This window comes from Tympanuchus pallidicinctus, unplaced genomic scaffold, assembly GCF_026119805.1.
Source record: "Tympanuchus pallidicinctus isolate F22 unplaced genomic scaffold, pur_lepc_1.0 scaffold1, whole genome shotgun sequence".
NCBI classification, from domain to species: Eukaryota; Metazoa; Chordata; class Aves; order Galliformes; family Phasianidae; genus Tympanuchus; species Tympanuchus pallidicinctus.
Genome location: NW_026294618.1, coordinates 92,933,738 through 93,077,916, shown reverse-complemented (window position 1 = coordinate 93,077,916; position 144,179 = coordinate 92,933,738). Strand labels below are relative to the sequence as shown.

At 41.1% G+C, this 144,179-nt stretch overlaps 3 protein-coding genes and 1 long non-coding RNA gene across 9 annotated transcripts in view; 1 reads left to right on the top strand and 3 right to left on the bottom strand.

The window, feature by feature from the left end:
* The window catches only part of ARHGEF33 (Rho guanine nucleotide exchange factor 33), a 17,823-nt gene extending 13,733 nt beyond the window's left edge, over nucleotides 1-4,090 (top strand). The window contains exons 13-14 of the mRNA XM_052672721.1: nucleotides 1-487; nucleotides 2,214-4,090. The exon at nucleotides 1-487 is cut by the window's left edge and continues 275 nt beyond it. Coding sequence (XP_052528681.1) covers nucleotides 1-487; nucleotides 2,214-2,352 — 626 coding nt within the window. The 3' untranslated portion in view covers nucleotides 2,353-4,090. The remainder of the gene's footprint in view (nucleotides 488-2,213) is intronic.
* A 6,132-nt stretch (nucleotides 4,091-10,222) lies between these two features.
* Nucleotides 10,223-53,704, bottom strand: SOS1 (SOS Ras/Rac guanine nucleotide exchange factor 1). Of its 2 annotated transcripts, XM_052695797.1 has the most exons (23): nucleotides 53,564-53,589; nucleotides 46,476-46,545; nucleotides 45,601-45,726; nucleotides 43,289-43,420; nucleotides 42,588-42,752; nucleotides 39,742-39,951; nucleotides 39,113-39,256; nucleotides 37,739-37,849; nucleotides 37,501-37,599; nucleotides 27,460-27,587; nucleotides 25,849-26,504; nucleotides 21,312-21,393; nucleotides 20,813-20,935; nucleotides 20,174-20,277; nucleotides 18,839-19,061; nucleotides 18,036-18,155; nucleotides 17,563-17,725; nucleotides 17,046-17,163; nucleotides 15,697-15,869; nucleotides 14,759-14,875; nucleotides 14,318-14,582; nucleotides 13,125-13,243; nucleotides 10,223-11,819 (listed from the first exon to the last, which is right to left on the bottom strand). In XM_052695797.1, the coding sequence occupies exons 2-23, from the start codon at nucleotides 46,497-46,499 to the stop codon at nucleotides 11,325-11,327; spliced, it is 3,897 nt and encodes a 1,298-aa protein (XP_052551757.1). In that variant the 5' UTR covers nucleotides 46,500-46,545; nucleotides 53,564-53,589; the 3' UTR covers nucleotides 10,223-11,324. The 2 variants fall into 2 exon arrangements, with proteins under 2 accessions (XP_052551757.1, XP_052551748.1); XM_052695788.1 differs by lacking the exon at nucleotides 46,476-46,545 and having other exon boundaries at nucleotides 53,564-53,704.
* Nucleotides 50,376-53,511, bottom strand: LOC128075756 (uncharacterized). Its single transcript, XR_008204098.1, has 2 exons — nucleotides 52,367-53,511; nucleotides 50,376-50,973 (listed from the first exon to the last, which is right to left on the bottom strand). It is a non-coding gene; the product is annotated as an uncharacterized LOC128075756 (long non-coding RNA).
* A 3,215-nt stretch (nucleotides 53,705-56,919) lies between the features above and the next one.
* Nucleotides 56,920-138,717, bottom strand: MAP4K3 (mitogen-activated protein kinase kinase kinase kinase 3). Of its 5 annotated transcripts, none has more exons than XM_052695854.1 (34): nucleotides 138,482-138,717; nucleotides 129,320-129,377; nucleotides 126,175-126,265; nucleotides 120,122-120,186; nucleotides 117,976-118,031; nucleotides 115,746-115,793; nucleotides 113,482-113,524; nucleotides 112,793-112,865; nucleotides 110,098-110,229; nucleotides 107,619-107,681; nucleotides 107,465-107,546; nucleotides 107,235-107,345; nucleotides 102,809-102,884; nucleotides 101,486-101,544; nucleotides 98,938-99,000; nucleotides 90,340-90,398; nucleotides 89,225-89,263; nucleotides 88,868-88,924; nucleotides 85,341-85,383; nucleotides 84,320-84,482; nucleotides 83,682-83,791; nucleotides 81,998-82,039; nucleotides 77,458-77,542; nucleotides 76,237-76,316; nucleotides 73,496-73,556; nucleotides 73,295-73,406; nucleotides 70,761-70,819; nucleotides 68,023-68,126; nucleotides 67,105-67,276; nucleotides 64,534-64,602; nucleotides 64,325-64,417; nucleotides 62,973-63,043; nucleotides 60,554-60,609; nucleotides 56,920-58,424 (listed from the first exon to the last, which is right to left on the bottom strand). In XM_052695854.1, the coding sequence occupies exons 1-34, from the start codon at nucleotides 138,587-138,589 to the stop codon at nucleotides 58,337-58,339; spliced, it is 2,691 nt and encodes an 896-aa protein (XP_052551814.1). In that variant the 5' UTR covers nucleotides 138,590-138,717; the 3' UTR covers nucleotides 56,920-58,336. The 5 variants fall into 5 exon arrangements, with proteins under 5 accessions (XP_052551814.1, XP_052551804.1, XP_052551820.1 ...); XM_052695844.1 differs by having other exon boundaries at nucleotides 73,295-73,412; nucleotides 138,482-138,716; XM_052695860.1 differs by lacking the exon at nucleotides 89,225-89,263 and having other exon boundaries at nucleotides 73,295-73,412.
* Nucleotides 138,718-144,179: the final 5,462 nt, after the last annotated feature.

Below are 144,179 nucleotides of genomic sequence, written 5' to 3'. Positions count from 1 at the left end.
TTGCGCCAAGCTATGAAGAGTTTGATTACCCTGGGGAAGTCTTCACCATGCCAGGTCCCTATGAAGATGATACTTTCCAAAATCTTGCTCTCTTTGAGAATTGCTCCCCAGCCTCCTCAGAATCCAGCTTAGACATTTGTTTCCTTAGGCCTGTTAACTTCACATCAGAACCAGAGAGGACAGATCATGCCTTACAGCCACTGCCTAAGAGCAGTACTCCTGTGAGCAGCAGCACTTACAAGCGTGAGATGTTCCACAGCAAAGGCAAGCAGCTGAGCAGGTCTCTGAAGGAGCTGCCGAGGAGCGCTGAGGGTGTGAGCTCCAGACTCTACAGCACACGGAGCAGCAGTGGGAGCCGGCTGCAGCAGAAGCAGGAGAGGAATGTCCAGCCTCACTTGATCTCAGCCTCATCTCGAAGCTCCCAAAGGAGCTACTTCCCCCCACAGAGAGGAGCGGGTGAAAAACCAAGCTTTTTGGAAGTAAGGAGGCTTAAATAGGAGGAGGAAAAAAAAAAAAAAAGGCACATGGTGGTGCAGAAGCAGCAAGATAAAGATCTGAGATTCAGTTAGGGCAGAACTTGCCAAACTAGCTTCCAAGTTCACACATTCAAAGCCCTCATTTGCATGTATGTGCCCAAGGGAGGGAACACAACACAGGACAGCTGCTTTTCAAACACATCTTCCCCATGGACAAACACGGGCTTGAGGCACTCAGCTGGCTAAGTGACAGTGAGACCACTCTTGAGAGGAGCTAGCCTCTCATGCATCTCTAGCTGTCACTGAGCTTCCCCCATGAGAAAATGGTCTACCTCATCAGGGTGGTTAAGCATGTGCAAAGCAGTTCAAAATGAATAGAGGGTGGCACCCAGTTAAGCATGTGTCTTCTAACCTGCTACAAGGAGAGCTGGGTTGAGAAAACTGATGGATTTAGTATCAGATCCTCATTTGGTACAAACCAGGATGACTTTGCTGAGCTCAACCCATTTATTCATCTAAGGATCTGGTCCATCGGTTTTGCTGCACCTGTGTTTGTTGGTGAACCAGTAAGTCTATGGAAAACTGGGCAGGGCCCAGCAACCATGTCTCTGTCCCTCAGACAGCCACTGACACAGTAGGCAGCACTCCAGCTCTTCAGGGACATCAGATACAGCAGGAATGTCTCTGTAGCTTGCAGTGCCTGCTCTGTCAGCTTTGGGCTTGTGCAGTCAGGGAAGAAAACCCCAAATGGACATCCAGGCCCCAGTTGAGGCTTCTTTGAGAAGGGGCTGAGAGTGCTGTGATGTCTTTAGTACACTTCCTCAGTGACACCTAGAGAAACACCTACCTGCTCAAACAAGACAAGGTGCAGTTGAGTATGTAAATGTAGATAATGATAAAAGGAAATTTCCAACAATTTGTCTGGAAAGGCAGTAGGGAAACTTCAAAAGAGAAAAAAAATATGAGTGAATAAAGGAGGTGGTAGAACAGGGTGACAAGGCAAAGAAGAGCTGTGGGGACACAGCCCGCTCAGAAACAACAGCCTGTGGGCTGCCTGGCACTCATATGCACAGATCTATGCCCCACAGCAGGGTGCGGATAGGGAGCAAGTCCCAAATCACAGGTCACGTTCATCCCCACAGAGCAATAGAGAGACCACTGTGTGGTGGTGGACAGAACAGTCCCCCGAGCAACACTGAGGGGAACTCCGCTCTCTCCTGAAAGGGGAAGAGATATTTTAAAGGCGTATTACCACAATGTGTGTGTGCTACCAAAGCTTCCTGCACCACAGATGTAAAACCAGGGAGCAGCAGAGTCAACAGAAGAGTCTTTCACATCGTATCAACTCAGGAAGCCTCCCAGTCCTGGGGTAAAGAGCTCATGAGCAAGGAGGAGTTGGGAAGAACCTACTCCTTCAACTCCTCATGCTGGCTTGCACCCTTGCTGACAAAAGAAGGGGCTGGTAAGACCACCTAAACCAAAATCTAGCAAGGAAGGCTCCAGTTCCCTCTAAGAGTGCTTCTCTCTCCAGTCCTCTGCCAATGCCTCAGATTCAGAGCCAGCAACAAGCTCTATGTAGAGGTACCAATGCTGCTGAGGCCCAAGTGATGCATTGTCTCCCAACCTTGCCAGCACCTCCTGACCCACCAAGTCCCTCCTAGCAGAGAGAGAGAAAAAAAGAGAAGGGGACAAGGATGTGAGGTTGCAAATGCTGGTTAAATTGTCTTTTCCCTTTTAGGAGCTCCATGCAGAAGACAACACCAGGTTCTGCCAGAAGGATGACAATGAGCAAACATCCTTCAGCGACCACAACCCACGGCACGAACCCAAAGGGGGTTTCCGGAGCTCCTTCCGCAAGCTCTTCAAAAAGAAATAAGCAGCCCCAAGAAAGGCAGGCCACAGCCCAAGCACAACAGTACTTCCCTGGGTCCCTAAGGGTGGAGACAGACAGCAAGGTCCTGAGATGTCCCCTGATATAATAGGTGGAGGGATGGGAGAGAAGACTGTCACAAATGCGTCCTGCTCTTCCTAGCACAGGGGAGGGCCAGGCTATGGGTTCAAGCAAAGCTCAGCCAGCAGATCCAGTAAGCAGAGGAATTTGCTAGCTTTTACTCCTGCCTAATTTTCTTCAGAGTTTTTGAAAGCTTGGGCCAAATACCTCCATGTTCTCCTCCCCATCATCCCCCAAAACTGTTTTTTCGCCATAGATCTTCACTCTTCCCAATTCAAGCCAGGACTAGTTCAGGCTCACCCACAACAGACAGGTGCCTTGGCATCCTGGCCAGAAGTCCAAAATTCTTTTCTTTCCTCCACTTCCTGAAGAAAAAACACTATTGAAGATGTCTTCCAGAAGGCCAGATTACACTATCCAGCTGGTTTGAGAAGGTCTAATAAGCATCAGCTGAAGCACCTGGATTTTATTATTCTTAATCAGCACTGTCTTTTCTTTTGGACTGAGATCCTCTTCCACCTTTTAATCAACATGCTGTTTCTCAAACTGCCTCCTACTGTACAAATCTCTGCTCTTGCTGTCAGAATTGCCCAGGTCTCCACGCAGGGGACACAGGCTGTGCACAGGGCCTGCCACAAGAGACAAAGACTCTTCCACTCTCTACACTCACCATGGATTGACGCAGGTACTGACACAGTGGACTAGCATTGTGGCTCCTGGTCTGCAGTACATCTTAAGAGCATTCAGCCAGCTCTTTTTGACCTGACACCACTTTACAAGCCCCAGCACATGAAGCACCCCGCTATGGAGCAGATCTTCTAGAAAAAAATTGACACACAAGGGCAGGAAAGACAATGGTGCCTCATTTTTGAAGTCACAGCATTCCTTCAGGTGCAAGGACACTTCCTCCCACAACAAAGCCACATGCATGTCCCACCCACATCTCAAAGGACAAAGCCTTAGCAGTATTGTTCTCTGGACAAGCCTACAGATTCTGTTAAAAATACAATAAGGAAAGGGAATCAAAGCCCTCTGGCCTACAGCTCTCCCACAGTACTAACTGACTGCCCTTTCTTTTTCCTCCTCTGCTGGAGGGAAGAGGTAGCTGGAAAAAGGGTCATTTCAGCTAAAACAAAAGTAATTTCTTATTGCAATCAAAGTCTTCTCAGCATTCAGAGAAAGTGACTAGGATAAAACATCAGGGATTAAAATGTTTCAGTCTATGTCTGCTCGTTAGACTTTACTGCAGCCAAACTGAACTGAGAAATCCAATTCTCCTTCTGAAAAGCAAGAAGGTTATCTTCTTGGGCTTTTTCCTTTATCTTCCGCATTAAAAAAAAAAACAAAAAAAAAAAACCCAACAACAAACCCAAACCTCCCCAAAATAGTTAAAAGTTTTTAATTACAGAAAGAATTCAATCTCTTTCTCTCTCCCTCACACTTCGTTATATTATCAGTTCTTTGATCTCTCCCAGCTGAAGTGGCTCCACACTGACCAGCCACGACATCACCAAGACCCTCCTAGGACTTTCATAGGTGCCAACCCAGACAATGCATGCACTAGAAAGAGATGTGAAAGAAGAGCCAGGTACTTGTAACTGAGCCATCAAAGCCTGTTTGTTTTGCAAAGAAATAGTTAGAATTGATGGCTATTACTTCTATAGACAGGTCTACTTGTTTGTCCATGGAACCAGAGTTTTATCACAATGGATGGGTTTCCTTTCCCACCCTGCCCTGCCAAGATGTAGGTAAATATATCAGGAAAGGAGATGAGGAAAGGAAGAAGGAAGACAAAAGGCTGGAAATATATGAGCAGATGTATGCATAGTCTTGGTAGCTAGTAAAATGTGCAACTGCCCATCTCCACTCAGAGCATTCAGTCACAAGCTCTGGGGACACACACAGTGTCTGTGCCAGTAAGGGGCTCTCAGAACCACTGCTAAGCACTTTGCTGCCCTAGCCACAAGTGGTTACTCAGAGGCCACTGATAAGAACTGCTACACATGCCACCTAATGTGGCTCTCCCTTTTCTGTACAGACAAAAGCAAAGCAATGAATACTTTCTGTGACACCTGACACCCCTCACCTTGGGGATGATTACTTAGTGTTAGTCTTTAAAGAGATGGTGGGTTTGGAGACTGTGGTAACCATGGCATAAGAACATCCCAAAGAATTATTTGCATTTTAAATTTTAGGCCTGTAATGCACTAATGCTCTCAAGGGCTCTGATTCTTATATATTTGGGTAGCACATATAGAGATTTCTACTCTTCATAGAAGAAACTTGCTCCTCCACACTTGCCAGGCAGATGTCAGGCCAAAAAGAGGGCAAAGAGGAAAACCTGTGTTCTAAAATCTTCTGTGTAAGAAATCCTTCCAAAGTGGCAGACCCTTGCTTGTAAAATGCATATGGATTCTAGCTTCTGTTTTAGTCATTTAAGGCATGGTCAGAATTGATGGTTATTATTTCTGATTCTGTAAGAGTTCTTACTTACAGGCCTATACTCATCATTTGAGATGTCCTGAGTATTTCCTTGTAACTGCTCAGAATCTGCAAAATGTAAATAAAACCAGTGAATAAAGCTCAGCACCACAAAAGGTGCCTCTTGCAGGATGCAACCCAACTTCACCTTTAGTATATGTGCGCTCTGGATTATTTTAATTTCTTTGCCAAATAAACGTTGCTTTTAAATAATGCTGTTCTCTTTTTTGCACTGACTCAGCTGTAAGACTGTATCCATTAAAAGGAAAAACCTCCAGTCCTTTCCCGAGGTAACAATACTGACAAAACTCCATTCCTTTGTGCACACGGTATCATAAGGAGATTGTTTCCATACACCTCATCTCAAGACTCTTACCCAGCACTCAGCTGTGAAGCCCTCGCTCCCTCTAAAGCTTCTGGTCAAGATCTGATTGATCCCATTTGCTGGTGCAGCTCTGAATGACATTACCTCAACGCCATCTCTTTCTACTGCTTCTGTTACAGACACATAAGCCTTCACAAAAGAAATCCCACAGGCGTCCTCCACTGCCATACACACCACTGTAATTTCAACTACCCACCTCAGCAAGAGATCTTAGCGTATTCCTGTAAATCACAAACATGTCACATACAAAGTTCTTGTCCAAAATTTAATTCCAATTCTGTCCAAACCAATGACACCACAAACAGGGGCACCTCAGTTCCTGGTGCTCACACCTCCCATCACACAGCACCTGCAGGTAGCCTTGCATCACTCAGGGACAGCGGTCTCAGAGACAAGAACATACCAGCTGAGTTTTATAGCAGTGGCAAAGATACAGTTTGACTCCCATGTAAATCTACTTGGAGTGCTTCTTCCTCAAAAATCCCTTTCAATCCTGGGGATGCCGAACATGTCTGTTAGCCACTGGGGAACAGCCAATGTCTGAGACTCAATGTGTTCAATCAGACACCGTCACCACAGCGGTGACTTTTCCAGATCACCGCAGCTGTACTCCCTGCGTTGGGCAGCCTGCCTAATTTCTACTCCGATTGTGACTTACTGCCAGATTGGCTCAAATGCATTCTCTCATCACTATATTCCTCTAAGACAGCATCAGTGAGGATGACTCTATACAACTTGGGTACCTTCTCTTACTTTCTTTTCCCAAGCTGCTATGTATCACAGCTTCCTCTTTGTGTTCCTGAAGTCCTTTCACCTCAGTACAAGTTATGAAAATATTTACTGGTAAGCAATATGTTCCAAAGATGACAGTTCTTTTTTCCAGCTCTTATAAAGTATTTGGACCCTATGCTCACATCTGAATAGGTGGGGAGCTGGGATACATGTAGCAACCTCTTTGCCCACTGCCAGCTTTGCAGGATTTGCAGAGTGGATTAGACAGAGGCTATCATGAATATTAACCAGTTTCTAATTGCATGTGGCTTTCATTCACTCACTCCTCTCCTTGAAAGTGAATGTTTTGCCTGTTGCCAGATACAGGCTATTAAGCATGATGTCCCTTATTCACTGCAATTCAACATGGAAACAAGACAGAGGCTCTTATATGAAACCAACCAAGATCTTCACACAGTAAAACGAAACTGACAGTATTTACCCATGGACTACAGAACTGATGATGCAGTAAGTTGTAACAGAAAGCCACAGAGCTGGAGCAACACCTACAACAAAATCCCATGGCAGAGAACAGTTAGAAGATCCACCAGCTCCAGGAAGCCATTCCCCTGCTGCACACACATCTCTCCTTTTACTCCATAGAGCTCCTCTGCTCTGAAGTTACTGTGCATTTTATAGTTTTACTACCCAGAACAAAGTCTAGGTTTGAAGCAGACTCAGTTATCGTTAATGTAAAACATGTGCTATTAAGTTTAAGGCAGCCTGTCTCAGACTACTAGGACTTTCAAAGTGCCTTACATACTCAAAAGTGTATGCTTCTAGGATACATAAGGCTTTTTTAGCATTTTTAGAACACGGCTTTTAATGCCAAACAATAATAGCCACTACTAAATTTTCACGTGCATTCTGAAAATACCTGCAGACACAGCATGTAAAGATCCCTTACAGACAGTGAGCTACACAGGCCATCAGATGTGCCCAATGAAGTTTACTTTACTTGTCTGACACAGCTTTTAACATTTACTGATTTTGGCAAGCAACCATGTCATTAAACAAAGCAAATGGACACACACACTGGAGTAAAAATACTGCAATCCAAAGTTTGTCCTTATGAAAAGAACATCAACAAAAGGGTAAGTCCCAGGAATATTTGAGTAAATTTGTCCAAAACAAATCCAATAACATGCACCTTCAATTCTCTACCTTCCTTTATCCTTCTTTTTAAAAATATTACTGGTGCTCTTTAACAAGTGGCACCTTTGGCAGCTATGGAAATTATACATCTGGCACTTTGTACTCCTTTCACTTCCAGGCAGCTGGCACATCATTTCCCATTTGCTTGCTAGAAGTCAGAAGAAGCGACTCTAGTTTATTTGCCTGATACTGCTGCAGCAGTTGGCTACTAAATGTGCTGGTTTTTATTAAAGGCAAAAATATTTGCTCACAGTTGACAGAAAAATGCACTTAATGTGCTTTCAATGGAAATTAAGGCATGGGATTTACAAACTACTTTAAAAGCACTTTTGGCTTTACAACAGTATCGGGCCACGTGTTTCTCTACTTAGGGAACATGAACTGTAACACCTCCAGCTTAACCATCATCTTAGGTGTGGAAATGACAACTCAACGACTAAAAAAGGCAGCAAATAACCACGGGATTTTTCAAACTTGAAAGTATCATCTTAAAATATCCCGACTAAGCTCCTTCTTCCTGTCTGGAAAAGACATTAGCTTTGAAGAGAAAGCCAAGGAAGGACCTTAACATGCTGTAGCTGCACGCACTGCTCGCAGCAGCAAAGCTTTAAGAAAGCTTTAAGTAACATTTTGTTTCACTTGCTAATTTGTAAGACAAACATTAAGGAAGGGGGCGTTCTAGCAGAGCTGAAATGGCAGTACTGCTAGAAATGCCAGCAGTAGAGGCTGCCTCGATAAAATGCCACACCTAACAACTGGACAACAGCCGCAAAGTGAACTCATTTAGTACAACACAACACAGCCTGCTGTGATGCAAATTAGATCAAGCAGCTCTTCAGCTCGAATAAAACCCTCCCTTGTGTGCAACAAAATAAAATGCTCTATCACAAGCACAACAGTCTACTGACTTCAATAGTAACACAACTGCTTTTGAATCAAACCCATAAAAGAAAAATAATTACACATCCAGTGACTGTCAGTCTAAACCCCAAAGGATATAAATCCCATGCACTAGCATGAGTACACTCTCACCAAGAAAGACCTCTCCCTCCCTGATTTAAGAGAGACATATTACAGAAACAGGCTAGAGATGGTTTCCTGAGAAAGTAAACGCGCAGTGCTTGCAATACCAGCACTCCTCAATTTCCAGAGGGCTTCACTAAGCAAACACACAGCTATGACATTCTCTGGAAGAAAAGGAACAAACCCAATCATGGTCCACTGTCGCTCTAACCTACACTCGAAATAGAAATCTTGAGTGACACAGTTCAAATTAAGTACTGCATCTATGAATTTATGATCTCTCTATTTAAGCACTTCACATTTTTAATCACCTGGCCACACAGCTCCTGTTTCAGCTCCTACCCACTTGTAAGGCACTCCAGAGATACACAGCAACTCATCCAAGCCAGTGACCAGCCTTCAAGCAACCACATTTCTTTATCCAGCACGTTCCCACCTTGAGTCACAACAGACCATTCCAGAGTCATTTTAGCCACAGCCACGTAACACCATAAAAATTACTTCAATTTCCATATGAGAAGTATTGTTAGTAAAGCAAACATCAACCAAATAGAAAGTTATTGTAGGTTAAATAATTATTAACAAAACCGCCATGAGACGAATCAGAGGCTTACAAGTTGTATTCAAAACTTCCACCCTAAACGCAATAGGTTTGGTTCTCGTTCCTTCTTGTTTGGAGCTGAGTCAACACAATGATTTGTTCACTGCATGCCTGACCTGTTCTGCTGGGTTCCAAAGTGCTAAATTTAAGCTAGATTCTTGCATGGTTACCATTATCATCTACTGTCCAAGTACCCACCAATAAAGGAATTTTAACCTCGATTACACGGATGCAAGTCAGCATCCTGCCCATTTCACAAAGAAAAATAGAGGCCTATTGACATTCAAGAGGCCTGTTGATGAGCAGGATCAATGTGATGTCTTCCATTCTAGCTGGACCACCTCAGAAGCTGAGTATTCCTTCTGCCTTGACTACTAAATAGCATAGGAGAGAGACAGATCAGAAAGTCTAAATTTAAGGAGCTTTTCCTGGAAATCCATGAATGCTCTAATAATTTATATGATGCTTTCAACATTATGTCCATCGTGTTGTTTACACCCAAAGAACCAATAATCCGAATTATACCTCCTGTAGCTTGAGTGTTTCTGCCAAGCTCCCATGTAAGGGCACTCTCTTCCAAAGCCAAGGAATAGAGATCTTCATTTTTCTTCATTTGCCAGAAAAACGTTTCAAAATAAAATTTAAGACATCAAAGAAAGAACACAACTGACACATTACAACATTTGTCCATGATGAAAACTGCCGTTTTTGTTGATGGGATCAAAACACTTTCTGAAATGTAAAGACCACACAAAAAGATAAGGCGCACTGATCAATGGCATTGCAGAAAGCTTTAAAAAGGTAAGCCTTATCACCAGTCTACTGACATCACCCCTAATGATACAACTTCTCAAGATGCTGAAATGTATTCTTCTCCCAAAGATACAAGACAGAATTTTAAGACTCACGAGCCTCATTAACTGAAGGTGAGATACTTCACAAACATACTGTAATGGTGACTATAGAGCTCTTTCTTCAACAGCTGGCATGCATTACTGTATTGTCTAGAGTTAAAAAACAGTGCACAGGTTTATGGATAATCCATGTCATGAAACATATGACAGTGTATGTTCTGTCATGTCTAATTCAGACAGCAAGCTACTGTAAAGATTAATATAAGTTTGAATTTCCCTAACAAGTGACATACAAGAGGTCTGAGGAAATCTTACATAGTAATTCACTTTGGGATTAACCTATCCTGAGATATTACTTTGATACATATGCCAAAACCGACTTCTTTTCGGACTCTTATAACTGAAGTAGACAGACTGAACTGGGAAAAATGTACCAAAACACGTACTTTCACATCCTCCAGTGCTTAACTAAAAAAAAAAAAAAAAAAAGTGTTGCAATTTGTCCATGTAATAATTTAACATATGTCAGCCAAACATATTTGTATCTTTATTTCAATTAAATTAAAAACAATCTGCAAGTATATTTATGCAACATTCACTATATACACATGATTTATGCAACTGCAAGGCAATTCTATGTATGCTGATTAATCTATTGTTAGTAAAATATGACAATAGCTATGGAAGTTGGCCAGTGAGTGCTCTTTTTCCCAAGTGACTCTTTTCATGGCATGACCAAAAAAACAGCTACTAGCCATGAAATGGATTATCAGTAAACCTTAAAAAGAATGTGACATAACCTAGCAGAAATTAACAGTCTTCTAAATGTAGTAGTATATTTATTCCAGATGATAGTGCTGCCTTTTAAAGAAAATTTGCTGTCACTGTAATGATGTAAGACTTTCATTCGCTCTACCTAAAGAAAGCAGTAATTAGACATTATGCTTTCTGGCAAAAATTTATTTTTGAACTGGCACCACAATATTTCAGAAAATAATAATAAAGTACCTCTTTGGTGAAGCCTAGGTACCCCCTACTACTCATCGTAACAACTTGTAAACAGGACCGCAATACAGTGCTACGCCTTGAAGTCTAACTCAGTTAGGTACCACAGATCTTCCTCACAGTCCTTCTCACAATTTTAGGAAAGTATTTTAAAGCAGGGAGTAAAGCAAAAGAAAATTAAGAAGGATATAAAGTTCCCTGTTTGAGATTTAAAAAAAGTGCATAATGTTTTCATTCCAAAAACTGTGCCACTGTATGGAACTGATGGATACAAGACTGTTTTCCTTCCTGTACTGGACATTACAGATCATTACACAAATACAGTCTCTGCTCATTGGCCAAAGAAGTCCCTCAAGTCTGTTTTTCTGGTACAATCAGTTGTCCAATTATCTTAGAACAATGTCTTGCATACTAAAACAAGAACAGCGAGTTAACCAGTTCTTCCACTCGAATGTCTGTTTTTGCAATTCCGTTTCTGTACACTGCATTTCCAACTTATTGGAGAGTTTTTAGTGTTTGGCATATACACATCCCAACTCCTTGGCACCACCAGGTTCAGTGCATCCATTGCCAGCAACAGACGTAGCACCAGGAAAACGCAACTCCCAGCGCAGGGGACAGTTCAGGAGGAGTGGGCATTCTGCAGCAAGGGCGGTCCGTCTCGATGCATCGATGGGTGTGTGTGCTCCCTTTTGTAAGTTTTTGGAGGAAGCTTTGGGATATGTTGAGAAGTGCTTTGTCGTGGAGGAACAGGTGGTCCAGCGACAGAATGGAGGTCCACATCTTGTTGTATCAATGGTGGTGATGGAAGATGCCTCCGTGCTACATGTGGAGAAGGTGTCTGAGGGGGAGGGGGAGTAAATGGAGAGGGACTGTTTGGGAAAAAGGTGTTACCAAGTTCGCTTTTTCTCCCCAGTGGTGGAGGCTGGAGGTGTAGTGGTGAGCTAGAGAAAACATCTGGAGTTCGCACAGGTTCTCGTGGTGGTAACACAGGAGGGCTTTCAGGGGGGTCAGAGATGCAGGTCCGGTCAGGCACCGAGTACCTTGGTGAATACACTTTAGAGGTTGGTTGCCTAGGAGGGATTGCTGGCGGGCTGTCCAGGTGCGCAGAAGTAATCTGAGGTACACAAACATTTCATTTAATAAAAGTTTTAGAGTGGCAAAGAACAAGACCCTGCTGTGAAATGGAAGCGGGACTCCTGCCATGCAGACTGATCTATCCACTTAAGCAGGAGACACAGCAAGCAAGTGCGCAATGAAGATGGGGAGTAGCCAAGCAGTGCCTGAAAAATACGTTTCTCAGCATGATGCATGTAGAAAAGACAAGCAGACTAGATGTGTACCGTGGGGAGAGCATGGGTATATCAATAATGAGTTAATAGGCAGGGATGCAGGGAGTGAAGATGCATGGAAAGGGAAAAAGGCAAGGCAAGCAGTGATCAGAGCAACACGTTGGTTCCAGATCTGCCTGCTGGGTAGGTCTAGGTATCTTCCACTGCCTCCCAAGTAACAGGCACCAAGGATGGATAATAGGAACCTGGATAATCAGGTATTTCTCCAAGAAAATGAAGAATGAAGAGGGGCAGATGGTGCTGAACAGAAGAAAAAAATATACTACACTCAGAAGATGGAGCTAAGTAGTATTACTGAAGTGAATGGTTCCCAAGCTGCAGTCCACAATCACAGGGTAATTGGTTGTCACCACACTAACATATCTATAATGTTTTCAACTGCATTTTGATAGGATTGTGACACATTGAAATCTGTTGGCTGACAACACAGTCACCTACAGTCTGAAAAGGACATCCTGCTTTAGTGATATATAGAAGCTCTCCTGAAAGTTGAAAGGCATATATGCTACAAAGTAATTTTGACTGAGGTCTTCAAATCTATCCAATTCTCTGTAGCCATCAGCCAACTCCCACTGAAATCAAGAGAAATTCAACACTGTCTAAACAAAAGCTAGATTAGCTCACAAATGCAGAAGGAAAAAGTAGCAGTGGCTCAAACAGGCAGGAAAACAGGACAGGCAATCCAGAATGAAAGCAATGAGCAGCACAGCATCCAGGGTCAAATACTGTAATGAATTCATTATTCATTCATTATTTCAGGGGACTAAGGAGTGCTCATCAAATTCCATCATTACTGTTTCTTCAATTCTTTACCCTAAACCATACAAACCAAAATAATCTTCTGCAACATCATGGCAGACGGAAACATCTGCCCAAAGCTTTAAAGGACCTAATCACAGCAGATGAGCAGCAAGATGGTGAGGCTGAACTGAGCAGGCCTGAAATACGTGGTTGCTTAATGTTTAACATATAGATGTTCAAAAATGCAGTGCTATCTTTAAAAGTTATTTTTTTCTACAATACTCTCCTCCTTTCTCCTAGAAAAAATGCCCTTTTTAGCTGTAACTTACTTTTGATGGGGAGGATTCAGCTGGGGCAGACTCTGGTCTTCTTCGTGGAGGAACTGGTGGGGGAACGTGAGCTTCATCTGAAGTTTTGGTAAAGCTTATGGATGACACAGAAGCAGATCCTAGTGAACACAGAGAGAAAAATCTCAATAATGAGGTTTTGTTCAATACAGCATATTTCCTTTATCATGCCAATAATGGTTCATTAAAGGCAACATACCTTTACGTTAGCAAATTATTTGCTCATAAAATGCAGCATGAAGCAAGAAAGGTGTTAAAGAAATATATCACTGAACAGCCACCTGACTTGAAGACTTCAAACTGCTTTTCTGAACTGTGATAACCTCTGTGGCCATTAATTCTTGCACTTTTGTAAGTAATCCTCAAGACCAAAACCCACACCACAAAGCTGTTCTTGTATCACAGCAGCATTAAAACCATATCCTAAACTTGCAGCTGATGTGTCAATCCAACAGTGAAGAAATATCTTCTTATGAAGAAACATTCAGTAAACCAGCTAGGACTCTCAGCAATGCCACTGCACTGCTAAGCAACTTCTGCTTTTATCAAGTTACTTCACCTCTTTGTGGCAACCTGCACAATGTGCAACTAACCCTGTATTTCCTTTGAAAGCCCTCATACATTACAGGGCACCGTGTCCTCTAAAAACTACTGAAAGCACACCATAAAGTACAAGCTTCTTTGCATGCTAGTGAAGACAGAAGAAAAATAGTGTCCTGCTTTAAATCAATCAAGACCTATGACAACACACAGATCTTAAGTTATTCAGGAAAAACACTCATGCGCCCTGAAACTGATTTGTAATGGCAGGCAGCAGACTAAGTTACCTGCAGAACATTCATGTCTATTCTCACTAGTCACCAAACACACTCCGCACACACAACTGGCAGCAAATGCTACAAACTGGGACATACACAAGCAAAGACGACGCATCTTTGTCTTTCTGTTTTAAGTTTCTCCAAAGACATGCAATACCCAACATGCCTAATTCTGTTCAGTTTCTCCCCTTACAACAAGAACTAATAATAAAATGTAGTAAAACACAAAGTTTTTCTTGCTGCAAGGAGACAAAAAGTGATTATGTTTCTATAGTCACTTTAGAAGACTAAAGTTTTACCTGTTTAGGATCACAAAATCTAATACGTAGCCTTCACACACTACCTACTATCACCTACTTGCATGAAAAGGACTTGAAGGATCCGAGTCAAATACACTGCAGGCATCTGTAGTACTTGAAGTAGCAGAAGCAGGGGGCGGGGTCAAAGGCGTTCGTGGAGAGTTTGGTGCAGATGCTGTAGTTTCTGTCTCACTCTCTGGGATGCGGCTGTAACTAATTTTTCTTGGTTCCTGTTGCAGGGGTGTAGGGTGTCTCATGGTACCTGGCCTTGGATTAGATGGCCGAACACCTGGGGACTTGAGAGGATAGCTGTACTTTTTGGGCTGAAATAACAAAAAAGACAAAAAAAAATTAAAAAAAAACGCACCACCACCAACAAAAAACATCACCAAAGCATAGTTCTGCATTTATGAAGTTAGAGATCTAAGACCCCTTCTATCTCTGAAAGACAACTGTAAGCGTTTCTGGGGAGAAAATGAAAAAGCATACGAATACTAACAAATCTTGGTGGAGGCTTCACATTTCGCGGCTCTATCTCTAGTGACTTGTTGAACAGATAATCTGTAAATTCTGTCTCCATGCTGCTTCCCATCGGATTCAGGTTTTCAAAAAATCTCTGAAATACAAGAAGGCAAATAAAAATTACATCAACTAAGACGCTTCTGCGATGTTTCCATCTACTGTGTAAATGATCCTAACTGTTCCACAGAAAAAACACTCAGGTCAGTAGCAAGGACAGATTTTAAAGTTAGTAAACTTGCATGCTGCCAGTGCGCTTTCAACCCTGTTAGCTCTGTGCCTGGCCTGCAGAACTAACTGTGCTAGTACCCTCAGTATTTTCTGCAGGGCAAAAATCAGAACCGGTTAGCCTAAACGCCCTCAGAAGAAGTTGTACAGTCTATCCCTACACTGATGCACAGCAAGACTGCTCTCAGAATGATTTTCTCAAACTCTGTGGAGGAAAAAAATACCAAAAGATCTCATGAACACCAAAGATCAAGCAGAACAAATGCAACCTCAGATAGAATTGTAAGCATCATCACCACCAATATATGAAGTGCACATAGTGCTGCCAGGTAAAACCTGTACATGTGAAGGAAATAACAGAGGAAGAAAGAGACAACTGGTCTGACTCCAAACATGAGACTGACTGAGGACAGTGAGAATCTGGTAGTTTCTGTTCCTGTTTAGAACTGACCAAGATCTATTGACCAGTACCTCAACAGCTGAAATTAACCCCTCATCTCCTTTCCCCTCTCCCCCCAGAAAACGAAAAATCTGCAAGCATGGAGATTACTTCCTTTCTTACAGACTTGACAGAAATGTTAATGTAGACTTTTTGCTCATTTCTAATGCCGTTGATCTTATGGCCTATCAGCCGGCATAACCACATACAGGTACCTCAGTGTGCAGACACACGGAAGTGATGTCACTTACCCTAATGTCAAATTCTACTCTTAAACAATATGGCTGGTTCTGGTACTGTTGTATCTCTCCAGTTATTTCAGCTACTTTTCTTCTCTTGCTGAAATTTATGAGTTCTTTTCCATGTCGCTTTAGAAATTCAGGATTGCCTTCTTCTGTCTTTAAAATGTTAGTTAAGTAAATTCCTGGGAAGAACACAAAGGATTCTAAATACATAGTGCAGAACAGAGAGGAAAGGTATGGATGGAATACAAATAATTCTTAAATAACTTAATTTCCGTATTTTGATTACTTAGAAGTATTTTCAATTGGGTTCTCTAAGAGTCAGAGTTCATTTTGAAAGCAATAATTTAAATACTTTAATATGTCTTCTCCTGAAATCTGCCTTGTGCATCAAAATTTTCAAGTCTTTGCATCTTTCCACAGTTTAGGAAGCTTACACAACTGAACACTACAAGCATTCTGCAACACAAGAGTACACTGAAGTGCTTTACTCTGCCTCACTTCAGCTCTACAACATGAAAGACCCTGGATAAGCTCAAAAAATTTATTTCAATGTTTTATTCTTCTGTTCTACTCCTGCCTTCATAATTACATCACATTGTGATGTTAAAAGAGAAAAGAGACTTCTCAAGTCCATAAACGATCTGTGGAGAACAGCCATTACGACCCCTCCGAGCACAGCTTAAGAGAACTGTAACTCTCCACTTGTGGTCCTGCTAACCTACTTATCTCTGAAGCAGGACAGAAGTTTTCTTAGTTGATCTTGTATTTCTCTGCAGAACTCTAGAGTGCATCTTCCCCAAATCTCTAAAATGCTAAAAAAGCTATTAAAATAATTTTCTTTCATTTCTGGCCTGATGTCTATGCTGGACAAGAACAAGTACTGTGAGAATCAGAAATGATCAGCAACAAACATCCAAGCAGCTTGCTACAGAACAGAAATGCTATTTGAATAATTCTTTGGAGGTGTTGAGCATCAGTATTTCTAAATGTGCCCATCTTCCACTTAAGGCAGTTATGGTCACGACACTGTTCAAACTGCACTTAAGGTAAAAAAAAAAGAAAAAAGAAAAAAAAAGAAGCAGAAATATAAATAAGGAATTCCAGGTAAACTTATTTTTCCCACAAATAATATCTGCAATCAATAGTCAATTTAACATTTCTTTCATGTAAAGGCAATTAATGATTTTTCTCTTACAGTCAGTCCTGTTGCTAGTTTAAGTAAGCCAGGGAAAATGCTTTGATGCCTGGGCAGCTGAAATTCAAACCTGAATATCCTGTTAAAACTGACTTCTCACTGTTGGTCACAATACTTTCCAAATGCACAACACAGCTCACTGAGAAACACAGGTACATACCAAAAAAAGGCACGCAAGGAGGATTAATGGACCTGAGTTTTGCCAAGTATTTCTTATAGTGATCCTCACTCAGTTCGTAAGCTTCTTCTAAAATCTTCTTCTGACGACTCGGAATTTGCTACAGAGAGAGATGAAACAGGCTCTTGTGAAGACAGTGTAACAGCACAGCCCAGCAACAATCATGAGTGTAGTGGCCTCTCACTGATGCTTCAGTCAGTGACCATGAGGACAGTGCCCCAGTATCTCAGGATCTCAGTAGCTTTTTCTACCTTAAATGAGGATTGATTTCTAGCTTCTGAAACCAAGAAAAAATAAATGGGTAAAAAAACCCCTTCCTTTTACATCCTAAATGATTCTGGTTTTTTGGGGCTGGGGGAGAGGGACAGGGAGGGGAGGGCAGGAAGGGATTTATCTTCCCTGTTCCTTCAATGAAGGACACGCTTCGCAAAGATTTCTAGTTAGCTACAGTGTACTGCATTACCCTTCTACACCAAGAATGGAAAACAATTTACTGTACCTCAAATGTGTGATCCAGCCTATACACTGCTGCAGAGTTCATGGCACTGACAATCTCAAGGACGCCATTGAAGTTGTTTAGCTCTTGAAAAACTTGCAGGATTTCAATTATTCGGCTCACTACAATTACTCTTTCCTCTAGGTTTTCTGTTTCTACAATGCATCTAAATAAACAAGAACATTTAGTTTTGTGCTAAACTGCTTTTGAGTTTTTTGAAAGCAAATATGAATTTGTAACAAAAACAAGTATGAGAGGTGTATCAAATTATTTGGCACAGTTTTGAACATTTTTAGAATAAAGACTGCTTCTGAGAATAAAGACTAAAAAGGCTGAGATTGTTATAATAATAAAATTCTTTCAGGGACCACATGTAGCATCCAAACATCACGATCTAGAATTTTTCATAGTATACTTCCAAATGTATTGTAAATGTTTAGTAATGGAGTACATGCAGATTTAGGAAAGTCACTTACTTTTCAAACCACAAAGTAAGATTAGTTGTATGCCTTATCATTTTGAGAAGATTGGGAGAATTAATTTCTTTATCTTCCTTTGTCCACACACTTCCAACTAGTTCAGATGGCTGCACAGCTCTAGAAAAGCAGACACATGCATTAAAAAATGCGATTACAGGCATGAAAAAAGGTATTTTTCCAAATCATTTTTATTTCCAGGGAACTTGAAATTACTACTTGGAACTGAATTCTCAGTTCCATCTATGATCTCACATTCAACATGTGACCTGGGTGAGTGGTATGTTTGGTTGGTTTTCTTAGTATGTAAATATTTTTCAATTTATATTGACTATTAATCACCTCTGTTCATCTAAATGTAGAATGAAGTCCACATCCCATTCACCACAATAAGATGTGAGCTCCCAGCACCAGAACGACCTCTCACAGACATCTGATGAGATCTGACTTGTTCCATAATTTACTTCATAAACTAGGATATGAAGAAAACTGATTTAATTCATATTCATACTTCTCAAAGATTGATCTAGTTGGAAAGTATCAGGAGAATTGTGCAGCACAGTGCAACTAATAGTACGCATCAGCTGCTCCATGTTGAACTGGGGAGGGTAAGACTGACTCAGGTAATGGCTTTAAGATTTTTGCTTTCTAAAAAAATAACAAATTAATATACAGTATTGGTGAAGTCCCTTGACCTACCGGGGGGCTTCACAGCAGGGGACCGCAGAAACAATTTCATGCTGGAGGATATTTTGTGGTTTGTTTTTTTTTTGTCCATGTGTTTTTCAATGGAGGAAAGTTACCTGTAAAAATCTGACTCAAGTAAAGTGAGCTGCCGAGCAATTTCTATTGGATGCAAAGTGAGCAAGTCAAAAGTCTCTGTGTGTCCTGGTTTGCTTATGTGCCATTCGATCGCTGGAGGCGGGCTTTCAAAAGTAATGTTGTGGCTTGGCCCAATGGCTTGTGCCTGCTTTTTCCGGTTGATTATCTTTGTGATCGATTCAACCCATTTCTTCATTGCTTTGCCTGGCAGAGACAAAATTACTTCTTAGTTACTCTTACTGCTGCTTTTTTCAACGATGTCTGTATAACTGGATGTTTCCAGTGCAGCTCTCTCCCCCAGTACAGTAAAGCTACCCAACTCTTTAGAACTGCATACATGATATTCCCACACAACTCTCGAAACTTTCACACATATGAAGAAGAATCCCTCAAAAGTCAATGCTAAGCACGACCAGCTTGCCCAGGCACAATTCAGAACACCTCAAATAAGGCTCCTGCTCTTAAGTGGTATTGTTATTTTTTTGACTTTACGAGTTTATGGAAAATAACTTTTTTTTTTTTTTTTTGGCCAAAGTGCACTTCTGTGAAAAACCTCAACTTCACACTGTTGGCAAGAGTACTTGCTTACCTCAGATCACAAAGGACAGAAGAATTAGGAGGGAGAAGCTTCTCCCTCAGTCACATCTATCATCAAAACAGGGAATTAAGTCCAAAGGACAAATGCCTGTTTAGCCCTACAGGCTAAGAATTTTACACATTCAATGGCAATTTCATTGAAAATTTACAAGTAATTGACATTCAACTAGCTGGTTCATTCTCTACTCCTTCTTGGCTTAAGAAGCACTGAAGGCTTTTCCAGTGCAATCTTTTCCTACAAATTATTCCTGTAGTTGTTCCAATTGTTCTTATAGGGGAACAGAAAAGACCTGTACAAGATGATCTGTAGGCCTGGCATGCAGGGCTGTGAAATAGTTGAGAAATCCTTGTTTTAACAAAATAGTGGTCTCTACTGCCAAATATGTACAAAATATTACATCTGTGTATAGCTTACGAGGACAGTCAAAGCAATTATTCTGCCCTGAGCACCACTCAATTCTCATTATTTTTCATAGGCTTCTGTCACCTCATTGGATAGAACTTATAATTAAGGATGTAAATAAAGCATTATTTCTTTTGAACAGAGGTCAGACTTTCAAGACTAGGTTTTATTTTGAGGTTTTTTATGCTCTTTTTTTTCCCCTCAAGTATTTAATAAGCAGAAAGTTATGTTTTTCTTTATCCAGACACTGAAAGGAGAAGTGATTCCATTCCATACGTATGCTTTAAGATAAACACAAATAAGACAACATAAATACCTCGTACTGTTCCAATGAATTCCTCCAAACGTTGCAGAAGATCAGCATCTCTTTCAAAGTCATAGAAGTGGTGCTCTACCCAGTGTCGACATACATTTAATACTCTGCAAAAACAAAGCATCAGTCCACAACGTGGCCTATCTTCATGACTAGCATTTCAAAACTTTTGGAAGTCAAGGGTTCACAGAAAATCAGAAATAGAAGAACAAATGGAATCATTCTGCTGTCCACATTTCACCAGCTAAAGACATGTTTTACTTTAAAGAAGCCACAGTAATGTTACAATCTGTTAAAAAAAAAAAAAAAAAGTTTAAAATGTTCTCTGCATAATTTTTTCAGGAAAGCCATGCCTCACTGAAAGATTCTGTAAAAGCCTCCAAGCCATGACTAATTGAAATGCAGTGGCACATCTATGATTTAAAACTCAGGAAAAGCCTTTACCGAGGCCTTTCATGCCATGAATTCAAATTCCCACCAGATTTTAAGGAAGCAAAGCCAAAACAGCTGACTGACTCCTCTGTGTTGTCCAACAAATCATCTACAAGAAAGGCTATCAAAAAAAAGCCCCTGCAGCCAAAATTCTGGTATTTAAAATACTTAAATGGAAGCCACTTTTGTTCCCATTGCTACAGTACTCACCGTAGCTGCACAGGTTGAATGTACTCCTTTCTAAATCTTTTTAGCTCAGCACTAAGAGGTTGGTCTCCATTCTCCATAGCAATACGATCAGCTTCTGTTGGCTCAGGTTCTGGAATTTCAAATCTAGCACAAGAGATGGGGGTAAGCACCAATCACATCACCCATTACACTAATCTTGCTCATATGAATAAATGGTGATTAAGATAACTTGAAATTCAGATGGTTTCCACATGTCAGGATTTTATTTTTTGGTAACCATAGGAAAATCAGCTAAATTCAATAATAATACAGATTTCACAGACAAAATTGTACATCCAAATAATCCTAAAACTTCAGGATACAGCTGCATTTTACCTGCATTCCTTGGTACCCTTCAATCTTTGACAACTGCTTAAAAATTGTTTGGAATGGAACAAAGCCAACCAGAAAAGTCTTACAATTCTACTCCAAGTCAAAACCAAAACAAATAACGCACTTCATTTGAACCCCAGTGGCATACCTTTCTATTAGCAGACTCAACAACTCCTGGGGTTTACAGAAGGATCTGTACGTTGTGAGAAAAGTCCGAACAAAGTTGGGATCTAAGAGAAAGAATAATTTTATGCTCATGTCAGCAATTCTCTAGTGTTTTATACTTAAAAATAACCTGAAGTCAAACTATATCCTTTGAAATTAAGGATGTTAGCCTATCAAACTTACAGAGAAGATAATATAAAATAAAACTGCTTTGGTAACAATCCGGAATCACTCAAAATAGCAATAAAAAGCAGAACTCAAAATGCAATTTTAATTCTGATTGAAAAGCATAAAAATGACTTCTTCTCCCTTCCATTATTAAAAGACTGAATTTCTTTTGAAATACTCTGAAAACATTAAATAGATGAGTTTATGAGCCACCTAGCAAACAACTTTGTTTTTTGACAAAAGTGCTAAAATAACTCAAAAACTACAGCAGGTAATTTTGCATTTGATAGGAATGGTTTAACTCTCTGGCATGGAGATTGTTCTCCCCAAACTGGTACAACTCATGCCCAGCTCATGTCTGCTAAGGAAGGTGAGGTAGTTTTTCAGTTATATCAGGTTCATTTTACTTCAAGAAAACAAACAGACTTAATATACACTGATTACGTACTAGTTTTAGATATTCAACATAGTTTTAATAACAAACTAAGAATTGAAATCAGAAAACCAAAGCATTTCCCTTAATTACAAAAGCAAATCTATTTGTTTTCGAGTGTGAGGAAATACAGTGACAGCTTGCTGGCGCTACACAGAGCTGACTTGAAAAAGGTCAACGTTGCTATCACTGAAAGTTAATGAGCAGGTTGCAGTGGCTTTGCACATTAAACACGTATACAGATTTTATAAAAACCAAACCAAATTTTCTAATTTTTCTCATACAAAGTGGCTGAATAGTGTACAGGACTTGAAACAGGAGTCCTTATAACCTGCAATGCAAGAAGAAACGCTGCATTATATCACCTAAGTTTACACATCATATCAAAGTTGTTTCATGACCTTGACAAAAATCCTCTCTAACCATTCATGTTGTCCATCATGAACACTCTGCCTTTTCTGAAACCTCTCCTTTTGCATAAAGAACATTCTGTCTCCATCCTCATCACAAAACTACATGATCTTTCATGTCCTAAAACCCAAGTACATAACCAAATACAGTCGCTCACATTTTCACAGCTTGCATTCTGCAGACTTCATCCACCCTAGATGGTGTTTGTCTATTTGAAAGCGAAGCAAACCCTGAGTCATGCCTGTTGTTTTTTACAGGTATACTCAATGTCTAAATCCACAATACATATTGAATTTCAAATGAAGTACATCAGAAAATCAAATCTAACCTTGTTATCTCACTAGCAAAATCTGCAACTCAAAACAGCGTACAATATATGAGCAAGTGTTAAAAAACAATACAGACAACACTAGTTAGTCAGGATGTCTGCTCATGTGATAATTCTCTCTTCAATACAGCCCATTTTAAAGCTAAAAAAGAACAATAACTTGTTCTACAAGGATTTATAAATAATCACCCTTGAATTCCTTAAGAAAGGAAACGGACACTATGATGACGCACAAGCGCTCTTAACATATCAAAGCTTTAAAAATAGAAGAGCACTGCTCTATAGATAAAAAAAATGCCCTGAGTTTCCAATCTTGGTACCACCTAACCTAGCTGCTATTAAGTAAGTATCAGGAAAAGGAGGAGATACTAAACACAGAGCACACTAAAACTAGTAAAATCCACCACAGTATGCAAATGGCACGAGAATTTGAATTTCCAATGGCAGGGCTGCTTCCCTCAGGTTGAAATACAAGGAAAGCTATTGTGCTGGGGAGCCTCCTTCCCAGCTTGGCTGCTCCAGCCCAGGGCTATGTGGACAGCCTGTCTTCCCTTCTCAGGGCTGGATCCCAGCAGAGCGGCTGTGTTATGGCTCAGCTGCCAGGGACTCTCTATTCCACAACGAAACAAAACAATCTGCTGAAAAGCAGTGCCTCGTCTTGGACGTGAGGGAGGAAAAGCAAAAGGTCAAACACACCTATCTACTGTCTCATGTGGATCTTTACGTAGGACAGAAAAGCAGAGATATGACCTGAGTGCTCTCTGACTTCAATAATCAACTACCCTCAACTTCAGCTACTTCCAACAAATCAGCACAACCTCTGCGATTACACCTGTGATTACTCCTTATGAGAACATCTTAGCAAAGATTCACAGCTACACCAAAAAATTGTCTTTGGACAGATCCAGAACTAGCATAACAGTGCATCTGAGATCAGACATCGGAGAAGTCAGGTCTTGCCATTCTGGCCTAAGTCAATGCTCTTCTTTTAAGATGACAATCACATATGCACAACCCTACTCTGGTGCAAAAAAAGAAACAACAATCTGCAGCTATGTGGTTACGTACCACAGGGATAACCATTTTCCTACATCTCAAAGCAGAAAAGAATTTCTGCAATCAGTTGTGTATGTACACAACAGCTAAAGGGTTACTATGGAAAGTGGTTGACCTCGCTGCATCTCACAAAATGCAACAAAACACTGAATGATTTATGTAGGAAATGGACCTCATTTCCTGTACAGGAGCCTTTTTTTTTTTTTTTTTTTTTTTTTTTTTTGCTGAGTCACTAAATCTCTATTCCTTTGTTTCCCTGGAAAAGGCAGCAAAGAACAGTTAGAACGACTACATTTCACCATCATAGAAAACCAGCTCTAAAAAAGAAGGCATATAATGAAAGATAAAGATCTGGAGAAAGGACGCGCAACCGAGCAATTCAGTGGCAGATCCATGCATGTCGTTCTTACATCTCTAAGGTTACAAAGATAAGCTAAATTCATCACAGGACAACCTGTTTATTCTTTTTTTTTTGGGGGGGGGGAGTGGAAGAGGGGAAGGGGGAATATGTTGAAGCGCTTCAAACCATCTTGCAGTACCCATGTTGCTGGGTCTCATCACACAATGGTTATGTTTCAAGCAACCCATTGAGGCTTCATTAAGATCAGGGATTTAAGTGTCTGCAAGAATGTGGTTATCTTGCATGTCAAATGCAAGAAGCAACACAAAAGCCACATGCTCTTCAAAAACAGGCATCCCTGCTGTTTTAAGGAACTACAGAAGACAGCTCACAGCTCGCTGGACAGACAATGCACAGAGAACATTGCCGGCGCCCAGGCCAGGGGTACAGCGAGAATCCTCTGCACATGGACAGGGCAATCTTCCATGGGATCAAGCTGCCCAAAGTAGAGGGAATGCATACAAGGGCGTTGAAAGAAATACTCCTCCTGCCATCTCTTTGCCAATTACAATTTTAGCTTTTTAAAATAATCCTCTTCCTTTCTCTAGGGCAGAATTGTTCTACTTTAACTTCCAAAAAGATTAAATTGTGTTATAAATCATGCCTGTAAAATCTGAAACCAATGGCTTAAAGTTAAAGTTAAAAGAAAATGAAGTCAGGCACAAAACTGCTTTGGTAAAAACTGCCAGCAAGATATTGCATTTATGTTTCTAATAAGTGATAGGAAAGCTAAGCTGAAGTGTGGAGAAGGGCAATAAAAGCAGCAAACATTTATTTGCAATCACTCAAAAAATAAAACAAAAAAGTACTATCAGACACTAATTATATTCTGCTTCTCTAAACAAATATTCCTGCTCCATTCTGGAATTCATTTTCCATTTTCCAATGTCAGAGTAAGGATGGACAGACAGAAAAAAAACTACTGCTGAATAGGTGAAGTACTTACACCAAGATGCATAAAGGTTCAGAATAACTGCCCATAGAGGAAGAATCAAAGATGAAAAAGAGTGAGGGGAAAAAAAAAAAGCCCGTGCTTTTCAGCACTGCTTAGAAAAATCCTGGAAAACTACGAAGAAAGACTAGACATGCTGAGGATGGACTGGATGAGCCATTCACTTTCACCCTTAATGCCATTCATCACACATGAATGTATCTTCAACACAAACAGAAACCTTTACACAAAAATTCTTAATTCAAATCCTCACTTAAATTATGACAAGGCAAAAATTACTCAAGCGACTGCTTCAAGGAAGCTGTTATTTGACCTATTGTTACATGCCAACACGAACACAGGCAGTAACTCACAAAGCACAACCCTTAACTGAAGAAACAGAGCCCACAGTTCTCACCTGCAGTGCTAGCACTGCGTGTGCCATCTCGCCTCAGAAATCTTGAGGGAAGGCAATTCTTGCAGCCTGGGGCCTACAGGAAAACGTACTGTCTGGAGCTCCTGCTGGATCCTGCCCCCCGCCATCCCACGCATGAGAATAACCAGACACGTGCAAATCAACTACGGTCAGTCAAGCTACTTTTCAGCTTTTCAGCTGCTTCAGCTACAGAGGTGCAAATTTAGAATTCCAAACCTGAACTCAAAAAGCATTTCAGAATATGTACAATGCAGAGCATGTTTGTTTTCTACATATGGTATGCAGTTTGTTGTATGTAATGTGGAAAACAAGAAGCATAAACTAATTGTCACCTGTTCTGGTTATGAAGTGCCTCACCTGCATACATGTGGTAAGTCAGCCTCTCAATAAGTTTGACAACAGTTCCTGCCTTGATGATGGGGATTCCAGATTTGGGCTGCATGTTTTCTTCAAACACAATATTCTCTTCTGAGTCAGGTTCTGCAAATCTGTAAAGCTCAGGGTTTGGAAATCTCATCTGCTCCTCTTTTTCTTCCTGCAGCATTGTTACGTCCAACATCCTTTCAAGCGTGCTTCTATATTGCAAAGATATCAACGCTGCCATCCAGTTATTTTTCTCTTCAGCTGATTTAGCAGCAAAAATAACACTGTTCTCATCTTTTAAGATGATTTCAAAAGCATGTCTGTACTCGTTAGTGTCGTCTTTATCATTGATCTGTACCTTTCGCATGAAGAACTTTTCTTTTAGACGATATTCTGCATTGCTAGCACCAGGAAGCCTTGGCTGGCCGTGATTTGACTTACAGCAAATCATCAAGCCATCAAATAGAAATATGTGTCTCTCATGTTTTGCTCCAACGCGTGTGAGCGTTCCTTCCATGATGAACTCATTACAGCACTGTCCGATGTCCTTACCCTCCCAACCATCGATATTTTTTTGGATTTCATTCATTTTCTTAATTGCTAGCTGTTTCCCCTTCATCTGCTGAGTATAGAATCGGCACGCAGATTCACTTCAGAGCAGGATGAGAAAAAGGCAGCTTATTAGTATGCACATATTTAAAAACACAGCCACCACTAACATCAGAAATACAAGATAATCTTTCTGAGCAGTGAAAACCTCACTGAGAATGCAGTATAAGCACCCAGGATCAGGATCTTCTGAAAGCAGTACTACAAGGCTTGATGAATGTTTTTCTAAGTAACCCATCTGAGTGCGTTTTTAGCTTCTATGCAACACATGTTCTACCTAAATGCAGACAGCCAGAGCAAGAAAGCTGTCAGTGCTTCCTAGCCTAACACATCACTCATTTCCATAGCTGACAAATGATTTTAGAATGCATTAATTTGAAAGAAGCATATGAAGAGAAAATGAGTTGTTAAATTCATTCATGTCCGAGCCCAAAGATTACACTTTGCAGTAGAGAACTTGTTTAGCAAAGAAAATGCTGAAATAATTTTCAGAACAAAAGCAATATTTAAACAACAGGTTAAAAAAATACTAGCATTAAATCAAATGGCAGACAGTGTGATCCAAGAATTTACTACAATCGTTCTACTGATTACTCCATTATCCAGCTATAATTTTAACTAGCCGTTGTATATAAAGCTCTTCAAATTACTTTAAGTAGTTTTAAATCCAGGAACAGTCCCTTCTAAGCACACTTAAATGCTCTTTTAAAATATTTTCAGATTGATATTTATTATCTGAGTATGACTAACCTGCAAACGTTGTAGCTTTCAACTGAATTTTCACAAGGTCTCAACTACGAGTATGGAGGGACACAGAGAAATTTGAACGGTTTTAAAACAATAACAAATTATCTTGGCTTTGATGTCACTTCCTCTGAAAAAGCAGGCTTGTCACAAACTATTTTGTTCATTGTTTACTAAAAGAGGAAACTGGGAGCCCTAGATTTAAAGCAAAGCACTAAGAGCAGAAAGCAGGAAAAATGGAACCGTGTTTACCTAAGCCTTCGTTTTGCAAGACTTTTGGAGCATATCCGTTCCATACTGCTTTGAAGATTCAGTAGGGCTGTTATTGCTTGCTTCAAGCACTCCTTATCCTCTTCATCCTCACTTTTTTCTTCTAGTTGCTGTGAACATTGGAAGTCAGATACAGTAAGTACCACAAGCATTTTGATACGCACAAATCCCAAAGTTCGACATAGAAGAACAAATCCAACCACTTGACGATTTTGCATGTTCCTGTTTGCTACTAAAATTAACAGAATAACCAGAATTACTGATACAGGCAAGAGAGACAATTCTCTAGTTAGAGCTCAATCCCAGTTAAGGCAAGAGCAGAATTCACCAGTCCCCCGTACACAAACAAATTGAGGTTTTTTTTATACCACAAAACTACTTTGGTTCACCTCTCATTTTCAAAAAAGAACGCAGTAGATGTGTCACCTCTTACAAGGGCTGAGGGAGGAAGGAGATTTGTTTGTGTACAGTTCTCATGTACAGATTTGCTTGTGTGCAGTTCTATGACATGAGATTAATTGTCTTTAACAATTTATTTTTGGAACACAACCACCAGACCAACAACTCTTATCCCTCCTTTGCTCAGTAGTTTGTCATGATTTTCCTCTCTGACTTTTAACGATAGAACATGTGAAAGCCTGTAAGAAACTACCACTTCCCTCAGCTACACTGCCTACATGCTTGCTAACACAGCACAGGATCAAATACACAACTACATTCTTGCCTCTGTTTACTAACACAACCTTCCTTAAAAGGACAAAGCAACACATTTATAAACTAAAACTACAGTAAAAGGGTTAAAACGAATATTTTGTAATAACTACAGCTATGACATGAGTTGTACAGGACAAGTTCTATTATGTTTTTATATTTAAATTTTTATACTTCCACCTTAAATCTGGCAGTCTACACACTGAAGTGTTTCACTTTATAGCGAGTGAAAAAAAATGACCGCCTACAGCTGCAGCTTAGACATAACCCTTGTTATCTCATCAATTATTTGCAGGATTAATGGGTTTCAGACTACCACACCACCAAGAACTGGCTCCACATAACTGAACAATTTATTTTGGCAGAAGAGGTAAAAGTAAAGTGATTAGATTAAGAGATATCCTTGGAGGTAGTACAGAGGTGCCACTTACATCCAGAGAAAAACATAAATATTGTCTCCTGACACCCAACTAAATACAACATGTCCACAACTGACATTTGAATGTGTCAGCTAACATCATTATTTTTTTCCCTGACCAGAGTACATTATTCAGTACAACAGCTATCAATGCCACACCACGCTTTATTTGCACTTTTTAGCCATCATGATAACCACAGCATTTATTCTAGGCAGCTTTGGTTCACAAAGCACAATCTGCCATACTTTTGCCCTAAACAGCATTAGCCACGAGTGCTTAATTATAAGACAAGCACTAAAACAACAGAACAGCACAGCCTTTGCTCCCAGAAAGCCCTAAGGGAATATATAACTCCAAGTCCCCTTTCATCATATTCTGCTCTCTGGATTTACCACGCAGGTAACACCTTCCCTTTACGCCAGTTGTGCGTTTAGAAAGGATCTCAGACAAATGATGTAAATGCAGCAATGAAAACAGAAAGCCAGAAAAAAAAGCTAAGAAAAAAAAGTATAACCTCACCATTCCCACTCAGGAGTTCAAAGGAGGCTCTTCATCTTGAGCAATGACTTAAATACCCCAATCAAACAGGGAGGAGAAAGTACCCTAGCATAAAGCAGAATAAAAATAGTCCAGGCTGGAATATCAGGAAGAAATCTCTTCCTGGAAAGACTGGTGTTGCACTGGCACAGGTTGCCCAGGCAGGTGGTAGAGACACCCCGAGGGAAGGGTTCAATATGTGTGCAGATGTGGCACGGTTAGTGGGCATGAAGGGGATGGGTTCATGGTTGGACAAGATGCTCTTGTACCCTACGGGAGAATTCCTTAATGAGATGCCAGCTCCGGGCTGCTCCCTTGTCCTTGAGGACAGAATCCCAGGGGATTTTACTAACAACATTTCTCCATCCTGATCCAATGGAAGCAACCTATTTCTCCAACTGTGTGTACAAACTCAGCCTAAGTCCAATTATTGTAATTATACTCCAGATTTAATATTTATAAAGAGGCATGTAGAAGCATGAATTACAGGCAGACTAACACAAATGGCAAATCATAAGGTGCTCTGAAGACACTCCTCAGGAACAAGGAAATGAAACCTGAAAGTTTTATTTTCTGGCTTTATCTAATTACCACGAGCAGCTATTGAAAACAGTTCTTTGTCAAAACTAAGGTAGAATTGCAGCTATGTCTTTCACCTTACCACTGACCCTCAGACGCTTCGGAACAAGAGATCATAGGAAGTGAAATGGCAACACTGGAAATGCTTGCAAACTCCTCTGCAAGTCTCACTGATATTTGTGTAGACATACAGTGCCCCCTAACGAATGAAAAAGGTAGATGCTAAGAAGCATGACTTTCTTCAAAGATAACAAGACGTGGAAGATGAGGTATTTTGCTGCAAAATACAAGGACTAGGTAGTATTTATAAAGCCAGTTCCAAAGTTACGAATGAGATCCTTCTATACTGCAAATGAAGACTGTAGTCCTTTCTCCTAGCCTGTCAGGGACATTCATGCAAAAAAAAAACCCCGAAGAATGAAAACATATCTGCATATGATGAAATGTAGCAGTACTAGTAAGTGTCATGAGGGGTACAAACTAGAACACTGCTTCCCTGGGAAACTAATCTAAATCGAATCACTGCTACTTACGATCTACAAGTTCCCTGATTCATCTGAGGTGAGATGACCACGTGTAAAAGACAACAGCACAGAGGAGGCAGACAACTCAAAGCCCACAGAGACTCAACAAAACACATGGAAAGCCAGCAAAGGGAACCTGATCTGTAGTGCAATCTCAGTGCCTCTTCTGCAGTGTAATGCTACGTGAGTGAGCAACTCAACATCCATGGCAACTTGAAGGATGCCAACACAAATGACTCCAGCTTCTGCTCTAGTGCTTCATCACTTCTGGCAGTGCTCCATGAGAACGAGGGACCGACTGAAAGGTAATCCTGAACCAAAACTTTTATGAGCAGGAATAAAAAAGAAGCAATAACAAAACAACCAGGCTTCTCCTCTTAGAAACACAGGCTGATAAATTTGTTAACGCTCTGCTATAAAACAATTCTAGAAGCCAGTTTTCTTAACATAACTGATTTCCCGAGAGCTCCCCCTAAATTTACAGTTGCTACAAATAATTGCAGATCAGCCCAAAGCAGTAGCATTCTGGGAAACAAGTGCTTTCCCATCCAGAGATCTCTCTACTGTTTGGAAACCAATGAGAAACCATCTGCAAAACCAAGTAGGAAAAATCACAGGTGACACTGCATTTCTGGAAAATGCAGTCTACAAGGTAATTCACAGTTGAAGTAGAAGGGACACTCAATACTCTTGAACACGCATCCACAGCTGTTACGTGTTGATTTCAAAAATCATTTTTCTTCCATACAAACCCAGACAATCTTGAGCACAGCGCAATAAAAATATACATACATGTAACTTTACTTAGATTTGCATTATAGCAAGAAGCTTATTTCCAATAACAATGGAAGAATTTAATATATTAACAAAACAACAGTAAAATCTTTTTCTCCTGCCAAAATTTATTAGTTAGGAATTCCCATTTTAAAACTTAAATTATCTAATCTTCTCTAAACATGTCCAACATCAAACCCCATATACTAGGTAATTAATTTGAAGAAGTCCAGCATTTTTTTGGAGGTACATACTGAAAAACAGAGAAGCAAAAAAGCACTTGTCTTATTACACAATCAGTCTTAACTCTCACTGTTAACATGTGCTCAGCCCATTGAGTAAAGCATGAAAACAGAGGAAAATATGCATCGCCTGAACTTCTACTGCAAACATCCCAATACTTGCACAGCTTGACTACATAACTTAAAGCAGATCTGCAAGGTACATGGAAGGTATCAAACTCCACTTGAGTCCAAAAAAACAAGATGATTTGGGTTAAAGAGAGAATCATAGCATCACAGAACCACAGAATGGCCTGGGTTGAAAAGAACCACAATGATATTGTAATTTCAACCCCCCTGCTGTGTGCAGGGTTGCCAACCAGCAGACCAGGCTGCCCAGAGCCACATCCAGGCCTGGCCTTGAATATCTCCAGGCATGGGGCATCCACAGCCTCCTTGGGCAGCCTGTTCCAGTGTGCCACCATCCTCCGTGAGAAAAGCCTAATATCCAGCTGAAACCTCCCCTATCTTAGTTTGAAACCATTCCCCCTTGTCCTATCACTATCCGCCCTCATGAACAGTTGTTCCCCTTCCTGGTTATATGCTCTATAAGTACTGAAAGGCCACAGTGAGGTCTCCCCAAAGCCTTCTCTTTTCCAACCTAAACAAGGCCAGTTCCCTCAACCTTTCCTCATAGCAGAGGTGCTCCAGCCCTCTGATCATCTTAGCGGCCCTCTTGAGGACCTGCTCCAAGAGCTCCACGTCCTTCCTGTACTGGGGGCCTGGACGCAGTACTGCAGATGTGGCCTCACAAGAGCTGAATAGAGGGAGACAATCACCTTCCCCTCTCCCTGCTGGCCACCCCTTTTTTAATGCAGCCCAGAACACAGCTGGCCTTCTGGGCTGCAAGGTGTGACAGAAAGGAACTGCTGCTTTGTTTATTTAATACAGGTGCTTTTACTGGGACAGGGCAAAAGTGCTTAGGTATTACAATATATCTGCATCAGGAATAAACTGCATTATATTGACGTATTCTTATTCAAATTAGGATGGCCACTGAGCAAAAGTCAGCAAGAGCTATTCAGAAATACACATTGCACAGAAGTCTGTCAAGCGTTGCTGCCCACCAGTTCAACATTTCAACACTCGCATAACAGACTTCATGTGCCAGTGTGCCATCAGAATTCTCAATAGGTAGGACCTGGTAGAAGGCAGTGTTACAGATTAGGTCTGCTCAAGCTTTATTGCAGTGCGCAGTTCAGCTGGAAAGAGCAGACTTCGCTTTGGGATATTTTATTTATTTAATTCATTTTAAAATGACAAAGGGTTCCATGTATGTGAGCAATTCTCATTATTGAGCTTACATGACCAATATATATTTCAGCAAGGAACACATATGAAAACAAAGCCTTTTTTTCAAGCAAGCTTCTTTATGGTGTGGATCTCATAAACATTCAAACTTTTTGTAGGCAATTAACTGCTATGCATGCATTTTAAATGGCAAGATTTCATTACTTGAAAAATAGCTACTTGTTTACAGAAGGCTTTCTCAGAGTACATGTGCTCTGCATTCTCTGAAAAATGTATGTTGTTTTCACGTGCTGACATCTCTTCCACAACAGATTCATCACCTTTCTGCAACAAACATACCAGTTCACGTAAATCCTTCTAGAGACTTCATGCTCTATAATTCTTTGTTACTGTCCATCACTTTGGTTTGTCTCATAATTGTCAGCCAACTTGCACAATACTTCAGAAATTCAAGAAGCATAGTTTAACACTTAATCAGATCCGTATTTTAAATACCAGAAAATATTTACTTATGTGCTTCCACACTTGTATTTCTACTCTTTACTTTTGTCCCCCAAATTTTCCACCACAGTAAAAGCAACACAGTCTGCAAACATCTTCCTTTCCTCTCTCATAACTCCAAAGTAGACTGAAATCTACTTTTACTGCTCCAAGACAAATGAATCTGATTCTTGTGGTATGTTTGCAAGGCCTTGAGCTCAACTGGATGATACTTCTCTTTGCATAGAAGCATATTAATTTTTGAATGCTACTCTGGATGAATTCAGAGTATCAGAGATCCTTCTGGATAGGAATGGTAGAACCCTGTTAATTTATTTAAGAAAGGATTAACAAAAAATAGCAGAGGAAGTGAGCGACAAGCAAGATTCCATCTACTGACTTAGTCCACAGGAATGATGAACACAGCATGCTGTATGTATTATTTCTTGGTTATTTCTTACATCTTTCGATCAGCTCCTACTGACAGTATCAAAGTACTGACAAAAGACTTAGACCTTAATACTGGAGAACTATAAGAGCTGCTTCAAAAGTAATGCCTTCCATTTTATTACATTGGCCCATCAGAGGCCAAAACACCCAACAGTGGATGTGAGCACATGAGGCAGTGGTTGGTGTGTTTCAGCAGTGAAGACAGCAGGTCACATCCACTGGTGCAGACCTGTACAAGCACAGCATGCAGGCTCTCGTTCATTGCTGGTGAAAAAACACAACTAATGGTGGTTACTATTGTTGAAAAAGTGTTTTGTATCTGAGAATTTGCTCTATCAAGTAGTGTTATTGTGCCCTTTGTATTTGTTGCAGTTTCCATGGAAATAAACAGGAGGCGTTACTTTCAGAGCAATCTAGATATATCCTCTCCATTGCAATAAAAGTTAATGGAGAAAGCATGCTGGTAGTGAGACTAAATCCCCATCTCCATATCCAAACACATTTCCACTGAAAAAAAAAGAAACAAAAAACAAGTAAATTAAGTCTCAAACGCGATCTATCATTGTCTGAGGATCTTCCATTTCTACACAATGTCACAGGAATCAAAGCAGGAAAGAAGGACAGGGAAACAGGCTGCTACTGTTATTAAAAAGATAACGCAACAATACAAGTTTGTCAAGGACTGTACAATGACTACCACAGTTCCAAAAACTAATGACAACCAACAGGTGTTCAAAGTCCCAGCTAGAATAAGGTGGTTTTTTTTCCCCCCTACATAGTCCTGTAGTGATTCCTTGTGTCAGAACTTTCATTTATAAGGAAAAATACCAAAATTTGTCCAAGTTCCTCTAATACATTTGCCTAGCCTCACAAAAGCTTGGCCATGGGTGTTCAGCTTGAATTGCTATTATGTATGATGGAGCTACCATCATTAGCAGCTGTCACTGAGAACTGGAATTAATCATCAGCTCCAGAAGGCAGTTTTCCTAGTTCCCAAAGTTCCAGGCAGATTTGCCCTGAAGGAGAAATCCTGGAACACAGATCAGAACACAGGACACTGAAACTGAATGTAAATGCATCAGTAAAAAAAAAGTCAGCGAGTAGTTAGTGTTGCACTTGATTTCTCCAAAGAGGGCATCACCTTGATAAGGAGAGTCTGGCCCAGAGAGTCTGACCCAATGCCAACCTACTCCCTGCTTCATGGGACCAAAGTGCAGCATTTGTTGGTCTGGCAGCAGAATGGCAATAGCACTGCATAAGCAGCACTGAGCAGCACAGAAAGTAGAGCAAAGGAAAGAATTTTTGCTTCTAGTTCTTCTGAGATTTTATCCAGCTTTTGCAGTAAAGCAATTTCAGTAGAATAATGGAGAAAATACTCTACAAGGTAATTCCTTCTCATCTGCAGTGAAGTGTACAAATACGTGTAAAGCAGTAGTAATACTTTTGCTCTTACTTTCACTTTCAAAACAATATTGTACATACAAGCTACTGTGCTTGGATAGAAGCACATCAGACTACAGAACCTATAATTACACTGCCAGCTCTAAATACAAGCAACACAGACAATATTTCAGGACAACGATCCATTACTGCACACACTGTAAGAACTTAGCAGACTGCCAAACTTCAACTATTAAGACTCAGCAATTCTCCACACCAAGGTGATCCAGCCCAGTACTGACTGGATCACAAACTAACTTATGTGTTATCACAGAATCATTAAGGTTGGAAAAGACCTCCGAGATCATCTCATTGCATCCAACCCATTCACCATATCTGCAAATTTGCACAAAGGCACAGTCTCACAAGAAGTTGTTATTTTATATGCTTAATTTCTTACATAAACGTTTGGGAATTTTTAGGCTTTTTGAAGGAGAGCACAGCCCTTAGTCATATGCTGATTTTCCAACAAAGTTATAGCAAAGAGTTTCAGCCAGAAATAGAACGTGTATTTGTGTGCTCCTGGTGCCCTGCCAGGCTTCACAGAAGGACTTTGGCTTCTAAACATGATAAACATCAGTGGAGAGAAACTGCATTTTTTTGTAGTCTGCACTGTTAGCAGGTAACTTTGAGATGTGTTTTAAACAGGTAACTTCAAAGCATGTAAGATTAGACAACATGCTCAAAGAAAAATGCTAAGCCCTTTCTCCTTCAGAATCTCATATTCAAGAGAAAACATTTTTTCCACTTCATACAATATTCTGCCTACATTTTGTTTCCTCATCTCCAGAGATCCCTTTTTGTAGAATGCATCTTAATCATTCAGACTTTGCCAACACTAAATCAGGACTCTTACCATACAAAATAATTCAGTGCAACCTTGTGTCAATGAAATGGCAATTCCCCAAGCACCCTTCTGCAGCAATTTAGGCCATTTTTAAATACAACCAAGCCGGAATCCATCTGAAGATTCTAGATGTAAGAGCAAAAACTGTCAGCAGAAACTGTTTGAGGGAGGCATTCATATACTGTGTGCACGTATGTACTGACAGATGAAACTACTGCCATGAAAGCTGCTGTCTTAATTCACATGCACTCACTGTCCATCACTGCCTATCACATACATCCCATCTGGCAAATCACAGTGAAGAAAGCCTGGGAAGTTATCACCACATGCTGAATGAAATCCAACTCAACAGTATCATATCCACAGGGGGTAAAAGGAGAGAAGGGAAGAATTTCACACAAAGCACAGGTATAGAGTTGTGAAAGGACCAATAACCTCATGGAGCTGGGTTTATTTGAGAACCCAATTTGCCCTACAAGAGATGAAATATAAGCTGTTCCTCCCTCCTTCCCTAAGCACATACACCCTCTTTCCTCTATTAAAATCACCAGTGGCAAGAGGTAACACAGGATGTGTTTCAGGTAGCATTAACGTACGCCATGTCTATTACACACGACAATAGCACATTCATGTAGAAGCAAGCAAAGCACTGAGATAGCACATTTTAAGACTATACAATAGAAACATGAACAGAGGAATCTTATCTGTGTAGGTCTCTTTAATGCAAAACACACACCAGCTGCATCACACCTCTCTCCCAGGGAACAGTCAGAAAAGGAAACGTTTAAAATGTTAAGCACATCTGAAAAACTGGAACAAAGCCATAAGCTAGACAAATAGATTGAGCATAAGTCTCAAAAAAAAATTTTTTTTTTTAAAGTTATATGAGATGAGCTACATTTTAAAACTGTACTCTTAGACCTAAATCAGTAAAGACTGTGTTGAGACTATGTTTACAGTTTTAAAAATGACCTGCGCGGTTATTCCTCAAGACAACCAAATAAACTTCCACGTTTTCCTTCACTTTTGAGCCAAACTACCTCACACAACTAACATGAAGAAGTTTGAAACTCTGTACCCCTCAGGAATTTAGATTAAGTCAATATGGAGATTCTACTTGGAAAGTTTGCTCATAATGCTCCTAAGATTATTATTCAATGCTAATTAATAAATCACTCTCCTCAAAAAAAAAAACCCTTCCATATCTATTTCCTGTATGTGTGTACTATCCAGTCTTTAATATGGTAACAATACTGTGAGGTCTCATTGCAAGAAACTCAACCAAGCCTTCCTGGGAAGGGTATACACTGATATACCCACCCATCATGGGATGTGTACTGTAAGGTCAGTATTTCATGAGAATAAAGTCCAAACAAAAAGAAATCTTACTGCAGTCTTAAACGTACAAAATGTCAGCTTGAGAAAATCTTGGGCATTTTCTATGATAGAGCTATACATCACTGTCTTTCATCACTGTTTAAACCATCACTCCAAGAATATTAGTACCTATATCCCTATTGATTTCTGAACTTGATACTTAATACTGACTTGATAATTCAACATAAAAAGCATTAGCAGATGTAAAACAGTTCTAGTACGTAGCAGAACATATAGCCTGCCTTTTATTCAAATTACTTAAATGCAAAATTCTTACATCTAACTGATCCCAATAAGTTCTAATATCCAACATAGAGAATGATGAAAAATATTCAGTGACACAATGTTCTTACTTTTAGTAGTTCAAAATAATGAAGACAGTGGTAAACAGGGGCAAGGAGCAGCCGGGGTAGAACATACTGAACAGCTTCTTTAAAGCCTTCACCTATTGACTAGAAAAGAAATAAGTTTCAGTCTTAAAACAAATGTATTGAAGCAACAATAGAATGTAATAATAATAATAATAATAATAATAATAATAATAATAATAATAATAATAATAATAATAATGCTTGCTAAAAAGAAAGTTACCTGTAAATAAAATGCTGCTCCTGGCTTCGATAATTGACTTAGAAAATGATCATGAAAACCAGGTCGTAAAATATCTTGTGCATACGATTCATAAGGATCAAATGCTAGTTCCTATGAAGAAATACAAAACTGATTTAATAACCAAAACTGATTGCTGAAAGAAAACACACATACTACACTGGAGAGATTTGTCTGCCTAGTTATTCTAAAACGTAGAGATGAATCAATACCGTCAAGCTTTATGTACAATGACTCCTGGAATAATTCAGGTTGGACAATCTCTGTGGAGCTTAGCTGCATACAGCTGAGTATCTCTGGGTTGTGAGAGTACGTGGCTGCCTCATGTCCAACTGCCATCCACCAGTACCCCCAGGCTGTTTTTGTAAGGCTGTGCTCTATCCTACATTCACCTGCTTGTACTGCTAAGTGGGGTTTGCCACAGCCCACAGGCAAGACCTTGCACTTGGCTTTGCACTTGAATCTCCTAAGATTCACCTGAGTCCACTGTTGGAGCCTAAGTCTCCCTGAATGGCATCCCAGCCAGGTGTGCTGACTGCACCACACAGCTTTGGTATCATTCACAAACTTTCTGAATTTACACTCAATCCCACTGTTGATGTCATTGATGAAGATGTTTAACAAGCATGAGTCTCGGTGTTCTAAACTCTGAGAGACACTACTTGTCACTCATTTCAATTTGGACATCGAGCCACTGATCACCGGACTTTGGGAATAATTCTCACAGCCAGTTCCTCATCCATCCAACACTCCACTTGTCAAATCCACATCGGTTCCCATGACCTGTAGAAATCTCCTGAATTAATTCAACCACAGTAACTCGTCCTCCCGACAGATGTCAGCATGGTTATTCACCCAGGGTCTGTGGTAATGAGTTGACTCCTCGCTTAAAGAAGGCTTTGATCAGGTTTTGATTGTTAAATTTTTGCAGAAGCTCAGCCACAATATTCCTTTTGAAGACCTTCCTCTGTGATTTCCTCCATCTGCAAGCTTTGGTCTCCATCCCTCAGCAAGCCTACTGTAATAGTCCTCCTCACCACCTCAGGACACCTGCTGGCAAGGAAGCCCTTGCTTCACTTTGCTATTGAAATCTAATCACAGGGTTGTTGTTGTTTGCTCCCATGCCCCCCTCCCCACGGTAACTAAAGATTAAACAGCCTATAAAATTTGAAGACTAATACTAAAAAAGTGAATGCACTCTAGAAAAACAGTCTACTCATGACTGGGGGAGGGTTAGAAGAGGAAATAAAAATCTAAACAAAGGCAGCTTCCATAGGCATACGCTTAGCACCTATAGGCAAATCCTCAAAATACACGTGATTAACAATAGCAACAGAAAAATCAGTGTTTTCTTACCTCAGCCATATCTTCAAAACAGCTGCCTACTAACGGATGAGGACTACCTTCATCTGTCATTTCAACAGTGTCTTCTATATGACCCAATAACTTTACACTAAGTTCGTGAATGTCTGATATACGACTAAATATATTTTCAACATCCTGCAAAGCAGCAGAAACAGACAAAAATCAACGAGGAACTGGACGCAATTTGAGATCAAGTGTTACATGCAAAACAATTCTGTTACTACACAAGAATCAAACATTTCCTTAATCAGAACAAGATTTTATAATCTATACTGTGTAACTTTTGAAATGTAAAATCATAGCATTTATTTTTAAAACAATGACTTTGTATATGTATGTGTACAAATATAAGCATTTACAGTGAATTGAACATGGCAGAGAGCACTGACCAACCTTAAACTAGTCCTTCCTGCACGTGAATACATAAAATTGAATGGGTTCTTCTACGGAAAAATGCTTCCTCACAAGCATTCCTTTACAATTCACATTTCAGAACTGAAGGGAAGTGTTTTCTTTGCTACAGATGTGTTAAACTGGGCAATAGTTAAGTTCTATAAATGCTCACTGAGATTTATACATTACGCTATATATACATACATTTATTTAAACACAACACTTACATGAGATGAAAACAGTTTGGAGTTGGAGGCATATGGCTCTCTAAAGACTCTGATAATGAGATTAAGTTCCCTTATATATTGCCGAACCTCTGCCATAAATGACTTCACTAGGTCGTAATAGGTTTGCTCCCCTGAAGTGGAGGGCTCTTCATCAGATAAAGTTAGTGCACTTAAGTCTTCTACATCTTGATGGAACATATCCATTAACACCTAGGCAGCAAAGAGAGAGAAAGCCATAAAGCAACAAGAACTACTTCTCAAGATCTACCAGTAAGCTCTCAGAAAATAAAATTGTTATTTCTACTAAATCAAACTAAGCAGCAGCAGTGTTTAAACGTATTGTTCTGCAACTGGTTGAGCATTATGAAAGCAACACACACTGCTATGAATTTGCAAGTCATTATTTGCAGTGCAAATTTCTAAAGAACCCCATCACTCAGGCCAGTCTTGGCATGTTTCAGAACACGGTCCTAAGAATCAATCATTGCTGTAAGAGCTCTATGAAGTACAGAGATGTTAGCATTTAGTCACATTCTGTAACACTGAATAGGCCCACACAATCCAAGATTCTAAAGATGCAATATTATGAAGAAGCATGTGCATTTTGGCTCTTCATCTTTGGCTTTAATAGCAAGCCATTTGTGACTCTAACTCAAAACCCCAATATCTGTGATGAATGTGCCCACGCCTTGTTAGGATTTGTCCCGAACAGCTCCTCAGTTCTCTTCAATTGGCATCACTGGGAGCATCCAGAAGCATGAGCAGACAGTCAAGTAAAAATAGCTTGCATTCTAATGCAGGTGATGGTTTTTTCATGTGGTTTTGTTTGCTCTGTTGTTTTTCTGTTTTTTTCTTTTTTTTTTAAACAAAGTAGAATTTTTCAGATGGACAGGTGGCACAAAGAGAAGTGTGAAAGCTTTGGTTGTTCTGTTAAAAAAAAAAAAAAAAAAAAAAGCAGAACGCACACATTGGCAGCAGGAACTTGAAGGTCCTTGATATGGCTGGAAAAGAAAACATTTTGGGAATACCTGCCAATGGCTTGTTCCACTGAGACAGTAAATCAAATGCCCACTTTAGAGCTTCCAAAAGCTTCTTCTACGTACATATTAAAAGGAGTTCCTCCAATGCACAAGTGCCCAACACAGTTTCCAAATTAGCCTCTTCTACATCACCCATCCCTGCCTAGGACACAGAGAGATGCGCAGCAACAGCACTGTTCTTAATCTACATTTAAGCACATGGCTCCAAATACTGCCATAACAAGCCAGGAGGGTGCATCCAAAAGTAAGACCAAAGGACCAAGACAACTGTCCTGACTAGTAATTCACTCTTCACAACCTCACACATCACCTTTCTTTCCTCTTGAGATGAAGATAGAAGCATGATGGAAAAAAAAAAAAAATGCAGGCTTGAACAAGACAAAAGCACTCCCTGAAGTAGATGCAAGTCCAACCAAAGATACTGATTACCATAGCCTTAGGCAAAGCATCCACTAAACTACAGCAGGATGAGCGTCTCTCAAGTCCCATCTGTTAAAGGACTAACTTCAGGCTTTGTTTTTTTTTTAAACTCAAGATGCTGATGTAGGTGGCCACAGAAACTAGAGTGCAGAGGCATCCGAAACATAACAGGCTGTTCTCCAGCACTGCTGGATCACTAGGTAAAGAGGTAACTGCTGTCTGAATCTAATGACTCCTCTGAAGCCACAGGAAAGATGACCTGGCGATAAAAGTATGGATGCCTACAGAGAAACAGAGATGCCCATGTTTATCTATTTTTAACCACTTGACCACAGCACCGCTGCAATACAGTCTTATTGCTGATGATATGAAGTTGGGAGGATTGGCTGACAAGCCTGAAGGCTGTGCTGCCATTCAGTGAGACCTGGACAGGCTGGAGAGCTGGGCAGTAAGAAACCAGATGAAGCTCAATAAAAGCAAGTGTAGAGTCTTGCAGCTAGGGAGGAATAATTGCATGCACCAATACAGGTTGGGGGATGAGCTGCTGGAGAGGAGCTCTGCAGAGAGGGACCTGGGTGTCCTGGTGGACGACAGGTTGGCCATGAGCCAGCAGTGTGCCCTCATGGCCAAAAAAGCCAATGGCATTCTGGGGTGCATAAAAAGAGTGTGGCCAGCAGGTCGAGGGAGGTGATCCTCCCCTTCTACTCTGCCTTGGTAAGGCCTCATCTGGAGTACTGCGTCCAGTTCTGGGCTACAAAAAAGACAGGGATCTCTTGGAGAGAGTCCAGCGGAGGGCCACAAAGATGGTGAAGGGCCTGGAGCATCTCTCCTATGAGGAAAGGCTGAGTGAACTGGGTCTGTTCAGCCTTGAGAAAAGACAACTGAGAGGGGATCTAATCCAGGTTGATAAATATCTGAGGTGTGGGGGCCATAGTGGTGAGGCCAGTCTCTTTTCAGTGCTACGTGGAGACAGGACAAGGGGAAACGGACATCAGCTGCAGCATAGGAAGTTCCACACAAATGTGCGCAAGAACTTCTTTACAGTGAGGTGACGGAGCACTGGAACAGGCTGCCCAGGGAGGTGGTGGAGTCTCCTTCTCTGGAGATGTTCAAGACCTGCCTGGATGCCGACCTGTGCGACCTGCTGTAGGGAACCTGCTTTGGCAGGGGGTTGGTCTTGATGATCTCTGGAGGTCCCTTCCAACCCCTACAATTCTGTCATTCTGTGATTTTGGGAGAATACCCATGCTTCAAAACAGCCTTCTTTTTTCAAGATACAAAGAAGAAAAGGTAGTCCAATTATTACAGCCCAGGAACGTGACATTTTGAAGTCAGTGCTGCTTCACCATTTTTAAAGCACTTACACAAAAAAAGAGTTAAACTTACCTTATCAGCACACATTGCCACTTTAATATCTTGTTTTGTAATCTCATAATGCCTTATATTTCGTACGTAATTCCCAACCAATTTTAGTATGTCTGCAGAAATGTATTCTAATACTGCCACTATGTAAACAGACACTTGGTGGTCAATTTTGTAACCTAGAACCTCCTGAAAGGAAAAAAAAAACAAACATCCCATGTTATTCAGGTGTCAAAATATATGATTTGTAGTTGTAAGCTGTGGTGTAAGTTTAAGACTCTACTCAACATCCACTACACACAGTCTATTTTAGTAACAGTAATGCAACAGTCTGCAGGCCAAGTAAACAAACAGCATCACTGTAAATGCTGCTCTATCAGCTACAGAAGTGACCACAGTGAAGAATTGTCCCAGAAATCTTGCTTGAAAGCTAGTGCACTCTCTAGTGGATAAAGAAAGCTATGCACTCATTTGCTACGTATTTGGTTATTCTAATTTTGCTCGACTCGAAAAACAATCAAGAAATTTCCAAAAATATCCTTAGATGTGTAAGCAAATGCAATTAACTAAACTGGAAACGCTGACAATTAAATTACATTGAAAGAAACATATGTTGGTTTTTGTTTGTTTGTTTGTTTACATTTCAGGCAGCAAACAGAAATCACACAAAACAAAGCAGTCAACTTCCAATTGCATTCCAAAAGCAAGCTGACATCGCTACTGACCTTCAATAAAGGATGGATTTTTTCTACTGGGAGAGATAACGGATTTCTTCGTTTTCGTTTCTCAATGGCAGACTGGGCATCAGCTATTGCCCACTTATCAATAGGATGGGGAAAGCTTTTCTGAACACGATCCTTAAAAAAAGAGAAGGACTAAAGGGTAAATGCATTATCTGAATGACCTTAGCGATATCACTACATTATGAAATCTCTTTCCACTAGTTAACAGATGAATGCCTACTAATGTCAGTACTTAAAGACTATAAAAGCTTGAAATTCTACTGTTCTGGGCACAAGCTTCTCACTACATTGATGATGCTGTACCAAAAAATCATCCACAAAGACAAACTGACAGCTCAAAACTTGAGAAGCACCAGAATTAAGCTGCTTCTGTACACAGCTTCCTCACCAGACATATGCTGATAATTCAACATTTAAATACAGGACTGTCTCTCATAGTGCTTTACTCCTTGTATACAACAGCCACAGCAGTTTATTTACTTCATCCAGCATGCCTGGATATACCTACATATGGACCATGCTCCAAAGAGCTCTGCTGTTTGAGCTCACACATGGACCTCCAGAGATTCAAAGGCCTGCCTGGTTTGGTAGCCCAGGTGCTTAAACAAAGCAGTCAGAAATCTAACTTTTCAGATAACTTCACAGCTCATTTTTTCAGACCACTGTTCCCACTGACTGTTACAACTGCAAGTGCTCACTTACGTAAATATGACCCCAATTTGAGCAACCATGAAACGAGGAAGATGAAATTTATGACCACGACAAAGGGCGAAGAACACAAACAAAAAGTTTGCAAAAAAACGTACAGGACAGATGACAGCTCTGTAAAGATAGCATCCAACTCTCTGAAATACAGAATTTTATTCTTTTTTCCCCCTTCATTATAACATCTCTGCAAAAGGAAAATGGAGATGTTGTACAAAATAACCTGCAACTCATTTGCTAACACCAAATCATTCCCCTAATGCAGCTCAGACTGCTGACTGAAGAATTAAGGTGACCCAAGGGAAAAACAAACGTGTATGACCATGTAATTAAAGACAGCATCATCACGTATAAACACTAAGGGGGTAAACTGAGGTCGCTTGATCATCTTCAGTTCTCCTATTTCTCATCCTAAGGGCTTGATTTGACCATCATTAGGAATCTTAAAGCAAAGCTCCATTTGATGTTGTGTTTTAAACAGCAGCAACAAAACACTTGATGCAATCTTCCACAAACCTCCGCTGACCAGAAGAACATTGCAAAACAGGCCAGCCGTGAGAGGGGATCCTGACCACCACTGGGGAGTCAGCATTCAGAAAAGGAAGGATGAAATTTATGACCAGCTATTACGCAGTAAGACAACTCACACAGACAGTTTTACTGGGCACTGAACAAGTTCAACCGATGGGAAAAACACCTCTTAGGTAACTCAGCAGGTTTTATGCTGATGGTTCTGCTACATAAACATACAGAACTCGTGAATCTTGAGCTCTGAGACAGCTTGGTGGATTTTCTGTTAGGCTGTTAGCTCCTCATCCCCCCAACACACCTGTCAGTGTGCTGCCTGCACTTCTCTTCTACACTTTCCTCAGAAAGCAAGGAAGTTGCATCTTGTTTAGCAATCTAACCTGGCACAGCCCCCAGGTGCTGGACAGCAGTGTGCTCACTACAAATGGAGTCTGCAGCACAGCTAAGCAAAAAGGGCTACCAAGATATTCATGGGCTTGGGACATAACTAAATTGGCTTGTTTCTTAAATGAAGACACTTCTCCTCAAACGTCAGGGTGAAAATGTTTGACAAAAGAATCATAAGAAAAGACATTTCTACACGAAGAAGTGTTCTTTGACTCACTCTGAAAGTGATTGAATTATTTTAGATCTGAGCTCTGAGGGGTACCAGCCATTATCAGCAGGCTGAGAAAGCAGTGTGAGGTCCCAGTCTATGCAGGTATAGTCAGCATGCATTATTGGGGGCGGTGAAATAAAAGTCTTAAAGGAACCAGCCAGCTTTCAGCTTCATGCTCAGAAGTTGTGCTTCCCAACTGCTACAAAGTAACGTGGATCACAGAGACAGTTTTACTGCACACCAAACTACAAAGGCAACTGATGGGAGAATCGCCTGTTAGGTAACTCAGCAGAGGTTTCATGCTGAAGGTTCTGTTACATAAACATACATAATGAGTGCTTTTCCCTCTTATACCAACAGTTGTCTTTTACATTGTGAAATCATTATTATATTAACTTTTCATACAACAGCTCAAATTAAGTTGCAAAACAGAGATCAGATTTGCAATAAACATTCTCTGTACCTCTACATCCAGAAAACTTCTCGGCTGGGCTTGACACAACATATTTAGCAACTGGAGAATCAGCTCCTCCACGTACTGCAACGCATCTTCGGTAGAGGAGAGCTTAGGATGGACTTGCACCTGAACCTGAACAAAAGAGAAGAATTTATGAGTTATTTTTGCTCTTATCCAAACATGCAAATATTATGACGTAAGGATGAGTAGAACAGCTCAGGTAACTCCTTTGAGGAGTGCGTGTGCCATACCTCTGCTAAGGCGCACCGCGCAGAACTGAAATGCTCATTTACACTTGATAGAAACAGAAACCTCAAATGTTTAAACATACCCAAACTGCTGCAATATTTAATGTCAGAAACCACCTAATTAATAACGGTGTTCAGAAGTGCAGTTAGGAAAACTCTTCAAAAACACTGCCCACTGGATCTTTCTCCCCTAGCTCTTCACACCGTTGTGTGCAGGATATACGTCAGGCACGGCGCTTCCTCCCTTTTCACAACCCCCTGCCCATGCACCACTCAAGCTACAACACAGTAATACACAAAACCTTTTGCAAAGCGAGAGCCCTGCAGAAATAGAAACAACCCCAGCAGCATTTAGCCAACAAATCGTCCAATCCATTCTCAACAGGCCCTTGTTAAGTAAGGCTGGCTCAGAAGTTTGCTTCCACGCTCCTTGTTTTGATGTCAGGCTCTAGTTTAGAAGGAAGAATGGGAACACTTGAAGTAGGCCGTGGTCACACTGGCATTCAGCAGCATGAGGCTTTTGAAGTTCAGTCCCCACGCATCTCCACACATGCCACCAGTGTCTGCAGGTTCTCCCCGGGGCAAACCCACAGAGACACGCTCCTGCTCAGCTCCCCCAAGGGGTCAGCTTACCCATGTATTTTTCCAGACGGTCATTTAAACTTCCACAGCCAGTTTGTGGGGACAGCTTTTCTTTGCATCTCTGCAGTGAACAGAAGCACAATTTTAACCCTTTGGAAATTCAGGCGTGCAAAGCTCACCACTCCAAGAGCCTAAAATTGACAGGCAGTTGAATCTCAGTCCTGAACACTGGTGGCAAATATTATGGCAGAGCACAGCAGTTGCTGACTTTCGCAATGCTTTTCAAGCCTTCATTTCATCATTTTACCATTCCCACTGCATTCAACTCAAAACGTCTCCAGTTCTCCCAATCGCTAACAGAATAACAGAACCACCTTAAGCCAAAACTCGACAATTTGTCTCATCCAAATATTAAGCCTATGTCTATACTCAAATTCTGCTGCCATAATTATTTAATTTCACAGCTGAGTTCTCGTTCCTATTTGCAGCCATAGCAAGAATTAAATGTTACGAAGTTCAAACACACAACAGCCTCAAATAGAAATCCACTTGCTCGCTAAGGCACTCATTAGTTGGAGCACTTCATGTCTAGGCACAGCCCCGCCACTCACAGAGCTGTTACTGAGAATTAAACGTGCCCGATCACGGGTTTAGCCTCTGCAGGTTGCATACCCTGATGCATTACGTCCTAAAAAACACCTCCAACATTTACTGCTTTTTAACTTGAAAACATGGGCAGAAATAGAACAGGCGAAGCTCTCCCTAAGGGGAGCGTTTTGATTATGCCAATGGTTTCATATTCCCAGTAACACACAGCACACTGCTGGAGGCACCCGGGGAACAGCGCGCCCAGCGGCCCCCAGCACGGCCTACCATTCAAGCACTGCAGCCTGACACACCGTGCCATCCCGGGGCGGTCTCACATCACAAATTACAGGCTTGCAGAAAAAATTCTCTTAAAGATCAACAGGTCTAAGCTGCCTACAAGATGCCCTCTTGTTGTTTTTCTTAGGTAGATCTGAACATATTCACATTAGGTTAGCCCTACAGGTTACTGCACTGTTCTGTATTTTGAAAATACTAAATTACCAAGTCAAGCAGACAGTAAGAATACGTAACATGATAAACCTGAGCAATGAGAAGCCGCTCTGCTTTCTCCCTTGCTTACAAAGCAGATGGCAGACTTCAAACCCTTTCTGTCTGTAAATCTATAGGAATAAGAACAAACAAATACCACATCAGGCCATGACCTGAAACACTATCCACAGTCAGCCAAAGCAGAGTCAACAACGATAACCTATTCCTAGTTCAGGAGATAAAGTTCCAAACATTTTTTTATGTTTGGGGAGCAGTTACATCACTCTCCTTGAAGGCCGCCGTCCTCAGGCACCACTGAGCTGTGCCAGAGCAGAGCACGAGGTGCCGCGGGTCGCCAGCACTGTTTATCTCTGTTAGAGAGGCAGTAAAAGTATAGCAATGAAGCTGAAGTGAGATTTAGTATCGTTTAGGGTTCAAAGTCATACAAGCAAAAGCAAGAAAACAATCGGTCCAACAAGCAAAATGAAAGGAGATCCAGGTGCACAAGGGGCGCAAAGCATGTCATCTGAAGCATGGTGGCACCAAGGCTGGGCCCGGGCTGCCCGCACTGAGTGCACTGGTCAGCAGGCTCAGGAGTGCGATGCGAGACGGGCAAGAGGCAGGATTTGGTGAGAAGGCATGAGCAGTGAGAACACCTGCTAGAGGCTCCGCCACATGGCTGAGTCCCAAAGAGGAGACTGCCCTGCTGGGGAAAGGGGAGGAGACTTCAATCCTCCTGACAGGCAGCTCAGAGTCAAAATTAGAACAAGAGGGCCACCCCACCCTCCAGAAAGGCCCACCACAGGAGCACACCCGATAAACACAGAGAAACAACTTCTGAAGTGTAGCGATGTTTAGATAAGATTCTTATCTGCACATTTCACCTCTCCCTTCAATACTGGCAGAACCCATCCCTCCCTCCCACACGCACGCACCAAAACATCTATCTTGCGATAAGGGAAATTACCACAAGAACAGCCTATAAACATCTTTTGACAAAAGCTTCAATTCTTTGAGATACCTCAATAAACCCTAGTGGGCCAGCACAAGTGAGAGCAGCTAGAAGACCCTGCCCCCCCTGCTCAGCTGTAACTCAGTTCATCCGATTGCTTTTTTCTCTGGCCCGACACAACAGTACCGAACCTGGTCACAAGATAACCCCAAACGAAGCCTAGGCTGACATTCAGCAGTTTATTCTGCCCTACAGAGGTGTTTGACAACACGGAAGAAGGGAAGACTCGCACAATAAGTTTGACAAACTAATACTAAACCAAGCTTCCTCTGCAACAATTTTCAGTTACCCCTTCCTCATGCCTCTGAGAGCAAAGGCCAAATGTACACCCAGTGTGAAGCTGAAGCATTTCAGCTTATGGCAAAAAACACTTCATTGTGTGTATGAAGACTGCCTAGAACTACACAGAACTGCCTCCCATCACAAGCAGCAGAAGCTTCAGAAAGATGCACAACAGAAGAGCATCACCCTAAGCTAAGTAATGACCCAAAACAATCTACTCCTGGATAAAGAACAGCACTTCCACATCCAGGTCAGACTGCCCATCTACTGGGGTGTGACAAGAAGGCAAAGCAGCCACCAAACACCCACATGTGTTGAAGCACGAGCAGCTTCCTTGCCAAGCAGGGGTACCACTGCACTGCCAGTCTTGCTGGTGGCAGCTGAAGTGCTTGCAAGGAAGCAGTTGAAGGAAAAACACTGTATTGAACACAGCATCTTGTTAATAAAATGGAAGAAGCTGCAGTGAGACGACAGACTGCATAAGAAAAGAGAGAGTCATTATCTTTCCCTGCCTGCTTAGATAGCAAATATTCTACTGCTGTTGGAGGGGGAATCTATGATTTTCCTTGCACTATCACATAGTGGAAAGAGGCAAGGCGTCTGGCACTTCTCCCAAATCAAAGACCAAGCTGTTTTCCAAAACACAGGATGAGACTCAACTGATTAAAAGCATTTTTCTAAGACAAAAATACAAAGGGTAGAAGCAGAAAATACAGACCTTGGCAGATAGGTTATTATTAGAAGCAATTTGTTAACAGAGCAGGCTTTTTCTTTTCCCCCACTTTGGTTGCTTTTAAAGTCTTAACAACTATTATAACCTTATTTCCACTGAAGCAGCTTTTGTTAACGTTCCCTATGACAAAACCAATGACAACTATATTCCCTATGACAAAAACCACTGACAAGCAGCTGCTTATCACTAAAACACTCTGGGATCAAATACTTTAGGGACAGCTCGCGTGACTGAGTGTCCTCATAGAGCAAATACTCCACAAAAACTGTGTTCTTCTTGTACTCTTTGCCAACAGTCAGCAATCCCGCCCATGTGGTGCTGTCACCTCGATCAATTAATTCAGTAAACTAACCCAAGCACAGAGGTCTTAAATCCACACTTCAGCACCTTAACTTTATTCTGCACAGCCATCCAGAGCACAGAGAATCCAAAGCTACTGAGAATTAATCAGGCCCTACACCTGCAGCAAGGCGCTGCCAACAAGAACTACCACCACTCTGAGCGAAGAGCAGCAATTGGACTGCCATGGGTTCAAAGAATAAGGTAATTAAGAGGCAGGCAAAAATGTTTTTTGTCAGCCACAGCTTCCTGAGCACTCTTTAGTCACTTCGGGAACTCTGCTCATCTCTTTTCTCTATGGAAGGTATAGAAGAGTGACTATGCGATACATTGAATACGCACAAGCTCGCTACCTACAACACTCCCCTTAGCTGAAGCAGCAAATCCTCTTCAGCTGTTAAACCACTTCAATCCAATCATTTTGACCACAATGAATTCCAATGGCACCCCTTATTAATTGCTACACAGATTCAGATCAACTCCAGGTACTCAAGCAGGGGAGTATCTGTACGGTACGGACGTTCTTTATTTCTCTAAATAATCAAACTGTTTGATCCATCAGTAGGGACAACACTTTCCAAGATAAAAATCAACATATCAGGGAAGAAGCACATCATGGGTATGCAGAGCAATTCCTGCTGCACAAGCAAGATGAAGCCACAAGGAAAGATGTTCAAGAAAAATGATCCAAAAAAAGATGACGATCAGCAGAAAGCTTGCATGTTCACTACAAAGGAACACCAGCTGAAGAGGCATCGCTCTGCAGGCATTCCTTCTGACTCTGTCTTCCACGGTGCATCAAAACGCACAAGTCTCTCTCTCCAGCCAGCCAAGAGCTCTGGTGTTTCATATGTCTTGAATCTTCCGTCTTCATCCCCAGCACTTCACCTGCCCACCTCTACAACTTCTATTTCAACACCAGCTGCTATTCTTATTTCCTTTTCTTGAAGCTTATCATCAGGATTGCTGTCTTTTGTCAGCAACTGAGGGCCTCTGTAACACTCTGTCTTCTGATGCTACAAAATAATAGTGACCAGGCAGAGAAGCATCTCACTGCACATCATTTCCCTCCTAATTGAGTGCACTGAAGTCTATCTTGACAGGATCTGAAGGAGAATAGGAAGAAAAGGGATTACATTATCATCTGAATGGTACAAAAGCTGCTTTTCTCAAATGCAGCTGTTGAATGCAAAGACAGTGCATTACAGACTCCATTGTTAAGGCCCATATCTAATGAAACACACGACACATGCTTGCAAAACTGCACTGATGCAAGAAGCAATTTATACTTACTACATGCTTGCTTTTGTTAACAAAAACACAAAATCAAAATAACTCATCAGGAAAGAGAAAACCCTTTGCAATTACTCAACAATACCTATTTTTTAGGAAGTGATTCCAGGAGGTGCTGTTTGAGCTCCAAGTTACAAGCCAGCTTGTAGTTACAAAAGACTAATGGTAGCCATCCCCAGTAGCTGGGAACGCCTTATGCTGGTATAGGTGCTTCAACAGCGTTAAACACCATTCTCCTAATCAGCAATAGTAACTCAACATAGGTCTTCCCAAGTCTCACTTGCAGCTACGCAGGAGAATGGAACGATCCGGTTTGGGTACCGAACAGGTTTCAAGGAGGAACTCAGAAACCAGAGCGCTACCACTACCCACGAGCAGGCACCAGAGCAGTCAGCTCACTGGAGGCAAGAAGGGAAAATCCTCCCCTCGGTTCATGACAGGGTGCACATCAGCACCTGATAACTTGACTGCAGAGAGCACGTGCTCTAGCAATTTAGCAAAGGCACACAGTGCTCTCCTTCTGGGAAAGTTCTGCCCTTTGGTCTTGCTGGCATTCGCTGCCACATTCTCTGTTTTACTGGTCCCATATGTAGGCTCCAGGTGCAAGTTGCTCTGGGCGGCACAGCACGGGGACACTGGCCCTGAGCTACCCACTGCAGGGCTGCACGCTGCACCTGTCTCCCAAGCAACAACAGACAGCTGTCAGAGCAAGCACACTGCAGCTCTCCTGCTTGCACCTGATACTTCAGACAGGTCTGTTACTTTATGAGGCTTTTATCGGGACTAAGCACGCTAGCCAAGATAACTTGTACCCATTTAAGTTAGTAAAATACTCCATTTGGCTTCTTAATTAATGAAGAAGCTATTAAGAAGCCATATGTTCTCATCTGTCATTTAGTTTTCCTGTAACTCAAGTATTTGGCTGTTCAGCACAGAAGATAACAATACGGATGGGTTCTTTATTTCTACATTTACAAGGACAGCAGCAGGAAGCGGCACACGATGACACTTCTGGAGTATGCTGGGCAACAGCATGAGAGAAGATAAGAAACAGGTGTAAACCTCATGAAAGCAGAGGTTCAAAGCACTAACATCTGCTCGACAGTCACACATCTGGGCATCAGAGCTTCAGAACTAACTCCACCTCACCCCAGCTGTCCCACTACCCACAGAGAGCACCACACCACGAAACCAAGACGACTGTACCTTGCAGGGCCGAGCTGGCACCCTTGGCAGCTTATCTCCATCGGCCTGTTTGTGACTTCTGACTCTTCTTCCTCCTTTCACCCAAGCAACTCATCCAACTCCTCCAGCAAGCATCCTTACTCCAAGGTAACCCTGTGAACGGCTTGTCCTTTGGGATGAAACCTTGTGTTCTTGACTCAAATAATTCCAGACTAAATTTTGCCTTGAGACCCTCTGCGTGTGTCCTCCAGCACTCAGCATCAAGCCTTGCTCCAAGTCAGGCAAACTGTTACGCCATGGAAGGTCCAGGGCAAGTTCTCCTTCCACTCCTCTGGAAGGTGCTTGGAGGCAGCAGGTGACTCCAGCCCCCACCCGGTGGCCATCCACACTCAGGTGCAGAGAGAACCTGAGCCATGCAGTCTGCCCAGCCATCTGCTTCCAAAGAAACGACTACCAAGAAGGTTTGAACCCCGAGCACAGCACACTATACAGAAGACAAGCAAGAAGATCTCCAAGAACTGGATGGGGCCAAAGCATTTGAGAGCTCAGAGCAGGCCAGAAAAACGGGGCTACGTGTCACAAGAGGAAACAGGGAAGAAATGCTGCACCGGTACGACTGCAGTGCTTGAGACCTCCAGTCTGCGATGGGGAACGAGAGGTTAGCCAGCCCTGGGAGCACATCCTTCACCCAGCAGCTGCCGTTCGTCGTGGCATGCGTAGATACACGCAGCCACACGAAAACACTGCCGTACAACCAAGAAGCGCTCCGCTAGCAATACGAGGCCAGTCCGAGCAGCAGCGTCAGACACCGCCGCTCCTCACGTCCTGCACTTCCCGGGCCCGGCTGCAGGAGGACGGAGGAGCGCTCACCGTTCCTCCCCTCTACCTCACAGCGTCCGTCCGCGCTCGTCAGCTCCACCATCCCGAGGGATGACGGCCCTACCGGATCCCCTCGGACCGGCCCAACCCGGGGCCGGCAACCCCAGCCGCGGCCCAGCCGGAGCTCCCCGCGATCCTCCCCGCGGCGCCCGGCCCGCTCCGCGCACGCAGCGCCCGGCTGTCACCGCGCTGCCGGGCCGGGCCGGGCGCTCTCCCCTGGACGCTTCCGGAGCGGGAGAAGCGGAGAGGCCCGGCCGCTTCCCCCCCGCCGCTCCGGGCGGCACGGAGAAGGCCCGGTGCGGCCGGCGGGGCCGAGCGCCGCTCCCACTTCCCCCTCACCTTCTTCAGGGCGGGCACGAGCAGCCCCCGCCACTTGGGCGCGTTCTCCTCGCTGAAGAACTCGTAGAGCAGCGGCTGCGCCTGCATGGTGCCGCCGGGCCCGGCCCGCTCGGGGCGGCGGGCAGGGCAGGGCGGGCCGGGCTCGGCGTGGAGGAAAGGCCGCGGCGGGAGGGCTGGGCGCCCCCTCACCAGGAGGCCCGGCGGCCCCCCGCCGCCGCCGCCGCCGGCAGGCCCGCAGCGGCGGGGGGAGGCGGCGGCTGCCGCATTCCTCGCCCGGCTCTCGGTGGTCGCCCCGCGGCGCCGCGGAGGTGCGGGGGCGGCGGGAGCGGGGTCACGCGGCGCGGCGCGCGGGCCGCGAGGGGCGGGGTCGGGCGCCCGGAGCGCGAGCGCCGCCGCCTCCCCGCTCTCCGAGCTCCCCGTCCTCGCCCGCACGGTTGGCGCCCGCGGAGCATGCGCGGCGCCGGCCCGCCCCGCGCCTGCGCGCCTACAGGGGCGCCGCCGTCGCCGCGGCCCTCCTGCACGGTGGAGGTGACCTCACGCCGCCGCTCCGCCCCCGCGGGGCTGCCCCCGGTCCGCGAGGGGAGCTCGGCCGTGAGCCGCTGTACAGCTCGAGTAGCGCTGCGCGGGCGTGCAGGAGAGAGAACGCCCTTATAGAACCACAGGATCAAGACTGACCCGAGCTGGAAGGGCACGCCGGTCTTTAAGATCCTTTCCAACCCGAGCCGTCATCGGGTCATCGTTGTCATATGCGAGGATCCCACCGCCCAAACCTGATGTCTCAGAGCGGTGTACGGCAGTCCCTGAGCTCCGGCATTAGGCCTACGACTGTCCTGGGCAGCCTATTCCTGGTGCAGACCCTAATCCCCAGCTGCCCCTCCCCTCACGCAGCTCCGCGCCGTCTCCGCAGAGCAGAGCTCAGCGCTGCCCTGCGCTCCCTGTGAGGAGCTGCAGGTGCCACGAGGCCTCCCCTCAGCTCCTCTGCTCCGCACTGAGCAAACCCAGGCACCTTTGCACTCCTCACACACGTTGTCCTGCAGACCCTTCTCCATCCTCGCAGCCCTCCCGTGGACACTAATAGTTTTGTTCACCAACCAGAACCCCACTATATGTCAGCACAGCTGCTCTCCAGCCTCTCATCCTCCAGTCTGTACCTAGCTAGACTTAGGGTTGTCCAACCCAGCTGCAGAATCCAGCACTTGCACTCACTGAATTCATGCAGCTGGTGATTGCCTGGCCCTCTAATTTGTTACGATTTTTCTGCAAGGTCTCTCTGCCCTCGAGGGAAGAAACGGCTCCTCCTACTGTAATGCTGTCTGCAGATTTACTTATTGTACCTTCAAGTTTAATTGCTCCAGAGGGAGCAAGTCTGGGGGGAAGCAGCCCCCAGCCCCTCTCTCAGCCAAGTGCCCACATGCTGACTGCTCGCTCTGGCCCCAGGCCTTGCTTCTTGTGTGGCTGTTGGAGATGCAGGCAGGTGATGGTGCCTGCCTCTGGCTATCTGCTGGCAGCTTGAGACCACGGGCAGTGTTACTGCTCCTGGGGAAGCTCTGTTGCTTGTCCTTAGAAAGACACAGGCACCTCCCATGTGCTGAGATCAAGGATAAATAAACACCCTGTTCAAGCAGCCCAAGAGCAGCTTGAAGGGTGGGGGGAGAAAAAAAAGGCCAAGAAAAGCACAGCTGTAACACGAATGATGTTCCCTCTTTGTAGGGCCTGGCAGGGAAAGGATGCTGGAAATCAGATGCAGATTCACCGTGCCCTGTTCTGTAAAATGAGTCTCAGGACCAGAGAAGTCAGCCAGCTAAGCTCACAGGGAGGGTGAGAAGAATGAAACCTCTGCAGATTGCCGGAAGGATGGTTTGGGATCAGCTTCCTGGATGGGAGGAGAGTGAGGTACCCAGACAGAGCGCTTAGGCAGACTGCAGTCTCATCTTTTTCCAGAGCAGATAGCACAGACACCTGTCAGGAATGGCATGCACATGGGGAAGCTCGCTTAATTAGCATGTGAAGCGCTCTGAGGACAGGAGATGGTCCCCAGACACTGAGCAGCATTGCAGCAGACAATGGATAGAGCTTCTCCGAACTTCTTTACCCCCACAGCTCTGCCTCAGGTGATTTTCTCCAGCCAGACTCTGCTGTCTGAAGGAAGCAGACTTCTGCTTTGAACACGCTGGGATGGGGATGAAAAGAGGGAATTTTTGCCTCTCAGAGCTGGTTGCTTGGCCTAGCAGACTGCCTGCAAGTTCAGCATTGCCATCTCAGCATCTCACAGTCTGCCATATGGTGAAACATCAGTCTGTCAGCGTTTCAATCCTGCTATCAAATATGTGCAACACCGGGTGTAAAATTACACTCGTGCTTTGTCCATAAACTCTTCTAGCTGGAGATTAACATGTGAGGGCTGCGGTCCAAAATACTGCACCAAGCTGGCATGACCTGAGCTGTCAGTGTCAGGCTGGGGGTTCTGGCACAGCTTTCCTTTCTGCGAAGGACCTGGACAACCCCACTTCTTTGTTCTCTTGAAGAAGCTCCATCTGAGGAGGGATCCAGCCTTAGCTCATGTTCCAAACTAGAAAGTAGCACAGAGAAGGCAAGCTTGAGACAATCACATCTTAGCACATGCGCTCTCTCCTTTCTCTTTCCCTGTCTTCCTTGATTTTGGCAAGCAATTGCAGCTGTACATCTTTCTACCAGAAGTGCTCAACCTGAGCAAAAAGCAATTTCCCCAAGCTCCTGGTGCTCGCTGTTCAGCAGTGCCCCAGAAGCCCCAAACAGCAAGCTATGGGGCCCCAGCTGCTGCAGAAACCTAAGAGGAAGAAGCATGCTTGCACATCAGCTATGTTGTACTTGGTTAGAAGTCTGTTACTTTTTGCACGTTGAAGTGAGGAATAGTCCACAGAGGCAGGATGGAAATCCCCCTTGGGCAGCAGCAATACACAAGTGAAACACCCAGAACTTCTTGCCTTTTCTGAGAATTCAGCTTCCCGGCACCAGGGCTCGTTACCACCTCTCCCACAGGGCGGATTTGAGGTTCAGTGCAAGGGAAGAGATGGGGCCAGCAGATCCAACAAGCTATAGGCATTATACAAACAAACAGACCATCAAGAAATAGCTCAGCTGAAAAGATTACAATAAAAATCCAGTTTTGCGAGCAACAGAGGTGCACCTGATAGAGGGAGAGGTCAAGTTACTCTGAGGAAGAAATTAAACAAGCCAGAGTTTGGAAGGACATGTCCAAAATACGTATATTCATTGCCCAGGGGCACACCAGGGTAATACCGCCTACACCTAAGTGCTACTCTAAATTCAGTGGAGCTCCAGTGGTCTGACCTTTCATACATTCAGAAACGCCCAGCTTCTGTGTTCGGCACAAACATTTAATAGCAGAATTCAAGACTCAGTATGTTCCATCAGCAGATTTTAGTCTCATGTGGAAATTAGTGCATGTGGTAATCTACTTGTACAACAACATGTTAAAAAAAGTTTATTTTACATTATATACATTAGAGAACATATTTCAAAGCATTACCAATCACAACAATAATGCAGGCCATAAATCACTTTAAATTTAGTTTGGCTTTAGTGTATATTATCACAATAAAATATAAAAGAACATATACAAAAAAGGAGTCAAATGTGTGCATTTTGCTAAAACTTGGCATTTACATACTCCATTGGAAAATAGCAATCAAAAATACTTCTGATCAAAACCAAGTTCCTGTGATGCGTAGTAACCATTGTATTGTTTGAATGAGGTAGTAACTAAATTATTTTGGCCATGTGTTAACATCCTAAATCAAAGAAAGTGTGAAAATGGTTATAAGGCCAAAAAAAGTCAAAATGACATCATCTTCGAGCCATTTCCACAACGTGGAATGCTGCTGCTTTTTCACTGTGATATGAAACTACTTAGTAAGACAAACAGTAATACTAATTTTTTTTTTCCCACTGTATATGCTAGTAATTCAAACACCTACTGCAGTGTTACAGCAAGGTACCACTATTCTGGGACTGACACCCATCCAGAAAGTCTTGTTTTCAAGCACGGAGAAGTAATCGTAAAGAGAGTTTTAATTAAATATAAAACACAGGTGTCTAACTGGTTTGTTCCACAAAGAAAACTACCCGCGTAAACAAAAAAAGGGAACTCTGAAGCCCAAGTCATATCCACAAAGTCACAGCTTACCTTTGTGACTGAATACATCACATCTCAATATGTTGTGCAAACATGAACACCAGTGTGTTGCATCAGAATTAAAACAAGATTGTAATCTGATTACAGCCTTGGCTACAATTTCTAAAAGTTAAATTTATTTGTATTAGTAAATTACATATAATAAAATACAATAGTGTCGTTAAATGTACTATATTTGTTCCTAGCATCCCACTTTATAATAAACACATGACAAATCCTTAAAATAGTACCCCGATTTCATTTTTGCATCCTCAGTGACTTTTACATCTGTACAGGTAGGACACTTGTACTTAACAGGAGGACCACTATCTACAGAAAGTCAGTGTAGGTCTTCACCAAGAAGTTTCACTGAAAAATACTGCATATGTACAAAGATTACATAACAGTAAATTAAGCACTTTTGTGGCATCGTAATGCTTGTGTGTCCATACCACAAATAATCCTCGTCTTCCTCTCATGCCGTAATAAATTATAAAGTAACTGAAGTCAGGTTACTGCAGCCTTTGTGCAATTTCAGCCAGCCGTGAATGCCGCCGCAGGAGTGCTATCTTGCCAAGGTGAGCTGCTGCACACCATTCTCAGTAACTGTTCTCATGCCCAGCGAGGATATATAGATTGCTGTTGGCTGTTGGGTTATCTGTCGGCCTGCTTTCCAGCACCACGACCCTAAAACGAAAATAAAACAACCACAAAGTCAAACTGTAAGCATTCTTTCTCAGGGTGCCCATTTGAGCAGCAGTCATTTCTCTTTCCCTGGAGGCTTGTCGTCCGAAACTCACACCAAAGCATCACTCCCCACTGCCTGTGCTTGTGCTCCCCTGGAGCTTTGCGGAGTTCATCCCTTAAACAGGATGTTGTCAGTCTGTTCTTTGCCTATGGACATGCCAGATGACCAAAGCCCACTCTTCTGCAAGCATTTCTAGCCCTTCCCTGAGCTCACGCAAGTGATCGAAGGTCACATCACTAAATTCACAGAAACTTCTTCCAGCTCTGAAAGTCCCAGAGACACAAAAAAATGTAAGCCAACAGAATTCTAAAAAGAAGCATAATTACATGCAGATCTATAGTAGCACTGCAAAGCCCATAAGGCATGTCCTACATTGGACCATTCTCTTTAAAGGAGAGGAATCTGCAATCACAGCTTGGTTTCACAAACTGTGAGATGTTTAATCATGCAAGAACTGCTGAAACTGCTGAACAAATCAGGGTGCTTATGACTCAATTCTTCTCTACAACCACCCCATTCTGAGAAACTGAAGTCCATCTATCAAGAATTCATCCAAGAATAGATAGCTTACTTCAGATGAATGCTCTGCTCAGCACGCCCCACGAGGCATTCCCTGCTCACCAGCAGGAAACATGCAAGCTTTTAACATACTGATACTAGATTTTTTCACTTCTCAGAACCCCACTTCTTATGAACTGCTAAAGAGAGAGATGCATTGCTGGAAAAGGTTTCACAGCTCAAGCAGAAGATATGAGACTTGTAATAAAAATGATGTCTGAAAAATTTGGAAGTAGAGCTCACTGCAGCACAGTCTTGAAATGTTGTCTCAGACTTGGGAGACTATTAGTCTAAGATGGAAACAAATGGAACAGTATTTATGAAGGCATTTTTCTCCAAGGCAATGATTTGCAATGTCATGCTCCATTCTGAAGTCAGACTTGTTTTTAATTTAAGCTATGCTGTCTCCTAACAACAAAGAGAAATGACATAGTAAAGCTGAGCTCCGTGCACATCTCACTGGCACCAGGAGATTAAAACCCTCAGGTCAGAGATGAGTGTTGCTTACAATTACTCATTACCAGAGAGCTATCAGGTATTGCACATAAGGCAGAACCCTCAACCCCCAGACAGCAAAAATTGCTATGAGGTTGCTAGCTGACAAAGCCACAGCACCATTCAGTGCTGTTGATGTTACAGGTAATTATAGGGCTGTGCATCAAGCTTGGACAAGTAGCACATGGGGAAAGCCTCTGGTTGCTGTGGAGCTTAGTGGTAGTTCCAAAATGCTACTACAGAGTGAGGTGCCTGCAAGTAGCCTAAGACAGAGACAATTCTTAAAAACTGAAGTCTATCTTTTTCTACTACATACAAATGTGCTGCTGGTGAAACTGTCATGTCAGCACTCACTCTCCAGAGACAAAACATATGCTGCTTTCATGACTGGTAAGTACAAAGTTTGACAGCAGGGCAGAGAAACCTGAAGAAGTCAATGACACTCCTAAAATAGTAGTGAGTGACTTTGCAAGCTAATATGTGATCGATGGGTCAGACAGACACAGTATTTGCATCCTGCAAAAGAAACACCAAGGAACAACTATGCTGAGAATTATGAAGAGCTCTTAAAAGACATGAGCTGCCATGTTGATACAAGTCCTTTCTGTGGATGAAATTGAGATATCTGAATTTTTAAGGTGAGGGGGGTTTTTTTGGCATTTGGCTCATGCAGCTGAGCATCTCAAAGCAAAGATTTTAGTAAGTTAAAAGAATTTCAGTGCAAGGAAAAAGCTCCTTGGAGATTTTAACTACAGCCAATTATGAGCTTCCTGTCGTGGCTGAGTACTTCTCAAAGCTCACAAACTCTTCTAGAAGAATTCTTCTTTATTTTTTTTTTTTTTTTAGGAAAGAGAAGTAAACTTACAGTAAACTTAAAGATGAAAGGTACACATGTACATGAAGTAATGAGTAAGAGAGCTAGAAAAGAAATCACAAGAAACATATAGAATATCTTTAGAAGTTAGGAGGGAAACATCATGCCTCAATTTTAGCATGCTGCATTCACTTCTCATACCTGTCAGATCCCAGAAGCCTGAATATCCTTGTATTATCAGAAATTTCTTGTGTGATCTAGATAATAAAAATAGAACAAGAATTTACATGTTAAGTGCACAGGTGATTTTCAGTTATTTCCTTTAGGTTGATTAAAAAGAAACAATGGCTAATATTACAAATCTACTGCTCAATTACGGTGGCTAGCGAGTTCATTGCAAATGTCACTCATAAATGAGATCCAAAATGTTTGGTTTTGGTTTCTTCCCAGTTCTTGCCAAGTAATGTGAGCTCCTCTGGTAGCAACTGCAATCATATCAGCAAGGCTCAGCACTGCACAGCACAGCACCTGAGCTACTGGCACAATTCTTTTCATACTATGACTGAAATAAGTACCTGTATGGCTCTAATTGGTCTCACTCTACAGTAGGTGTCTGAAATGGTTCAGGTAAGCCACACACAATGCCTACACATTTCACTGAAATTCTCAATCATGATGATGCAGTAAGTTCATCCTTTCAAGACCTTGAAAGGGAAACAATTGCATTTGTGGCACTTACGCCCATTGTGTAAAGTAATCTGTACAGTACTCTGATGTCTCATTGTGTACTGCAGGTGAATTGTACTTGTGAGATATGTCTTTATGATTATATGAATACCAAAAGTAGCAAGAAAATAGTCTCTTAACCAACAATGCCAACCCAAGTCCATTGAATACTCCAAAGGGTGTCGAGTCACACTGTGAGTGGAAGCAGTGTTTCAAAGCTCCCTTTCTATATAGCCACATTTCATTTCCAAAGCCTGAAGAGATGTTTCTCTCCTTCCTAGACCCTGGTAGCATTAGCTGTCTTAGTGAATACACTTATGGCACAGAGAACTTAAAAAAAAAAAAAAAAAAAAAAAAATTTGAAACAGTGAGGTTTCCCATTCTAAAATAGTTGCTTCAAGTCCACGTCTTGGCCCACGTTCTAGTCTTGTCTCAGCATTCACATGGTGTTTCACCTTTCCCAATCAATCAATCAAGTCGCTGTGGAAGGTCACAGTTGTGGAGGGAAAAGGTGAAATAGTCTTACGAGTGGCTAAAATCATTCCCAAATAGACTAGAAAATATTAGGCTAAAGAATTAGTAATAATTCGGATTCTACTAAAGTCTTCAAAGAGAAATGTGCTGCAGTGTTAGGATGGTAAGGGTGTTTTCAGTTGTAACAGCTTCTTACACACTACACAATTCCCACAGAGTAACAAAGGTGGTCACGATCCATGTCCAAGAATGCAGGCTTTTCACATTACCACTGGAAACTGGTTTATTTTTTTTTCTTAATAGCTGTGGCTCCTAAAACAGCCAGGAGTGATAAGGAATTTTAAAAGGCCTGAGAGCTTACCCTAAGTACGCTCTACATAAAAAAGTTGGGGGTGACTTTCCGGCAATTGCTCAGCTGTCTGTTCTTCATCTGGATGCTGGCTTTGGCTTGATAATAACAAAGCAGGAAGACAGTGTTCCTTATGCTTTACATAAACAATGTAAAGCATCCATTTGCGCTGCAGCACTCTGGGGCACGTCCTCTCACAACTGGATCAGAGCTTCTGAGTGCCAGTGGGTGGAGTAACATGCTGAGCTTTGCACAATGCTGCTAGCAGCAGTCTGGAGTTGGAGAAGTGCCTAGCGGCATCACCATCTCCTCATGCTCTGTGCTAACAGCACAGGAGCTACAGCTCACTTAGCATTATGAGTTCTTGGGAAAAGGACAGTCATGCCTGGTGATCCACCATGCAGAAATACCACGAAGTGCATTTGTAAACTTGGAAACAGAAAACAGGCTGACTCTAGTGTCTGGTCCAACTTCCCACAAAGAGCAGGATTACTGTCAGTATCGATTAGGTCAGCTGTAGCTCTGTGCAAATAAACGGAGTGGTGTAACAATGTGGGATATCTAGCTTTGGCATGGTATGACTACACATGTGCCTTAAAGTACAACTGGTCATAATGAACTCTCTCAGCAAATGTGACACTGATGAAGCAGCTGGTGAAGTCTGTAAGCATTCTTTAGAAATCCAATTAAAAAACTCATTAAAATCCTATACAATGCAGTGTTTTCACTAACACCTGGTTGCACAAAATTTAAAGCAGGAAAAAAAGGAGTGGGGAAGGTATTTACAACAATTTGGTACAATTTTACACCATTCCTGGCAAAGCCCACATTCAGGCATCCACCTGTGGCAGGCTAAGGGGCCAATAGTCATGGTCTTCAAATTAACATAAGCAAGAATTAGTTGGATACTTTTCATGGCATGAGACACACTTAGGAAAAGATTCCAGTTTCCAGGTCTAACCTAGACAGTCACTGAAAAGCTTCAATCTTTCTCAGCCCACAACACCAGGCATTTATCCAGAACTTCACTTATATTAAGAACTAGAATTTGAAGCAAAATGCACTACTCACCTCATTTGATCTGAAACTCCTTCCTTGCATCCCATGTTTCCAGAAGGCTAACACACTGTCCTGTAGACAGACTGGTAACAAATAAATACCAGAATCAGTTTTACATACATAATACCAAATCATTCTTTTAAGGCCAAAAGCATATTGCTGCAGTTTTTATATTTTTATACATACATATCATGGTTTCAAGTTCACCCACACAGACTGCAAAACATCTCACAGGAATCACTGAACGTGCCTCTGAAGTAGCTGCATTTATTTCTTTAAAGAGCACAGTTTAAAAATATTGTCACTCAACTAGGAAAACACCTTTCTGCATAGGATTTTGTCCTAAAAAAAGTCCTCACTCAAAATACAGTCTTTTCCAAGTCTGATACTTGCAGAAAATACAAAGTGAATTTTAGCCAAAAAGTTGCAGCAGAACTTGTAAAGATATCACTACAGTGATATTTTTAATCCATCACACAACTATTGGCTAACATGGTCTTTACCCATCAGCTATGCAAAGCTTTACAGAAACCTTTACTTCCCAGCCCTTCCCCTTGTCATACAAACAGAACGATGTTACAAATCCCTGCACTCAAATCTTCTGAAATAAAACGCCCACCAAGGTCCTTCCTCACAGAGAGGGTAAGCGTGGAATAATCTGTCCCACCTGCATCCAGCATCCCATGCCTGTGAATCAGGGGAGGGATACAGGAAATAGAGCAGAGCTCTTTAGAAACACTTTTAAGGGCTGAGAAGGAGAGTGGTAGCTCACTTGTGATGAGCAGAGACAGGACTATAGCACAAGCAGAGGTACCAACAGCGAGCAGATTCAGGTACATTTCTCTTTCCCTCCCCTCGTTCCTAACTAACAGGAACCACAGAAGCAATGTTCTCCCCGTCACCGCTGGAAAATTATCAAAATGGATGTATTATATATCTCACAAACCTACCTCACTGAGATGCTGTACAAGAAAATAACTGGTGTTACTGATGTGAAATGTGACGTGTATCGATTTAGTCTTTGAGCTGCTTTATAAAGACAGACTGCATGAACACACATGCAGAATGAGTTAGCCGTGAGTGAGTCACAGGGTTAAGTAGGTTGTATTAAAGTTTTCTTTTAGAGGCTGAAGGTCTCCGTCATTTGCAGACCATTTAGCCTAACAAGGGAAGACTCCAGAGTTATTACTCTGTTTGGATTGCTCCAGGGGAAGCACGCTATGTAACGTGCTAAACCGCCCAACACAAAGTGAAAGGCTCAAGATAATGTTTCACATGCCAAAAGACTTGAGAGTTAGCATTTCTAATTTTGTGCTCTAAGAGAAAACAAGCTAATCAAATATTCAATATTAATACCGACTTACCTATTGATTCAATCTGAAAGTCAAATGTGAGTTCTGACGACAGTTTGCGGCTGGATTTTAACCTGCCTTGCAGATTCACTATTTTTATGCAGCCTAGACAATAAACAGGACACACCAACAGTTAATCTTCAATATGACCTAATTTGAAGACATACAGTATGCATGAACATGCATGTGTATGTATACATTTAGCTGATCCTCACACTTACAATCCAAACACACCAAAATGGTGTCTCTCTCCAGCTGTGTTACATGCACAACACTTGTTTCTGTAGTGTCTATAAAAAAAAAAAAAAGATAGTGTTAGTTCATAAAATAAATTACCATGAAATCTGAAATGGAACTTCTAAAGACTGAGACAATTTAATGGGTTAGTGTGTTTTTATCTGTTTAAAACCATCATCTACTAGTGACATTTCTCTTCCCTTTGAGAGCCATGTCCATTCACCCAACTTGTTGATTGTGACAGGAAAACTAAAGCTGTAGTACTAAAGCACAGACTTAATCCAGTCTTTCCTGAGCCATATTGCAAAAGCAAGCTCATGCATACACTGTATTTTGTACACCTATTTTATTCTATGGGACTCATTTAATATTGCTATTGCAAAAAATGTATAATGTGGGACTGTCCACACTAAACCTGAACAATGTTCCAGTCCATTTTGCTTCTGCCTTTATTTCTCGATCTAGCTAGGAACATTTATATCAGAACTTCATTCTTGATGCTATTTTTATATTTTCTATCCACAAATATTAAAAAAAAAGAAAAAAAAAAAAAGAAAAAAAGAAGGGAGTATTATTGGTGTATGATTTTCTTCTCCAAACCTGCCTTCTAAGTTAAGCTGCAGCAGTCTCCATCACAGCAAACAGGGAAACCTGATCCACAAGTGATCAGTCGACATATCAACTCAAAAAGAAGTACTGTTTAGAATTAAACAGAAGACAGCTTTCACAACTCAGCACTGCTGCCAGAGATTCCATACACATTCTTTTTTGCAAAAAGGGAAACTCATTAAATCTGTTAGAGATGAGCAATTGCAGCATGTTATCTGAAGTATCTAATAAAGCCTATGGTCCTGTTGAGAAGCTACAACCCTCTCACAGATGATGTCAGGAGTATGCTCCTCGAGATGGCCTCTCCATCTTTTATTCTGTTGTTTGGTGTTTTGGAAGGTATACATTAACAACCTGAACACATTTCTAGTGTGTCACTTTAACCAAAGCTAGAGATAGCCATGATGAAAGCATGTAACAGAAAGACTGGAGGACAGATATCTGTGCACCCACATCATGTGATGTAGAAACATGTGCTGCACTGGCTGAACCCAACAGGAAAGGGAGGGAAAGGGAAGAAAAAAGCAAGCCCCTGCAATAAACTTTATGACAGCTACTTTTTTTTCCCCCCTTCATGTCTTCATCAGACATTTACGAACAAAATGTCAAATGTCAAACAAAGTCTGACCATGTGAAATGCTCTCCTCACTTAAAAACACAAAAATCTGATCGCATTATTGCCTTCCAGTCAGCAGAGGACAAGAAGAAACCAAGAGTTAAAATTAATGTTCAACAAATAGGAGAAAGTAACAGACATAAGGAGAGAACACATAAATGATTCAAGGAGGCTAAAGAAGTATTTTTGGAAAGAATAATGCAATGTTAGATTATGCATGTGAATAAAATGAAAGGAACGGGGAAGGAATTACCGTTCTTATATTTACATTCAGACAGACAATACAGTGAGAGAATGACAACAAGATGTTATGGTTCAAAGAAATTCTATTTGGCATGCTACTTTTATGGACCTACTCAAGAGACAGAATGGATGTACAAGTTTGAAAATAAAAGGCACTAACTCTCAAGTGATAAGTGCATTAATTGTCCAACCGCTGATCACTTTGCTTTCTGTAAAAAATTTTTAAAGCTTTTCAGCAGCAAGAAAATCAGCAGGCATCCTTCCAGTGGAAACCACTCCTTAGTGAATTCCAGAGGATACAATTAGCCATACACACCTATACTGTCCTGTGCTGGCATATACAAATTCTCCATGGATCAACAAAGACTCTTTGCCTAGCAATAGCTATGTTATTTACTGCTTTTATACCTGCAAGCCATGACTGGACTCAGCTCACTACTGTCCCTAGGTTTAGACAGATTTTTGCTAACTCCAGAAATATAATTCTTAGCACACTTTCTTTTCAAGAGTTTCTACTGTAATTCAGATGGTGTGGCCTTCTCACCCATACAGCACTCAGACTAGTGACGCACAGGTGCTTGGATTTCTCTTATCAGCAGTCCTAACTCTTTCTTATTCCATAAACATCACACAGAACAGAAACGTGCTGCTCCTCGGCAGGAGGCCAACAACACAATTTCTGACCATATTGGCCAAAACGGACAAAACCAAACCACACCGACAAAGATTTTGAAAGAAATCGCTCAGATTGTTGTTCTGTTAAAATCCACAAAGTAAACAGAAATCACAGTGCCAGAGGAGAGCACATAATGGCACGGCGGGTAACAGGCACAGCCTTATGTATGAAAATGCAAAAACTACAACTCCATCCTCGAGATCGTAACAGGAATTCAATCAGTTCAATTATAGAAGCATTAAAAAAGAAGAAAAAGGATGCATAAGCAAGCAGGTACAAACACCCCTTTAAACAAAAAACTTTAACAATTTAAGCATTAGTTTTGTCAAAGGCAACTACCTTTCTAGCACTTCAACTAAAATAGAAGAGCAAGTAGCATTTCTGAAAGTAATCACAAGAGCATGCACAAACCTGTTTCTGTAAACCACGAAGAGGTAGAATTTGGGTTGACAGTCTCAAACTTCACCACCTGGTTGAAGTCCCTTCCTCTACTGACACCAACACAAACTAAAGGGAATTCCTGCTCAGGGACTACCAACATTTCAAACAATCTCAGTGGACAAGGTACAGGAAAATCTATGTGCTAGATTAAGAAACAAAAACATATATTAGAAAGGAAACAAGTTTACTACTAGCTATTTAAACTGTATCGTAAATGTTAGCCCATAGACTTACTTCTTCACAAAACAGTAACTGATAGATACACAAAGCCTGAGTTGAGAAGATTAGAAAGTCCTCATGCTGATTTGGTTAAAATAGATGGAATGTCTTTCATCATGCGAGCTCTGTGCAGCTGCTCACAGAGAACAGGAGTGCTATACCCTGGATTGCTCTCCCTGGCCATGGAGTTTCTAAGCTCTAGCTTCCCAGGCCAATCAATTCATAGCAGCTGTGTCTCTGCAAACACATGTCCACCTTGCTTCCACCTTTTCTGATAGTGTCAGATAGGGAGAAAACAAGCATTTCTGGGCACCTGCAGAGTCACAGAGCACTGAACAAATGGTTCAGTCTGAAGGCCAGTTTTTTTTTTTTTTTAACATTTATTTAAAAGACAACACTCATACAGAGAAGAACTTTGACCTTCTACGGAAACACACTACAAAAAACCCCAAAACATTCACATATTTTTAAAGCCTGTAAATATCAATTGCAGACATTTGAGTAATTAACTTCAACGTAATTTAACAGAAACAGATGTGTATGCCTGGTAACAATGAAATTGTTCACTTATTTACTGTTTTTTAATAACACAAGAAACAACTAATAGTTAACAATTCATTACAAGATAAACAGAATCAAACATCAGCGAATTTCATTGTATTACGTTACCTTGATTAACATGAATTTTTGCATTGGTTCAACCCATTCTAACAAAACAATACTAGATTGTAGTGCTCCACAAAGGTACTTGTGGCCTGTGTAGGGATTTCTCACTGTCAGAGAAGAAGAGGTAATATACATTAGTACAATAAGCAAATGCAAATTATAAACGATTTTCAACTAAATAACACTTCGCATATTTCTGGAAAATAAGCCCTCCTATCCCACTCTAACCTTTCCTAAAAGAAAGCTGCTGTAAAGTCAACATTCACACTTGGAGAATGGCAGCAGCAAGCATGCTTGCCTTTCTTCTGGGGATAACAAACTAGCAGCTTGTGCCAAATAAGCCACAAAAACTCTCACCAAGAGAACTGTGGCACGTTTGACATCTTCAACTCAAAGCTGAGTGCTGATTCTTGAACTTGTAGACAGGATTTACTATTTTAGACAGGCTAAATAATAACAATGTTATTAATAATAAAGGTGCACACATGTACACTTTAAGCATCTTGCTCCAGCATGTTTATTTGCCTAAATTATCTCCAAATTACCATGAGAAGCTGTTAAGGAACTGTTTTTTTCTATGAGACACAGACACTAGGAATTGAATAGTCACTTTTGTTTGAGAACTGCTCAGATGTTTTTTAAATACCATAATGGCAAGTCTGAAATCCAAGCACTGTATAAGCATTTGCAGGTCAGCACGAAATCCAGCTTTCAAGTGACACACCGTTCCCACTCAACTGCACTTCCTATTTTTATCAGAGCTCAGTTAAAAAGAGGAAAGAGGTTGATAAAGCTGAAAAACTCAGCACTGTGAAACAAACTTGATTCTACATTAATGACAAAATCTCGCTCCTTAATGGATACGCAGGCATTGCTTAAGAAGTACGAGGGCTGCTCCAAAAATAATGCCTCCTATTTCATTACACTGGCCCACAGCATTAGAGGCAGAAGTTGGTGGTACGACAGCTGAGGTTGAACCTTCCCACAAATATCCCATTACATTTTGTTGCTGCATGACAGATGACAGCAGAGAGGCAGTCTGACAAAACTGCATCTGACACGGAAATGCACGTGAAGTAAAGGCGTGGAAGTGAATTCCTCCACGGAGAGGAAATGGCATCCACTGACATTCAATGCTTGTTAAGCACTGATGGAGACCACACAACGGATGTGAGCACAGTGAGGCAATGCGTGCTGTGTTTCAGCAGTGGCAACAGCAGATCACATCTGCTGGTGCAGATTTGTACAAGCACGGCACACAGGTTCTTGTTCACTGCTGACAAAAAAGCATAGCTAGTGGTATTTTGTAGCTGAGAATTTGCTCTATCAAATAGCAGTGTCACATTCTTTGTATCTGCTGTCATTTCCAAGGAAATAAATAGGAACCATTATTTTCAGAGCAACCTATCTGAAGATCAGATCTTAAACTGCAGCAAACTAACCATCAGCCATCAGGTAATTAACAACAAGGATCAAGTAACAAGCCCCTAACCCAGAATGATCTACATACATGACAAATCATACTTTTGCTATTCCACTGTCACGGAAATCCACTAGCAGTCCATTGGCATCTGAAACACCAAAGCTCAATCTCATTAATCCAAGTTCTCATTTGCTACCAGCCAAGGCAACTGCAAAATACAACTTGCACTTGCCATGACCCTCAGCAAGGCTGAACTCAGCAGCAGAAACCACAGAACAAGCAATTACCAACACCTGTAAACAAGAGAAAGAAGACCAGAACTTCTGGTCCTTTTCTGCCTCCTACAGCCCTGCTGATTTCCCTAGGCCAAAGAGATCATCTCATACACCGCCCGCAGCAATAGAGACCCAGGCTGCATGTAGCAAGCAGGGCCCAAGGGCGGGGGATCTGTCACCTCTCCCCTTAGATCTGCCTTTTGTCACTCCACACCCCTACATTACATCCAGAACACTGAGCAGTGAGAGGCTGGGAATTCTCTTTCAGCATCCATTAACATCCACAGACAGACCAGACTCCTCAACTAAGGCAAGGCCTGGATGTACATAGCACACAATGTTAACACCCTACCACACCCTAGAGGATTTGTATCCCAGAAGAAGTCAAGTTTTAACAGGCAAACTGGGCACAGAAGTGACAACATAAGTAAGAAATTTCTTAGAAAAATCAGGGAGATTTTCATTTTTCATCAGGGTGACAAACACTCATGACTCAAAACCTTCTGTATAATTCCTCATACCAAAGAACTGATTATGGAACTTATAACTCTGAATGATCTCCCAGTGTCATTTCTCCCTTTTAAAACACTTCTTAACAGGTTACGCAGTTAAGTTTTAGGCAGTTGGCACTCTGAAGATGTTATAAATGTTTCAGGGATCATCCTCAAAGATTCAAAAATACTCTGTTTTCAGCAACCAGTATTAATAATTGGAACTTCTGCTAGGAAGTCAGGCTACTTAACCTGATAACTTATTTTAAAAAGGTCACATTGCATCCATGGAGATTAGTTTCATCCCAAGCACTGGCTTAAATTTGTTGCGTTCTGCTTCCCTGCATTTTCTTGAGAACTGTCCTGATCTTTAAAAACTAAGAGAGAAATGGGGAAGTTTTCACTGCATAAATGCAAAGGACTAATGTGAATGAGTTCACCATCTGCAGATGCATAGTTCCACAATAATTACAGAAAAGCCTCTTCTTCTAAAAGTAACAAGTCTTAGTATTGTTACCATTTGTACTGCTTATTCTGCAGATCTTTACTTACCAACACAACATTTTTGACACCATTTAGTCTCAGGAATTTTTGTAGACACAGCAAATTTCCTGCAAGATAAACACACAACTATCAATCAATCAACTAAAGTAACTGAATTTCCTTTCAGAAAGTTGCTGCTGTGAAAATTCTATTTGTCCATCAGAAAAACAAAACATGTATTCGTCTCTCTCTTCTCAAAACAACATGCTTAGAACACACAAGATGATCTGTTTTCAAGCACTGAGATGTTGCTGAGTTATGCAGCATTATGAATGCAGTTAGAAAACAATCTGTAACCTGCTACAACAAAGACAAGGGAAATTAGGGCATACTAGTAATAGCTATGAGCCACTTGCAAACAAACACCTTAAGTTTTTCAAAGCTTTTTGTAGGCAGAGCAGCATGAGTTTCAAGAGATCTGAAGGAGGACAGGAAGGCAGTTTTGCAAGATCTTATTTCCTGTGTAGGGAACATTCCCTGAGAAATCATGAGAATAACTGCTTGAGAAATGATTAAATAAGCAAGGGGAGATAGTGCTCTTTGCTGGAAATGGGAGTCAATGCTTCTGAACAGACTAGATGACAACAAACTGTATGAAGGTTGACCACAGTAGCCTCAACACTGAAAATTGCTCATTTGATAGACGGTGCAGATAAGATGGGAATAAGTGGAGCAACAGACTGATGCTGCAGCCAAAGCTACAAACTAGGAAAACACTCGCACAGTATTTCAAAGCTGTCCAGAAATGACTAATAACATACTAGGACTGAGATGCACAAAAATAGTATCAGTCACAAGTTTAGGCTGGGAGAAGTCAAGAAAGGCTTGAAAGGACCTACTCAGGGACACTCAAAATAAGGAAGCTGGACAGGAGATTTACCACAGACTTACTTTCTGTTTCTGAATGCTTGCCTACCAAGCATCAGTCTGAGCTTCAACCATTTGGCAATGACCATACTGAAACTTACATAATAACTTCAAATTTTATTTTGCTTTGTATTTTCTCTACAGGAAACTGTTTGTAATTCATATTCATTATTTCATATTGTACTCATCACTATAGTAACTAAGATCTTGCTGCAGAATATACTTTGTGGTTTGGTAAGGAACAAAAACTATGCTCTTCTGCATAAGCCAAATGTAACTCTGGTAGTCTGTCTAGCTAATGTTACTACTGTGATGCCTTACAGCTGAAGGATAAGTCAACAAAACAGATTATCTAAATAAATCTGCCCTGCTTTTGAATGACTAGCTTGGCACTTGTACATTCAGGTTATGCTGCATTTTTCTTGGAACGCAGCAAGACCGAACAGGAAATTTTTTCCAAGCCTTCTGGAACTTAGGTATCATTTCAGATTGAAAACGGTGTGAATTTGTTCCTTACATGACCCATGTAATTATTAAGGTTATCAGTCTACTGCCGTTACAATCCTCAACCCAAAGCCATCCAGATGAAGTTAGCTTGGAAGACAAAGGAGCTGAACTGTTGTGCAGACACAAAGACAAAAACATTTCAATACAAATTTCTAAGAATTCAACCTCTAGGAAGAACACAATTTTTAGGTAAGTGTTGCACCACTATGCTTGCAGATGACTGAACAAAAAGTCTTCTCCAGATCTGAAACGTTAACAAGTTGGCAGTAGTACCAAAGGTAACTGAGAATCAGGTCTGCTATAAAACAATTTCCTAACAAAAAAGCCTATCAAATAAGAAAATCCAATGATTCACTATGCCCTTTAAGTATCAAGTTGCTTTGCAAACTAGGTTAGTGTTACCATCTCCTCCTCTTTGATTTAAATGAGCTCTGAAGGTTTGTTTGGCAGCCAGCACTGACTGCATCCAGCCTATGGGATTTTGTACACTCTTGCTAGTAAATAATGTTGCAGGGACTGCATGCATGATGCACTGTAAGCATCTGGGGACAACAATTCTCCTGTAATACCTTCCACTCTGGCCTGCAAGAAATGACTTGCCAATGATGTGAGACAAATCCATGTTCCAGTTCCATTTTGCCCAGCTTTCTGAATAGCCTGTCAGCCCATTCCTTCTGCAGTAAGGGTCATCTTGACAATCTCCCCGATGAGAAGTCGGGGAAATCCATTTAAGTACAACTTTTTTTTTTTTTTTTTGATAGAACAGAAAACAAGCGCCAAGAACTCATGCAAGGTAACTAATTTAATATCATTATTTCTAGTCGCCTGAAATATCACAGGCACAATATTGACCCAAGATTTAGTTTCACAGGTACGATCACAGCTTGCTATATTAGACTGTAGCTTCCAAGAGCTAAGCCCAGAAACTAGAGGCTTCACAACCACAAGGTGAAATGCACCAAATCCTATTTCTTTGTTAAGAATATATTCACATCTCAATTCATGTAAATATGGGGAGGTCTACATTCTGATTAATGTCCGCATGAGTTACTTGTTATGGAAATGTGTGAATAGCATTCCAAATTGTTTGCAATTCCCTGACTTTCACAACCATACCCTGAATTCTTACAATCAAGATGTTCTGATATTATCTGATGAGGTGAACTTACCTGGGAAGTATCCGGTCAGGAAGTTTATGTGCTGGAATAGCAACAGGTAACTTTTGCATTTGCCTTGCATAATCAAAGAGTCCTGGCAGATTATGAGAATATAGCTGAGAAGCTTTACCTGGAAATTAGAAAAAAAAACACTTCAAATACGAAAACAAATGTATACCTGCACTACCACCCAAAGATGGCAGAGTAACTTACCAGATATTGATAATAAGCAATTGTTCATGACATATAACCACGTACACCTTCGAGGGAATAGCTAATAAAGGGAAGAAAAGCAAACATTCAGTTCATTTACACAAAATGTAAACACATTACACTGATTAATTAATGTCTTCATAGACAACAGGACAAAACTAATATTGACCTGAGCTAATTCTGTTACAAAGAGCAAGACAATTAATATTTACCTGGATTCCAGAGTTAAGTCCTTAGGCACACACATTATATTTAACATACACATTAACAGGTAGACAATTGGAACATTTTATATCCACGTCTTCAAGTATAGTACCATTAGCCTGCAAAGTGTCATTATAAAGATCAATCCATTTTTTTCCCCAGAAATTTTAATAACCACCAGCCTTTCTCCTTCAGAGGAGAAACACTTAACAACATAAGTGTGGTATAAAAACTAACTTCATTCTAAAGCCTGTAGTATTCCAAAGTCTTAAAATAATTAAATCTGGCACTTCAAATGACTTTTAAAATCTTCATGTGATTACATATTTCTCATAAGTAATCAAAGGATGCAAAAAATGGTCAAGGCAGAACTGCTATTAGTCATATTACTGGACAATTACTGGAAAGAAGGGACTGCAACTATCAAAACATCCTTTTAAGAAAGAAGAAAAATCAAACACACTTTTTCCCCCCACCTCTCATATAACTTCTGGAGCTTCCTGCCACAACTGATCATGGAAACAGACAGGATCAACATGTCCAACAGGTCCATAAATGGATACAAAGGCAAACAGGCAGGGATGTACCCTCCAACAAGCCTAATTCAACGACCACAGAGGAGCTTGAGGGGAGCGGCCATCAGGCAGTGGCAGAGCTCATAAGCATTTCCTCCTGCCACTGACCACTGCGTTAGAGAGATCACCTAACAGGTCATGTCCTCCATTCTTTATCATAACAACAACACAACAAATTTGAGCAGATCTGTAAATTGACTGAAAGTTTTATCTACAGGAAAGGAAAATACCATCTTGAAGCTGTGCTAACTTCTGAAAACGCATACAATTTCTGCTTTGCCTGTCAGTGGAATGAAACAAAGTGGAAAATAACCAAGAGAATAATACTTTGGCTAAACCTAGAGAGTAAATAATGAAGTGAAAGAGGATTCCAAAACTCTATTTGAGTTGAAATCTTTTTGACTGTTATAGTAAGTAATGAGATTTAGGTTAGATACTAAGAAGAAATTCTTTACTCAGAGGGCGGTGAGGCGCTGGCACAGCTGCCCAGAGAAGCTGTGGTGCCCCATCCCTGGAGGTGCTCCTGGTCAGCATGAGCTGGATGGTGGCAACCAGCCCACGGCAGGCAAGTTGAAACTAGGTTATTTTTAAGGTCCCCTCCAACCTAAGCCATTCTGTGATTTCATGTAGGAAATGGGTAGCACAGAGGATGCACTTTTATTCCGGAAGTCTTTTCATAACCTAAACACACTATAAAACACCTAAACCTATGCTAAAAATCTAACAGTCTGGATACATACAAATTTAATTTGCAGATTTGATTGATGTTCCATATTGTGACTGAGAATGCTTGAATCTTAAAATTAGAGAAAAAGAACAGCAATACTTGAATATTCAGGTCGATTGAGTTGTCACACATTCCTCCACTTACATACAGCTGGCTGTTTTGACTAGCACCTCTTTGTGTTTAAGTACTTATTAAAACGCTTCCTTAAAGGCTCACTTTACAATGAAATATAGAATGCAACACTTATAGAAAACAAAGGTAAACACGAGTGCATAAACTTCAGTTTATCTATTTTCCTTGCCATTTTTCAAGAACTTCTGTAGGTCTGTTCAGCCTGCAGGGATTACTGTATTAGTGATATTTCTCAGGGTATATTTAACAACTTCAGCAACAGCAAGGTACCTGAACTAAGTTAACTACCAGAATGATTATGGGTTACGTGGAGCTCAGCGCAAACTATTTAGGCCTTCTTCCCCACACAAAAGACACCTCTACAAAGTCTGGACCCTGGAAGATGAACAAACACCAGTGCCTCCAGCTTACAGTGTGAAGGCTGTCCTTGCAAATTCCTCCATCTCGATGGCAGATGCATAGCTCCCTAAGTTAGGGAGAAGGCAGGAAAGAAAACAAGTCTCTTAGAAATTAACAAAAGAGCCGGAGAAGTCACCACACAGAACAGCCTGCCACTGGCATTTCCCCCTCCCCAGTATCCCCGCAAAAAAAAATTACTATTTATGAGATCCACAAAGACAGAATTTTAAAACTGGGGTTCAATTAATTTGAGTCTCATCAGCAAAGCTGCTTTTAACACTCAAAGGATGGAATTTAGTGTACAGATCTCACTTCTCTGTAGCCAAAAGGGCACCTCTGCTTAAACAGTCTACTTTGTAACACAACTTCAAGGAAAACAAAAACTTTCACACCAACTGTATCAGGGAAATTCACTGCTATTGAACAAATCATTTACTCCAAGATAATGCACTACAATGAAATTCAACATATTCATATGTGCAGACCTCCTATGAAAGTACGGTTGATCCTAGAAAAAAACTTTATATGATTGCAACATATCCTCAATAGTAAACATGGAAGGTAAAACTCAGTACTAGTGCCTATGTAACTACAGTCAAGAGGATTCTTAGAAACATCACACCAGGTTAACCAGTGGCTAAGAAGTGTCAGAAATGATGGATTTGGCTACTAGTGTTTTTTCAAAGATGCCAAAACAAATATACCTGCTCCATCGATGTTTCATGAAGTTCGTTGAGGTTCAGAGTGTATATACCTTCTTCTGCACCAAATATCAAGTACTGATCTGTAAACACGAACAAAAAAACTCCAGCAATACTGACTTAAGGAAGGAGGGTGTTATTTTGTTGTTCTTCTCTTAAGAGCATTCTTTGCAAATCCTTTATTAAAAACAGACCTAAAACAATTACATACAGGAAAACAGGACAACCTATAATAGTTATAATGTTGAAAGCACAGAAAATTAATCTTTCCAAGGAAGCTTACACATTTATGGATGAAGCTGTTCTAAGACTTCATGAAGATAGCTCAGGTTTTGTGTCTAACTAGGAAGAAAAAACAGTGACACAACTACAAGCAAGAATTCACATATACAGATTTCTGACTTAAACATTTCCATACATTTCATGACACATCCACGGCTATTTTTTTTGGAGTACATCAACAGCAGTATTGACTGGAAGGCTTTTTCAGCACTTCATGTATGCCTCGCTTCTCGAGTATGATTCACCTGTTTACTGTGATTGCAGCTGAAGTTAATTAACGGCCTTGTTTGCATTTGGACAGTCAAAGATCTCATATTGAGAAGATGTCAGCTGCAAAGACTGACTCTCATAACTTCAATTTCTGTAAAACTAAATATTTTCTTGCTAATTGGTTCAGCAGTATCTGTCTAAGCAGCCTATAATCTAAAGATGAAACTGAAGGTAATATGAGTACAGTGCTACCAGTTTTCACTTCTGTCAAGCTATTTAATAAACTAATAAAACGTGAAAATGAAGAGATCTCAAACTTGTACTAACAGGAAGATATACGGAAAAAATATATATATACATCAATGATAGAGAAGCAATTAATTTGAAGCAGGACTTTTGGAATTTGGATTTTTAGAAATAAATTAGGAGTGGCATCTTTTGAACTACACAGTTGAAAAGAGTCGTGAATCATAATCAAAATATGTTTACTTACCTTTATTTAGCATGCAAGTTATTCTTTTTTAATCAAAGCTGAAAACTGTGCCTCATATACTTTAATGTAATTTAAGAAAACACTGTACTTGAGGCAGCAGTGGTATAATTAAAGAAGAATTTCTTCTTATGCCTACATAAATATTAAAAGATACTTTAAGGAGAGCAGTCCTGCTCATCTGAACAGTACTAAAATCCTAGGAGAGGACAAAATTGGGTAAAAGATACGTAATATACTACCTCTTGTATCTGGATTTATCCATGATGTTGCACAATGAATTTTTAACGGACAGCCATTGAAAACCTTTGAAAAGCAAGCGCCCATCTGTGAAAAAATAATTATATACATGTATATGTAAAATATAAATAAAACATGGCATTTTCAATGAAATTATTTTGACTTAAAGTAGTAACAAGTTAAGAATAGACTCGTTTGTCTGGTGGAGAATAATCTCAATGAGACAACATGGTTGCAAGTCAACTTGGTTGGGCTTATTTTGCTGTTCATTTTGCTTTTTAAAGAGCTATGTTATGAACTAAAGATCCTTCTGAATAAACACGCCACAAATAGCATTTGTGAAGTAGCTCTTAAATTTACTACTCCAGCACATGCTCGCTATAAATGGGAGAAACCTGAAAAAGGTCCCTGAAATTCATGATTTTCAAAAACACTCTCAATACTGAAACTTCACTCTTTACCATACTTCACAAACACAAAATAAATCTTTTAGTCATGCAACAATTAAAAACTTAGTTTCGTTTTTCTGATGATACATTTCTGATGATCTAATGATACACATTCTGATACGTTTACAGTACTGATTGCTTTCTGAAGGGAAATCTCTAGCAGAATTTCAGTCCTTTTTCAGAATAATCTTAATAAACTTGGTTTACCTATTAGAGTCACACACAATACCATTCTCGATCTCTGAATTTTCCCCCAAAGGACGCACTAGCATTATATATTATTTATTATATATTTATTTAATTATATGTTATTTATTTTATTTATAATTTAATTTAATTTAAATTTAATATAATTTAATTTAATAAATTTAATTTAATTTATTTATATATTTATTTAATTATATATTATTTATATTTTTTATATATTTTATATATATAAAAAAATCAAAATATATATAATCAATTGCAAGAACAGTTGGTAAATTTGCATCAAGATGACTGAAAAGAAGCCAGAATTTCCTCTTTCCCTTCCCAATTGCCCATACTATTTTGTTATGGAACAGAGTGGATCAGTAGTACTGTAGATGAAAAGAACTGATAAAGTAGAAACAATTAGCAAAGGGAAATGCTACCATTCATATAGGCAAACACAAGAGCCACTCATAAGTGTTCCTGTTCCAAATATGAGCAGATATTAACTTTATGCAATGGCTCCTATACTCTGTAAAGGGCTACGAAATAGCAATATCTTCACTTTATATTAACATTATGAATTATTATTGACCTATAATTGCACAAGCAAATAGCTCCCACGTCAATATTTTGGGTTATTTTTTGTGCGAACCTTCTGCTGAAACAGGAAGTCAACAGAAATTTCAGTCCCTTCTGAACATAGTTTAGTGTAAAAAGAAAAAGATTTCAGAATTAACCTTTTAACATTAAAAGAAGCAGAACTGAGATCTTTCTTTGTGTTTTACACATCTCTCTCTCACATCTCTATCAGGAACACCATGAGTTGGTCTGTATGTATTTCCAAAAGAGAAAAACAAAATTCATGAATGGCATCAGCAAAATGTTGAAGACTCCACTGCACAAAGAGAAGGGGAAAGACTTCAGTGCTGCTGAATGACTAAATAAGTCTCAGCAGAAAGAAGGGAGCTGGCTGCTTGCTAGACATTAAGATGAACCTTCCACAGGCATAAGAACATAATAACTAAGAGACAAGATACAGACAATGAGGCAGGAATATGAGAAGATAATGACACAGAGCGATCTCAATGTACTGACAGCTTCCATGCTGCCTAAACCCTTGGCAGCAAGGAATTTGGAGGGATATCAATGAAAGCAATACAAGGATCCTATGGAAGCCTTCTCCCAAGCATGCAGGACTCTGAAGGCACACTTTGAAAATTCAGATGGCAACTGAGGCAGTGATCTCCTGGAAAAAAAGAAAGAAGTATTTCTGCCGTTGCTGTAAGCAGCTATGCAATTCTCCTTGACTCTTTTTTGAGCACTGGAAAGAAGCGCTGCACAGTGCAGGCAGGGCTATGCTTGCTGCTAAGACCTCGCTTAGCTCTGCAGTATAAAGATGGATGAAGAAAATGGGGTTGAAATCAGAAGAAATCAACAATTTTCCTCTGGCCTCTCTCAGCCCTCATCTCTGGGACGCCTGCAGAGCCAACATGCTGCTGCAAATGCTTTGGAAGGGTAAACACAGCCTAAGGGTATCATTTCTCCAAATATCAAACAAATCCCAAGGATACAGCTGAGAATCATACAGAACAAAATACTAAACTGAGTTGCTAGGGGGGGAGCAAGAAACAAAAACACTAGATAAGAGGTTGAAGCAAGGCAACTTGAACTGCCTGCTGCCACAGAGGCATTTAAATCTGGAAGGAATTTGAGGAGGCAAGGCATCCTCACATTGGTAGGATATATGATGTATCCCCTGAGCTGCAAGCCACCTAAAATAGCAGGGAAAAAACACACGGCCAGAGCAGGTTATTAAGAAATTTGAACCAAGTCTCCAGAGACACAGACAGCCATGCATAGATACCACTGTAAACAGAGTCCCAGAACATTCAGCTATTTTTGAGGGCAGCAACATACTGCAACATACTTATTTGCAACTGATTATTTGGCTACTGATGGAGACAGGCGGTAGATGGACGTGCAAATGCCAAATCACTCTCCACTACTTAACAGGACCTGCAGCACCGCAGCATTAGCATACTACGAAGATACACGAATATTCAGAAAGCAGTCCAGCTACAAGGAATTATTTGACCAACTTCAGAACTTTTTCTATTCATTCAGTCTCTTTTCTAGCTCTATTATAAGGGCAGCTGGCAGTCATTCTCTGATGGCACGTCCATACAGCTTGTAGTAGGAACTCAACACAAACAACAGCTCAAAATGAGAAGTATTATTTTCTACCTTTTTTCTTATTCCATTTACTATTTGAACTTATTTGTCCTTTGCCATGATGACAGGGTTCCTCTTAATGCTAGGAGTACTTTCAAACTGCTATCATCCACTAATTACATGTATGCACACCTATGTCACACACTTACTTAGGAATTTAGTTTATTAAAACAGAACTGACCTCAAAAAACAATGTATTTAATAAATGAAGAATATGAAGCTCTGGATCAATCCTATGCATTTACACAAGAAATGATAATTCTAAGAAACATAAGCAGGACTTCTGCCTTAGCCCTTCCCATTTCCCTAAAATTTAATAAGCAGAAAAGAAAAAAAAGAATCATTTGCATTTATGCATCCCTAGCAGTAATTCTGTTTTCTTACCTAAAGATGAAAAATTGATCTGACTTACAGCAAAAAAAAGTTAGCTTTTAAACACATCAATACTCCACTTGTTTCCCAGGACAACTACATGAATGCATACTCTACAACGTAAGGATGAGAGGGGCTGTGGCAGATGCAAATGGCCAAGAGGGAGATATGAGCTCTTCTGATGGCAGTTCTGACTAGAAGCACAGTGACAAGTTCACAAAGACATTACAAGGGCTGCTCCAAAGTAATGCCTTCTATGTTATGATTGTCACGGTTCAATCTATGTCCACAGACATAGATTGATCTAGTCAATTCCGTGACAATGATGCTGGATCACAACATCAGAGGTGTATGCTGGTGGTATGGCAGTAGAGGCTGAACCTTCCCACCTACATCCCATTACATTTTGTTGCTGTGTGACAGAATGGAATCATGGGGGCAGTCTGACACAGTGACATCTGACATGGAAGTGTGTATGGAGCAAAGTGAGGAACTGAATTCCTCTGTGCAGAAAAAATGGTGCTCACTGACAGTATCTACACTTGTTCAGCATTGATGGAGATCAAATAGAGGATGTGAGCACAGTGAGAGGCGAGTGGTGCCATTACAGCAGTGGCAACAACAGGTCACCACTGCTGGCACAGACTTTATTTCTCACAAGTGCAGCATGCAGGCTCTTGTTCATTGTGAAATTGCACAACTAATAATGGTGACTTTACTGTATTAAATAGTTTACTGCACTCTCTGTAGCTGTTGAAATTTTCATGAGGATAAGTAGGAGGCATTACTTTCAAAGCAACCTACATGCAATGAAAATCCAGTTTGCTTTAGATTATGAAGGTGCACACAGAGGACCATAACAAGTTATTTCCAGCCCTAAGACATCTGTGAATACAGTGTTCAGAAGTTCCGAAATCTACAGCTGCACAGTATAAACTTAGTGTCACTTGCAACTTCTGAGACACATCAGCTCCTCAGATCCTACAGGGAAAGACTGATCAGCAAGCATCTTCAGTGAACTTGAAATTAATTTATGATCACAGAACTCTCATTTACATTCTAATGGAAATTAGATGGAAACAAACTAAAAGACCTTCAAAATTCACTTAGCACAAGATCAAGTGTGACTTTTGTTCTCCGTACACTTACAGATTAACATTTCCAAGAGATATTTTTATACTTTATTACCGTTGTTATTTTAAATACAACATGCAATTCACAAAGTATGCTTCCTCAGCCTTACTAAGAAAACATGTTCTGCCTTAAACATGCATTTACGTGACTCAGTAATACTCACATGTACTTTAGGTGTGGGAGGAAGGCCATTACTAATTGGTTTCTAGAAAATAAAAGTCAAAAGATTTCGTTTATACTCACAAAAGCACATACACATGGACATGCTTATTCTCTCTGACACTACAGCAAAATCAAAAAGAAAAAAAATTACACTGCTGTTAAAAGCAGGCTGATAAATCATCAGTCATAATTTTATTAGGAGAAAATGAAAAGCCAGTACTTGTACCTAAATAAGACAGACAGAAACCCTCCCTGCAGATTTTTTGGACAACGGAGTTGCGCTGCTTGTTTCTACACCAACTAAACGGAAGGCATGAGGTACCTACTGAGACACTGCTGTGTTTGCTGTCATGTATCAGATGGGCTACCGTCCCATTTTGAGCAGAGATCCTCCTTTCCAACCTGAACCTCCCTATTTCTACTCCCTAATGACTACAGACCATGAACTACTAGCATCATTTTCCTTTGTTAAAATCTCTGTGGTTCCGTAGTATTCTCCTCCTTGAGCCCTGCATCTTGTTACACACTGTTCCCTCATCATGGTGTTTGAAAGAATGCCATACCCACTAACACAAAGTTTAAGCAACATCGCAGCAGTAGTTCAACTACTGATGTAAAACTATCAATTAGTACTAAACTAATCTTTCCACTGTTAATACCAATTTAATCCAGGAACAGCACACCACTGGAGATAAGTATTCTTACAGGTACACAGGAAGCCTCAAACATACAATTTCCAAGGCCAAGCTCAAACGGTTCAGGAAGCCATACTTTCCAAAGTATCACCACCACGACTGGCACTTCTTTAAAACAAACCAAAAATGCTCGCTATGCTCCCACCCTATATTTCCTGTTTATTTCTTGCAATAGCATTGCATCTCCAAGCTCATCCTTGGAAGAGGCCACGAATGGCCCCTCAAACACTGAAAATTTGATCAGGCTTCCCACACCACTGCCACTCCTCAAGACATCTGCTCTGGAAGGCATTTGCTGTTTCAAGGGAGAAGCTCACTTGGAAGAGGAGAAAGTAATGCAGGATTATTCCTTTTAATCAGGGCACAGCTGCATCAGATGGTATAAAACTGCATTTTCTCCACGAGTACAACTTAATATTAGCATGCCTGACTCAAGTCTGACACTGCACTCAAACTATTAAGCCCTGAAACCTAATGCTCTGCATTCAACAGACAAGCAGTTCAAATATCTGGGCTCTTCAAATCCAAGTTCCCCATCTTTTCTTCACCCTGACCATCAAGAACACTGTATGCCTGCACTGTGATAGAAGCACAACTCATTTGGGAACAGTACTGAGGCAGCTCCTTTTTAGGATCACTTGAATTCCCCAGCAATCCACAAGGTGGCAGCACATTCCTTAATTTCCCTATTTGCTTACACAGTTATGGCTCAGTATGACATACCATGTATCTCTTGCAGCTCCCTTATTGTATGTCTCCCAAATACCTGGATACAAATAAGTAAATCTTGTATATCTGTGATTATTTTAGATTTTAATGACTGCTAAATATGGACTCAAACTGTATCACAAGTAGATGATCCAGCAGTAACGTGCTTTGAATCATGTAAACAAGATGCTATTCAGTACTATTCCTATTTTAAAAAGCGTGCTATAAATGTGCAAAAGATAGTTAAGACACTATTGAACATCTAGAAGCTTTAACACCTACCAGTATTTCTTTCTTTTCCTTCCTTGAAAAACTAGTGTCTCTAGCTTCATTCTGTTGATGTGGTGACCCCTCTCTTTCACCATTTAATTGTACAGAAGTGACTCCATTACCTAAAAAGATTCACATTTAAGAATATGTTCTACTTTTGATTCAAAAAGTACAATTTTTAGCTGCCTTGTTTCAAATGATGCCAGAAAATCGTATTTCTAAAGCATATTTCTTCCAAAATACGCACACACAAACCATCCTTAATGCCAGCTATAATCAAAGCCCACATTTTTGCTATTAGTGCAACAAATCCAGCATGGGCAGAGAAAGAGATGCAGCCACAGTTAATGGGAAAAAAGTATTTAATAAATCTAAAGAGCAGCCTGGTTACGGATAGCTATTCAATTATCAATTCTTAATAAGCCATGAGGCATTTCCCAGCACATCAACTGCAATAGTAAAGATGTAAAGAGGAAAAGCTAGCAGCCTTTGTCAACAGCTTCTCTGCAAGGCATATTTGCTCTTAAATGTGTTTTACTGTGCTTCCACTACAAAAAAATTAAAACAGCATCTAATGTCCACACAGATGTAGAAACAATTACACCAGATTATTTAAGAAATACCTGAACGCTTCCTGGCAACACTCTCACCTAAAACATGAGACTTCTGTGGAGGTAGCCGTGGTGGCGGTGGTCTCGGTGGAACGTGAGATGCAGACTTTGCTGGACTGTCTGATGCTGGGCATCTCTTGATTGTCCCTTGATTATCATTTTCAGAAGAATTAGTTTCTTGAGGGATAAAGATGGATTTAGGCTGAAAAGACATAGTAATAATCAACGCTTAATGAAAAAAGACTCAAAGCATGTATGCTGCATCTCAATGAGAAATTTTCACAAAGCAGTTTTCACAAATAAATTGTGAAAGCAGGATTCTGCCATGAAAGTTTATTAAAAAAAAATCCATGCTAGAAAAACCTTGATAGTAATAAAGAAAAATCTTACAACTGACAACAGACAAATCAAATCTGTTTTGTCTTTTAATGTGTTAAATTTTTAACGCATTAAAAGATTATTCAATATACGGAAGCACCATGTCCATGACTACAGATAACCAAACTACCAAGTAGAAAATAAAAAATATTTTAATGATACGGCTTTGCTTAAGGAATCACAAATAGGAAAGGGAATCACGAAAGAGGTCATTGTTTAGCCACTGGCTGCACTGAAACTGCTTGTAAAATCCTTCTCAGTTACACAGACAGATGGTACAGGGCCATAAAGAATCACACCTTCAGTTTTTGCTTTGCAAACAAGCAGCTATCTGACAAATAAATATATAAATTGCTTTGCTTCTTCATTTTGCTCATATTTGGATAATGCCAGTGTGAGAAGATTCAGTTACTCTTCAAGAGGCCACGCATAAAACTTACTCCAAGCATACTTCTAAGTATCACCACTCATTCACTGAGCAGTGTAAGACTTGCTGCAAACTTGCCAGGCTGCAAACACAGGGGTCAATACCTCTGGAAACAACGACGACTTAAAACTTGATTAAAGTCCCAAAGTCGTGGTTCAAGTGAGAGCAAAGTCACCATATTCACTTCGACATTTCTGCACTTACTTATTTTAAAGGCGTTCCTTTTTTCTGCGCGACAAAGCCGCCCTCACTTACCTTTGGTGGTAAAGGAGGTGGCACTTTAGGTTTCATAGTGGCACTGTAAAGAAACAGGATAGACTGCTGTCCAGTATAGTTTTTGGAATCTCATATTGCATTGTTCAAGAAAGTACAGAATTTCGTGAGTTCTACACAAATAACTTTTATACAAACACCATTAACTTGTCAACAGCACTGTTCTATCAAAACAACCACATCACACTTGAATACCTCCAAACGCTTCCCTTATGCTCTGTGTACCACAGACACTATCAGAAAACTCAGGCATCACAGATTCTCCCTCAAAACAACAAACTGATTTGTTAAAGATGGACATAAATGCAAAAAAAAAAAAAAAAAAAAAAAAAAAAAAAAAAAAAAAAAGCAAGGAAATGCATAGCAAGCCTGGTATTTACGCTGCTGAGGAGAAAGGTTTAGGGAATAAGTAAGGTCTCCCACATGGCCACTTGCAAGTATGTAATGCAAAACAAATTTAAATATGATTGATAACATTCCTTGGAAAATTCACTGCTAACTTCTTCAGAACAGCTTCACACATGAAAGCAAAGTCTGCAGTGTACAGCTAACCTACTCTCACTTTTTTCCTCCTCCTTTCACGAGTTTCTTTTTCACTATAGAAATCTTCTGAAAAATACAATTTTTTCACGTAACAACTTGGCTACAAACAAACTATCAGCAAGAAACAAGAAAGCTGAAGCATGAGACGCATTATTACTGCCGGCTTTGTGGTTTCAAAAATATGCTGCATTTTTCTTGATTTCCTAAAATTTTGATGTTTTCATAAATTCTTGCACTGTACTGTTGCTTTTGGAACAGAGGATTATTTCTATTAAATAAATCAGAAACATAGCTGTGAAAGCTTGACATTCCTGCACAGCTGCTCCGCTGTTTGTTTTTTTTTTTTTTTTTTTTTAAATAAAACTACGTTCCACAGTTTTGGGAGAAAACTGCAATAGCAAGATACCTGTTCGCTTGTTTACAACTCCACAACTTGCCTGCTTCACATCATTCTTAAGAGTTTATTTTCGAGCACCTTATCAGTTGCTAGCATTTCAGAGAAGCTGGAAGGAATTTCTGAGAATGGGTTACCCAGTGTTGAGTACTTGAGCCACAATGATGGTGGCAGTTATCTTTTCTCTGAACAGGGCACCACGCTTAAGTTCTCAGAGTTATGCAAGTCCAAGCTCCTTTCAGTTTCCTTCATATTGCTCCCTGTATTTCAGACAGCCATCAGTATCACTGGGCAGTGAAGTGTTAATAAAAAAAAATTCAGTGCTTAAGCAGAACTATGACAGATGTTTGTACAAAGGATGGCGTGCCCTGGTTTCAACAGCAAGGCTTATGTGCACTTTGTCACTGCCGGCCACGCAGGGCAGTGCCCCAGTAATTTCTGCCTTCCCAACTTCCATTAGCAGAAGTTCCAACATCATCAAGTTTGCTGCATGTGCAAAAATATATATATTATATAGAGTGAGAGAGACGTTTAAATGAAGAAAGATGATTTTATATTATTCTCTGAGGTGTCTGGATTCTCTGCTGCTATGAATCACCCGGTTTTGAGTCATGCAGTGCCATCAGTTTGGAGTGGCAGGGGGACAGCTGCTTCATTGTGTGTGTTCTGCATCTGAGGGAAGAAGCGATTGATGTCACATATGCTCTTCAATTGCAGCTCCGTCTCACAGAATATAAATCAAACAAGAGCCTTGAATCTCAGCGGGCTCCAGAAAAATCTATCCAGAGACTGAGCTAACACCCCAGCTCACCACAGCAGAGCTTCAGGCTCAAGCAGGTAAAAAAGAGCAGAAACTCCTAAGACCTTTGCTGTAGGGCAAGAGTACTGGGGATGAAGTATGAGAAAGAAGCAAAATCCCCAGGATGTTTTCAGAACACCAGTTGTGACTGTGCTTATGGTCAGACAAATTGGAATCTCTCTGCAAGCTCTGAGGTGCTTTCTTGTTTAATTTGAACAAGAAAATTCACAGAAACACAACAGCGACAAAAGCACCTAAAGCCAATGCTTTAGGTCAAAGTTCTGACAGAGCTTGTGAAAGGACAAAGCAATCAGTGCAAGAATGTCAAAACAGTAGGAATCAAGAGGTTCCAAGTCCTGAACCATTACTGAAGTAGATGATACTAACTGCAAACAGAGCTAGAAAAGAAAAAATTAAAATGAAGAGAGAGTTGTATACAAAACATCTAGATATCAATAGAGATGGAAGAACCAAGACAAACTGGCTTGCAGCAGTGCAGATATCCAGACAGTCTTCAGTGAAGATGAGAACAGAGCTAGCAGTATGGACATCTAGAGGGCTGTTTATTTCTTCAGTGAAGGAAGCCTGGCTTAGCATAATCAAGGCCTAGGCAGCTATGAGCAAAGCAGATTCTCAGCTCAGTCCAAACTATGTGAACAGATCAGTGAGTAGTGTTACCACTCTTCCTCTTCACGATAACAATTGGTAGCTCACGTTGTAAATGATCGTGTCTACAGACAACAACTTAATGAAATAGCAAGAATTTCTCAAGGAGTAAAGCCTGCTAAAAACTAAGAATCATTTTTCTTCTGTAAATGTCACTTGCATCAAATAGCAAATGTACTTGTGTTTTGAGAAGTTGATCATTAATCAAAGCAAGTTGCATGCCCTGTCGCCTAGCTGACACCAGACACGACAAAGCTCAGCAGCCTTACCTCTCCTGAAGAGGGCTGTCCCTAAAGCTTGCTGAAGTGATAAAAGCCCCACCTTTGTTACAAGGAAACAAGTGCAACAACTCAAGAAAAGAAATAGTTATTTATTTCTCCATAAAAGAGTAAACATTCCATTGATAGATAATGAATGTTTTATAGGTTTCTGGCATGAAACAACAGCTTTCAAAATTATCCATTAACAAAAAAGTTAAGCAAGAAATCCGCCTCAAGGGCAACTTTCTTTTTTGTCTTTACACTGGATTTACTTAGGAATGTAAATTTCCACATACTGTCTGTGTATTTAAAATTGTTTTGGCTTTTATCTGTCAACAGAAAAGGCTCCAAAATACTTCTACCAGTGGAATTTAATATAAGCATTATTATTTTAGCACATACCTACTGACACTGCCTTTGCAGTCACATAAGCTTGTTCTCCCTGTCCCAGAAAACTCGGATGAGAATGTGCAAAGAATAAACCCAGTCCTGGTTATACATACTGCTTATGTATTTCCATAAGCTTTTAACACAGTTATCATTTCTAACGACATCAGGACAGAGGTCAGACAACTTCATGGTTCAACAGAAGCATACTGAGATTTTGTTCAAAAACAGAAAACAAAAGGACAACTGTATCAAATGAGGAACAACATTTTCCCCCCCTCATTTAACACAAGTTCATCAGCACAAAAAGCAAAATTCTGGAAATGTAATCTAGAAAGTACATTAAATGTGCATCTTGAATTGAATTCAACTTCATTTCCATCAATTCAAAAATCAGGCTTTGAACACAAGTGCACACACACACACACACACTTTTTTACAAGAAGAAAAAGTTACTTACTGTTTAGCATCATCATCTGCATCATCATCATCATCTTCTAAATGTGCCACATGTCCCCTACGAAAATGAACAAATGAACTATGGCTGAGTCAATTTTAATAAAATGACTTTGGCTGCTGTGTCAAATTCTGAGCCTAAGGACTACAACCCCTTTTACAGATCTCTACTCCCTTTTACCTTTTGTTACTGTTATTAGTTATTACATTATTATCTAAAGCACAGCTGTGATCCAGACAACTAAGCCTCCCCCATATCTCCTCAGCATGTACAGAGTCAAACAAGAACTAGCTGTGACAGTCATAAGAAATCAAAGAGCAAATGAGCGAAACACACAAGAGGAAAGAAAAATAGAATTACCGCTGATGCAGTTCTTCTTCAACTGATTTTAAGAGACTCCTTCAGCATAAATAAGAATAAAAAGACAGTTTAATTATGGCACACAAACTTAATTATCAAAAGCTGTGGTAAATGCTCCTATGATTTTGACAGTAATTAACCCCAAACATGTTATTTTAGCTGGCTTCCAGAACATCAATCAAACAGTGCTAAAAAGTTACACAACACATTTCCACCCGCATTTATTAATGCACTGCTATTAAATGCAGTCTTCACTGTTATCTGTGTAATGGAAAGCAAGGACAGTTTTAGCTTGATTCAATTTAAAAGAAAACCATGCTATCTAAGAAAATCAGTAACAATAAAGAAAAGCTAGAGTGATATGAGCATTAAACTATAACTAGAACAAATCTATATTACCCTAATTAATTTTTCTAAAGTTCTGAACTTTATTTTTGTGACTTTGGAAACACAGAGGAACAACAGGCAAAATACAGGGATAGGAAGCAACAAAATGACAGAAGATCACAGTATTCAGGTTTTTCAATCTAAAAGATTTTGTAAAACAACATGCTCTAAGCTTACATTTTATTCATTTTTCAAATATGATTTCACTTAGCAGTGCAAAGGTAGGCATCCTAATTCTGGCACACATAGATGGAAATTAAGAAATTAGGTGGAAAACAATGATTATATTGAAAACTATTTCATTTGACGAGCATGAGAGAATTATTAAACCTACGAAGTTAGAGGACTTTGAACAAGCTAAATTTTATTGAACATTCCTAGCACTCTGTAACATGAACAAGGGGTTCACAGAGCAACTGTCAGGAGGAGCTACAAGATGGGGTATAATTGTGCTCCACAGCAACTACTTTTGTGTTAACAAACAGACCGGGATCACAGCTCATAGCACCACAGAGGCACACAGCCTCAAACACTGAAAAGTGCTGTAATTCTTTATCACTGTAACTACTATCACTATAGAAATAAAGAGTTATTTTGGAATTGTAATTGATACGAACAGGCATGACTTTTTACTACATCAGTTACAGCTGATGCATTTAAACATACATGTACAGCATTCTAACAGCCTCAAGGGAGTATGAGACAATAAAATGCCATTGCTTACTCACTTATTTGCACCCAAGAAGTAGCCACCTTGAGGACCATGACCATATTCTAGCTGCAGATCCTACAAATACAAGAGAATGAATCTCTAAAATGAAAATGTGAACATCAGACACGTACCCTGCATCGTGCTGCTGTCATCTTCTCCACAAAATCTGCGTATGGAACAAACTAGTTCAAACCCACCTGACTCCTTACGTTCCTGTCACCCAAAAATCTCCTCTATGCCAGTTAGCAGAATTTGCTTTCCTTCTAAAACTCTATTACTACCCTGTATAATTCCTTCTAAAGCTGTCATTTGCCTCCTTCTTGGACACGCAGATGCTTTACTCAAATAAATGAGCTGCAAAAAGGTAACACCATCAAGACTTCGTGATAGACCAAACCATATCAAAGCAATCGCACTGCTTTTTACAGACCCCTGCCATCCATCCCTCTCTGGTGCATTAACAGTACTTCTTTCAGACAAGGAGCTCTTCTGGCAGAGAGCCTGAAATGCCTTCAGCACATGAGGATGTGAAAAAAAAATAAGCAGAAAGGACAGTGAAAGTGCTTTTATAGCTCTGATACATATTTTAAGGATAACTCTAGGCCCTCATGTATATTTTAACATTATCTTTTGTATCAAAAAGAAAAACAATAATATCAGGATGGGCAACAAAGCAAAGCACTCAAGCAATCGTGGAGGGCAGGCTACTCAGAAAAAGAAGTGCCAACAGGCTGCAGACACTACCATTCAACAGATGTTGTATGGCATACAAATTAAATTCATTAGGCAGAATACAGAGAGCATACTGAAGCACCCTCAACTTTGCATCTGTCAGGAGAACACTGATATAATTAGGGTATTTATTTCTTCCAGTGGATCACAACCTACGTAGACCTGCTCCCCCCAAAAATGCTCTGTGCATTCACCATGAGAAATTAGTTATTCACCATTTAAGTTAGTGACAAATGATGCTATACAGCTCCTTAACAGGGAACATTTTAAAAGTTCCCTGATATCTTCTACACAACAGTCCTCTTTCAGCTGCAGTCTCTATCAAAAGCACTCAGAACTGTGCTCAGGTATCCAAGCTGTAAGAACAATAAAAATGAGCTAGACAACAACTTGGGCTGATCTTTCAAACAATATTTTAAAAGTCAGGGGAAAAGTCTCCTATGAGATTTGTTTTCTTGGAGGACTGGCAAAACACAAATCACCACTACTTCCAATTGCAGACCGAAGAGCCATTACTTAACAGGATGCTATGAAAGATTGCTTTTTCACTTGGCTAAGAGTCCCAGGACTTGCAAACTGCACCCTCAACTCTGTTCTCTAAAGCTAAGCAGTGGTTTTCACATGGTTGTTCCTACCACAGCTGTCAGCAGCATGTGATTGCTTTCATGAGCTTCCATATTTTCCCAAAGCAAGTGCGATTTGTGGAAACAAGCAGTATATAATTATGTGATGTAAAAGAAAGCACAGATCAGAGGTTTGAATAAAAATTGCAGAGGAAAGCCCACTGCTGGCATTTCCTCAATCTTCAACACACTGACTTTTTAACCTTAGTACCAAATTTATCACACATATATTTCTAGAACTAAACAAAGAAATCCAAAACCACCAACAAACCCTATGTGCTTCCAACCACGTGACTCAAATGGGCCACCCAGCTTTCAACTGAAACCTCAGTCAACTGAGCCAAAAAATGAAGGGACAGGAAAGAAGAGCTTGCAATCAGTGCTGCAGGTGGGGAGGAAGGCTCCCTTCCCTCCAGGGCCACATCCCCAGCTCCACAAGGCACGGACGCTATGAACACACTGCTCTTTTTCTTCCTTCTTCACAGTTTCATTCTCCTTCTATACCTCAACAGCTTGCACAGCGAGTCTCTTCTCCCCATGAAAGGCCATCCTATGCCCTCTGCAAATTCAATCTCTTCATTAATCTCTAAATCTGTCACCTTCCCCAGTCAATTCTGTTAACCAGTTAACGTACTCCGATTCACCACACAGATACACTGAGTTAACTCTACTGAGAGGATTTAATTATTTCTATGCCATCTCCAAAAATTCCACAGATGCCAAATGTAAGCACACAGGTATTTGGGGATTCAGGCACTGAGAAGAAAATAACAAGAATGGAAACGTAAGATGTCAGCAGGCTCCCCAACAAGGAGGTTAAGCAGGCAGTGCAAAGCCACATGAGGGGATGCCAGAATAAGGGCTGCTGGAGAAAAGCAACCCCAGATCAGTATAATGAAACCTGAGATTTCCAGCTGAAGTGACGAGCGTTTTGTCTACATGTTGCAAAATCACGTTAATCAAACGCAGGAAACAAAAATCTTACGCTGCACAGAGCCAAAACGTCTGTCCAATTTAATTTATGCACCACACAATGCTTGACTATATACACATTTTATATATATATGTATAAAGAAAGAAACACGGCAACATCAGGAAAATTACAAAGGGAAAATAACCCCCATAATACGTAAAGAGCCTTTATCTGTCACCTAATCTTGCTGGAATTCTCTTTATGAAAAATGACATCTGCCAGAATTACTTATGTTTAAATACTCTAAGAGGACAAAAGCTGTTTTTTGTTCAGCTTACTGTTATATTAAATACTGTCAGCATTTGACTGTGATTAAAATAGGATATGTATATTTTTAACTTCCTAACCTTAACCAGACTGTTAGTTTTCTTGTAAACTTAAAATATCGTTCATTTTCAACCAAAATGTGGGGTGAAGTGACTACTGCTAGGGGAATTTACTCTTTTGTATTCCTGACAGATAAATGCTCAGAGCTAGAAAGCTTTTTAAAAAGATCTAAGCTGTTCTGTACCCTCTATTTCACATATACCTTGAAGTCGTAATTTCTTAAACTCTTTAGCAACATATTTATTTCATAAACATTGCTATGTACTGCACCTACCACACAAAGTCTCCAGAGTACTGTTGCACTTTATCAGAACAACCAATAGAAGCCCATTTTAAAGCCTAACACACACTTCAACAAAACAGAAGTATTATTAGGTATGGATTCCCATTTGAAGAAGAGAATATCATTAATTGCTAAGTGATGCCTTAAAGGCACACTCTCCACATCTTAAGGTAGCCTAGCGACATTACTATCTCCATGAATATCCTCATTTCAGATACACACAACATTGATTAGTTAACTAAAGACATTGACAGTAGAAAAATCTGAACAACTAGGCAGGTGTTTTCCAAAAGAAGCTCAAGGCCTACAGCCAAGTACACATGAGAATACAGTGAATAACCTTGCTGTCAAAGATGCAGTCCCAGATCACTGTGCATGCAAGCTCAAGTTATTAAGGACCAACTCTTGAACCAAGGCAACCACATAGAAGACAAAACACTATCTGCGGATGACAACTGCTTTGGGAAGAAAAGATAATACAAGGAGTAATCGCTATTTCTTCACACAATTTTCCAGTTAATGGTCACATAAAAGGCAAATCACACCTTTCAGTGTAATCTATTGTGCAAAGTCATCGATGACTACAAAAGTATAAAGATTTCCTCAAAGAGAAGACAAATTTGAAGGAGGGTATGGCTATGCTGTAAAACACCCCAGGAACTACCAGAACTACAACACCTTCTGCAATTGAAGCTTAAAAAAAATGCTATTTAATTTTCAGTAGAATTTCATGATGAATCATTACTTGACCTTTGACACAGTGTTCCTAATTAAGATACTTACTCCCCAGGGACGAGCTGCAATAAAAATATATATTTTTTTAGATGTTCAGTCTTTCAAAAAGCAAAACTGAATGTATACAGTGAACTATCAATTCAGCTACTTCCCCATCTGCTACCTGGAACTTTAGCCTATTAAAAAACAAGATAATTTCATAGAATCACAAAATGGCTTGGGTTGGAAGAGCCCTCAAAGATCATCAAGTTCCAACCACCCTGCCACAGGCAGGGTTGCCAACTGTTGGATCAGTACTAGATCAGACTGCTCAGGGCCCCATCTAACCCAGCCTAAACACCTCCAGGGATGGGGCACCCACAGCCTCTCCAGGCAGCCTATGTCAGCACCTCTCTCAGTGAAGAACTTGCCCCTGAAACCTAATCTAAACCTGTCTTCCTTCAGTTTAAAACCATTCGTCCTTGTCTTGTCACCATCTAAAGTAACAAAAATTAAGGATTTTAATCCCAAAAAGTGCTGGGGAAAGAAATTTGAATTTTGAAGACTACGAAACACCTTTGGACTATTAACAAGAAGGAACACACACATGTCTGTTTCTCAATAAAGCTAAGATGATGCAGTTCCTATCATGCTGCTTCATAAAAGAGAATGCTTATTTTTAGAGGACTCTGATATTAATGAATAAGATAAACTTTTAATGCCTTCATTTTGTTAAAAATGCATTCTTGAATTTAATTGGATGGCATAATACACCACAAAATAGCTGATTTTATACATACTTCTTTTTTTAAAAAACACAAATGAAAGTATGTCTCTCTGGCGACTGACTGAGGTTTTCCTGCACACTACTGCTACGTAGCTGTAGTTCTCCTTTTCCCTGTGTTTCACTTCCCTACACATTTTCCCTACGAGTATCCACACAAATAGCACTATATCAAATCCAAGTAATGGAACACTGCTATATAACTATGGTGCGACCTCAGTGAAAAGGGCAAATGTACATAACATTTTTGAACTGCTTCCTAGCAATGAAATTCAACATCTCATCTCTTATGCCAAAGTAGAAAGTATCCAAAATACACAGGGAAGATGAAGAGTAAGAAATAACCAATCCAAATTCTTGATCCTTATGCACTTTCACCCTGACTCCTATTTATTTTCTTCTGATAAGGACCACACATCACTTTATTATTCAAAACAGAACAAAGCATAAAGATTTTCTGCAATCCAACTAATTGGTAGCTACTATAACTCTAAAATAAGTATTGCAAACAATTATGAATATAAGTCTTTGTGGTTTTTAACAAAGGAAAATCATATGTATGCATGTATAGAGAGGAGAAAAATGAACTAATCAAACCAAAGAACAGCCCTGCTGGGCAAAGTTCATCATCTATGTCAGTCACTCCTCTCTAATTTAACATTTTCCTACCAAGATTTCAATTTCTATGCCACAAAACATTAACACAGAAAAGCTATGCTGAAACATCTCATTCTCAAAATTAACTGTTGCCAAAGACTATTAAAAATGATTACATTCAGAATATGTTCATAAGCAAACAAATAAATATAAATCTCTGGAGGTCCCTTCCAACCCCTACAATTCTGTGATTCTATGATTAAATGAGACCAAATGCATAAATGCATCTGGCAACCACAACAGCAAGGACTGTATGGTAACAACAAAACCCTTACTAAATACTTTGCCAAACAAGTCTAAAATGAATGCCAAGTTCATAGCAACTGAAAACAACTTCAATCCAAGTTCCTTCCAACTCCTCTGCCCCCACTTCCTAAGGAGGTAGGACTCAATGTGCTTCACTGCATGTTGAACACTCTAAGATTAAATAAAGACCAACTCAGAATCATTTATTCTCCAACACAAAGAAACAAAAGTGGCTAGAGTGTTATCAATCGGTTACTTGGAGCAGATGCACTGCATTCAGGGTGCTGAGGAGCTGCTGCGTCGTTGTGAGATCCCTCTCCATCTTTGTGGGAACTGAGGGAGAGCTCTGCTAATTAGTAACAGGTACATTTCACATCAGCCTTAAAAGCGCAGGCTGTTAGCAGAAGTGGGCAACAAAACCTCACGAGGTCAAACCAGCCTAGTTCAGCCAGAACGTGACACATCAAATCCAATTTTCCCTCGAGTTCAATTTGACTGCAACTCTGTATGTTCCATTTGCAAATCTGGAGGTAATGTATTTACACTGACTAAAACCAGTCAAAAATAACAACTAATTGCCAAAAATATCATCAATCTTGAAACCTACTCTCAAATTCTTTTAATCACAATGGGAAGTACAACTGCATATTTTTCACTGTTCACAGGACTGCAATTAGTGTATCACAATGCATCCAATTATTTGCTGTAACATCTGCTTGTCATAATTTGTTTCATTCTGAACATTGTTATAGTTTCAAACACAGCACAGAGAAGTTGATTTTCACTTTGAAGATGCATGTTTAGCTCATTTAAATGAGGAGCCAAATCCACCAAAAATGCTAAATCTGAGCCATTTTTCATTTCCAAGTTCTAGCATAAATTTTCCTTTTGATTCCATAACTTACTTGTATTCTTTTGCAATTCATAAAGTTTTTTTCACGTTTTACCCTGACTTACTACCTTCCTTCAGATGTGTAAAAGATGTCCTCATTATCAGCATCCATACTGTTAAGGAATTGGGATTGACTGTGATTCAAGCACTTCTTGACATACAGTGTAGTGCTATTTCATCAAAAGAGAGTTGCTGGTAGCAACTGCACCATTTTCTATTCATTTTATAATTTTACTTTTTTGTTTTAATTAACCCATTACCAGGATGCCTGTATATACATACAGATATGTTGACAAAGGTCAAAGAAAATTGTTTTCATGCAGTTTTAGTGCTTTGTACAAATCAAGAGATGTAGTTGTGTCTTTTAATGGCACCAAAGCAGCCATTTCTTCAGTGCCATTACATTTGTTACCAATGTCTCTAACAAACACAGCAAGTTGAGCCATATCCGTAGCATCAGCACTTCCATCTGACACCGAAACATAAAATTTCAAATTAGCAGCTTCATTCTCCAAATTTATTTTAAAAGATTTTTCTATTTCCTCAATTCACCTTCTTACAGTCTGGTGAGACAAACTGATATTAGAAAAATTCAGGTTTTTTTTTTTTGTTTTTTTTTTTTTTTTTTTTTAACATCAGGACAAATTATATCTGTCACATTTTCCATACACTGCTTTATAACCTCACCATCAGTGGAGCAAAATAAATGAATAAATAAATAGCCTGCACCCAGAAGCCAGGCTCTTGTCAGCAGTACCCAGCAACAGGACGAGGGGCAATGGGCAAAAACTGGAACTCAGGAAGTTCTATGCAAACGAGGGAAAACTTTTTTTACTGTGAGGGTGACAGAGCAGCTGAACAGGCTGCCCAGAGGAGCTGCGGGGTCTCCTTCTCCAGAGATAGTCAAAACCCACCTGGGGACACTTTCCTGTACAGTCTGCTGTAGGAACCTGTTGGAGCAAAGGGTTGGACCACCTGATCTCCAGAGGTCCCTTCCAACCCCTGTGATAGAAAAAAATAACCTGGAAGAAGTTGCACATTTTTTCCTCAAGACATTATATACTTGAGACCATCTCCGGATGCATTTTTAAATACAGCAAAAACATTTTAAGGGCAATAATTTTGGTCCTGCTATGTCCTCCCATGATTGTAGCATTAGTACTTTACCAGCTTTAGTAAAGTAATCATTTCTCAAAGGGAAGAAAGGACAGTCTAGTTGGGAGACGTGTTGTTACTGGCCTCTTAGGCCCACAGATTGTAGGTTAACATCATAGGAAACAACACCAAAAGCAACGTCTAAAAGCATCAAATGAAAAAATAAAAACCAAGATGAAAAAAATTGAAGCCCAAAACTCCCAGAGCTAAAGCAATTGCACAGATGAGATGTTTCTCATACAGAGAAACCTAAGCTTCTGTTTCACAAATTGTTTTGAAATATTTTTCTATCAAGCGAAGTTCCATTCCTTCAGAGAATGGAAAAGACAGAGTGAAAGCTCTCAGTAATTACAGCATTGGAAGATACAAGGCACATCGAGCCAAGTGAAGCCAAAACCAGAAATCCAAAATAAAAAACCCATCACACTAAAAAAAAAAAAAACACCAACAAACCAAGACATTCCCAAACAGCTTAGTTTTCCATTTTTCCCCACAGTACACTTGCATTAAGCAGCTCACAAATCAAAGAAAGCCACTAAAACAATGCTCTTCATCTAACACAGAAAGCTTATTTTTTTTTTCCACCCTGCAGGAAGATGTCAGAGTCAAAAGTATTACTTTTCAAACTATGCAGTGCCTAAAGAACAAATAAATGAGTAACCTCACTTTCTACAGTAACTTTTGTACTGCAGTGCCAACAGCTGAGATTTTTAGCAGTGTGGTAGCGGAAAATTTGGAAAATGTTTCAGAGCAGAAATGGTGCCAAATGCCATTGAAAACACTTAGGACCCTGCCATCTGTTACTTGTATTGAGTTTATATTCATTCTGTAACCTAACTACTATCTGGAGAATTTGGATATTTAAGTTTATGTCATTTTATAGTCTTTCAGGGGACTATTTAAAGGAACTACCAAACAAAACTACCAACATCATTCTTTCCTACTTTTAAATCACTCTCTAAAAAGTTACTGTTACGCACTGTAAAGTAGTTAAATAAATTGGAATGACTGCCTAACACTGAGCCCCCTCCATTACTGCGGTTCAACTAAACATGAACATGCATTAAACACTTGCAGTACTGCACATTTTAAGAATTCCCTTCTAAATTACAATGGTTTTTACACAGATGAAAACACCAGCACAACAACAGGACAAAGCACGAGCTCCGAAAAAGTGAAACAAGGACAAAACCAACACTGACATAGAAAGGCATAAGATGAAATATACCAGGTTAGATCTTGCAGTGTAGTATATGTCTTCTGTATTGTCCAAAAAATCGCTACTGTCAGGCTGTTCATTAGATAAGAGATCAAGAAATTCAAGTTATTCACATTGTCGCTGAAAGCCAGGCACAGATAAAGGGAAGCGTTTTTGCAAAAAAGAAAAACAATCTGTTAGTTGGAGCTCAAACCATGTTAGAGCAGTTCAGGGAGGATAAAGCACAGCAAAGGGCACTGTGCCATCACCACAGGCAACTGAATCACACCAAAATAAGGACGCTGTTCAACACCTGAGCTGTGGTATTGGGTGAAAAACTGCCTCAGTAAGGTGCAGGTAAGCACCAGCTTAAAATTAAAGTGCATTACCAACAGTAACTTATGCAGCAGTTGTCCAGTCCTTTGCTTGAGTAGTCATGCTCTTCAGTCAAGCAGCATGAAGATCATGCATGTTTTAGTGAGATAAAAGCAAAAGGGTCAGAAGAACTGCTTTAATTAAAGAGATCAACATCATTATTGTTGAAGGAAGAAGTAGTACCTCTTGCTCCTGCTTCCATTTAAAAATCATTCTTTTCCCACTCAATCTGTTCCTTGGAAAGATCTCATTGGCTTCTGACACACCAATTTGAATTTTCCACTATTTCCACGTCCAACAACAAAATATGTTTTGTCTTTGGTTTCTAGACTGAACATCATCACTCTCAAAATCCCAATCTCTCTCTTGGCTAACAGCAGTTGTAATAATCAACACAACTCTCTTAACTCTCAATCCACAGTGATAAGAACAGCTACTGCAGATACAAATATTTGATGTAAGCAGTTGTTACAGTTTTGTTTTTTAACAGGAACTGTATCTTGCTTGCAGTGGCTTTTTCAGATATGTCACAGTAATTCTGCGGCAGATGAGCTGATGATTATTTCATAAGTAGGCATTCTTTGCCATTCACACCTACACTAAAAACAAACTGGTACACTAGTACTAAAGAAATACTCCTACCAGGTCATCAGACATAATATATTATTACTTTGATATAAAATACCTTAAAATAAACACATTTTTATCTCAAAAAGACAGATTACGTCTGCTTGCTTCATTTCAATACGGGCAGCAAGGCTGTTAATCTCCACAAGCAGATAAGGCAAGAATGGAAATACACAAACTCTGACAGGAATAGAAAACAGTAAAATTTCCAGAGTTAATCTGGACATTTCAAGCTTCTTCTTGCAGCAGCAAGGGCTTCCAAAGTCCAAAGGGTCCAATGTCCAAAGGTCCTGATTGCTAACAGCCACTATGGAAGAAGGTCCAATTCCTCCTTTCCAAGAATACCTGCCAAAGAAGTGCTCTCAGAAGTGCTCTCTTTAACCTCTGCAGAAAATCTCTGTCTTGTTTAACACACACAGCTACAGCTAGGACCTCTAATGCAGTTACATCGATGTCTAAATACTGTATCTAAAATCAACATCCTGAATGTGACTGGAAAAATTGTTCTCTCCCTTCTCGATTAGACTCCAGAAATATCAGACTGCCTGCCCAGCCAGTTGCAGAAGAGCAATATTGTGCACAACCTTATACACCCAGAGCCACCTGGCCCACTGACAAAGGACAGAGCACTGTGAAAGAGATTTAAGCACAGCTACAGAGCCATATTAAGGCAAAGAGCATCAGAAATCCTACTTGTGGTCTGAAGACTACGAAAAAGGAAGCACCCAGCACCAACCAACTCTTAGGAACAACTGCAACTCCAGGAGCGGAGCTGATGTCCCTCTCACCTAAAGTACTAAATCAATTTATTTACATTAACACCTGCTTTAGAGAACACAGTAGTCAGCAGTAAGGAAGCATCATTTTAACTAGGACGTATTCTTTTTAACTAGGAATGTGAAGAAACTTCCAAAGTGTACAAACAAGGAAAGCAACAGCCTCCATAGAAGAGGAATTTACTGCAGTGGTGTGACAGCACAAACACCTTTACTCACACTGCCTGAGTTCTCATACATCTAGTACTGGCAGACATCCATAGGAGGAAAACATCAGCACTGTACTGTTACACAAAACAGCAGCCACCAAACTCAGTGTTTCAGGTGTGATCCAGGGCCACAGAAAGTTTGTTTGCATGGGAAAATAAAAAAACAACAAAAATCTATTTTCAAATGCGTTATATCCCTTCCCAGGCTCTTAATTTTATAATTATTTCTATTAGTTACCATTGCCAATGGGAGCACCAGGGACATAAGCACCTGAGTACAGATACAGAGCAATTTTATACCTAAAACAATAAGGGAACGATACACTTAGCAACAAAGTATAAAGGACAGAGGAAACCCACACATCACATAGCTCATACATCATACCTGGCAAAGTCCACAAACAAGGGGTCTGTCTGTATAGTGTAACAGCATCAAACAATTTTGGACTAGTATGTTACCACCTGTTGGCAAAACTGCTACAAATTTTAGTAGTGCTAAGAAAGTACACTATACATCTTAGATTTCCCTTACTCCATGGATATTTGCAGAGAATAATGTACAGTGCATTGCACATCTTTCTTGTTACTCACAAATTCATGATGTGGCTCTGTTTCTTTCCTCAAAGGTGGATCAAATTTTACTTGACCAACTAAAGAGAAGAAAAGGAAAACAAATTACACAGTGATTAGGAAACACTTAACTCCAAAGGTTAACAAAAGTAATTCAGTTTAAAGAGTATATCATATGTCCACTGATAGAAACATTTGACACACAGACACAAACTTGTGCCTGCTAGAACAGGCACAGAAATTACTCTCAGAAAAGGGAGCACAATCATCATTAGAAGGATTGGGAGAAGAACTCAGCGAATAGGGCAGGAAAATGTCTTTTTTAAAGAAGAAACACAGCTGTAAAGAAAATACCCGATTTTCTGAATTCAATCTTGGATCTGTTCTTCTGGAGTCTCATTAGCACTAAAGAGAATTGATTCAAGTTCGGGGAAAGCTACTAACACTTTGTCCTTGGCAGGTACCCTTCCATCTATTTTAGCTTAAGAAAAGACAACCGAAGCTGCCAGTAATGCTTTAATTTAATTCAAGCAAAGAAATGACTACAATCTGGGGATGGAGCCTCTTTCTTACAGCCAGTGATCAACTTTCTCCCTTATTGATTCCAACATGTCTGCTTCATCTCAAAACCCAAAACAACAAATATACTAAGGAAGAAAAAGCTTTCCTCAACATTTTGTTACCCAGCACAATCTGGCACCACACTGAGTATCTTTGCTGGTCTGGGACCCAGGGCTATACCAACCAGCTCTCAGAAGAGCTCAGGTTGAATCCTGTTCAATTAAGATGAGGCAATAGTAAGACTTGTTAAAATGCTGACAAGGGTGTATTCAAATATTTTACATAAGTATTTATTTTGCGTAAACATCTGGAACCTGAATCTGTAGGTAAAACATCACTTTTTTTTTTTTTTTTTATTTTACTGCATATCAATTAAGATGTTTCTAAGTATTTAAAATACCCAGAATAGTGGTCAAAATTTCATAATATTGTAAAAACATTTGAGTTGGAAGGTCCCTTCCAAGACCATCTAATCCAACCCCTCTGCAATGAACAGGGACACCTACAGCTCCATCAGGTGCACAGAGCCCTGTCCAGCCTGACCTTGAGAGTCACCAGGGATGGGGTTTCTACCACATCTCTGGGCAACTTGTGCCAGTGTCTCATCGCCCTTATAAAGCACATTTTACTTACATCCAGCCTACATCTCCCCTCTCTTCTAGTTTGTAATTATTTTCCATTATCCTATCACAAAAAGTTGATATTGTGTCCCCTTCTTTCTGATAGCCTCCCTTTCAGTGAATATCAACAATTAACTTCACAACGTCATAAGCATGTGCTTACAGTTTATTTCAGAGCGCGTCTTTTCTTCTCTCACATTTCTACTTGTCGAATGAATTCTATGAGGCACAACAAGAGGCTAGAAAACAAAAATAAAATACTTCAAAATATATTTCACTTGAAACAATACCATGCAGTTTTTTTAAAGCACATTACTTTAGCATAGTATCAACAAAGAAAACAAGTGGAAGCCAAAAATAATGTTTTTTGCATGTTAAATTTAAAGTTATTTGGAGACATTTCCACTGAAAACAGCTTCAATTTCAGTGTAAGTATTTTTAAACTCCAAGTTTGAGCAAGTAAAGACAGTGCTGACCAACAATTGCTTTTTCTCACATTAACACTACCTTTTTGTGCCCTTCAGTTTACAGGTATTATCAGCATCCAAAATAAGTCGTAACACTGAGACTCACTGACAGCATTTTCCTTTGTTTAGATACCTTTTCCATGGATTTCTATTTACTTCTATTTACAGAATAAAGTATCATGGACTTGAAGATCCCACTTGCTTTTCCTCATTCTCCATAGCGTCACCACAAGTCATCTATGAGAACTGCACATCTGCTACATTTCTGTTTTGAATATATGGCACAAAACAATTTGTAATGAAAGTAATCTGACATAACGGGGTCAGAAATTTGATGTAAACATTCCTTTTATAAATACTAATTCTAATCTTCACTTGGCAGCTTTTATCTACAAAACAATGGAAAAGAGCTTTAACTGGTTCACAAGGAGTCACGAATAGCTCTGCAACTATTTGATCATGAAATATTATCTGAAAGCGTTAATCCCCTTCTGTTTTCATCACATACAACTTCCCTGCTTTATATTAGGATCTTACACACGTACATAGCATTTCACCTCACTTCTACATTCACTTTTGTCTTTTCTGAATCTGGATGGACTAAGGGTATTTTTCTCCCATATACCTCAGAGGCACGTGTTTGGTTTTCGAACTTGTGCCAGCCTCAACTCATGCAAAACAAACTGGGATTGCAGTTCAAAAACAGCTTGACAGATAGCTCAAGATGCAGTTCAAGATCTGATCTGATTTTCCACGTGAGTATTTCAACCACAAAGTGCCGAAAGGTTTCTTACTCATAATCCTTTGCTGAAAGGCGTTGCTCACTTGCTCACTGTGCGTGAGCACTTATAACACCAGTATCATGAGCCAGGTTTTAGGAGGGAGGACAGGCATTTCTGCCTTTGCAGTATTATTTTGCAAGTTCCTTGCATCCTGCCACAGATGTTCACTGATATTCACACTGTGCTACATGCAGAACCTGCCCTCACGCTTCCTTTTCCTTGTCAACAGAATTACTGGAAGTAGCCAAATCCTTACTGCTCTGTCACAAGGACAGAGTCCTCAACTCACCTTGGAAGACCTATGCTGACAACAAACCAATAGAAGCAGCAGACACTCGAACTGTGCTTGAGGACAAAGGAATGTGCGTTAGCTTCCAACACAATTGCCATTTTGGTGCAACTTCAGGCATGGGACAGATCTCAAGAGCAGTCTTAAAGCCAAAACATACAGCGTTAAGGCTCAAATATAAGCACTTTCCTCTCTGCAACCTTTTCAGTTGCAGAGACTATCATATCTATGATACTGATACTATCATATCAGTAACCACCACAAAAGTCACTGTCACAGGAAAGTGAAGAACAGACAGCTGCCAGCAGATACAATGGTTTACTTATAAGGGAGTGAACACAGAGTGCCAATTGGAAATCCTGTCTTTGACTGAACTGGAAACCCAATTAGGTCCTCCATTAGTTTTAGTAAGAAAACACTGAAAATGCCACAATCACAGATATTGCTGCCAAATACTTATTGTAGCAAGGGGACACCTTCCTGATTATATCCAAACAACTTGATTCTGTGGACCATGGTTATTTTGTTTTTGTTTTGTTTTGTTTTTTTTCCTCTACACTAAACTTTTCATTTGTAAGACAAGCTTCCAGACTATCCTACCCAAACAGCATGAGCCAGGTGAACAGCTAACATAGCTCATGTTATGTTGCTGCTCTCAATTTTTGATGGGCGCATTCAGTGTATCCTACTGGAGTAGGAGGGGGGATTCCCCAAGTTCTGATGTACACCTTCAGTCTATGAGCAGGCAGGTCAGGGAGCATGTTTGAAAGGGTACACTTCTTACCCACCTTGATAAATTATAGCAATGACCACAGTGACAACAATGGCTTTAATTATGACAGAATTCTTAATCTAAAACACAGACCTTGCTCAAGATGCCTTGAATAATTTATTAAAGAAGCAGATTCTGGACTCATTTATTTTGTAAGGAAACATTGCCCAAACACCCAACTCATTTTGCAGGCAAATGAAAAGCCTCAATGGAAAATGATTTGGTAGCACCATATCTGAGTTGCCTGATGAAGGTGATCCAATGCTACAAGTAATGGTGCTTGAAGCTCACTGCACAGCTCAAGGCCATGTGATGAATGAAGACTGAGAAGATTATACCTATCCCTGAAGTCCACAAATGCAACAAAAAATCCCTCAGAGGCATAAAGTAGACAGCGAATGAATTATCATTTGAAAGAATAAAAATCAAAAATACATGCAAGGCAGCTTGCATATCCTAAGCACTATCAACTCACCTAGTTTCTTTAAAATCATGAAAATAGGCACTCTTGTCACTGATGCGAGATTATTTATTATTTGCTCCCAGACAAGGCACAGTTTTTCCTCTGATATCAGGCTTCATTATGTAATAACTGATAAATATATTGCACAAAGTAAGAGTTTTCTTAAAGCAAAGTCAGAAGGGACATATGAGCGAATACTAGTTTGAAAGCTGCTGATAACTGTCAGTAAGATATCTACAGAGTCACTTCAGTACACAAAGAGCAGAGTCCCCATGTGACTGGCCCAAAATGAAGGGTGAGATTTTTGCTAGAAAATATGTAGAAGAGACACGGGGAAATGGCACATCAGTGATTCAGGACAATTTCCAGGAAAGCTACTCAGTGCAAGCTTTTTTGATCTGAACACTTCACTAATATGAAAGCATGCTGAGAACAGCTATCTTTCCTCTTATGACACCGTATGAAAGCTCCAGTTTTCTAGTTTCCACAGAAATTCAGCTTTAAGGAGATCCCAGAGCTTTTTCCATCATTAAATAGATGCTGAACTAAAGGACACCTGACCTTCAGATCTCAGAGCGAGCAGCAGATCAGAGTTCTTCAGTGCTGATTCTTGATGGAGACAGAAACCTTTCTCTTGCAAGAATCAAACATATTAAGGATTTTCTTGCATGTTTGACTTCCTTTTTTTTTTTATTAATTATTATTTTTAACAGCTTGACTACTAGGAACCACTTTTAAGAGTACTGATTATTCAGTCCTTACGCCTTCCTCTCCTTCCTCACCCATTTAAAAAGTACTTAAACATTGCTCTCCACAATAGATTTCACCTTCACTTCTTTCCACAATCATTCATTTTAACTTCTAAGGAAGAATAAAACAGGCTCAGCGTGTGACGTCTTGTCTTTGATGTTCTAGAAAATACTAAAGCTCATTTAAATCTGAAAATGAGTATACTAAAGTAGATGCTTCTTCTAAGCCTATTTTCACTTGAATCATTTAGATTAGTTTGACCACAATAGGGAAAAAAACCCCACAAATCTAAAAAACACACAACACACAAGCATGTAATTAATGAGTCAGTGGCATTTATGCCAAAAGAATTTCTTTTTCCTGAAAGAGATAATCAATTAGGATACTGTAAACGTTAGGAAAGTCTTCAATAACAGAATTAAATACAAAGATAGGATGCAATATACAAAATCTGCTTTTTCTAATTTAGATAACATTTCAGCCCTGTACTTACATAAGCATGGTATCTTTTCCATGCTGTTAAAGCACAAAAATCAGAGACTTTGACAAAACAGTAAATGGAATCAAGTCTCATGTTCTAAGGCAGAAAAGAAAATTTGCAAGACATGTATAGCAAAACACTTGACAAAAACAACCACTGAAACATTCTCATAAGAAAGTTGTTCAGAAAGTAGATTAAGAGCTAAAAAACACGTTCAATATGTGAACAAGATGGTGTTGTGAATGTACCCTGTGAAGATGGCAACAATTCCATGAAGAAACATAGCAGGACATATGACAGAACTCAGGACTGACACATTCCACATCTACTTTCACACCACAAATTGGACAAGGACAACAGTAAATAAACCTATAACATTTACAACTCTATTTGAGCTCTTCTTCCTGAAACACAACAAATTTTGCTAAGTGTCACATATAACATTCAGCAGGAAAACCTGAACTCTTGAGACTTCTGCGATCATAAAACACTCTGTGGTTCAACAAATACTAATTAATTAGCCAATCATTTAGTTTTATTGGAAAACAAACTCAACCTGATTCTGTAGATATAGCATATTCCTACCTCAGGATCATCATCATCAAAGTCATGGTAAGTGGAATGATCAGGATTATTCATTTTATCCAAAAGTTCAATAGCAAGACTTCGATTTAATGGTTGGGTAACAAAAGGATGCTGAAGGACAGAACAAAGAAACAAACAGATTAAAATTCCAAGCAGCCATACTAAGTGCATTTCCGTTTTATAACTTAAAAAAAAAAAGAAAAACTAAAGGAAACCAAACAAATTTATACCTGCAGTAATTTTTCAGCTGTAGGTCTTTTTTTAGGATTTTTTGTAAGTGCCATTTTCACAAAATGATGGAAACTATTGGACCTGTAAAACAAAATGGTAAAATCAGCCCATGAAATACATGATCATTATCTACTGAAACAGAGAAGCACTTACCATTTCATTTTGTCCTTTAGTTTAGGAGGCTGGAAGTTGCTTTTTGTCATTAGAAAAAGTGCTCTGAAAGAAAAAAGATATATATACATATATATACACACACACACAAACGCATGCATACACAACATTAGTATAGGCATTATTTTGCTGGCAATGAGCCCATCAGTTCAAAAGATGCTATCGGGACAACACTGCTTATTTATGCACAAAAAAGAGCTGTTAATTGCTGTGGCAGGAGGCCTTCCCACACCAGAACTGCTTATAAACTCCACACTCAAAGTCTGAAATAAAAAAATTAAGGATCTTTTAACTAAATTTTGAGGTAAATGACACTGAAAAAACAATGTAGTGTAGATGCAGAGCTGGTGCCTGAGTTGCAGTTTTAAATGCTTCAGATGGCTCTGAGTTGACTCCATAGTAATAGCAATGTCACTAATCTGGGTCCTTCACTGTTTGATGATGTAGATTAGGAATGGCATTTATTAGAGGATGATTATGACATAATGTAACATGTAGATATGGAATCAGGAAAGACAAGGCACAAATCAAAATGCACTTGGCAAGGGATGTGAGAAGAAAACAAGAGACAGGCTAAAGAGAGTATATGCCCACTCTCTGATAAACGAAAAGGGAAAATTAGCTGCAACAGACATGGAGAAGGCTGAGATACTTAATAAGTTCTTTGCCTCAGTTTTCACCGCAAGCCAGGTTTCTCGTGTCTCTCACATCACTGAACCTCTAGGTGGGGGCTGAGGGAGCTAAATCCCTCCCACTGTAAGACAAAAGCAAGTTCAAGACCGCATGTGTACAGGTTTATGGGGCCTGATGACATGCATCCCAGAACCCTGAAGGAACTGGCTGATAAGATGGAGAATGACTTGGCAACTATACATGAAAATATATGTGAAAACTCCGGTGAAGTCACTGGTGATTGGAAAAAGGGAAACATCACTCCAATTTTAAAGGAAGGAAGAAAGGAAGATCCAGGGAACTAAAGGCCTCTAATGCCTGCGAATATCGTGGAATGACTTTTCCTGGAACAGATTTTAAGGTACACGAGGGACAAGCAAGTGATCCGAGGCAGCCAGTCCATCTTAACCAAGGGCAGATTGTGCCTCACCGCTCTGGTGCCCTTCTGCGATCAAGTGACAACATTGGTGGTGCAAGGAAGGGCAACTAATGTTGCCTACCTGGACTTGTGCAAGGCCTGACATGGCCTCATACCATATCCTTATCTCTGTAATGGACAGACGTAGGTTTGAAAGGTGGGCACTCAGTGGATAAAGAATCGATTGGAAAGTTGCAGCCAGAGGATTGTGGTCAATGGCTCTGCGCCCAGGTGGAGGCTGGTCACACCTGGTGTCCCCCAGGGTCCATCTTGGGACCAGCGCTCCTCAACATGTTTCTCAATGACAAAGGTGATGGGATTGAGTGCACTTCCAGTAAATTTGCAGATGACAGCAAGCTGAATGGTGCAGCTGACAAAACAGAAGAGATGCCATCCACAACAACCTGAACAAGCTCTAAAGGTGCACCGGCAGAAACGTAATGAGGTTCAACAAGGTCAAGAGCACAGCTATGCACCTGGGTTGGGGAAATCCCAGATACATTCACACTCTGGGAAAAGAGCTCACTGAGAACTGCCCTGCCAAGAAGGACATCATGGTCCTGGCAGATGAAACACTTAATACGAGCCAGCACCATGTACTTGCAGTCTGAAAAGCCAACATCATCATTCTTAGCTGCATCAAAAGAGGGGTGGCAGCAGGGTAAGGGAGGAGAGCGTCCCTTTTTACTCTGCCCTTGTCAGGCCCCACCTGGAGTACTGCAACCAGGTAGAGCACCTCCAGAAAAAGAAAGATGCAGAGCTGTAGGAGAGGGTGCAGAGGAGTGCCATGAAGTTGCTCAGAGGGCTGGAGCACCTCTTGTACAAAGGAAGGCGGAGGGAGCTGGGCTTGTTCATCCTGGAAAAAAGAATGCTCCAGGGAGACTTTGCAGCCTTCCAAATACTTAATGAGAGCTTATGGGATGGAGACTGACTTTGTTTGTGGTTTTTTGTTTTGTTTTGTTTTTTTTTACACAGTCTGATGGTGATAAGACAAGGATGAATCTTTTTACCCTAAAAGAGGGGAGATTTATATTACATGTCACTGGAAATTTTTAACTGAGACTGGTGAGGTGCTGGAACAGGTCCCCAAGATAAACTGTGGATGCCTCATACCTGGATGTGCTCAAGGCCAGGTTAGACAGGGTCTTGGGGAAACTTGAGCTGGCTCCTGATTTAGTGGTTGGCAACCCTGCTCATGGTAAGGGAGATAGAATTAAGGGATCTCTGAGGTCACTGTCAACTCAGGCCACTCTATAATTCTCTGAACATCCATGCTGTACTCCCAGACACCACAAGTATACAGAGCCAGCTATTCCAAATGGATTATTTATAAAGCTGTATTTACACACCAAACTTTAACCCCTCACTAACCTCATTGGATGTAGGTCAAACATTGGAGGTTGAAGTTCAGCAAGCTCTATAGCAGTTATTCCAACTGCCCACAGATCACAGAGTTGGTTATAGCCACCTTTTCTTTCTACTGCAGCAACTTCTGGTGCCATCCTACACAGTAGAAGATGTTTGATGTAAGATACACTTCTCATCACAAATCAAATATCCTTCTGCATGCAGCCATAATTTCTCAGCAGCTCTCAATTTGCTGCATATACATTTATATGTGCCTGTGTGTATATATACACATGCAAACAAACGTACATATATATATATACACACACACACATTTGTTTGCATGTGCATGTAAAAAGGTATGTAGCACATACATTTATCGATTTAAACTTGAGAAATTCACCCTATGGACTACAATATTTAGAAAACACCAGGTTTTTCCCTAGTTCTCTTTTCAGTGTGGTACTTTGTGGTACTCGTGTATTCAGCTGAAAGCAGTGATAGGTAAATAATTCCCAAGTTAGAAATCCTCTTCTCTGTAGCAAGCATGCAATTTTCCTCCATAATCTTCCTGTAAGTAAACAGGAAGGAAGCAGATCAAACCAATCTGTCTTGTACTTTTAAAGGAACACAAGGAATCTCCAGACTACCAAACAGTTTAGGGTATAATTATTCAACAACAATAAAATGCAAACACTATCCAGATACACACATTGCCCTAGATAAGTGACTAAATGCATCAAAATGACAGGTTTTTTTCCCTTCTGGAAGCATAAAGCCTGTCAACTCAGCACAGAGAACTCCTTGTCTACAGTACCTGGCTCACTGTACTATCAGTACACCTTATTTAGGTTTATAAAGTAACTTCAGATCCACAGGTGAAAAAAACCTAACAATTTACACAAAGAAGAATACCTAAATGAAATGATTCACTAGGAATTGCTGATGTTTTGGACTGGATTGTCCTATACAGACATATCAAATGCAATTCCACATTCCTTTTTTTTTTTTTTTTTTTCAGAACACCTGAAAAGGATCAATGAAATAGGACATACAACTCAGAACAGGTAGGACAGAAGGATGTAACGTAATGAGTTCTACAGTAAAGCAGTAAACAGCATCACTCAGAGGACATCTGAAATGATGCACTATTTAAACACAGATATCCTTAACTGTGCATCTGAAGACAACATCCAATTTGGTGGTACAAATGTGAAATATTTACACAAACTTTCACATAGAACTCATTAGAAAAAACAACACTAAAAAAAGACACTAAAGGCAGAAGAGAAGCATACCAACGCAGAGGAGAAACATGCACTAACTTTAGAAGGACACAGAAGAGAAGGAATGCAAGGGTAAATAGTGGGGTTACTAGAACTGACAGCACTGCACAGCAGTTTGGCCTTTCACTTCTCCCCCATCCCACTACCATGCTCTTCCCTGCTCAGATACCTATAAGGATCACTCAAACCTTCACATTACAACTTCTGTACAGTCTCAACAGTTCTCCTTACTTGCTTCCACTCCCAAATCTGAGAAAACTTGCTATAGAAAACTGATGCATTTTGTAAGTATTTAACTGATATAAGCTTTCATAATTGTTGTTTAAGGTTATGGCGTGCCATTTGAGACAGGTCAGGACTCAAGCCACCCAGACATCTTACTCAGGAAACAGAGCAACAAATCAGTTACGCAATCATGACTGATGGGTATTTGTGCTACTCAGAATGGGAAGTGAATCTGTGCCTTGGCGTGACTTATACTACAGAAAAATGCTAAAAATGCTGTGCTGCAATCTGTTTCAAAGACCGAATATTTGAACTTGGCTTTTTACCATCCACACATTTTCCTTGTATTTACTATGCTGCCACATAACAGAACTTTGAGCATCTTTCTAGGAAACATACAAAACTGCTACTGTTACAGTGAAGGATGAGTATCACGTACTTTAAAAGAAAAAAGGGAACAATCGCTTTCAGTTCAAAGAGAGGAGAAAACAAGAAGTTGAACTTCAGAAAAGATAAATTAAAAAAAAGTTGACAGAGAGAAGAATAAAGATACAGTACAGACAATAAAAACTCAATTCTGTATTCAGGTGGGCTTTCTCGCTTTAGTTCTTGCTTGAAAACAAAAAAAAAAACCAACATAGTTTAGAAACAACATTTTACAAGCAGCAAAGGAATCCACAAAGATGAACAAATGAAACTTGTTATCAACTGAAGAGTTACAGAGAAGACTTATCTGGGGTAAAGAGGAAGAAATGTAAGACACCAAAAAGGAAATTGAGAAGAAAAAAAATTCAAGATCACAGTTGAAACGCAGAACTGCAGACATACTTATAAACAGACTAAACTGCAATCATTAGTCAATAGCAATAGCAGCACACAGATGGGATCATAGAATCACAGAATCGCTCAAGTTGGAAAAGACCTTCAAGATCTTCAAGTTCAACCACAAGCTAACCATCCTGCCCTAACTCTAACAGCCCTCCTCTAAATCATGTCCCTGAGCACCACATCCAAAAGGTTTTCAACATTTCAGAGCATTTGAATGATTTAACTAATGGTCAGCATTAAAAAAAAGACACAATCCCACAAACATCAGCTTTTTGTGATGAGTCTACCCAGAAAGTTTGTGGCATGCTTTAACATACACAATTTTTCAACAGAATGATGCTTGCTATGTATATATTGATGATGAAGCAAAACACAGTTACCAATATGGGGTGCCAATGAACGATTTCCTTTTGGCAATTGTAGCTGTTATCTGTGCAGATACTCCAAAATCAGCTATAAAAAATAAAGATCATTAATAATTGTTCTGACGCAGCTCGTTTTTTTTCTAAGAACATGACAGTTTGATTTCTTCTCTGTATGAGTTTCCTAAATATACTGGAAAATAATTTACAAAAAAAGCAAAGAACGGAAACTTGGTGAATCTCAAATACTTTTGATTAATTCCTCTCAGCTGCCTACCAAACGTGGAGGCCCCTCTCATTAGGGCAAGAAACACAGAAGTTGTAACAACAACAAGCATTCTTTTACTAAGTTAAAATACATCATTTAATAAAATCCAAGGGGTTATTTCAGGCAGTTTTTAAAGCTATATTTCACGTTTAAGAACTCTGGATGGTATATTTCAATGAAAGTTTTTTAAAACCTTTGATTTGACTTCCACCCCATCTTTGCAACCTCAGGAAGTTTTACCTGAGTGCTGCAAAACCAGACTCCAATTACTCCTAAGACAATAATTTGGTGCTGCTGAGTCAGATCTTACCAGCAATAGAAAAAGACATGTGCTAATTCCTTACATAACAAACTCTTACATAATCAGACAAAAATAGTAAGGTTTTGTTTTCAGACTACACACAACTTACAGTTATTAACAGATTGTTTATTAACTTACCTAATTTTACATGTCCATTATCCGTTAAAAGAATGTTTGCTCCCTTAAAAAAAAAAAGTGTATTTGAATTAAAACAGGCAGATTTTTGTATGCTATATAAAACCAATCTTTATGTGATCTATGACAGCAAATTAGCAGTGAAAAGATAAGCCAAAAACTGTACATTTGAGAAATGTGTAGCAGTAAAAGGAAATGCCTGTGAAATTGTAACTTGACATTTTATTATATAAAGGAATTCAGATATTCAGTATTTTTCATGAATGTTAAGTTTAGTATTCTTTAGCCCACAGTACTACAAAGTTCCCTGTTGTACACAAAGCCCTCTCAAAGAGCAGAATTCTGATGATTTGCTTATGAAGATGAATTCTTACTTTCTTTTTTCTATTTACACTGACTGAAAGGAAACAGGAACTCTAAAGGTCACAACGGAAGTAATTTGATTTTCTTCTCAAATGCCAAGCTGGTTTTGTCTCCTTTCAGGGCCACGATAATTACAGCCTTAAGGGTCTCCCTTGTAACTCCAGTATTTTAACAAAACTATTTCTGTCCCTGTGCAGCAGAGATTCCGCTAGCTCTCCCTCTGAAGAGCACAATGCTGCGTGGCTACATGCACCACTTCCAGAAGCAGCTCAATAACCAAAGCTAACCCCAAATGACAGCTGGTGCCATGAAAATGCCACAAGAAAGAACTGGGAGCAAACCCGCTCCAAAGGGGGCAATCAGCTCTAAGCAGTACCGAGCAAAGGCTGGAGCAGGCCAAACACACAGCCAGACAGTGCTACAGCCACCAGCCCTGCCCACAGACTGCACAGAAAGGCAGCACGCAGGGCTTCCCAAACAGCTGCCTTCATACAGGTAGGGGGTTGCATGGGGAAGAAGTCAGGCCTGCAGTCATGCTCCAGCTGCAAGGCTTACTTTGGCAAATGCTGCACACTGCAGTTAATGAGCCTCATAAATGGAGCTGGGTAAATAAATGTGACGGCCCAGTTAACATGCTCTTGACCTTGTTCACCTTTCAAGACTAACAGAACAGGTAAGTACAAAAGTACATATATAAGTTATGTACATATATATGTACATAAGTACATAACTTAGCTACCGAGGGAAGCAAATGTAACTTCATAGTCAGGAGAGCTGCAGGTGAAGATGGTATTTTTCCATGCTCACGTTTATTTTTGTTCTTGTTTTAAAAACACACGATTCCATGTTTTCATCAGCACACTTCTGTTTAGAAATGAGTATCTATGCATTGCAGCCTAACAAGCATCATTTCTCATCCCATTAAGTATGACGAAAAATGTTCAAGTTTAGCATCCAAATTAATCTCTCATTCAGAAATTATTTGCCTGGTGGCACAAAACCCAAGTATCCCCAAGTATCCTCCTGCAGACAACAAGGATGACTTGGAGTTTACCTGTACTAAAGCACCTACGGTTGAAGCTACTATGCATTACTGCATCCCCAGTTTGAAAGAAACACAACACAGATAAACAAAAATGCATGTACAACAGTACAAAGAACAGGAATACAGTAATTTGCTGACATATTTCCACGAGGGTAGTTTGCCAAACTAAAGTTGGAATCTGAGCAGGGAACAGTTTGGAAATGCAAACAGTAAGTAATAAAACCCCAGGGACAAAAAGTCAACAGGAAGTATCAGAAGGAAACTATTAACAGGGAGTATAATAGTATGAGCAAGCCACCTTTGATACAGCTTTGTTGAGATGAAGGTTTAAGGAAGTCGCTGCTAAGAGCCTGATTTGTGGTGCTCTCTAATTTTAGATGTGAAGGAGAAGACAAGTTAGTCTGTAAGGAGCACAAGGAACAGCAGCCACTGCCCTGCAATCTGCTCACCAAGAAAAGAAGCAAGAAGCCAAGCAACAGTTCCATTTACTCGCTGGTTCAGTCAGAAGGGTAACCAAGCTTCTCAGAGGGGTGTGGAAAAGACCAAGCCTTTCCTTCTGCACAGAAAGCATCCTTTTGGACATCTGAATACAAGCTGTACTGGACAGCAGCTGATGCCAAAATTCTGCTTCACTGCTCAAAATAAGTGTGTGGCTCCAATTAAAAGAACAAATGATTCCCATGCGCTTTAAGGAAAGATATTTTTCTTCTGGTGGGTAGAAAATATTATTCCAATAAACAGAAAAACCTTATGTATTTAGAAAGCATCCCCAAAACTTCCATGTAACAGTAAAAACCCTTAAGAGGTGATGATGTAAATTATCCTAAAAACACCAAAATTCCATTCAGTTTTTACTCACTTTTATGTCTCTGTGCATTTTTCCTTTACTGTGAAGGTAATAGAGCCCCTGCAAAAAATAGTTAAAACAATAATTAAATCCAGTATTTTACTTAATATGCCTTTCCTACTCAATTAATAGACGTATTTAGTATGCAATTCAGTCACCTAAATAACTTTCTGGTTGAAGAACATTCCTTTATTTCAGTGACTCTTGAATGCACTTGGAAATTCCACGTACATAGCAGTGTAACATCTAAACGCAGGGGTGGAATGGAAGACTATCAATCACCATCAGCCCACTGAGAGGAAAGACTTTTCTGGTTAAGTTTTTGTCTGGATATGTTAACTGTCACCTTTTTAGAGCAAGCTACTCTTAAACTGCCTAACAGCATTCTATTCAGCAGTCTTATCACCAGATATCGGGCACAGAGATCACCTGTGCCATTACAGGCCTCAATTAACTCCAGAAGGACACCAGCAGGCAGCTCCTCAGGGCTAACGCTCTGCTTCAACTTCAGGTCATGCATTTCTGCAGATGGTAATGGCAGTGAGACATCTCAGGACTCAGTGCCTCAACACGAGGTCTGAAATAATACTATACAGTCAAATCCTCATATGAGGAATCACACAGCACACCGCTTCTAACACTGGGCTTATCTCTGAAATCCTCTTTCATGGGCAAGCAGCGGGTAAACATCCGCAGCACTCTGCAATCATCAGCCTCTGCAATGACTACATTTCACTGAAGATATCCATATTAAGACAATTTTGTTTTAAACTCCCAATTACCTCAGCAAGACATCACATAGTTGATTTCAAAAACAATATTAGGATCCTTTTCAATTATGAGCATTTTCGTGGATAGTTCTAATGCTATCAGCAGGAAAAATGGGAAATGCTAGCTTACAGGACTTAGTACTTGAGATTTTCAAGTGAAATGGTCAAAGTTTTCTTTGTATGGATTGGCAACAGTACCACTGAAAATGCAGTTTGGGGCTATTTTTTGTTATTCAATAAAATCCAAATGCAATATAAAAGTACTAACTAATGGTGCAATCAAACTCCTTGAAAGTCTCAGAAACGTTTTGGCACAGGTTCTCTGGGGCAAATGGCTGAAGATACCTAGACAGATCAACAGACCTTGTTGCCCTCACTGCGGGATGCATGCATACCCAAAACTGGACTCAATTTGCTTTTAGTAGAGAGTACCATTGAAGCATCAATTCCTCCACTGCAACAACAGGCATTAACTAGAAGTGTCACACATGCACTTTTCACATGTACATCTCCACGTGTCAACGGCACAAAAAAAAATAATCATGGAATCTCCATACTACAGTACCTATAGTTTCAGAATCAGTATCACTGATTCCAATCAGAACTGACAGTGACTGGTGTTTTGTTTGTTTGTTTTTGTTTTTGACATCAGACCACTTAATGGGTTTTTAAATACAGACCTCAAAATCTAACTTCAGGTATTCGAGATTCCAAAAAACAAAACAAAAAACCAAAAACCACTCCTGCATATTATTTAAGTCAAGACTTTACTGTAAGAAAATGACATGTCCTGGAAGTCAGAAGACAGCAATCTCTGGCACAGCATAGAAAAATGGTCAGTGGCATGCAATAGAGCTGGCTCAGGGACAGAGCTATCTTGAAAGCGAGAGGCTCTCAACAAAAAGTATTTGAGAGCTCAGCATTCAGTGGAAGCCAAGAGCTGCTCTCTCACATGGAACCAAGACATAACATGATGGTTCTTGTGACGTTTTACTGGTGAGCTAAATATTCTGTTTAAGAAAGAAATATGAAAGTTAACACAACCATGAGGAGAGACTAAAGACCATAATTAGAACACCTTGAGTATACACACTTTTTTCCTCCTTGTTGGCACATATCAATCAGATACACAAAACTGAGCCTTAAAATTTTTCTTCAAACTTGCAGTAACTAACTTGCATCACAAATACTGACAAATAAATAAACTGCTTTTTATCTCTCTTTTAAAATAAACAAAAAAATGGCAGAAAGTAGGTGACAGTTTTCCTCAAATGATCCTGGATCATTTAGGGTCAGACAATTAAACAAACCAGTTCTAGGCTACAACAGAGGACTTCCGCAGCAGAGAAAAATGCTAAGCCCTCCAAACACGCACTTTCATGACAGGACATGTAGTTATGGCTTTAGTGTTAGCTTTTAATGTTTTTACATTACAGTTACATGTATATGACCACAACCTTAGTGTACACTACCTGTAGTGTTTCTCTGCTAACGTAGGCAATCTGCTGTTCTGAAAGTGGTCCAGTCACTGAAATGGAAGAAAAAAAACCCCACTCAATATCAGTAAGACATTGTCCTTCCCAAATCTATACTTCAATTTCCACTCACACTGAGTGGATTCAGCAGAATCACCCCGTGAACACATTTAAACTTTCCCACAGAAGGAACATCACAAGAACTACCAAAATGTCTTCAAATTCAAAAATTATCTACTCCTCTTGGAATGGAAATTGCTTGCATCCAGATACATTAATCTCAAAGCAATCAGAAGGAAGGAAAAAACCAAAAACCCACAAGAAATATTCTATAATAACAGGAGCAGCGATTTAAGCACAGCTCTTTCTCTTGCACAAATCTCCTACGTCCTGGACTTCAAAGCCCCTCCAAGCTCCACCCCTTATAACCTTCTCTCTCCCCTTTACTCCCCTGCAGCCACACGACCTGCTGTCTGAAGCTCCTCTGTCCTTTCTCCGCATGCTGTGCCGAAAATGTGGTTCCTGGGCCTGCCACACCAGGCACCCTTCCACATTCTCACCCTCTGAGCAGACTCAGCAGCTACCCAAGAGTCTTCCCTTTTGCTCTAGGGTCACAACTCACCCAAGTTTCTTAAAATAATTACATTTGGAACAAAAATGCAAAACAAACACTGAACCACAAGCAAGGAACAGCTTACAACTTGTCCTCGATTACTTGTCTTTGATCCTGAGACTAAAAGCTTTTATGACCAGACATGCAGTCTTCATTGTTTTCTGGACAAAATCTGAGAAGCTTGCAAACAGAAATGTTGGATGTGGTTTCACGAATGAGTAGGGAATTCAAAAATTAAGTAAGAATCAAGCACTAAACTACAGTTTCTTCAAAACCCATGTTTATTTTGAGAAACCCATTCTGAATTAATTTGAATGATTATTTTACTTTAGATTTAATTGCTGAGGCCTATTGTTTAACTGGAGTTAAGAACTTAGTAATGTAATTAAGATCAGAAAAGAACCTTCCACTCTAGCCGCTGCTGGCAGAGAAGCCAAAAAATCAGCTGCGACAGGAAACAGCTCCTGTACGACATCTGTTCAGGCATTTAAGCCACATGAGCTCATTTCCTACTCTACAGGTGTTCCACAAAACAAAGCCTATCAGGCACCATGCTCTCATCAACACTGGTGAAGATGTGAGGGATCAACAAGAACACACTCAAATGACTGCAATGTGAACACAGTGTGAATCTGTGAATCGCTGCCTTGTCTTAATTGCACCCGAGTTAAATGTAAAAAACATGTGCAAGCTGTTTATGTACACGAGAAGGATGTGAGGAACCTAACATGGAAAATCTTCACTATTTAAAATCTGGATGGATTTCCTGTCTGAAAAACATTCTCTCCCAATCACAGAGCCATTACATGTTTGTAGCATAGTCATTTCCTAAGCAAATCTTATTGCTAGGGCAATAAAAAAACTCTTAGAAGTGACTTGGTCTGTCAAAAATTAGCAACCAACTGACTAATCTTGACTGCATGTGATGGAACTGCAGACACTCCTTGTTTATTCAATCACCCAAGGCACATAGATCTAAAGCAAACACGTAGGCCACATTTACTTTTTACATGTCATGCACTGACAAGGCCCTTTGGGCACTACTGAATCACTAACATACAGAAGGTCGCTTCTCAGAAAAGACAAGAGCATTAGTGCTAATCTGCCTGTTTATCCAGGCACCTGTAGGCTGTGGTATCGGCTGCATTAAAACAAAGTTCAAAAGCTCAAAAATGAGATGACTGTGAACACAGCACACCACGATACAAGTTTTTGTCCTGCTTTTTTTTTTTCTTTTTAAACTATATAATACTGTCTAATTTTACAGTTTTAGGAAAGCAGCGATTGGTACACGAACTGATGAAGGAAGGAAACAACTTCTATTACTCCACCCTGCTGCAGTTCATTGTGTTTCAAAAAAGAAAAAAACCAACCTTTTGCATAGATACTTCAGTTAAAATTGACCTTCAGTGGATTGTTATGGATACTAAATTTAAGATTCATCCTCTTTGATTCCAAAACACTGTAATCATCTCCAGTTTCTTAAAACAAGCTTTACTTAGCTTTTAAGGAATTATGGTCTTGACATACCATGATAAATATCCTGTAGAGAGCCACCTCCACAAAACTCCATGCAGATCCAGAGCTTGTCACGTCTAAAAAGTGAACAAAACCATTCATTGCCTGTCAGATTTGAACTGTATCTGTAGAACATGTCAGAAAACTCAAGCACTATAAAGCAGAACGCTACGAGCTCTGTGCTGTGAGAAGTATGAGCTAAAACGACTGAATCATTATGTGATAATTCACTGTCAAAATAAATAACAAAATAACCAAAAATTCCAGCATTTATTAGAGCAACAGAAATGTGTGCAGAAAACACTGTTGAAGATGTACTATAAAAATTAAATCTACTTTTACTGAGGGTACAGAAAATACAGTGGGTTCTTATTTCTTTTTTATTTTCCTTTCCCCTCCACATCTTTCAGAACAGAACAATTAAAAGAAAACAAACAAGACGAAGAAACAAACTCATAATACAGAAAGCCCGAGGGACATCTTTCAACTCAATTTCTTTCACAACAAATGGAGTAAAACTACTGCTACAGCCAAAGCTGGGCAGAATGGAGCCCCTGTTGTGACTAAGTGACCACTCAGGTGATGTCTTTTCCCTGGAAAATACTTGTGGGTATATTGGGTGGCAGGGGGTACATGGCAGCTCTTTCATTTCTCTGACAGAAAGAATGAATTCAGCTTGATTCATTGTACCGCAGTAAAAAGTTCCTTCCAGGAACAGGCAACAGACTGAAGGAATCAAAGGAACAGTAGAGTACAAAAGGTATAGTTATGGTTTTCATCTTCCATTTTCACTTAGTAATTTTCACTGGTGAGACAGATGTCACAAGTGCAGAGGCAGAGAGGCACTTTGTAGAGCAGAAAATGTGGGACACACCTGGCCATTCCTGGCCTTCAAAACACACAGGAGAGAAAAATCACACTCAGCCACCTCAGGGCAGATTGAGACACAGGACAACCAAAGGGAAGACTGGTGATGCTCTGCAGTTTGCTTACGGCCCCTGGTCTGGGGTTTGTTGCATTCACAAGGCTTTGTGAGAATAGCTCAGACGCTCCTGTGAGCAACACCAGCACTCCTGGAAGCATTCTGCATGGCCATGACCTTATTCCTTGCCCTTCTAAGTTGCTTGTATTTCTCACAATGTACTTCTCACAGGTAACAGCCAAAACAGGCCCTGTTCCAAGCCTTTCATGAATCTCCTCCTACATGTCCATCCTCAATGTACCCCTCAAAAACAGTGCCATAGGAAGGGCATTGTTTACGTATTATAAAGGTTTCATTCAACAGAAGTCACAGTTACAGCATGCAGTTTTAAGGGTTAATTAAAGCACTGCTATTCTGAAATAATACAAAGACATTTCATTGAAATAACTGATCAATATCAGACAGAAATGATGCCAGTACTTGCGAAAGACATCAGAATTATCCATATCAGCAAGTGGAACAAGAGTGAAAAAGTCACCAGAAAGACACTTGCAAGACCTGTGCCTGTTCCCTACAGCAATACAGGACTCAGGGACACATGAAAGTCACTCTTGCCCACGCTGCACCCTGTTTTGATGCCAGCATGGAAATGGGGAAAAGCTAGGAAAATCCCAGCAGCCCTGGCACAGAAAATCCCAGCAGCCCTGAGCCCAGCAGAGTGCCCGCACAGTAGGAAATATGAAAAAGTTACATGCTGTAAATTCACAACTTCACTCATTGGGCACAAATTCCCAGTGTGGAAAAGTCCTATAGAAAAGTTAAAAAATGTAAGAGCATGAAAAGAGGAGACTATTTCTGACTCACTAACCTTTTCTTACTGTGCTTAAGTGCTCTGAGAAACGGTGAAGAGCCATGTAATCAACAGTTACAGCATACATATACAGTTGTCTGAGTCCTCAGAGCAAATGGCAAGCAAAGCAAACAAAACACAGAGGCAGGATCAACAGTACCATTTAGAGCCTGCAACCTAACACCTAGGCTAACAGCATGGCAGAAATTCAACTGCCTGGGAAATCCGTATGTAAACAGAAGAAAAGCACAGGAACAACACACAGTGAAATGCCAAGCATAGGATGATGGTATTTTTCTTAGTATTGAAAGATATTTACAAAAACAAAAGGTCAGATAATGAGAGGGTTCAAAGGCAGCCATTCAACTCCCCAGACAAAAGAGAAGCAGTACACCATGTGTGAAAGGGACCAAGCAGAAGCACAGGAGCATCAAAATAAAACTGTACATACCAAAACTGAATTCCAGGTATGCCAAGATATGCCTCTTATCTCCGATTGGAAGAAAACTACTTTCCTCCTCACCCCCTTAATACAGAAAAAGCATTTCCAGCTCAAGTATCACGAGAGGTTTCAATTAAATCTCAAAACTCACACTGAAGTGAAATCTAACAATTTTGTAAGTTTGTAAAATGTTTGTTCATGGTCTGTTTTCACATGAAATCTCAAAAAGTCATCAAATTGCATTCTTCTATTTATCCTAAGCTGGATACTGGCTGACTGGCAGAGCAGAGAGTGTCATCATTGGTGGTGCAGAGTCTGGCTGGAGACCTGTGGTCTGGGGTCTGTGCTGGGTCCGGTCTTGTTAACATCTTCATCAATGACCTTGATGAGGGGATAGTAGCTACCCTCAGCAAGTTTGCTGATGATACGAAGTTGGGAGGATTGGCTGACAAGCCTGAAGGCTGTGCTGCCATTCAGTGAGACCTGGACAGGCTGGAGAGCTGGGCAGTAAGAAACCAGATGAGGTTCAATAAAAGCAAGTGTAGAGTCTTGCAGCTAGGGAGAAATAATTGCATGCACCAGTACAGGTTGGGGGATGACCTGCTGGAGGGGAGCTCTGCAGAGAGGGACCTGGGTGTCCTGGTGGATGACAGGTTGGCCATGAGCCAGCAGTGTGCCCTCATGGCCAAAAAAGCCAATGGCATCCTGGGGTGCATTAAAAAGAGTGTGGCCAGCAGGTCGAGGGAGGTGATCCTCCCCCTCTACTCTGCCTTGGTAAGGCCTCATCTGGAGTACTGTGTCCAGTTCTGGGCTCCCCAGTACAAAAAAGACAGGGATCTCTTGGAAAGAGTCCAGCGGAGGGCCACAAAGATGGTGAAGGGCCTGGAGCATCTCCCCTATGAAGAAAGGCTGAGTGAACTGGGTCTGTTCAGTCTTGAGAAAAGAAGACTGAGAGGGGACCTGATCCAAGGTCTATAAATATCTGAGGTGTGGGGGCCATAGTGGTGAGGCCAGTCTCTTTTCAGTGGTGAATGGAGACAGGACAAGGGGAAACGGACATCAGCTGCAGCATAGGAAGTTCCACACAAATGTGCGCAAGAACTTCTTTACAGTGAGGTGACGGAGCACTGGAACAGGCTGCCCAGGGAGGTGGTGGAGTCTCCTTCTCTGGAGATGTTCAAGACCTGCCTGGACGCCGACCTGTGCGACCTGCTGTAGGGAACCTGCTTTGGCAGGGGGTTGGTCTTGATGATCTCTGGAGGTCCCTTCCAACCCCTACAATTCTGTGATTCTAAGCAATCCATTCCCACTGTGATTGGTTAAACACAGCTGATAAGGCAGCTGGATGCATGTGTCAGTGTCTCTACAAAGCTAGCAACCTCACCTCCAGAAACAGCCACTAGTGGAGCAGGCACATTCTTATCACAAGCTTAAGCATTAGAAAAACAACTCAAAGTAAATCCAACAGCACTACAGATTGTAAGCCCTCCCCTCCTCCATTCAATTACTTCTTTCTTGTGAAATCAGTCTTCCTTACAGTTTTATAAGAATGACTTGCTTGTCACAGGAGCATGCAAGACTAATGTCTCACATCAAGAAAAATGGCAACACTGCTTCCTTTCCAGTACTGCAGAAAGGCATCCCATGTGAAAGAGGACATCTTAATGAAATGCTCTCTTGCCAAAGAACAGTAGGCTTTGAGACTGGGAATAGGATTAAGGAGGTACAACAGGAGAGTGGGACAGTATCTGACCCCAACTACACAATTTTACCATGCAATTTTAATTCAAAAACCTCCATCGCCATAACACCAAGCTTCCAAACGCTCTCCTAAAGAGCCAGCTTGGCCACCTGACAAGCTGTTAGTCTGCTTGGCATCAGCTTACAACTCCACAAATTCTCAATACAAAAAATCTTTTATGTGACTTCAGGGCACGTATCAGTATTAAGACTTGATTATTTGTGCACAGGAAAAAGCCTGCCAGCACTGCACCGAATGCAAGTGATCTTCAAGTTAAACTTAAGCAGTCCAAACTGAAGCACAGACACTTGCAGTGGAAGCCTGGAGAACCAAGTCCCTACATGAATGCAGTCTATCTGTACACACACTCACACAAACCCATGCATTACACAGCTCACAGCTCAGCTCAGCATTAAAGCTGCCAAGACAAGCACCCTCTGAGGTAAGGGATGCCAGAACAGCACGCCTTGTTGATTTTATAATCAGACTTTGCTCCCTTTGTGTGCCTCAGAATACAAGCAGTACATAACCACGTGCTCTTGGTAACACAACTCCCTGCCTCAACCAGCACACAGCACGCATGATGTTCATTTCAGTGATCTGTTGACCACGGATGGTCTGCTTTCCTCTTTGTTCTTTCAGCATATTTCATCTTACTCTGAAAATTCATTTTCCTCTTGGACACATCCTCAATGCACACTAACCTATGGCAGTGAAGCAGGTTTTCCACTACAGCCCTTTGAAATGGCTATAGCATAAGTTTAATTAAAACCCAAGTCTTGTTGACTTGAACCACATCCGAGCGTGCCATACTTCTTTACTCATCAAACAGCTAAGGACATCCTTACACAGAGAACAACGCAATGAATCCCCGCCACTGATAACACACGGTTTCAGTGAGTGTTCAGGATGGAGGCAGAACAAACTCCTTAGAGCACCTCCACACTCCTTACCAGGCACACAACCACCCTCCAGCATTTGCTGCTAGGGCCTTGCCTCCTTCCCAGTGCTGCCTCCCTGATGCTGGCAGGCTCAGGTTGACCAGCCGCAGCAACACAGGCACTCAGCGCCAAGGTAACCACCAGCACAAGAGAGCACTCCATGCTCTCCACTTCAACATTCCATCTTGGATCACCTAGAGTAAGACAGGGAACGCCTCACAAGGGCTGAGTGAGCCAGGGAATGCACATTCAGCTCTTCCCCAGTACTGCAAATGTGCACCAAGCCTGCCAGCTGTAAGGAAAACAGTAATTGGGCTTTCACAAGCCCTAACAGATCTGGAATTAAGGTAAAAGAAATAGATTAATAACAGAATAGAAATAATAGAAATAGTATTTTAGATCTAAATAGAAAAGGTGCGCACCAAATAAAGCAGCCAAATTCCTTCTTCAGAGATGGTAATTTCAAACATTTTCATGTACAAACACCTGTATCTTCTCTGAAGCACCTGGCCAATACTGCTGAAAATTTTCATCTGCAGCAGATGGCTATCATGGAAAACTTCAGCTGGAGCTGCTGAAGGCTACTAAGCACACGAATACCTCAATCTAGCATCCTTCTACTACAAAGAAGGTCTAGCATACTGTCAAGATTGCAGAGCTGTAGTGTTCTATCTATACTGCTCCAGATAAAAGATGTGCGAAAACCTGAATGCAAGCAGAAGCCTCTCCTTTACAAAGCATTATAGCACCAGTACTCTTAAACGAGGTGAAAATGAAAACAAAAGGAGATGAAGAACTGTGGTTTGTTATTTCCCCATAACACTCAATTTCATGTTGTCACAATTTCACATGGCAAGAACAATTAAGTCATAGTATTGCCAAAAACTCTGTATTATGCAACATAAAGTTCTGCAAATTTAAGAGACATTTCACTGAAATGAAATGTCTCTTGTCTTTAGCTGCAGTCATTGAAAGACTTTGAGAAACATTATTTCTAGAAAGAGACTGCAGCAAGGTGAACACATTTCACAGTAAAAGGGAAAAAAGTAAATATAGTAGGATATAGTATTTATTAGGTAAATTGTGTTTTGCCTTTGTCACCCTATGGACCTATCCTTTTCAAGTCAATATCGAGGCATTTTTAAGCAAGCAAAAGAACCAAACCGTACCTGAGATAGCTGCCAAAATAAGCAACAATGTTTGGATGTTTACAGTCTTTCATCATAATGATTTCCTGCTGCACAACAGCAAAATCTTCTCCTGAAAAGAAGAATGAATATTATCATTGGCCTGGCCCACATCTGCACTTCAACTAGACATTCAGTACATGTTTACAGAAAAAGCATGTTGAGGAATTAAAATTATCTGCTAGTTTCACATGCATAGAAAACAACTGTAAATGAATGCTTGTTAGCAATAAGTAACAATATTCTTACAAATAATAAGTCTCATTGTGGCCAGACAGACTTCACATCTGTGGATACTTCTTCGGGAGGTGTCACATCTTCCTCAGCTCTGTTTTCCCTCAGGCCCCGCTCTGTCCATCTACATATGCCCTGCCAACACTCCAGGTTCCTCAAACATGACAAAACTATGCTATTTTTGGCCGTATGTCCAACATGCATCCTATCACCTTCCTGAACAAAACTCTATGATACTGCAGCAACTTCTCAGTAGACTCACAAGCACACACGTTTGTGGATTGCACATAACTGACATACAGATAAAACACTGACAGACATCTTATGACTTGGTACTTTGGCTGCACTTGTCTATGAAAGATTCCTACCAGATGCATACATTGAGATAGATGTACACAAAATGGAACACCTTGAATGCTTTCTCCAGAGATGTTTTTGTTTCAGTGGTGTTATGCAGGGATTTAGTAAGTAAGTTAGAGAAGGCGAGAGAACTCAAGATGTAAGACAATGCCAATAACACATCTGACAGCCTTTTTTTATTTTTGAGAAACACATCAAATGTTCCTTTGCATTTCAGTAGCACTCTCCTGACATCTCTCAAGCTGGAGCAAACTACAGCTATTCTAGTATGCTATTTCTGAAGGATTTCTTCTGAAGTTTGCTTAGCTACTAAATACATACAGTACAAAAAACAACTCATTCTTACTGGCTTCAAGGACTTGTATCTAAAATAAGCCTGGAGCTCTAAATTAAAAGTTGTTCATGAAGCTAAATGGTTAAGAGACACTTAAAGCAAATTCAAGAAATGTGAAATGCAAAGCGTGTCAAAACTCTTCTTCTCTATTGCTATAGGACACTTCAGCAAAACTCTAAAATTAGACTTTTTTTAACTGAAGCTAAAGCTGCTGTCTAAAAAGCTCAATATAGACAATACACTTCTATTTATCTGCTGCCATAACTCAAAAAATCACTTATCAGATACAGTTGTTGCTAAGTTTCAAATGTAACACAATGAATTCCAGCAGAACTGGCCAACCTATTATCTAAGTAAATATGGTTGGGTTTCTCCCAACCATTAAAATACCAGTCATCTAACAGTTTGGCACCTCAAAGCTGATATCCACATGCTGTTATATTTACTGAAAGCAAATTTGAAACTGCAAGGTAGCTTCATAGCCAATTGCTTATTATTGATGGCATGCTGTATCCTGACTCTCCTGTTAGCCAAATACTCCAAGCAAATGCTGAAGAGCAAAGAAGAAAATATTTTAACGTGAAAGCAGGTATCTTTGTGAAGGAATACAGCTCCTGTGTAACCTATGTCAAGGAAACACCTGCTTTAGCAGGAGGTTGGGACAAGATGATCTTCAGAGGTCCCTTCCAACCTCTATGATTCGGCGATTCCTACAGCACTTGAAGGGTGCTTTCATTTGCACCCAAAATATTAAAGCACTGCGAACACCAACCACAATTAGCTCTTCATTTTCACACTGTCCCCAAGTCTGCAAAACTTGACATGTAAGCCAGTACTGCCCTTCTGGAACGTGGACACTTATGAAGCTGTGAGTCAACCCTCTACTCCAACTAGAAGCGACAATTACGAAGAGAAAAGCTGAGCTCACCAAGCAAACTCAGGGTAACTAAAGCTCATCTTTTTGTACTCCTCTTAGTGCCCAAAGGCTGCCAAAAATACTTGATTCAGCTGCAAGATGCCAGACGCTATCCCTGCCAACACAGCACAAGAGCAAGCTCCCTCAGCAGCAGCGCATCCTCATGCTGCCTGCTGTTCAGATAATGCGCGCAGTGTCATTCAGCGAGTCCCACTCCATGTAATAAGCCACTCCATATTTCCGAAAGAGGGCAAGGAGTCAGCTAAGTGAAAAACTGCATTACATGAAAGGCTGACGTTGTCTTTTCTCCTTTCTTCACTATGCAACTCTCCTTCCCTGCTTTAGCTTTGTAGTTCCACGGGGATACGCAGCCGGCTGCAGAAAACCCGCGCTGCGCACAGCCACGTCCTCCAATGATGGGAGCTGCTCTAATGAGCCACAGCAGCAGAACTTGACACAACCATCAGATTCAATCAAAGCTGCAGATGAACGGACACTTTTGGAACTACGTTGTAACCTACTGTCGTGTCTTGAATTTATATTTTCAAACATACCTACGCCTCCAGAATCTAAGACACACACAAAAAAAGGAGAAAGTAATAATTCCTTTTAGTTCTCAGCTGCAAACTCTGTAAAGATAAAACCAGCTAATATTTGAAGCATTCCATCACTTACCTCAACATAAACCTTGAGATGGAACACCAACAGTTAAAGAGCCAAACAAAAAGGCTGGCCATTTTACTCCCCTAATTACTGCACTCATGTTCAACATGTCTATCATATCAACAGAACAGCACTTACAGGCCTGCAACAGAAATGCTGGCATATGCACTTACAAGATAACAACATAAGCATGGTTCAAGCAAAAATCCATCATATAATAAAGTTTTAATCAGAGTTTGCCAGAGAACTGCAGGAAATTTACTCAATTCTCAATACTCAACTAACGCTCACCTATTTTATCACCTTTCCTTTTTATTTCTCCCTCTCATTTTCTCCAGGGGAATTTTCTGCCTTCCTCTCTTGTTTTGTTCTCTGCAGATTTTCATACCACATGAGTTGAAAATACAATACTTAAAGCCAAAAAACGCAACTCATGCTGAAATTTTAATCAGCTTTCCCTTAACCAATGTTTTTTCCTCTCATACCTTGTTTGTCATGTATGTCAGTTTTTGAAATAAAGTATTTTCTCCTCTCCAGTGAATATCCCTTTTTCAATACTAAACTCAATTGATTTTACAAAAACATATTTCAAACGTAAATATTTTTCAGTGACCACTTACCTGGTTCTAACTTTATTACTTTGATTGCTGCTAGCTCACCCGTGTTGACATTTCTAGCCTACAAAAAAACAAACAATAAAATCAGTATTTAGAGAGCACAACACAGCAATTTATTCTGTGCCCTCCGCTTGAGATTCTCTAACAATGCAGAATCAAAGTGCAACTGAGAAACACAAGGACCCAAAACAATGAAATCATTTGTTGGGGTTATTTTAAAGCAGAACAGCCACAGAAGGAGCCAATAAATTAAAATGTCTTGCATATTTATGTTGAATGTGAGGTTAGACTTGCAAGTACAGCATGCATTTATTTTTCATTGAGCTTACAGCATATACTTCAGTTAGATAGAATAATCCATGACTGTGCTTGATGACTGAACCAAAGAGAACTCTAGAGCTTGCATGCTCTTCTCCAATACAAACTTGTAGGAAATGTTCTTCCAGCAGATCCTCTCATACTGGATTTTTTTTCTTCAAAAGCAAACTGTCACAAACACAATAAGCAGCTAACCTGTATCACAGAATGGTTGGAAGAGATCCTAAGATCAAGCTCCAACCCCCTGTCACATGCAGTGTTGTCAACCTTTTGGTTGCCCAGGATCAGGTTGTCCAGGGCCCCATCCAACCTGGTCTTAAACACCTTTAGGCAAGGGGCATCCACAGCCTCTCTGGGCAGCCTGTGCCAGCACCTCACCACTCTGTCAGTGAAGAACAGTGAAGAACCCCCTGATATCTAATCTAAACCTCCCTTCCCTTAGTTTAAAACCATTCCCCCTTGTCCTATCACTGTCTAAAAAGCTGATTTCCCTCACGTTTATAAACTCTCTCTAAATACTGGAAGGCTGCAATGACACCTGCCCACAGCCTTCTATTTTCTAGACTGAACAAGCCCAGCCTGTCTAGGGGAGGTGCTCCACCCTAGGGCCATCCTCTGGACCCTCTATGACAGCTCCACGTTCTTCCCCGTGCTGGGGGCCCCAGACCTGGTTGCAGCACTACCAATGTAGCCTCATGAGGGTGAAGTAGAGGGGAACAATCCCCTCTCTTATTCTGCTGGCCACCCCTCTTCTCATGGAACCCAGGACAGCACCGGCCTTCCAGGCTGCAGGCACACACCGACTCACATTAAGGTTTTCATCAACCACAACCCCAGTTCTTCTCAGCAGAGCTCTGTACTGAGCTCTGAAACTGCAAGCATGCTTAAGAAGCTCTGTGCTGGCACACAACAGCCCCATGTTATGCAAGTCCTTGACTGTGCTGTACTTCCCTGTTAAATTCCAACAAGTTGGCCACTGAACTGTTGCTTGAAAAGTAATCACAATATGGACAGATCTCAAAGCAGACAAGCAGGGCCCAGGGAGGATCTCGTGCTTCTACCCTGCAGTGTGCAACTACTTCTGAGACTCCCAAGAGGGAGACACAACACGTTCTGCTCCTGTAAGTACCGCCTGCCCCTTGATCCCTGCACTCAGTCATGACAACTTTCTCTCTGTAAGGCTGCAAAGAAGACAAGTGTGCAAATGAATGATTTAGAAAGAATTAAAATAGCCTTTCCCTTCCATACACAGTAGCTCCACAACCGAGTGAATAATGTCACTAAATTCTTAAAAAGCCATTGAAAGAAACATAATTAACAATAATCCTGGTTGCTCCGAAGGATGCTCAGCTCCTGCCTCCCCTCTCCACAGGGCAGTCTCAGTGCCCAGTGCTGCATCGCACAGGACAGTCACTGGCTGCACCAAATGTCACTCTGTGTTCTATGCAGAGCCCAGAACACGAGGCCTGTCGTGCTTTTTCCTTTTTCCCCATCCACTTTCAAAGCAAAAAAGTGCCAGATCTGTGGAAGAATTATATATCTAATTATAGAATTAATTTAAGGACAAAGAGAGGCCACTACCTTTAACTTGTTAATCGTCTTGGTTTTAAGTCACTTAGCAGATCAGAGGCTTGTGGTTATTAGCGAGATTCCCCTTCTCAAATATATTTTAAAGCTAACTTTATAAAAAAAGAAAGCAAACACTGATCCACGGCACTGCTCTACAAAGCCACAACTGATCAAGTGCTGTAAGGCACTGACCCAACAGCAGCTTGAAAGCTGGCTGATGGCTTTTCCATTGCCATAACTGATGGAAAAGAAGCAGGACGAATCAAAATGCTACAAAAAATAGCCAGTCTGGAAATAAATGCAGTGTGCATTCCTGTGTTTAGGGGTCTACTCAGCTAGTTCCTTGCACAGCTGACCTTAGACCTCTTGTTGCTCCTTGCGGTGGCTGTGCTCTTCCGTGATGCTGGAAGCATGGGCATTTACAAATATTTTGAAGGCAGATGATTATGAATAGATCCTGAGATCAGTGAGAAACCCACGGAAGTCAGACAGCAGTCCAAATGTGACAGGTTACAGAAAGAAGAGTTAAAAACAAAATCTGCCTGGCAGTCCTTTCCCAGTAAGCCATTATTTGTGTGCTCCTCTGATGGCAGCAGTGTCTCCGATCATCGCTTTGTGGCAGCAACAAAGATGCTACAGATACTAAAAATAGCAAAAATATCGGTTCCTTTCATCTATAACAGAGAACGAAGGTGACTCAAGAGACAAAGTGGCACTGCTGAAGTAGGATTTTTATTCCTTACTGCTTTTCCTTAACACCTACTTTCATAGGAAGAAACAGAGGCCAGACGTTCACAAACTGAAAGCCAGTACACTTTTAACCTCTGAGATCAACAAGAAAGATTAATTATAATTTAATGAAGAGATAAGATAATCTGCAAGTCTTGTTTATCCTAGAAGACATGTTTTGAAACAGCTAGCAAGAGAAATCAATGAAATACCACTGTGGTGAGTGGAAACAGCGAGATCTGCAGTTAGGCATCCTGCATTCAGCTGGGATGTGCAAACAAAGCTGGGAGACCACTGCAGAGGCTTCAGGGATGCTGCCAGTCTAACGAAGACAAGTTGTTTGGTACATCCTCCCTACACACACCTCATGCTGTGATCAGCTGTCAGGAATCTCTAACTGAAGGTCACTGTGCTCTGCAGAATGTTACGGCAACCAAACTAAGACACAAGTTGGGTAGAAACTAATGAAAAATTTGAAGTAAATTTTGCCAAATAAAACACGTGAGCTTCTTGTTGTTAATTACCACGTGACAGTAATGCCAGAAAAGTTATCAACAGCAGACAGACAAATCTACAGATACAACCACAGCAGGACGTGCTCCATCCCAGCCAAAGGAAGAAATGCTGAGCAGCTGGCAACTTCGCCAAACCTGCACTCTCCACACTCTGCGGCTGATACCATCCCTCCTGTCACAAACATTTCTTTTGAGAGCAGGACACTGAAGAACTGCGGGTGGGAAAGAACAAATGCTGAAGCCAAAAAGATGCAGCGTTTCCTCCTTGCTCCAACACCAGCGGTAGCAGGACTCCTCAGCCAGCTGGCCGTTCTCTCAACCATTATCTTCTTGGACTCATAAATATTAGAAAGCAGGAACACAACCTGATTTAACGTGGGTCAGCACTGCCCTCAGGAAGGGCTGATTACCAGCTGCTTCAGGGCATGAATTATTCCTTAAGACAACACGACTTGAAATCAGCAACCTACATAAGGTAGCAGTTTGTATCCTATTCCATTTGGATTATTAACACTGAAGGTATGAGGTACAAGGGCTCCTCACAAAGGATGAGGACCAGGTACCCCAACAAGTATTCCTAGATCTCATCAAATCGCTTTGGAGACATCTGTTGGAAAACAATTCCCTGCCCAAGCGCCCATAAATGAGACAGTGGAAAACATACAGCACTTCCAACTGTACTGACACTCTGAAAATGATAGTCGGCTCTGAAGCCTACTGGGAGAATGTTTGTGTACATACTACACAATAGCTTGGTATGTTGAGGACCTGCCTTATGCTTTCATTCAGCATAATCACAGTCAAGCTGTAATGGACATACAGGTTTTGAAATTAGAGCATAAATAAGACACGGCTGGCTGAAGAGCAATTTCAAACAAGTACTTTTTCGTCAGAAAAAGCAATCAACAGTTTCAAAGACTCGTGGTCTCTGTCAAAAAAACACATTTCTGGGGGGGGTCAACTCCCAGCCCTCATGAGGATGAGGAACAGCACACACCAGCAGCTTTACCTCCCGCCAGCATTTCTGGCAGACTTCACAAAACACAATCCCTACTTCGCCATCTTTACCACAAAGTCATCTATCTAGAAATCAAAACGGGTACAATTCCCCACTTATAGAAGTGAACTGTTTCAACAAGAATGCATTGCATGGGTTTTCCAGAAGCAAAGATGGTGTTGCTGGTCCACAGGCATACCGCTAAATGTATACAACCCTTACAGTGGGCTCTGGAAAGCCATACAAAGCTACTCATCAGAACCAGTGAATGAGGACAAAAAAACCCAACAACTTAAGTCAAGCTGAAGAAGCGCTGCCTGTTCAAACAGGAATCATTACCAGCACCGCTGTGAAGACAGTTGGCAGATCAAAATGTTACCTGAAAAACTGCCACTTACTATAAATATAAGATAGAAAAGTCTTTTTTTGCTGTTGTTATTGCATTATACAAAATTCTGTTAATCAAAACTGCCTCACAATTGGAGGGATCTTATTACTCCAAAATAGAGAATGGAAGAGCTATGGAATAGCACAGTAGTCAGATGAGCTCCATGCATGAGCTCTGCTTAGCCAAGCAGAAGACAAGCAGATGTGCATGGGATGTGTTTGCAAAGGAAGAGGAATGCTCACATTTAGTACCGTGCCTACTACGTGCCTCAGCAGTATACACACAACAGGGAGAGGCCTGTGCAGTACAGCCATAAAATCCAGGGTCCAAAGAGGTAAATCACTTGCCAGCTATTTGTCCTTCAAATGGAGGCTGGTAACATCAAATATGCAATGCTACAAGAGAAATTGGGCCAAGAAGCAAAGTCTAAGACAGTAATTATAGCTTGCTTCTGGTCTCAACTACTTCACACGTTAACTGCTGACCAAACATGGACAAGCAGTTTCTAAATAAGTTGCTACTTCCTAGGATAACTCATCTGCAGCACAGAAAGACCCAGCTCAGCTCTGCCACCCTACATGCTGCCCAATTCCCTGCTTGCCACCCTCTCAAAGCCAGGAGCTGAGCCTATGCTCAGCATGCAGCAATCCACCTGACTCCTTTTTTGGTCCCTTTTCTGCCAGGCTAGCTAAGCACACTGGCTTGGGCAGCACGCTGAGCTCCAGAGCTGATGCAAGATAAGCAGTGAGAGCAGCGACTAAAGCTAGGAATAGGGCAGGGAATCCCCTGGCTCTCAGGCAATAGTAAGATGTGCTGATCTGATCTAACAGCTTAGGAGGAAGTCGCAGCTGTAATTAACCTGAAATGAACTACTAACAGTTCTGGTAAAAATAAATAGCATTCTACATTCTGGTAGGAGGCACGACACCAAAGCCTGACAGGGCTACAACTTTAGAAAACAAGGGATGTTTTGTTTAACAAAGAAATCCTGAAACATAGATCCTTCAAAAAGGATCTTTATCCTTCAGAAAGAGCTTGAACTACTGCAAGGTACGTAAGAATACTAAAATGTGCATCAGAAGCACACAAGTGAAAGGCACTGCTGAAATATTCCTGCATCTTCTCTGCTCCTGAAGAACGGATGGCTTATCAGATCATCCCAGGAAAGAGAAGCACAGGAGAGAAATTAATCCTGTATGCAAAATGGAAGACTCTTCAGGTTCATCTCTTCTGGACACGTTCTCCCTCAGCAAAACATAGGAGCATTGTCAGAAATCAAAGTCTGAAACAGAATCTGAGCGTTTTGTCTCAAACAGTTGAGGTGGTTAAATGTGACTTTCCTCACTAAAAATAATATCCAAACCAAAGGACAGGAGAGCAGACAAATCGGCCTTTTTCTGTTCTGAAATCAGATGTCAAGCAAACGAAAAGAAGTGAGGTGAAGCAGACGTGACACAACCAATAGCTGCGCAGAAACAACAGTCCAGCCTAATTATCATTAAGCATCGCTTTCAGTAAAACGGAAAGAAAAGTATTCTTCTAAGATGCTGAGAATCTTTGGCAGGGTGCACCCACAGTAGACGAAAAACCTGCACAATGGCAAATAAGTTCAATGCTTATGAAACCAAAACGATTTTTTTTTTTAAGATACACTGTGATAAAAGTTAACTATATGAACAAACAAAATGGACCGACAGTCACCTCGGAATATGCTTCAAATCTATATGGAGTTACCAACAAAACCAAAGGTATTAGTATGGATGTGAAAAGGAAAACTACAGCACTTGGATGTTAATTATTAATACAGTCATTAGAACATCCCACGTGGAAGTTGCAACCCAAAACTAAACAGAACTTGGGTACAGGTCTGATCAGACTGGTAATTTCATACCAAGAGACAAAAAATATATATCTCTCTCCAAAACTCAGACAAAATAAAGTAATTAAGCGATTGCCTCACTGCACTCCAGAAAATTATTTCCCAAAAGGGGGCAGGATGGGGTAATGCTGTTTTGGCTGTGAAAAGGACAAGCCCTCCCTTACGCCTTGCTGGCCGTGTCACGCAATGTAAGTCTTCTTAACAGTGAAATACAGAAACACAGAAGACAGAACTCACTGTGTGACAGCAGCACAGGCCTTTGCCCTTTCTCCTAGTCTTGTTACAGATGAGAAAATTCAACAGAAACAGAAGGTGAAAATAAGAATTCTGCTAACACGCAACTACAGCCAGAAAAGCAATTTTGCTCTCAGATCATACAAAGTCTGCTTTAGAGATTAAGTTATTTAACAAGTACAATCGTTAAGACATACAAAATCAGACAAGTGAGAAGACAAAACGCAGAACGGAAGATCACTTAGCTCCAAGAAAACACTACTAGAAGATCGTCTGTGTTTTGTTACAGCTGGGCTACCAAGGTAGTAACTTGATTTTGCCATTAATTGACTTCACCAATCCTGCCAGGAGACATCACTGGACAAGGGAATCAATTATAAATCCTCCACTGTATCTAAATGGATAATGAGAGCTCTGTAATATTGCTTTATCTATCACAGCAACATATTTTCAGTGGAATGTTATTTATTAAGTCCTTTAGGCATCTTTCAGACCCTCACAGAAAACATTATGTCAGCGTTTATACCTCTGGGATATCCTAATAACTAAGAATGAGACAAAACTAGATCCAGCTTCATCTCCTACAATAAACTTTGGTTGGAAGAGATAAGGTTGACTATGCATATCCAATAAAGAGCTCATCACATGGAAAACACTACCCATTACTTTTCTTACTACAAACTCATTAGTTTATTCCACGCCACTGGCTCTTATAAATACTAAGATCTGTTTTGTTATTTAAAATGCTCCACCTGTCTAACAGCAGGCCCACACATTTCCATAGCTCAGCTCAATGAAAAAGAGCTGAGGAAGTGGATGCCAGCCCGCTCCGCTTTCAGCTCCTCCAAACTTCGCCAGGAAAACAGGTTACAGAAAGGTCAGCATACAGAAAGAATGTCAACACAAGGAGACGTCCTCTTGTTACCGCAATAATACACCTTCCTATACGGCTCTCCCTGCTAAAGGGGGCAAAAATGAAGTTTTCAAGGACTAGTTTGAGGTCATCTGAGTACACCCAGAACTTGGTTCAGCTCTGCCGAAACCCCACCGCCGACGAGCTCTGTGTTTACATCAGTAACCTCAGCTCTGCTTGACTGCTTCACTGACCGCAAAGTTCACCCACAGAAAGCAAGACTAAGCAAATCAAAGAGGCTTTAATATTAACCCCCTCACAAATTCAGGACAAAGGCCTAGTAAGCTCACACGTGGATAACATACATGAGTGTATTACTTCCTCTTTGTGACACAGAAGTAACCACGCCACATTATGATTCTCAGACTAATTTCACATTCCTCTTTGAAGGCACCCTGGGCAACACCTTGCCTCGAAATGAAATGGGCAATAACTCTCTCAGGAGAAAAGCATGACTCATTTTCCCTATGCTGTTCTCAACCTAGTTGTAAAGTAAGAAAGTGTTTATCTCGCTTTTGCCAACAAGAAATAAATACTTTTAAACTTAGCCCAACATATCCTTGTTCTAATACATCACCTTCCATCTCAGCTGTCACATGCAAACATGAAACACAGACAAATCCATTCTGAGAGAGAACAAAAAGTTACAAGCCGTGCTGAATGTTGACTGCTAAACAAGCAGCGAACCGACGGTGACAGCAATGTAAATATCATAATCACCAAGAAAACTATGACAAATTCAACAGAAACTAGCAGGCCTCACTCACGTAGTGGTAGTGTAAATAGATATATTCAGCCTACGCATGGAGGTAACATCCTTAAAATAAAACCGTGGACACAGAAAACAGAATTCACATCCATCAGTCACATACAGAGCACTGAGCAAACCCAATCAGTAAGGGATCGCAGGCAGCAGACCAGTTTCAAATGCAATAAACATCAAGTGGGCAGTTTGCAGAAAAATAAGAAACAGTGTGAAGCAAGCAGGCTTGGATAGCTATTAGCACAGCACACTAATACTGCAAAGCAGCAAGGTAGGCAAGACAACACAATAACCCTTTTCAATAAAGCCATGAATAGGGCTGGGGGTTAGCACACTGAGAAGGCAGGTACACGAGTGCTGAAGCTTTTCTTAAATCCAAGCGAGACAGCCTGAACTAAAGACTGCTCTACCCAAACAAGACGTCACCCTAGGGACGCTCATTTCAAGGCAGAGGTAACGTCAGCGCTACTTTAAAGCGACTGAACCTCCCATCGCAGAACGCTTCGGACCGCTCCGGTACAGCCCTGCCTTCCAGAACCGATTTCGTTAACCAAACTGCGATGCCGCTCGGGAAGCGCGGTGCCGAAGCGACGCTTCCAGCAGCCGTAAGCCTTAAGGGAGCTCCAGGCTCAGCCCCGCCACCCCAGGTGCGCACAGGTGCCTCCCACCCTCGGAGCCCGCAGCGGGCCCGGACAGCGGCAGCACGGGGCACGGCTACCCGAACCGGCACCGCAACGACGGGACGCGGCTCCGGAGCCCGACAGAGGGCCCAACGCGGAGCTGTCCCGGGGCCCGGCCCGCACGCCCGCAGGTATCGATGCTGGTCCCGAGTGCCGGCCGTCCTACTCTCGGGCCCGTACCTTGTAGACGTCGCCGTAAGTGCCGCTGCCGATGCGCTGGATGAGCTCGAAGTCCTCCTGGGGGTTACGCCGGGACAGGTCGCACACCCGCCCGCCGGCACCGCTCATGGTGCCGGGGGAAGCCCCGCTCGGCCGCGGCCCCGGACGGGGGAGGGCAGCTGAGGGGAGGGGAGGGCGCCGGACCGCAGCGCTCACCGCCGCCCCCTGCCCCGCTCCGGCAACATGGCGCCGCGCAGCCACAACGCGCATGCGCGCCGCCCCGCCCCGGCGGGCCGCGCGTGCGCGGCGAGCGGCGGACGTGTGTTTTTTTGCGCATGCGCCGCAGCAGCAGCTCCGCGTGAGGCGATGAAGCCACGAGGCCCATCGGGGCGGGACGCAGATCGCGAGGGACGTGAGCGCTGCGCCGTGCGCCATGGCGGCGCTGGCAGTGGTGTTCGGGCGTCGAGCTTGTTTCTCTGCTTGAAGCCTGCTTTCCATTCCCACGTATTGCCTGGGCTTTCTCTGATCTTACAGAAGACCCGTGGGTTTCTCTGTTCTGATTCCTGTTCACCCAAATACCTTCCTATTCCTTTTTCTCAACGCAACACGACACGAAGGCTATGCCAAGGACCAATCTGGACACAGCAGCTTCTGGGGCTTTGAGGCACTGCAGGACACGTTCCATGCCTCGAGAGCCACAGGGTCGGGCTGGGCTGCTGCTCCTTGCCATCCGATCCTTTGGAGGCTGTCAGCCTTACCTGAATCAAAACAATCAGGCAGAGCAAAGCAAACAGCTCTTTTTGAAGCCACTAGAGATACAGGTGTTGGTGTCACAACTCCTTTCAGCTTCAGCCAACCCCATGCGTACCAAGAGACACAAACACCAGCTCTCACCTCAGACTTCCCTCAGTCAAATCACTGTGATGTGCTGCTGTGGTGCCTCCAGGGACCATGAACCCTTACTGTTCTCAACAGCACCCCAAAGCCACAGAACATACGTCACCGAGGCTGGAGGCAGCATTAGTTCCAGGGCTTACTGTGCTCCCAACCCATCTGACCAGCTGCCATTTAAGATCTAAAACACCAACGTCCACACTGTGTGTTGGTTGTGGTCATAAGTGTGCCCGAAAGAAAGTGCGGGAAGGGAAGCTATGTGGAGGGCCTGGTTGGATCTGGAGGTGGGAGGGAGGTGAAGAGACCCCCCCGCATCACTCCATCCTGGTATACTCCTGCTGCCCAGGAAGAAGAGCCAAGCCTGGGATACTTCCCAATTTAAGTGTAAAAAGGCAGGAGTGCATCTTGGACACTTTCTCCCTCTCCTTAAACACAAAGTCCTTATACTTCACAGGAAAAAAAATACTTCTCTCCCTCATCACAATGTGGGCAGCCTGAAGACTCAGCTTCTTCCTTGCATGCTTCCTCTTTAAATCTAAAGGCGTGAATCTTCAGCTAGAGAACCGGTGGTTAGGGGAAAGCACCACCTTACCAGAGCAAGCTCAAGGAGCTGCACCTATGCAGGACGGGACCCTCTGCGCTGGTTGCCTTGGCTGTATACAGCTGCATGGCTATTTACCTCCTTGTAAAGCAGTCATTTCTGTGGTGTCATGTCAAAGAGCAGGGTGCCAATGGCAGGATGCGCTGGTGTCTCTGAAGAACATGGAAAGTAAAAACAAGAGAAATGGTCTTGAGAAAGAAAGAGAGAAAGAGAGGAGGAAAGGAAAGAGAGAAAGAGAGAGAGGAGGAAAGAAAGAAAGCAAGCCACTCTGGCCCTTCCTTTACTCTTCCTTGCAAGTTCAGTGGCACAGACACTGCTGCCCCAGCCAGCATGTGCTGCTGAGGGAAATCGCTGAAGAAAGTAGTATCCTGTGGATAGGGGGGACAAAGACAAGGGAGTAAGTAGTCATGCTCCCACATAAAAGGAAATGTTTTCTGAGGGCTGCTGGCACTTGTTGGTCTTTGGACACCAGGACTGGTATTGGGAGGAGCAGGGCAGAGAAGGACTGACAGGAACCAATTGCAATGAGAGCTGTGTGTAGGAAAGGAGGAGCATTACCAGCACCAGGAGGGGAGACCAGAGCACCTCATCTACTTCTCCAGCAGGTATCTCTCAGAGGTGCATTATTACCATGTAGCATGTCTGCCAGCCAATGAGTATGCTTGTGCAACATCCCTTTCAACTGTCAAAGACAATCCAGCAGTACAAATGTCACCTGCTCCCTAAGTGACAGCACAGCTCACCTTGTCCATTTCCTAAGAACAAGGCAGGAATGAAATGTTAGCTTGCGTAGAAAGGTTGCCTTTCCCCTTGCCCCTGCAGGAGTTAGCAGACCTTAGGTTGGAAAACTGCATTCCAGCATCTCTGGAGGACATCCAGCAGCAGATGTTTCAGAAGGTGACGTCAGGAGCCACATGCTAAATAATTATGGCAAAACCTGTCTGCATGGAGCATTCTGTCTGCGTTCAGCTTTCAGAAACTGGAACATTTATGTCCATCCAAGTTACTTTAAATTTAAACTCAAAGATGAAATAGAGAACAAAGTCTATCATGGTGTGTTTGCATAAATCCATACTGCACCTACATCCTGAATCTTTTGTGGCTGAAGCCATATGATCACATAGCTCATGTAAAACTGGGAGGTTGATAGCACAGCTACAAAAGCATCCGTATGCAGCAGTCTCATTGGTTTGATCCTAGAGAGGATTACTTTCTACTTACAGGCACTTGTAGGTATAGAGTTGCTCCTACTGTTGGTCTGCCTGGCACCAGCCAGCTGCACAAGTGCCTGTTTCTAAGCATCTCTCCCCTTTCTCCTGCAGGGGAAGGGATGTTCACTGCAAACCCCACTTTTTATTTCTGTTTTGGTGGCAACAGACCTCAGAAGAATCACCATACTTCCAAGGCATGGCTGCAGCTGATCTCTGCAGGTGCATCATCGCAGCAACCAGTTTCCTTGTGGAAGAAAGCCTCACCCAGCACATTGCAGGTCTTCTGCTCCTCATGACAGGTAATAGTAAAGCACCATTCTAGCGAGCTAATTATGTGTTAAGGCTTCATCAAGTTTCCCTTGAGTAGGCAGCATGTGATGCCAGTAAGTGGAGCACACCTTTCCTTCTCATCTCCAGTTATTGGGCCTTGCATGAACCGATTCACTCACACAAGTGGAATAACCAGTAATTAAAAAACAAAAGAACAACTGAGAAGTGTTCTAAGGCTCATGCAGCAGGACCGTGGGACTAAAACAACCGCTCCCTCTCCATCACATGCAAAGTGATATCTTTTCTCATGAGTAGAGCTGTCCCTCCCCAGAGCTTGCAGTTCCTGGTTTTGGATTGAATGCTTCATGCTGAAGTAGGGAAGGGGAATACTTTCACAAAAACAAAAAGTTAGCTGTAAAATTAATGGTTGTTTACAACTATTACAGAGGGAGAGCTAAAGTCCCCTAACAACAAGAATCCAGTGTGAGCTTGAACCATCCGAACTCACAAGGCTATGCACAATGCTTTCTCTCATGCCAAAGGAAATATTTTGATTCGAGCAGCTGTAATGCACAGGCATAGCTTTTTTTTTCCTTTAGAAAGTTTAGAAAGCAAAGGCCTGAGGAAAGGCTTGCTGTGCATAGCTAATCTAGCAGCTTAATGAAAATCCTAGCCTGATGAAAAATGCTTAATGAAGACTGAGCCAAGGCTGGGAGGTGGGTGCCTGCAGACAGCTGGGGACAGACTTTCCCCCCAGCTGCCCTTTGCAGAGCTGTGCTGTGGGAGGCTGGCGAGGGCCACCCACCGAGGTGGATTACCTGCTCTGTAACCTTCAGATCAGATTACACACAGCAAATGCAAAACTATTCTCCTGGCTCCTTGGAAGCTTGCATTGGACTGTGCTCCTACAGAGGGGATTCTGCATCACAGCTGCAACTTTTGCTCAGTGTGATTTTGCCACGTGGGTCAAGTCTGATCGTGAACAGAGGCTTTTGCTATCATGCTCAGTTTGAAGGGGCAGGCGTGACTGAGGTCGCAGAGGGGAATCCTTTAAAGTAATAACCAAGAAGTTAACTGGAAACACTTCACAACCACAGTTACAACACAGTCCAGCACAATTGGGTAACACACTAGAACAACATGAATACCAGTAATTATAACCTGTTTGCTACCCAAGATAACTTGTATCAACAAAGTTGGGTGCAAGTTATTTGATAATTAAGGCATTTCTTTTGTTACTTGCTCTCTGCTGCATCTCAGAATATCAAAGTGATTATTTCATTTGCAGCAATATTTTGCACTATTTCTATTTTCAAGGATCTGTAAGTAAAGAAATAAAGAAAAAGTCACTGTTGCCAGATGAATCCTAGACAGAATTATATCCTTTTTCCCAGGGCATTTTGTGTAATGTTATGATTCAGTACATTTGCATTTGATCTTAAAGATAGAGTTTGTTGCCCTTCCCCATTTCCCAGTGCTCAAATACACCTTTTCCTAAAACTAAAAAATATGTGCCTGCATCTTTTATACACATATTTATATATCCTTTGTATATGAAGTTCCTGCATAATTTGGAAATAACCGAGGTTTTCGTTCTGAGCACCTGGCCTGCCCTGCAAGAAAAGGTGAAATGACTCCATTCCTGGAAGGTCTCTTCCTGCTTAGGCAAACCTGCCTCTGTCAAAACGTTTACAGCTACAGTGTCGTGGCTTGGAAGTGGTCTTGCAAAGGAGAAAGAATTCATAAACCAGGAGGATCACAGCATGGTTGGTGCTTACACCACGCATTCACTACAAGCAATGCAGCAGGAAGTAAGAGCCCCAGAAAGCCTCTCCTGTCTGGGCAAAATGCCACCTCAGCAACAAAGGAACGGTGAGTTCTGGAGGGGAGCGGCTTTGCATTTTCCAGTGCTCAATGGAAGTGACAGGTGAGTGAACAGATCAAAGCACCAGTCTGATCTGTCAGACAGCACTCAAACTGACAGTGCCAGTCCCCACAGTTAAAATACTTCTGTGCTATGTTGATGCATCTGTCATAGCTCATCCAAAACTACAATCCTCTGCCATCACCTGAAAGCCACTGTTGCCTCCAGTGTATGGCATCCATGCATTCGTTACCAGAGTGGTGTTTCACACCAGGTGGGCACAGGAAAAAAGCTGGCTGGATTACTGGGACTGCTGGACTGCTTCACAACAAGCACGGGCTCTGAACAAAAGAAGAAATGATGGAGGTAAACAACCCATATTGTGATTGTAGGGATGGGAAGAGAAGGGAGAAGTGAGAGAACAAAAGACTGATGCTTAATGCAATAATCATCCATTAAATGACAGCAGAAAAAGTCAGTGGCAAATTCAGCAAACAGTTGTACAGAGGAGACTAAAAACCAACAGATCAATAAATTGAATTAGGAAGAATCAAGATACCAGGAAGCAAGGGCAGGATATATCAGCATCAGAGCTAAGCACAGCTTGGAGCTTGCCTTCCCTGCACTTCTGTGCTTGGCTCTACCACTGAGCATAGAGCAAAATTCTCACTAAATACTGTTAGGTCCTGTTGGAGCCGTATTTTACCCACTTGTGTATTTGTCTTGTCAAAAACAAATGGATGCAATAATACTCTATCAAAATGGTTTATGCATCTAATAGACAGTCCTGACGGAATTGGGTGATGTAGTCACCAAGCCACTCTCAGTGATATTTGAAAAGTCACGGCAGTCAGGTGAAATCCTTGGTTGCTGGAAAAA

Bases quoted from the DNA above. Each gene is read 5' to 3' on its own strand.
- MAP4K3 (XM_052695844.1), bottom strand. From the start codon at position 138,589: ATGAGCGGTGCCGGCGGGCGGGTGTGCGACCTGTCCCGGCGTAACCCC. The intron at 115,794-117,975 runs GTAGTGTACACT...TATTTTTTGCAG, and splicing joins TTAGCAGAGAAACACTACAG to GGGCTCTATTACCTTCACAG. The intron at 63,044-64,324 runs GTAAGTCGGTAT...ATTTGTTACCAG, and splicing joins CTTTCAGATTGAATCAATAG to TCTGTCTACAGGACAGTGTG.
- SOS1 (XM_052695788.1), bottom strand. From the start codon at position 53,650: ATGCAGGCGCAGCCGCTGCTCTACGAGTTCTTCAGCGAGGAGAACGCG. The intron at 45,727-53,563 runs GTGAGGGGGAAG...TCTTTTGTTCAG, and splicing joins TCGTGCCCGCCCTGAAGAAG to GTTCAGGTGCAAGTCCATCC. The intron at 11,820-13,124 runs GTAAGTTACAGC...TGTGTACCTCAG, and splicing joins CTGAATCCTCCCCATCAAAA to ATTACTTCTGCGCACCTGGA.